This window comes from Lactuca virosa, chromosome 8 (genome assembly GCF_052849685.1).
Source record: "Lactuca virosa cultivar CGN04683 chromosome 8, Lactuca_virosa_CGN04683_v6, whole genome shotgun sequence".
In the NCBI taxonomy this organism is placed as follows: domain Eukaryota; kingdom Viridiplantae; phylum Streptophyta; class Magnoliopsida; order Asterales; family Asteraceae; genus Lactuca; species Lactuca virosa.
The window spans coordinates 379,328,584-379,472,762 of NC_136433.1; positions in this window are offsets into that span (position 1 = coordinate 379,328,584).

The window sequence follows — 144,179 nt, forward strand, 5'->3', positions numbered from 1 at the left end:
AAATTTTTCGAAAATAAAGAACAAAAGACGAAAATATTTTTGGTATTTTCAAAATTTTTCGAAAAGAAATAACAAAGAAATTTTGAAAATTTAAATGTACCTGACTCACGAAAGTTTTTCATTTTAGATGTCAAAATCGAAGCGTGTTGAAGTACTGAATGTGAACAGTAACCTCTGAATGATTAACCATTGCCTCTGAATCGACACTTTTCATCGACACAAGCTTTTCATTCTTTCGAAATTAGTCCTGGAACAGAACTTATATCCATCATCCCCAAACCTGTTAAAATTCTAACAAATGACTTTTCATCCAATGGTTTTGTAAAGATATCAGCTAGATGATCCGTTGCCTTTACAAAATGAATTTCAACATTTCCATCTTCTACATGATCTTTTATGAAGTGATAACGAAGTGCAATGTGTTTCGTTTTCGAATGTTGTACTGGATTATGACAAATGCGTATTGCACTTTGTGAATCACAATACAATGGAATCTTTTTCATATTTATTGCATAATCACGCAATTGACTTTGGATCCAAATGATTTGAGAAGTGCATGCAACAGCCGCAACATACTCTGCTTCAGCAGTTGAAAATGCAACACATGTTTGCTTTTTCGATTTCCAACTTACAAGCTTCCCATCTAATAATTGACATCCACCACTTGTACTTTTTCGATCAAGATTACAACCTCCCAAATCCGAATCCGAGAATGCTTGAATGAAAAAGCCTGATTTCGAAGGATACCACAATCCTAACGAAATTGTTCCTTTGAGATATCGAAATATATTTTTCACAGCAGTTAAGTGAGTTTCTCTGGGATTTGCTTGATACCTATCACAATTACAAACAGAAAACATGATATCAGGTCGACTTGTAGTAAGATAAAGCAACGAACCTATCGTGCTCCTGTATAAAGTAAGATCAACAACAGGTTTATCTAACGAAGGTGTAAGCCTTGTTCCAACTGCCATTGGTACTCGTAACTTTGTGCTATTCGTCAATCCAAACTTTTCAAGCAAATTCTTGGCATATTTTTCTTGATTGATAAAGATTACTTCTATGCTTTGATGAATATTTAACCCCAGAAAATTGTTAATTTTTCCCATCATACTCATCTCAAACTGACTTTTCATTAGATTTTCGAATTCACTAGACAAAGCAGGGTCAGTAGAGCCAAAAATAATATCATCAACATAAATCTGAACAAGCATTAGATGATCCCCAACTTTCTTTCGAAATAACGTGGGGTCAACTGATCCTTGTTTAAATTTGATTGTTTTAAGAAATTGGTAAGAGTTGCATACGAGGCTCTTGGTGCTTGTTTTAACCCATAAACAACTTTATCTAAAATATAACAATGATCAGGATATTCTTCATTAACAAAACCTGGAGGATGTTCAACGTAAACTGTTTCTTCAAGTTCACCGTTGAGAAAAACACATTTGACATCCATTTGATATACATCAAAATCCTTGAGAGCTGCATAGGCTAAAAATATTCGAACAGCCTCGAGTCTTGCGATAGGGGCAAAGGTTTCTTCATAATCGATACCTTCTTGTTGCGAATAACCTTTAACTACAAGCCTAGCTTTATTTTGAATAGTGTTGCCATCTTTGTCGGTTTTATTTTTAAAAATCCATTTTAAACCAACAATTGAAACATCTTCAGGCTTAGGAATTAATCTCCAAACCTTGTTTCTTTCGAATTCAGCTAGTTCAGATTGCATAGCAACAACCCGATCTGAGTGTTCCATTGCAACCTTAACTGTCTTAGGCTCTATTTTCGAAATAAAAACATTAAACATGCAAAACTCTTGATGAGTATTAAGTACCTCATTCTTTGCACGAATTTGAGCTCTTGTCAATACTCCATCTTGTGGATTTCTAATGAATTGTTCTTTTGGATGATTTCTTGTCCATTTTTCCAGTGGTGGATATGCTGGATCAAAATCCAATGGTGCATCTTCATACATTTCATCATTTTTTGAACCTGCAACAGAAACATTATCAGTTGAGTCAAGAAAAATTTCATTTTGATCCTCATTCGGCATATTTGTATCAATATGCTCCCCCTCAACATTATTAACATTTTGATGCTCCCCCCCGACTTGATCATTTATCATACTTTCGACAATTCTAGGAGAATTCGTTGTTGAGTTTAAATCTGAACATTCTTGTATTAATGTCGAATTTTCAGAATGCTTTGATGCTTCAGATATTCGATTGTCCGCGACATTAACTTCAACATCAACAGCCCTATCAGGAACACCGAATATCAAATCATAATCAAAATCTATCGAATTATCATTTGCAGATTCATCATTTGATTCATTAATAATTGGATGTTGTTCAAAGCATTTTTCTACTCTTTTAACATAATAATCATCAAATGTGAGATTAAATGTTTCTTCCACTTTTCTTGTTCGTTTATTCAATACTTTATATGCAACCGAATTATGTGAATATCCCAAGAAGTTTCCTTCATCAGCCTTAGACTGAAATTTCGAAAGATTATCCTTGAGATTCATAATAAAACACCTGCAACCAAAAACATGAAAGAATTTGACATAGGTTTTCGGTTATTGAGAATTTCATAAGGAGTAATATTGAAACAACGATGAATGAACGATCGATTTTGAGTAAAACATGATGTAGAAACTGCTTCAGCCCAAAGATATTGAGGAAGATTCGCATATGTGAGCATCGTTCTTGCTGCTTCACAAAGAGAACGATTTCGTCTTTCAACTACACCATTTTGTTGTGGTGTATATGGTGAAGAAAAGTTATGCGGAATTCATTTATCTGTTAAGAATGAATCAAGAACTTTTTTCTTAAATTCGGAACCATTATCACTCTTGATTTTTCGAACATTCTTCTTTAAGTTTTTCTCTATTTGTTGATGAAATCGATCATTGTTTGAGCTACTTCAGATTTTAACCTGAGAAAATAAACCCAAGTGAATCGTGAAAAATCATCAACAATGACTAAAATGTACCGTTTCTTGTTGAGTGTTTCAAGAGTTGATGGTCCACATAAATCAATATGAAGAAGTTCCAACGGTTCAACAATGTTCGATTCTATGAGAATTGGATGTCTTTGACGATGTTGTTTTCCTTGTTCGCAAGCTGCACATAAAGTATCATTGTCAAACTTTAAAACAAGTAAACCTTTAACAAGGTCATTTATCACTAATTTGTTTAGATTTCAAAAATTCAAATGAGAAAGCCTTCGATGTCATAACCAGCTAACATCTGTTGGAGCTTTCGAAAGTAAGCACACTGAAGGTTTCCCAACAATTGGTTTGATGTCGAGAGTGAACATGTCACCATGTCTCTTAGATTTTAACAAAACCTCTTTTGTTTCGACATTTGAAATAATGCTTCCTTCTTCATTGAACACCACTTGATTGCCAGTGCCCACAACAAGTTGCAAAACACTTATCAAGTTATGTTGAAGACCTTCGACATAAGCAACTCTATTAACTGTAAACTTCCCATTCGTGACTTTACCATAACCTTTCACTTGACATTTGTGATTGTTTCCAAACTTCACTACTCCTTCATTTTCTAAACTTCTGAAGTCTCGTAAATTTTCCTTCTTCCCAGTCATGTGACGCGAGCAACCACTATCAATATACCATTTTTCGTCATATTGATCGTCACACAAAACCTGCAATTAGTAGAAAAATTTAGGTACCCAAGGCTGTTTGGGTTCTTGGTGATTAACTTGAAAAACTGAATGAAACGAAGAACCTAAGATCCAATTATGAACCTTTAATTTGAAACTATCAATTAAGTCCACATCATGAGTTAAAGGTGCATAAACATAAACTTTCAAAGGTTTAGGATTTTCACTGACTTTCACCTTTTCCTTCTTAGTTAGTTTCTCACCATTCTTTTCTTTTGAAATTGGTCTCCAAGTGTGAACAACAGGATTGGATTTTTTCAAAGAAGAACTGCCACTTGAAGATTCGGTCACATATTTCTCATAGGCATCTTTGATTTGTTGTTGAGAATATTTTCCAGATTGATAGATTTTGCTTTTGCCTTCAAGCCAATGATCTAAGTTGTTCATATCTGAATGACCATTTATGTATGAAACTTTCGAAGGTTGTTTCACAGATGGATTTGAAAAGTTTGGTTTTTGGGGAGTGAATTTTACATTTGGTTTTGTTCGAACATTTTCAACCTTTCGATTTGTAACGTTTGAGTGAAAACCTGTTTTCGAAGAAAATCGATTTGGAAAATTCGATGATTGTTGTGTAAAAGAATTTTGTTTTGAAAAATGATTTTGTGAAAACCTTTGTTGATTGTGGGTTCTAAAATTCCTTGAAGATTGAGATGTAGGAAACTTCGTGATCATTTTGATTAAGATTCCGAGACAAAGATTTGTGTGTTTGAGATTTAAATTTCGTAGAATTGTCTGGTGATAATGATTGAGACAAAGACTTTTGTGTTTGAGCGGGATTTTTCTTAATATCTGAATTTGTTAAAGACATTGTCTTAACATATTTAGACACTATCTTCTCAGTCTTTTTCGTTGTCAAATCATTTGATTTCTTACGATTATCCACAACTTGCCAAAAAAATTTCTTTCTTGTTTGTCTTTTCTAAACTCCATTTTCTTTCGAATAATTTTCAATTATTTCCTTAAAATCTTGCAAATTGATTTTAACCATTTGATTTGTTTCAACATTTTGTTTTGAAATTTCTTTTGGAATTTGTTGTTTTTCAACCCAATTTCTTTGAGGTTTTTGTCTTTAAAAAATGTGAGAATTCTTTGTGAGATTATTTTCGACAGTGCTTTGCTTTGAAAAGAATCCTTCATCTGATGTTTTCTTGTTATCTTCTTCAAACATCTTGTTAAATTCCGGTTTAATGTTGTCAACATTCCCAGTAGTGACAAACACTTGATTGGGAAATATGACATCATCTGTGCACTTGAACTTTGGATACATAACCGTATTTGTTTCAAGATAATGAGCACCTTTTTCAGTCATCACTTTGTCGAAATTTTCAGTATCTCCATACACTTGATCAACAACAATTCTAAGAATTATTGTTTCTTTCGAAACATTCTTTTCTGACTTTGAATTCTTCGAAACCTCATCCTCATCCTCATCATCACTACTATTAGTTGGACTATCTCTGACACTCACATGGCCGAAATCAAAAACTTTCGAAGTAGAGGGTTTGTCAGTGTCAATCTTAACCATCGAATCATTACATATTTCTTTGCCTTTAGACTTAGATGTGACATTAATGACAGACAACTGAGAACAATCGACACTTTCCTCTGCCTTAATTTCACTGATTTCGGTAAAACTATCAGAATTATCATCGATATCAGTAAAATTAGATTGAGAGTTAGATTTCGAATTCTCAGTTCTTTTCAAAATTTTTATTTGTTCACTTTTGGTCAATGTATCATTCACAATTTCAACAAGTTCATCAGCATCAAGATATTCATCTATTTTAACAATACTATAAGAAAATCGGTTATCAGGAACTCTGTCAAATTCTGCTATGGTTTTTTCACAATCATAAGATATGATATCAAACTTTTCTCTTTCGAAAGCTAGAAAAGGTAATAACTTCCTATGTTGTTCTTTGCTTATATCAGATGAATGATGCAATGCAGTTAATTTCATATACAGACGTTTAGCAGAATTACAATAGATGTTCCTTTGTGCTAATAACATCCTTACATCATTGTCCAAAATTTCCCTATCACAACTAAGATTTTTCAATTGAAGTTCTAGATACTCAATCCTCCCTCTTTTCGAATCCAACAGCTTTTGAGTCTCTAGCAATTGAATACTATATTTCTTAGCCTCATTACTAGCACACACAACAAGAATATCAAAATAAGCAACAATATCATCAAAAGCAGTTATCTCAGAATCATATGCTTGTAAAGGAATATTAAAAGATTGAAGAATAGAACATACCTTGGTAGTCATCAGTGATTTATCTCCACTCTTGGTCGCGAAACAACGACCAGTCACCACTTCTTCATCTTTTTCCTCCAACCTTGCATACATCGCACCATGTGTAGGATTACGCATTTCCTCATCATCTGATCCTGATGACCAGATTTGATAAGTTCCATCTTCTTCACCTTAACCTCTAGCAACCAAAGACATACCCTTTGCTTTTGCTCGAACTTCCTCTAGACGTTCAACATAGTATGCTTCGTATTTCATCTTGTTCTTCTTTTCATCTTTCTTTCGAAGCATGCAATCATTAGCCATGTGATTTGCACCATGGAAATCATGACAATCAATTCCAGAGTCACCTTTGAGTTGTTTTTCAACTTTTGCATCATTAGTCTTCACATCATTCTTTTCGACCTTTTTCTTATTATCACTCACAACTTTGTTAACAAAACTTCCTTTACCATCATTTGGTTTCGACTTTGGATTAAAAGGTTTCTTGAAAAACTTCTTTACTATGTTATTAGAGTAAAATGCAACTGCCTCTTCGTCAGAATTCATCAAAAATCCTTCTTCATCAGAATTCTCTTTCTCAAGTGTTTCCTTCTCAACAACTTTCGAAACCAAAGCTAATGGACCTCCCAGACTCATTTTCGTCTCCTCAGCTATTTCATTAACTTCTCCTTCGTGAGTCTTCAACAAATTGTACAGATCATTCAAGGTTGAATTATCGAAACTCTGCTGATTTTTCAACATCATGCTAACACTTCTCCATTCCTTACGAAGTCCCATAATGAACGTGAGATTGAACTCCATGGTTGACCTTGTGACTCCATAACGACTGCATCTGTAAATGATTTCGTTCAAGCGATCATAGTATCCTTCAATGGATTCACCATCTTTTTGTTTGAACTCTTTTAACTTAACCAGAAATTGCTTCACATAATTAATCTTCATTTTCTCACTTCCTTGAAATTTCTCTTTGAGTGTATTCCACATTTCTTTAGCAGTTTTACAACCTCGCACATAGTTGTAAACAACAGGTGGCAATGCACCTCGCAGTTCCCTCATGCATCTTTTCTCATTGTTCTTCAGCCTCGTAGATTGTTCATTAACAGCTTGAGTTGAACCAGATGAACCAATGTTCTGAACAATCGAAGGCGGTTGAACATTTCCTTTAATGCAATTCCATAGCTCCTCATCCAGTCCATTCAGATAATCCTCCATTCGATCAACCCACTGATCATAATAATCTGGAATCAGCATAGGAATCTTCGTTGAAGATCCTAGCAGATGAGAAAATTTAGTCATCATATTCATGTTAAAGTTTGCCATGAAAGTATGGACGTGATTTTCAGAAAAAACTTGATGAATTTCACAGATGAATGAATGAATTGATCTGGAATTCCAACTCGATCACTCGACTAAACAAATCAATTGCAGAATCAAATAACAACTGAAGATCAGAGATGATTTTCAGAACCAAAAAGTGCGGAAACTTTTGAATCAAAATCGCGACTCAAAAACTTATGATTTAGAATGAAAATCAGATCATTGCAGTATGATTCCTTCTCTGATACCAATTATAGAAGTAATTAATCGAGTGTATGAATGAAATCAGAGTAAAACAAGTAATCTGAACATGAGATGTAAATAGAATCTGGTTTCAGCTCATATTACTTTCAAAATACAGAGAGTGTTCTTAGACAAAGAAACTCCAAAAAATCTTATCTAACCCTGAGTACTACTCCTATTTATAGGAGGAATGAAAGTACAAAAAATACTAAGGACTTGACACTAGACTTCGTTACAAAAGTGCCTTAGTAAATAGCTTACAAAACTAACGAAACAGATTTCACAGACTTCAACATATTACAACATATTTGACTCTACACATTTATTTCTTTCCGATATCGAAGCATCCTCTCTTCATTTTCGCGGATCCTGTAATCGTTAATATCTCTCGACGTTGGGGGAATTGCTTGTGACCAACAAGATTTGTTACCCCAGAGCGTTCATAGTTTTAATAGTGTTTCACGTATCGAGGAAATTGAAGATCATCTTGCAGTGATGATTGGACTGCATGTATCTGACAAGACTTGCAAGTTGTTTGTCTATCGTTGGTCAGTGGTAGAACGGGAAGAGATGTTTTATCATAGTCTATGGACTCTCAAGCGTTATGGAATCCATGCAGTAAAATAGGTGTATCGAACTTTAATCTAAACAAGTGACACAAATAACTTCGTGGTAATTCCAGAAGCAAATATATATATGTGTGAACGTTAGTATTGGGCCCGTACTATCATAAACACATGATATATATTTGGGGCTGGAGGAACCACGAAGAAACCTGAGGACATGTTGATCAGTACTCAGAGTTAGAATTGATGTATTTTTGGTAGACCTTTAGGGTCGTTTTTCTCTTTTGTGCTCGTTTTGATGTACCTTAGAGTTTGTTGACTTCGACGTTAGATAGTAGCGCGGTTGTAGGAAATCTAGCCTCGGTGCAATAAGATGTTTGACGTGTGTGAAATCTTTGCAGATGACCCCATATTTCCTTATGATTGTCTTACTTTTGGAATCTAGTTGTTTGGTGTTGTTTTCAATATGGTTTGGTTTTCCGCCAACCGGACTGAAATTCTCTGAGTTGAAGAGCATATACGTATTTTGCTTGTCGAGAGAGGGTATGTCTTATGAGAAAAAAATTCTACTTTGTATTCTTTCTCCTACAATTCCTATGATGATGACACTCAAGTTCCTAGCACGGTGATGTGAGGTCTTCTTGACCCGTGAGATTGAGAGTTCAAGGAAGATGATAAGTCTCTTGGATACGGAGCTTACTAAGAAATGTAGCGATGTTTTTCCCTGATGAGGTGTTCAGTGTATAAACACCACGTTAGGTAGAGATCTCGTTTGACCATACTTTTAGTATGGCTCCAAATCCAAAGCATCTTTTAAATTGGTTCATTCGGTAATGAAGGAAATGGTGACGTAGCTTCATGATTTGTTTGAGTATGAATTATTCGACCAAGTTCCTCGTTTTATGGAGTGCTAGTCCAACTCGTTAAACAAAAGACGATACATGCGGTTGGGTATCAATTGTCTAAGATTGGACACGATCAAGATGAAGGCAAATAAAAATCTACATCCTACTTTGGTTAGAGGTGAGAAGATGCAGCGAGGGGAAGTGATTGTGTATGCCCCCCAATGGACAAACAGTGATAATAAAAGACTCTCCTTGGTTGAGAATTATTCGTTTTGGAAATCGTAGCAAGTTAAGATCCGAGTGACTTGATGATAGACAAGTGGCGAGACGATTAGTTGACGCAAGAGATGGAAGAGATGGTAGATAACATAGTTAGAGAGAGACCAAGCAGTAGGGGATAAAATGAGTCAAGCTCATTAAGTTCTAATGGGAGGACGGGTACATGTCAGAAGTAACCAAAGTGGTTGAAGACATGAAGGTTTGTTACCCTAAGTTGTTCGTATCGGTATTTGATTCCGAGGACGAAATCATTCTAAGAAAGGGAGAATTGTAACGACCCGAATTTGTTTCTATCAACGGTGTTATCTTCTGTTAGACAAATATTTATTTTCGTAGGATTATTTTGGTTTTAAGGATATATAATGAAATAAATTAAATAAGAATGATGTTATTTAATATTTAAAAGGATTAATTAATAACTAAATGGTAAAGATTCAATTAAATTGAGTTATGAAATTTCTAGGGTAACTATAATTAATTTGAATGGTTTAAATAGAATTGAGGGGCTAAAATGTTATTAGAAGAAACTTTTAATGTCATGTAATCTAGGGTTGGGGGTATAAGGAGATAATGGCTGAAATTGAAGGACTTATTGGCAAAAATAGAATCGTAACTCCCATACTCATGGATCGTCGGGTTTATGAGTTTGAAGGGGGGGGGGTGTTTCTTTTATCCCATCATGTACGCTTCAAACATCCTCATTCCTTCATCATTGGGCTGCAATCGACGACCATAGAGAATAAAACAATCGAGCAAAGTAGAGCAACAAGGTAGTAACAATCTCAAGTGTGGGGGATTTTCGGGAAAGAGTTAGGGGACGCTGATTTGAAGCTGTTAAGGGGGATAAAACCTTCTTATTTGTAAGCCCTAGTTTTTCTTCCTTGTGAAATTCTATCTCCATCACTAGTGAATTGATTTTATGGTGGGTCAATTGATTCTTCTTTGGTCTTAATGATCTGGTTTTTCTTTCACTTCAATCTAGCAAGTTCTTATGAATAGTTTCTGTGTAAAAGACATGTTTTGAACTCTCTTTAAGACTCTCTAAATAGCCCTAAACGTGTGTATATGTTGCGTAATGTTAGAGAAAATCCAAGCCCTAGTGATGTCTTCTCCTTAAAGCATCACTTTGAATTTCTCTTTAAAAGTTCCATATTTTGGATCATGGCTTGATGTTGGAATTTCCATTTCGACTCAATGCATTGTGAATACTATTTGAATACCATTTCTCAGTTATATGGGGTCTTTGAGTGGTGACTTATTGGGAAAAGATGCCAAATTAACCCAATATGTCAAAGCTGGGAATTTAGGAAAAATTACCAGTTTGTCCCTGTTTTGAAAAAAATATAGAAAAATCATCAGAAGTCGTATCAGTGTTCCGTAAACTCTCAAAGTTTGAAATTTGAGTCTGGTTTGTCCATGAAGTTTTCCAGGACCTTTTGTTGCCTCCAACTTAGGTGAAAATCGCCTTTTTCACCAGCTGGTCAAAATTTAGCTGCACGGATAGGCTGTTGTGTAAAAATCATATAAAATTGTAGAAAAATCGTTTCGACCTTCAAAAGTACTCTCTGAAAAGCTAAAAGTATAAAATAATGGAATATACAAAGTTATTTCATATTTTTGAGTTTTTGGTTGTGTTAAAATGGCTTTGAACAGGTGGTTGTTACGGGTAAAAATCTGGAACTGTGTTCTAAACGTTCGTCTATATGTTTAGGCATTCTACTCTCAACATTTTTGTGTCAACTTTTTGATATTCTGAAAAAGTACACAATTGGTGTCCTAATACTATCATTCAATACTCTTGTGTGTAAAATTTAGTGATTATAATCCTTTACCTAAAGCCTTAAAGCATATGGTGATTTTTGGTGAATGTTGGAATTCTGCATAACAACTTTTCCCTATCTTGCGAGAGCTATATTTGCTAATCTGGGCATAATTGGAAGATGCTCCTATGTCATGAAGTTCTAGGAAATCGAGTCTAGTTTCCAGAAGGTCTGATTTCATCCCAATTAGAGCTTTAGATTCGGTTTTATTCTTAAAACATTGAACGGGGGTTTAGCTGGGAAATAAAAAACAAATATAAAAGTTAGAATAAAGTAGTATTTTTGAAAAATATACTTTATTTGTTAAATGCTTGTTATGTGTGGTGTTTAGGTGGGGCCTTGAAAATTTAAAGTAAGTTCAAGACTTGGAATAGGAGGAGGATTTCTTCAAGGCTAAAGGTGAGTTCATAGTTTTAAATCAATAAGGGTGAATGATTGAAAGGTGCAATCCGTAGATGGTGACTTGATTCACTTTAGGATGACCATGTCATTACTTTTGCTTGATGATGATATGATATTTGTGATGCTAATATATGCTTTGTGCTAATGTCATGTTATGACCTAATTGCTATGTTGCTTACACTTTGATGTACTTGATGTATATGACAAGCTAGTTTTTGGTGTGAGTCGACGATTTTTGTTGACTTTAGTGCATAAACGAAAACCACATCTCATAGGTGGATTGTTGATTTAAATTAGGATTCATGATAGATTTTATAAATGCTTGTGATAATTATTGAAAATATGTTGTTTGCATCTTCTGTATGGTTATTCCTTGATATCGGTTGATATGGTGATATTCATGTTGTGTGATAGTTGTAAATTGCATGCGGATATGATGTTTCATGAATTGGTAGTTATATGCTAAAGTATGGTGACAACTTAATGAACTTCATTACATGATAATTGCTCGTTTAAGCTGTATGAGTAACATGATTATTTTGGTGTATGCATGCTTTTGCGGGGTATAATGGTGACATGGGTAGAACCTTGCATGTTTAATCGGTTGAAAGAGATTAAGCCATAACAGTGATTAGTTATATGGTATTTCTAGACGGCCGTGTGACACATGGTTCACGTGTACCCCGCTGTATGGGAACTGGAGTGGTGTTGGCTTTATGGTGTGGCCGGATCAAACATCACGTGCGAATCGGGAGGTGTATCGGTAGAATTGACACCGTTTGTACCGATCCTGAACGACACCATGAAGTACTTGTACTTTGCACGTCGGAGTAGCGAAAGTGGAAGTCTTGGGGTTGGTGAATTCGGGTGGAAGTCATGAGCCACTTAGAGCACTAAATTGGCTGAGCACACGAGTAGTAAACGGGGTTAAGTTGTTGGGTAGGCTGTCACTAAGGAAACCCCAATGTAGATAATCGGTTGAAAGATAAATATATACAATAACCGGTTGAATTGAACTTGCATATGATAATCGGTTGATAGCAATTATATATAATAAACGGTGAATTAAATTATATGTAATAATCGGTTGTTTTAAGGTGATAACTATAATCGGTTGAATTGAGCTTTAATATTATTGAAAGAAATTATGTATAATAAACGGTGAATTAATTTATATGTAATAAACGGTTGAATTAAGTTGGTAACTATATTTGGTTGAATTGAAATTAAATGATATGGTGAAATGTTGTATTGTAAATGGTCGAAATTAAATATGATGTAATTGGTTCAACGTTGTTTGCTATTTGGTTGGTTATATAATTGAAGGTTGAATTGATAATGAAATGTGATTATTTATATGCTATGCAGTTGTTTATATGGTATTTGGCTGATCATATAAGGTATGTGGTAGAACTGCAGTCGAATATGTGATTGAAGAATTATGATATGTGGTTGTTTGCTATCTGTTATTTGTCTATCATTTTTATGCTTCATCATAAAATGAATGATTGACCCATTTGGGGTTTGTATGTTTTATTTGCAACTTTATGAACTCACTCAGCAGGGGCTGACACTTGTATCTTTTCTCTTTTGTGCCTTATGATTGGTGCAGGCAGTTTAGAAGATTGGCCTTGGTGAGAGGGGTCCTTATGGGTAGTAGATTTATATTAACAATACCACTCTTTGAAACATTTTGATTCTTTACTTTAAAGTACTTTGTTTAATTTGTAAGCGAGTTAGAATCATGATTTTGATTTTGGAGGTAACGTTGTGAATTGAAAATGTTTTAAAAACTAAGTCTTCCGCTAACGTATTCTGTTAAATACATGTTTTAAAAAGAAAAAAAAAATTATGGTGAAAATCACTACATAACTAAGATTTTATAGCCTGAGAATGTTTTATTTAGCCTTATTTCATGTTCCTTGTTTGGTTGTGGGCTTAGGGTGGAATCAAGTATTGGAATGTCTATAGGATCCAGTGTTATGTATAGTTAGCATACATAAGTGTTGTAGGGTTAGTGGAAGTTTCATGGATGAGTTGTGTGAGGTCAGTCGATCAGTCGCGAAATGTTTAGCCTTCCTCTAGGAAGTGAGGATATAGTATATGCATATGCTAGTGTGTATTGTTAGGGTTGTTGTGATGATCCTCTGAGACAAATACGGGTAGGTGTGGAAGGTAGTATGGTCCCGTACTACTGGAAGCACAGGACCCGTACGCGTAGCAGGGAAGTCACAACCCCTAGGCATTTGTTTGGGAAGTGGTCCCCATGGTGTTATATGTGTTTTATCTGATATCTCCATGGTTTATATTCAGTATGGTGGTTATGAGGCGATTTAAGACGGGATCCGAATTAGGAGTCGGGACAGGTGGTCAGGATGGGTCGGGATTGACTGAGGATCGGGTTAGGAAGATCATTCGAGAGGAGGTTGTTTCCATTGTTCGGGATCAGATACCGGATCTATTTGGGTATATCAAGACCGCTATGATGGAGTTCCTTGACGACCGGTATGCTGCACTTTCGGACTGCTTTTGCAGCTGCCTCCACGACTGTTACTGCCACATGGATTGGCGTTGGGAGAGCCTTTCAGTACTGGGAGTTCGATAATATGAAGCCCCTTGTATTTGATGGAGTTTAGGATCTGATTATATCCATGAGGTGGCTGTTTAACGTTAAAGGGTGTTTCTTCACTTGCCCTTGCCCAGCTGACCAGAAGGTCAAGTGCGCTCTGAACCTTCTGCGGTCTCGAGCGAACGATTGGTGGAGACTTGTTACTAGCTCGTATTCTTCTGAGTAGAGGGTTGATGTGACTTAGGAGTAGTGCTCAGAGATTTCCGTTCTAGATATGGTTCGCTGGTGGAACGTGAGAGGTTGTCCAGGAGTACTTGGATTTGAGACAGGGGACTGAGTCGGTGACAGAGATCACCAATATGTTTATGGAGAGGGCCATGTTTTGTCTAGAGTTTTATGCTTCTGAGCATGCTCAGATGACCCGTTACTTGAGTATGCTCAAGAAGAACATCCAACATTTTGTATCCACACAACATTATGGTTCATTTTTGGAGTTGCAGGAGGCCGCCAGGCGGCAGGAGATCGATATGGAGCTCCAGACGAGGGAGCAGAGACAGCCTCGTCGCAGTCGCAGCCTATGCCGAAGCGGTTCAAGGTCACTGATGTTAGATCTGGGACTCAGAGGGGCCGCATTTGTGGGAAGTGCGGAAAGGTTCATGATGAGGCTTGTTGATCTGCTAGTGTATGCCAAAAATGTGGCAAGGAGGGGCACTACGCAAGGGGATTGCACCAGCCGACCCAGTTCCGAGTACCAGGATTTGCTAACACGATGATCAGGTTGTCCGTATGAAGATCAACTGTCCATTGCTCGCCGCCAAGCAGACGAATGCCCTGACGCCAACCACTTTGAGTATCACCGGTAGGCGCCAGGGGAGGGTAGAGCCCCCGAGGGCTCGGGGCAGTGCTTTTCATCTCACTGCTGAGGAGGCCAAAGCAGCTCCAGACGTCTGACCGGTATGTTCTTATTTATTATTCTGTTGATTATATTTTATGTTATGCTCCTAATATGTATGTTCTTAGTGAACTCTTTGACCGCTCTTGTGTTATTTGACTCAGGCGCGAGTCGGTACTTTGTTTCTCGATCATTCAGTATGGAGTTTGATATGCCTAATGGGGAGTTAGAGTGTCCGTTGTGGGTTTCTATCACCAACGAACACGGGGTTTCTGCATCCACAATATATCATGGTTGTGTATTGGAGATCTTCGGGATGCCTTATCCGATCGATCTGATCTCTATCCACATGGGGATGTATGCGTGATAGTGGGTATAGACTGGATGAGCAGGTTTGGTGCCACGATTAATTGCGAGGGCCAGCGAGTGGTAGTTCGAACCCTAAGTGGGGGAGAAGTGGTTATCTATGGAGTGGGCACTAGGGTTGGTGTAGGGTTTTGTTCAGAAACCCGGGCTCGACAGTGTATTCAGCACAGGTGTGCGGGTTATTTGGATTATGTGGTTGATACTCGGGTAGGGGAGCATACCTCAGTTTCTAATGTGCCGCTTGTCAGGGAATTTGCTAATGTTTTCCCGGAGGAGTTACTGGGTGTCCCTCCTGAGAGGCAGGTTGAGTTCAGTATTTAACTAGTTTCAGGTGCGACTCCAATTGCCAAGGCATCGTACCGCTTGGCACCGCCTGAGATGCAAGATTTGTCCTCTCAGCTTCAGGAGCTGTTAGGCAAGCAGTTCATCATACCGAGCAGTTCTCCGTGGGAGCGTCGATACTGTTTGTCAAGAAGAAGAGTGGTTCACACCGGATGTGCATTGGTTACCGGGAGTTGAACAAGTTAACGGTGAAGAATCGTTATCCCTATCTTAGGATTGATGACCTCTCTAATCAGTTGCACAGTGTATCTTGGTTCTCCAAGATAGATCTGAGGCCTGGGTATCATCATGTGGGAGTAAGAGAGGAGGACGTGGAGAAGACCGCGTTCCGGACTCATAATCTTGTTATGGGTATTATGAGTTCGTGGTGATGCCATTTGGGCTCACCAATGTGCCTGCTGTATTTATGGATTTGATGAATCGAGTATGCAGGACGATGCTCGACCGATCTGTTATCATGTTCATTCATGATATCTTGGTATATTCCAAGACCAGAGAGCAGCATGAGGAGCACTTTCGAGATCTTCCGGGAGTTTTGAGGCGGGAGCGACTTTATGCCAATTTATCGAAGTGTGGTTTTGGTTACGATAGGTCCAGTTCCTAGGGCACATTGTTAATCAGGATGGGATTTTGGTCGACCCGGCCAAGATCGAGGCAGTGATGCAGTGGGAAATTATGAAATCTACCACAGAGATCAGGAGTTTCTTGGGTTTGGCTGGATACTATCAAAGATTTATTTAGGATTTCTCCAAGATTGTGGTACCCCTCACTCGTCTGAAAAGGAAGGGAGTGGGTTTCCAGTGGGGCCCTGAGCAGCAGTCGGCGTTTGAGACTTTTCGACAGAGGTTTTGTGAGGCCCTGGTATTGACCCTTCTGGAGGGATTCAAGGATTTTGTGGTATTATGTGATGCATCCATCACCAATTTTGAGCGGTCCTTATGCAGAGAGGACGATTGATTGCTTATGCTTCCCGGCAGCTGAAGTCGCATGAGACGCGATATCCCACTCATGACCTGGAGTTGGGGGCAGTAGTGTTTGTCCTCATGATTTGGAGGCATTATCTTTATGGGGTCCGTTGTACGGACTACACGAGTCACAAGAGTTTGAGATATCTTGTGGATCGTCTGAACCTGAACATGAGGCAGGCAAGTGGTTGGACGTAGTCAAGGATTATGACTGCGAGATCCTTTACCATCCAATGTGGTAGCAGATTCTTTGAGCCGCAACTCGGCTGGGTCTTCGGATAGGGAGGTATGTATGAGGATATCCGTTGATTCTCCCCTGTTGGGATTGATCAGAGAGGCACATGCAGAGGGAGTTCAGAAGGAGAAATGGAAACATGAGAGGGTCAGGGGTGAGATCGATAGGTTTGTCACGGATAATCGATGGTTATTGACCCGGCGTGGTCAGGTTTGGGTTCCAGTTTCTAGTGGGATCAGACAGATTGTGCTAGAGGAGGCTCATAAGTCTCGTTTTTCGATACACCCGTGAGCCACCAAGATGTATCGATATTTGAGATTAAGTTACTGGTGGTCGTGTATGAAGAGAGAGATAGCCTGGTATGTCGAGAGGTACTTGACCTGCAGGATGGTCATGATGAGTTTTGAGCATTCTAACACTTCCTAAGTGTACATGCAACCCTAATAACCTTGGATCTATGTTTGTCTAATTATCATGCAAAGTTGAAATTCCAAGGTTATATTCCTATCTAGCATACATGGGGAACATTTTTAACTTGAATGAAAGATAGAATAACTTACCTTGTTGTTGATTATGATCCTTGAAACCTTGTGAGCCTAGCACCCCAAGTGTGATGCCTCAAATGCTTCACACAACACCAAATGCAAAGGAGTAAACTTTGAGAGAATCTTACACTTGCAAAATCGGCTCTAGCCCTCTTGTTTCTTAGTGTCACCGATTTTGGGGAGAACACCTTTGTTTATATAGTGTGTTGTATTAGGTAAACCCTAATGTAACATGACTCTTCATTTTATGATCCATGGGTTAACTCCATGGAGCATCCATGGAGCATCCTATGGGTGGAACCCAACTTGATAATCCATGGAGCCTCTTAGCCCACTATATAAGATATGGAAGATTTACATAATCTACCCATATATTTAATTAGTTATCTTTTGATCACTTAATTAATTCTTGATCAAACTAATTAAATAATATTATTAATATATTAGAAATTATAATATATTAATAAACCATAAGTGTTATTTCTCTCATTTTAGTTTATCCAATTGCATGGTGCCATGCAACCCAAATGGACCATGCCGGGTCGGGTCAAGTACATACCAGAAATATTTATGGACTTAGACACCTTATCCAACAGTCTCCCACTTGGATAAGTCTAATAACTATAACTGCAATACTTCAGGAACCGATCGGCAATCGTAGCTCTTTCAAGGTCTCTCGGAACGGAGAAGATGATGATACGCCATTTAAGATAAGTGATCATATAATCATCTGTTCTAGATATCAGCTGGACAAATACATGGAACAATGTCTTACTTATTGTCCAACAGTTTGTTTCCCGATTTCCGATTTGTTTGACAAAGAACTTAATTGAACACATCAACTTAGTTCTGACCGGGCCCGGTACATAGGTCAAAACAAAATCATCGAGGGGCCCATATATCAGCCTCTAATCCAAGAAGGAACAAATAAACTTCGACTTATATGTTTGTTCTACTACTCATTGAATTATACACAAGAGCACATTTTATAACATCGAGTTACCAATGCGTTTTCGTACAATCAATGCATAACCAACTCATAAGTAACAAATCATATATCTAGGTTTGAAGACTTATATGATATTACCGTCTCACGATCACTCGAGATAAATTCCATGAAGTGATTCCAGTGAGCGTGGGTTGAGTCCAATGCTCAGAACTTATGAGCACTCATGAGTGTTGTAGCCATGTCCAACAACTTAGACCTCTGCAACCAATCATGACAGTCTTGATTCATACCTACTTCCGACATATGACCGACTGTGGAGGTTCGAATAATATGATATACCAAACATAATTATTCTGGAAGTCAAAACATGCAAAAGAAATGTAGTAAACGATCGACAAGAGATAGCAACACTTTACTCATAAATAAAACATCTTTTATTCATCATCTAATGTCAATTACACTTTACAAATTTCAAGGTTATCTAACTACTAAATCTAATATCATCCTTCAGCCCTATGCTCCGAGCATGCTGGAGATGCTTAATCCGAGTCAGTCCCTTCGTGAGGGGATCTGCTGGATTCTCATCCGATGATACCCTGTTTGCCACGAGGAGTCCGTCTTCTATTCGATGTCTGATGAAATGGTATTTTCTGTCGATGTGTCTGGATCTCCCGTGATCCCTTGGTTCCTTGGCTAAGGCAACTGCACTTTCACTATCATAGAAAATTTCCATTGGCTCTTTAATAGCTGGTACAACTCCAAGGTCTCCAATGAAGTTCTTCAGCCATATCGCCTCCTTTGCTGCCTCGCTAGCAGCTATATACTCTGATTCGAAAGTTGAATCAGCCACTGTCTCTTCTTGGAACTCTTCCAAGAAATTGCTCCTCCGTTTAAAGTAAAGACCCGGCCTGACTGAGAGCGGAAATTATCCCTATCAGTCTGAAAGCTAGCATCACTATACCCTACAACTCTCAAGTCTTCACTCCCACCGAGGGTTAGGACCTAGTCCTTAGTCCTCCGTAGGTAGTTGAGGATATTCTTTACCGCAGTCTAGTGTGCCTTGCCAGGGTTCCCCTGATACCTACTAACCATGCTCAAAGCAAAGGCTACATCAGGTCGAGTACACGTCATAGCATACATGATCGATCCTACAGCCGAAGCATAAGGTATTCGACTCATTTCTGCTATCTCAGCCTCAGTACTAGGGCTTTGTGTCTTACTCAATCTGGCGTTACTCTGGATGGGTAACTCTCCTTTCTTGGAGTCCTGCATGCCGAATCTCTTCAGCACCTTATCCAAGTAGTTACTCTGACTAAGTCCAATTAGTTTTTTACCCCGGTCTCTCAAGATCCTTATCCCTAGAATATAGGCAGCTTCTCCTAGGTCCTTCATAGAGAAACACTTCCCAAGCCAGGACTTAACTTCCTGCAGAGTTGGGATGTCATTTCCTATGAGTAGTATGTCATCCACATACAAAAACCAAAAAGCTAACTATACTCCAACTAGCCTTGACACATACACAAGATTCATCTTCACTCCTAGAAAAGCCAAATTCTTTGACTTTCTCATCAAAGCAAAGATTCCATCTGCGAGGTGCTTGCTTTAACCCATAAATGGATTTCTCAAGCTTACACACTCTATTAGGGTACTCTGTATTGACAAAACCCTCTGGCTGACTCATGTAAACATCCTCAGCCAACTTTCCATTAAGGAAAGCGGTTTTGACATCCATTTGCCATATTTCATAGTCATGAAATGCAGCTATGGCTAACAGAACCCTAATAGACTTAATCTTGGCCACTGGAGAAAAGGTCTCATCATAATCAACTCCCGAAGTTTGTGAGAAGCCCTTTGCAACCAGTCGTGCCTTATAAGTGTGTACATTACCATCCATGTCGGTCTTCTTCTTGAAGATCCATTTGCACCCTACAGTCTTACGACCTGGTACATTCTTAACCAAGTTCCAAACTTGATTGTCATACATGGGCTGTATCTCGCTGTCCATTGCCTCTTTCCACTTGGCAGACTCTGGGCCTGCCATGGCTTCCGCGTAACTGTTAGGTTCATCCAGACCTTTCAGTGTCTCATCACTGATAAGTGTATCACCTTCTGCAGTAATATGGAATCCATAGTAATGCTCAGGTGCATTCCTAACCCTTGTGGAACGCCTCAGAGGTACAGACTTGTCAATTGGCTCAACAGGAGTTTCCTCCTCAAGTTGAGTGCTAGGGTTTGAAGTTCCTTCACCACTTGACTCTTGAATTTCTTCAAGGTCAACTTGCCTCCCACTGTCTCCTTAGCTTATGAACTCTCTCTCTCTCTCGAAAGAAAGCTCTCCTAGCTACAAAGACCACATTTTCACTAGGTCTGTAGAAGAGGTAACCAAAGGATTTCTGTGGGTAGCCGATGAAAATACACCTCTCACTTCGAGGTTCGAGCTTATCATGAGTCTCACGTCTCACGAAAGCCTCGCAACTCCAAATCTTAATGTGGTCTAGTTTGGGTACTTTACCAGTCCACATCTCATGAGGAGTTTTGGCAACTTTCTTTGTGGGGACTAGATTAAGGATATGGGCGGCAGTCTCTAAGGCATACCCCCAAAACGAGATTGGTAGCGAAGCTCGACTCATCATGGAACGAACCATATCCAACAAGGTTCGATTACGCCTCTCAGCTACACCATTCAACTGCGGTGTCCTGGGAGGTGTCAATTGTGAGACAATCCCACATTCCCTAAGATAGTCGAGGAACTCTGAACTAAGATACTCACCACCTCGATCGGATCGAAGCATCTTAATGTTCCTGCCCAATTGATTCTCGACTTCCTGTTTAAACTCTTTAAACCTCTCAAAAGTCTCTGACTTATGCTTGATTAAGTAGACATATCCATATCTACTGTAATCATCAGTAAAAGTCAAATAATAACGATTAACATCCCTTGTGGCATGTTTGAAGGGCTCACACACATCCGTGTGTATAAGATCCAACAAACCTTCAACCCTCTCACAAGAACCTGTGAAGGGTGACTTTGTCATTTTTCCAAGTAAGCATGATTCGCAACTATCATCTAACTTTAGGTCAAATGACTCCAAGACTCCATCCTTTTGGAGTTGGCCTATGCGTTTCTTGCTTATATGTCCAAGACGACAATGCCATAATGATGCTTTATCCAAGTTATTATCATTAACAGAATCAATACACAATACATTATTTCCTAAGTTATCAACCACAGATACAGTTTCATACACACCATCACAAGGTAATGCTTTAAAATAAAGAACATTATTAAAGAAGGCATTAATCGAACCAACTTCATTATCAAATGAAAATCTGAAACCTTGTTTATACAATGCATGAAAGGAAATAATATTTCTTTCCATTTCTGGCGAATAACAACATTTATTCAAATCTAAACTAAACCCACTACCTAGTGATAAAGTATAAACTCCAATCTTGGTGACAGGTAAAGCTTTCCTATTCCCCATGATTAAGTTTATTCTTCCATGCTCCACATTCTCACTTCTTCTTAGTCCCTGCAAATCAGAACAGATATGAATACCACAACCGGTATCAAGGACCCAAGAGTTAGAATGGGGTGAGTTATGCTGGATAAGGTGTCTAAGTCCATAACTATTTCTGGTATGTACTTGACCCGACCCGGCATGGTCCATTTGGGTTGCATGGCACCATGCAATTGGATAAACTAAAATGAGAGAAATAACACTTATGGTTTATTAATATATTATAAGTTCTAATATATTAATAATATTATTTAATTAGTTTGATCAAGAATTAATTTAGAATTAATTAAGTGATCAAAAGATAACTAATTAAATATATGGGTAGATTATGTAAATCTTCCATATCTTATATAGTGGGCTAAGAGGCTCCATGGATTATCAAGTTGGGCTCCACCCATAGGATGTTCCATGGATGCTCCATGGGAGTTACAAACCCATGGGTCATGGAAATGAAGAGTTATGACACATTAGGGTTTACATGGTGTAACCCTAGATGTGTCAACACTATATAAGAAACCCATTCTCCACCAAAATTGGCTACACATAAGAAACAAGAGGGCTAGGCCGATTTTAGAAGTGTGTATTCTCTCTAAAGTCATTCCAAAAGCATTTGGTGTTGTGTGAAGCATTTGAGGCATCACACTTGGGGTGCTAGGCTCACAAGGTTTCAAGGATCAAAATCAACAACAAGGTAAGTTATTTTATCTTTCATTCAAGTTAAAAATGTTCCCCATGTATGCTAGATAGGAATATAACCTTGGAATTCAACTTTGCATGATTATTGGACAAACATAGATCCAAGGTTATTAGGGTTGCATGTACACTTAGGAAGTGTTAGAATGCTCAAAACCCATCAGTGGTATCAGAGCCTAGGTTTGTTTGTTGTATTTTTTTTGTGTGTAAACAGCTTGAAAAAAAATCATTAAATTATAAGTTTTTTTTAAGTGTAATTTTTGATTCTTGAAAGTGTTCATATTCATGTTCTTCAACTTATGAAGATTAGATGATCATAGGAATTGTTTGTAACCTTCATGGTAGTTTAATTCATGATCATAATGTGTTTTAATGGAGTCCATAACTTGTCCTCAAGTTATGGAAAACCAAAAGTCTCACTTTTATTAAACCCATTAAAAGAACACAAGAGTTATAAAAATGAAGAGTCTTCATTTTTATTACTCAATTAATTCATAAGTTATAAGAAATGAAAAGTTTTGGAAGTTTACAAAACTTGCCCTCAAGTTTTGGAACATGTAAATTCTTGATTAAAACTTTAGTTCCAACCCTTAGAATTTTAAAAGTTAAAATTCAACCCTTATACTTTATAATATTATAAGTTACTAATATATATATGTATAACGTCAAGTCGTCTTACCGCTAGTACGCCTCATTCACGAAGCCGGTCTATAAGGGGGGTATAAGGTTGTTGCCTATAAAATGGCAACTTAATGGGTGTCCACTCTCACCCACCGCTTCCTTGATCGGTGGAGGGTCGTTAGCCGAACGGTTAAGACAAGGACTTAAAAATTCTCATTAAAAGTATGATGAATATTATAAAGTAACTAAATGCTTTTATTAAATTCCCAATCTTAGTTACTTTAGGAAAATGTGAATAAGGTGCTAATCCATGAAATTACACTTTACACTTTGTTTAAGTCGTTGGTGGAGCGTGTGTGGTTAACCGGCACACTAACTTGGACTTAACAAGGTAGGTAAAGGGTAACTTAAGGTTTACCATAGCATCGGTGGAGTGTGTGTGGTTTACCGGCACATCGATTGAGTGATAAACCTTGAGGGTACCAAGTGATTTGCATGGTTACTTCACACCTCGTTTTGTGATCCTCGGTATCCCAGTCACAAAACTTGGAGGGCACACTCGAGATTGAAACATGCCTTTGAAAAGTTCATTGAATCTCAAAAGAATCTAGGAATTTCTAAGAGCCAATTAAAAACCTAATATTTATATTTCGTTTTTCATGGTGGAAATTGGTGAATCGTCATTCACCTACCTTTCAAATATGTTATAGCTTGGATTACGGCATACCTCTTCTAAGTTATAATATATTGTGATTGGATCCTAGCCTTAATATTACATTTAGGTGTTTTATTAAGGACTCTCTTAATATCTAAACTAATCTTGTTCTCTTCTTTCAGATGTCTTCAAACAATGCTGCTTCTGGCTCTAATCCTAATGGCTCCTTTACCCTTATGAACTTGTGTGGGAAAGTCACTTTTGATGGATCCAACTTCAATGAATGGATCAGAAACATCAGGATGATTACCCGCTACGAGGACAAAGAATATGTCCTTGACAAGGAGCTTAAGGAGATTGATGAGACCACTGCAACTCCCCAGGAGATCGCTGACTTCCGGGCACATGAAAGGGATGCTACAAAAGTGGCATGCATCATGTTGGCCACCATGACAGCGGAACTCCAAAAGTCCTATGAGGACTTCTACCCTTTTGAAATGCACCAAGATCTGATGGAAAGATACCATCAAAGTGCACGACAAGAGAGGTATGAAATCATATGCTCTATCATAACAACCATGATGAAGGACGGGGAATCCGTCACGAGCCACATGCATAAAATGCAAAGGTATGTAGATCGGTTGCTGAAGCTTAATGTGAACTTCCCTGAGGAGCTTGCAATAGATATCATTTTGCACTTCTTACCATCATGCTATGATCAATTCCGCATGACATATCACATGAATAAGGAAGAGGTCACACTCAGCAAACTTCAGGGACTCTTCAAGACTGCAGAAACAGGTCTTAAGGGTAAGTCGGTTGTTAACACTCCTACTCCAAACTCCGCCCCAGTTTTGGCAATCGGGAAAGGTAGAGGGAAGAAGAGGAAGAGCTCTTCAAAGGGTACCAAGGCTAGGACCCTTGATGGCTCTTCTTCAAGTGGAACCAAGAAAGGTTTCGTCACTCCTTCTTCTGACCCAAAAGAGGCTGAATGCTTCTATTGCCATGAAAAGTCACATTGGAAGCGGAACTGTCCAAAGTACCAGCAAGATGTGAAGGATGGGAAAGTTAAACCCAACCATGCAAGTATTTACACTATCTTATCTAATAACTCACCCCATTCTAACTCTTGGGTCCTTGATACCGGTTGTGGTATTCATATCTATTCTGATTTGCAGGGACTAAGAAGAAGTGAGAATGTGGAGCATGGAAGAATAAACTTAATCATGGGGAATAGGAAAACTTTACCTGTCACCAAGATTGGAGTTTATACTTTATCGCTAAGTAGTGGGTTTAGTTTAGATTTGAATAAATGTTGTTATTCGCCAGAAATGGCAAGAAATATTATTTCCTTTCATGTATTGTATAAACAAGGTTTCACCTTTTCATTTGATAATGAAGTTGGTTCGATTAATGCTTTCTTTAATAATGTTCTTTATTTTAAAGCATTACCTTGTGATGGTGTGTATGAAACTGTATCTGTGGTTGATAACTTAGGAAATAATGTATTGTGTATTGATTCTGTTAATGATAATAACTTGGATAAAGCATCATTATGGCATTGTCGTCTTGGACATATAAGCAAGAAACGCATAGGCCAACTCCAAAAGGATGGAGTCTTGGAGTCATTTGACCTAAAGTTAGATGATAGTTGCGAATCATGCTTACTTGGAAAAATAACAAAGTCACCCTTCACAGGTTCTTGTGAGAGGGGTGAAGGTTTGTTGGATCTTATACACATGGATGTGTGTGGGCCCTTCAAACATGCCACAAGGGATTTTAATCGTTATTATTTGAATTTTACTGATGATTACAGTAGATATGGATATGTCTACTTAATCAAGCATAAGTCAGAGACTTTTGAGAGGTTTAAAGAGTTTAAACAGGAAGTCGAGAATCAATTGGGCAGGAACATTAAGATGCTTCGATCCGATCGAGGTGGTGAGTATCTTAGTTCAGAGTTCCTCGACTATCTTAGGGAATGTGGGATTGTCTCACAATTGACACCTCCCAGGACACCGCAGTTGAATGGTGTAGCTGAGAGGCGTAATCGAACCTTGTTGGATATGGTTCGTTCCATGATGAGTCGAGCTTCGCTACCAATCTCATTTTGGGGGTATGCCTTAGAGACTGCCGCCCATATCCTTAATCTAGTTCCCACAAAGAAAGTTGCCAAAACTCCTCATGAGATGTGGACTGGTAAAGTACCCAAACTAGACCACATTAAGATTTGGGGTTGCGAGGCTTTCGGGAGATGCGAGACTCATGATAAGCTCGAACCTCGAAGTGAGAGGTGTATTTTCATCGGCTACCCACAGAAATCCTTTGGTTACTTCTTGTACAGACCTAGTGAGAATGTGGTCTTTGTAGCTAGGAGGGCTTTCTTTCGAGAGAGAGAGTTCATAAGCCAATGAGACAGTGGGAGGCAAGTTGACCTTGAAGAAATTCAAGAGTCAAGTGGTGAAGGAACTTCAAACCCTAGCACTCAACTTGAGGAGGAAACTTCTGTTGAGCCAATTGACAAGTCTGTACCTCTGAGGCGTTCCACAAGGGTTAGGAATGCACCTGAGCATTACTATGGATTCCATATTACTGCGGAAGGTGATACACTTATCAGTGATGAGACACTGATAGGTCTGGATGAACCTAACAGTTACGCGGAAGCCATGGCAGGCCCTGAGTCAGCCAAGTGGAAAGAGGCAATGGACAGTGAGATACAGTCCATGTATGACAATCAAGTTTGGAACTTGGTTGAGAATGTACCAGGTCGTAAGACTGTAGGGTGCAAATGGATCTTCAAGAAGAAGACCGACATGGATGGTAATGTACACACTTATAAGGCACGACTGGTTGCAAAGGGTTTCTCACAAACTCCGGGAGTTGATTATGATGAGACCTTTTCTCTAGTGGCCAAGATTAAGTCTATTAGGGTTCTGTTAGCCATAGCCGCATTTCATGACTATGAAATATGGCAAATGGATGTCAAAACCGCTTTCCTTAATGGAAAGTTGGCTGAGGATGTTTACATGAGTCAGCCAGAGGGTTTTGTCAACACAGAGTACCCTAATAGAGTGTGTAAGCTTGAGAAATCCATTTATGGGTTAAAGCAAGCACCTCGCAGATGGAATCTTTGCTTTGATGAGAAAGTCAAGGAATTTGGCTTTTCTAGGAGTGAAGATGAATCTTGTGTATATGTCAAGGCTAGTGGGAGTATAGTTAGCTTTTTGGTATTGTATGTGGATGACATACTACTCATAGGAAATGACATCCCAACTCTGCAGGAAGTTAAGTCCTGGCTTAGGAAGTGTTTCTCTATGAAGGACCTAGGAGAAGCTGCCTATATTCTAGGGATAAGGATCTTGAGAGACCGGAGTAAAAGACTAATTGGACTTAGTCAGAGTACTTACTTGGATAAGGTGTTGAAGAGATTCGGCATGCAGGACTCCATGAAAGGAGAGTTACCCATCCAGAGTAATGCCAGATTAAGTAAGACACAAAGCCCTAGTACTGAGGCTGAGATAGCAGAAATGAGTTAAATACCTTATGCTTCAGCGGTAGGATCGATCATGTATGCTATGACGTGTACTCGACCTGATGTAGCCTTTGCTTTGAGCATGGTTAGCAGGTATCAGGGGAACCTTGGCAAGGCACACTGGACTGCGGTAAAGAATATCCTCAAGTACCTATGGAGGACTAAGGACTGGGTCCTTACCCTCGGTGGGAGTGAAGACTTGAGAGTTGTAGGGTATAGTGATGCTAGCTTTCAGACTGATAGGGATAATTTCCGCTCTCAGTCAGGCTGGGTCTTTACCTTAAATGGAGGAGCAATTTCTTGGAAGAGTTCCACGCAAGAGACAGTGGCTGATTCATCTTGCGAATCAGAGTATATAGCAGCTAGCGAGGCAGCAGAGGAGGCGATATGGCTGAAGAACTTCATTGGAGACCTTGGAGTTGTACCAGCTATTAAAGAGCCAATGGAAATTTTCTGTGATAGTGAAAGTGCAGTTGCCTTAGCCAAGGAACCAAGGGATCACGGGAGATCCAGACACATCGACAGAAAATACCATTTCATCAGACATCGAATAGAAGAAGGACTCCTCGTGGAAAAGAGGGTATCATCGGATGAGAATCCAGCAGATCCCCTCACGAAAGGACTGACTCGGGTTAAGCATCTCCAGCATGCTCGGAGCATAGGGCTGAAGGATGATATTAGATTTAGTAGTTAGATAACCTTGAAATTTGTAAAGTGTAATTGACATTAGATGATGAATAAAAGGTGTTTTATTTATGAGTAAAGTGTTGCTATCTCTTGTCGATCGTTTACTATATTTTTTTTGCATGTTTTGACTTCCAGAATAATTATGTTTGGTATATCATATTATTCGAACCTCCACAGTCGGTCATATGTCGGAAGTAGGGATGAATCAAGACTGTCATGATTGGTTGCAGAGGTCTAAGTTGTTGGACATGGCTACAACACTCATGAGTGCTCATAAGTTCTGAGCATTGGACTCAACCCACGCTCACTGGAATCACTTCATGGAATTTATCTCGAGTGATCGTGAGAAGGTAATATCATATAAGTATTCAAACCTAGATATATGATTTGTTACTTATGAGTTGGTTATGCATTGATTGTACGAAAACGCATTGGTAACTCGATGTTATAAAACATGCTCTTGTGTATAATTCAATGAGTAGTAGAACAAACATATGAGTCGAAGTTTATCTGTTCCTTCTTGGATTAGAAGCTGATATATGGGCCCCTCGATGATTTTGTTTTGACCTATGTACCGGGCCCGGTCAGAACTAAGTTGATGTGTTCAATTGAGTTCTATGTCAAACAAATCGGAAATCGGGAAACAAACTGCTGGACACAAAGTAAGACACTGTTCCATGTATTTGTCCGGCTGATATCTAGAAAAGAGGATTATATGATCACTTATCTTAAATGGCGTATCATCATCTTCTCAGTTCCGAGAGACCTTGAAAGAGCTACGATTGCCGATCGGTTCCTGAAGTATTGCAGTTATAGTTATTAGACTTATCCAAGTGGGAGACTGTTGGATAAGGTGTCTAAGTCCATAACTATTTCTGGTATGTACTTGACCCGAACCGGCATGGTCCATTTGGGTTGCATGGCACCATGCAATTGGATAAACTAAAATGAGAGAAATAACACTTATGGTTTATTAATATATTATAAGTTCTAATATATTAATAATATTATTTAATTAGTTTGATCAAGAATTAATTTAGAATTAATTAAGTGATCAAAAGATAACTAATTAAATATATGGGTAGATTATGTAAATCTTCCATATCTTATATAGTGGGCTAAGAGGCTCCATGGATTATCAAGTTGGGTTCCACCCATAGGATGCTCCATGGATGCTCCATGGGAGTTACAAACCCATGGGTCATGGAAATGAAGAGTCATGACACATTAGGGTTTACATGGTGTAACCCTAGATGTGTCAACACTATATAAGAAACCCATTCTCCACCAAAATTGGCTACACATAAGCAACAAGAGGGCTAGGCCGATTTTAGAAGTGTGTATTCTCTCTAAAGTCATTCCAAAAGCATTTGGTGTTGTGTGAAGCATTTGAGGCATCACACTTGGGGTGCTAGGCTCACAAGGTTTCAAGGATCATAATCAACAACAAGGTAAGTTATTCTATCTTTCATTCAAGTTAAAAATGTTCCCCATGTATGCTAGATAGGATTATAACCTTGGAATTCAACTTTGCATGATTATTAGACAAACATAGATCCAAGGTTATTAGGGTTGCATGTACGCTTAGGAAGTGTTAGAATGCTCAAAACCCATCAAGTTATTAGATAAGATAGTGTAAATACCTGCATGGTTGGGTTTAACTTTCCCATCCTTCACATCTTGCTGCTACTTTGGGCAGTTCCGCTTCCAATGTGACTTTTCATGGCAATAGAAGCATTCAGCCTCTTTTGGGTCAGAAGAAGGAGTGACGAAACCTTTCTTGGTTCCACTTGAAGAAGAGCCATCAAGGGTCCTAGCCTTGGTACCCTTCGAAGAGCTCTTCCTCTTCTTCCCTCCACCTTTCCCGATTGCCAAAACCGGGGCGGAGTTTGGAGTAGGAGTGTTAACAACCGACTTACCCTTAAGACCTGTTTTTGCGGTCTTGAGGAGTCCCTGAAGTTTGCTGAGTGTGACCTCTTCCTTATTCATGTGATATGTCATGCGGAATTGATCATAGCACGATGGTAAGGAGTGCAAAATGATATCTATTGCAAGCTCCTCAGGGAAGTTCACATTAAGCTTCAGCAACCGATCCACATACCTTTGGATTTTCTGCATGTGGCTCGTGACGGAATCCCCGTCCTTCATCATGGTTGTTATGATAGAGCATATGATTTCATACCTCTCTTGTCGTGCACTTTGATGGTATCTTTCCATCAGATCTTGGTGCATTTCAAAAGGGTAGAAGTCCTCATAGGACTTTTGGAGTTCCGTTGTCATGGTGGCCAACATGATGCATGCCACTTTTGTAGCATCCCTTTCATGTGCCCGGAAGTCAGCGATATCCTGGGGAGTTGCAGTGGTCTCATCAATCTCCTTAAGCTCCTTGTCAAGGACATATTCTTTGTCCTCCTAGCGGGTAATCATCCTGATGTTTCTGATCCATTCATTGAAGTTGGATCCATCAAAAGTGACTTTCTCACACAAGTTCATAAGGGTAAAGGAGCCATTAGCATTAGAGCCAGAAGCAGCATTGTTTGAAGACATCTGAAAGAAGAGAACAAGATTAGTTTAGATATTAAGAGAGTCCTTAATAAAACACCCAAATGTAATATTAAGGTTAGGATCCAATCACAATATATTATAACTTAGAAGAGGTATGTCGTAATCCAAGCTATAACATATTTGAAAGGTAGGTGAATGACGATTCACCAATTTCCACCATGAAAAACGAAATATAAATATTAGGTTTTTAATTGGTTCTTAGAAATTCCTAGATTCTTTTGAGATTCAATGAACTTTTCAAAGGCATGTTTCAATCTCGAGTGTGCCCTCCAAGTTTTGTGACTGGGATACCGAGGATCACAAAACGAGGTGTGAAGTAACCATGCAAATCACTTGGTACCCTCAAGGTTTATCACTCAATCGATGTGCCGGTAAACCACACACGCTCCACCGATGCTATGGTAAACCTTAAGTCACCCTTTACCTACCTTGTTAAGTCCATGTTAGTGTGCCGGTTAACCACACACGCTCCACCAACGACTTAAACAAAGTGTAAAGTGTAATTTCATGGATTAGCACCTTATTCACATTTTCCTAAAGTAACTAAGATTAGGAATTTAATAAAAGCATTTAGTTACTTTATAATATTCATCATACTTTTAATGAGAATTTTTAAGTCCTTGTCTTACCCGTTCGGCTAACGACCCTCCACCGATCAAAGAAGCGGTGGGTGAGAGTGGACACCCATTAAGTTGCCATTTTATAGGCAACAACCTTATACCCCCTTATAGACCGGCTTCGTGAATGAGGCGTACTAGCGGTAAGACGACTTGTTGTTATACATATATATATTAGTAACTTATAATATTATAAAGTATAAGGGTTGAATTTTAACTTTTAAAATTCTAAGGGTTGGAACTAAAGTTTTAATCAAGACTTTACATGTTCCAAAACTTGAGGGCAAGTTTTGTAAACTTCCAAAACTTTTCATTTCTTATAACTTATGAATTAATTGAGTAATAAAAATGAAGACTCTTCATTTTTATAACTCTTGTGTTCTTTTAATGGCTTTAATAAAAGTGAGACTTTTGGTTTTCCATAACTTGAGGACAAGTTATGGACTCCATTAAAACACATTATAATCATGAATTAAACTACCATGAAGGTTACAAACAATTCCTATGATCATCTAATCTTCATAAGTTCAAGAACATGAATATGAACACTTTCAAGAATAAAAAATTACACTTAAAAAAAAACTTGTAATTTTAATAATTGCCATTGTAAATGGATTAGCATAAACATTACACCATCTAAAACAAGCTTTAAAACATCAAAACAGTTTACGGTAATGTTTCTAGTCCATTTCCAGCAACAAATGTGCAAACTTTCATACGAGCAGAAAACAGAAAAACGATTTTTTTTTTCAAGCTGTTTGCACACAAAAAAAAACAACAAACAAACCTAGGCTCTGATACCACTGATGGGTTTTGAGCATTCTAACACTTCCTAAGTGTACATGCAACCCTAGTAACCTTGGATCTATGTTTGTCTAATTATCATGCAAAGTTGAAATTCCAAGGTTATATTCCTATCTAGCATACATGGGGAACATTTTTAACTTGAATGAAAGATAGAATAACTTACCTTGTTGTTGATTATGATCCTTGAAACCTTGTGAGCCTAGCACCCCAAGTGTGATGCCTCAAATGCTTCACACAACACCAAATGCAAAGGAGTAAACTTTGAGAGAATCTTACACTTGCAAAATCGGCTCTAGCCCTCTTGTTTCTTAGTGTCACCGATTTTGGGGAGAACACCTTTGTTTATATAGTGTGTTGTATTAGGTAAATCCTAATGTAACATGACTCTTCATTTCATGATCCATGGGTTAACTCCATGGAGCATCCATGGAGCATCCTATGGGTGGAACCCAACTTGATAATCCATGGAGCCTCTTAGCCCACTATATAAGATATGGAAGATTTACATAATCTACCCATATATTTAATTAGTTATCTTTTGATCACTTAATTAATTCTTGATCAAACTAATTAAATAATATTATTAATATATTAGAAATTATAATATATTAATAAACCATAAGTGTTAGTTCTCTTATTTTAGTTTATCCAATTGTATGGTGCCATGCAACCCAAATGGACCATGCCGGGTCGGGTCAAGTACATACCAGAAATAGTTATGGACTTAGACACCTTATCCAACAGGTCAAGGCCGAGCATCAGAGGTAGCATGGCATGCTGCAGCCTATGGAAGTTCCCATATGGAAATGGGAATAAATCACCATGGATTTTATCACCAAGTTGCTGAAGACGACCAAGGTTTTTGATGCTGTATGGGTCATCGTGGATCGATTGACCAATAGTGCCCACTTTTTGGCCATCCGGGAGAGCTCTTCGGCCGAAAAGTTGGCCGATGTGTATGTCCGGGAGATTATTGCTCATCATGGGGTTCCAGTCTCCATTGTTTCATACCGATATGTTCGGTTCACTTCCTGTTTCTGGAAGAATTTCCACGAGGTATTGGGCACGAGGTTATATTTTAGCACTGCATATCATCCGCAGACTGACGGCCTAAAGTGAGCAGACTATTCAGACCCTTGAGGATATGTTGCGTGCATGTTTTATTAATTTCGGTGAGAGTTGGGATTCCTACTTATCTCTTGTGGGGTTCTCATACAACAACAATTATCATTACAACATTGGTGCCCCACCATTTGAGCTCTTGTATGGTTGGAGATGTCGCACCCCGGTTTGTTGGGGAGAGGTTGGTCATAGGGTTATGGGAAGGACCGAAGTAGTCCTTCAGATCATAGATCTTATTTAGCAGATCAGACAGAGACTACAGACCGCTCAGAGTCGGCAGAAGAGCTATACAAACTGATGCCAATCAAAGTTGGAGTTTCAGGTTGGTGATATGGTACTCCTGAAGGTCTCACCCTGGAAGGGTGTGATACGCTTCAGGAAGAGGGGCAATTGGGATCCCAGTTTATTAGACCTTTCCATGTGATTTCCAAGGTTGGAAAGGTAGCTTACACGTTGGATTTCCCGAGCGAGCTCAGTCAGATCTACAACATTTTCCATGTCTCTCAGTTGCAAAAGTGTGTGTTGGACAGCGAGGTAGTTGTTCTATTGGATGATATTCATGTAGATGAGCGCCTGAATTATATCGAGAGGCCGGTAGCTATTTTGGAAAGAAATATCAAGGTCCTGTGCAACAAGGAGATACCATTGGTAAAGGTACAGTGGCAACATCGGAGAGGCTTTGAGTGGACCTGGGAGCTGGAGGCTGAGATGAGGGAGCATTACCTCGAGTTATTCGTTGCAGCCGAATTTGATGATGAAGTTTAAGTCAAGTGGAGGAGAATTGTAACATCCTGATGATAAGGTACTTCTAATTTGACCCTATAATTGAATTATATTGCATTTTGTCCCTAAGTCTAAGAAATAGTGCAATGAAGGCCCTAGTGGCATTTTCGTAATTTGGGTGTTGGGGGAGTACGCCTTGTGTATGTGAATACGCAGATCATACTAGGGCACGCCATAGTACGCTGGGCGTACATATATACGCAGGGCGTATGTGCCAGGCAGACAAACCCTAATTTTTAGGGTTTGGCTCACATTTAAACCCCATTATAGACTCATCTCCCTTAACTTCATCATCCCCCATCCTCTTGAAACGTTTTTGCAACCCTAATCCATCTTGTGAGGCATTTATAAGCTTGAGTGTGTGTGTTTTGTGCTTTTGAAGAAGAAGAAAGGAAGGATAGACCACCTTGGAAGAGTGAAGATCTTTAGATCCAGGATCACACCACCTTTTAGCACCACTTTGAGGTATAAAGTTATGGACTTGGTGAAGTTTCATTTAGATCTTGTATTGGAATGATCTTTGGACCTTTTTGTCCCAAATATGGTTTTTCAAGAACATAGCATGTTCTTGACCCATTAAGTTGTCCTTCCAGACCTTTGGAAGGGTCTTGAGTCATAAAAATGGGTTCCAAATGGTTGGTTTCACTCCATGCATCATTTAGAAGGTCTTAATGGATTAAGAAGTTGAGTTAAGCACTTAATGGACATGCAAATCATAAAGTTGAAAACTTTATTGATCTTGAGGGTATTTTAGCCATGGATCTGAAAGATGGACGTGAGAGCTTAAGCCATTAAGTTCTTAATGAGATTTTGGGGATCTAGGAGTACGCCCCGCATACCTGGAGTACGCATCACGTACGAGGTCAACCACCCCGATGGTGGTCAACGCTCAAGTATGTCTAGCGTACATTTGGAGTACGCCCCACGTACTCATACTGTGTTGACTCGACTGAGTTGACTCGACTGGGTTGACTTAGTTGATTTGATCAGTTTGACTTTGACTTTAACCAAGTTTGACCAAAGGGTATTTAGGGTATTTTGGAATTTGATTGAGATTGGTCATTTGGTTGGATAGGGGACGATTAGAGTTGAGATATGGAGTCAAGACCTCATAAGCTTTTGTCCAGTCAATGAGGTGAGTCTTTCTCACTGTACTTACGGGTCAAAGGAACCAAGGCCGACCTATTGGATTAGATATCCTGTTATGTGATAGTATGTTATCGTACTGTAGTGATCTGTTAGATCAGTATCCTGGTATAGGATGATGCTATGCTTAATGATCTATAGATCTGTCTGCTTGTCTGTTGACTAGTGATATGTATGTTTATCTGTTATGTATATGTTGACATGTTTTGTGTGGTTGGATTGAGGTGGACCAAGGTAGACTGAAGGCCAAGAGACCCAGGGCTGCCCAGATAGACTGAAGGCCTGAGAGGCGTACTAGTCGGGCCGAAGGCCCAGACAACGGTGCATATACGATGAAGGCCCTATGAGGCGGTCCAGTCGTGCTGAAGGTTCTGTGAGTGGTCCAGATAGTCTATAGGCCGGTGTGGCGTTCCAGTCAGGCTGAAGGCTCTGTATGCACGTTGTTGTTTGTTATTATGGTCAGTGGTGGTCCTTTGGGGGAACTCACTAAGCGTTGGCTTACAATTTTTGGGTTGTGGTTTCAGGTACTTCAGATGATCGCGGGAAGGCAAAGGCTTGACCATACACATCCTCTTGTTTATGAATTATGATTTTTGGAGACTCTGATGTTTGGGAAAATATTTTGAAAGTTATGATTTGTAAACAATTTATGAATTTGGGTTGATTTTAAAAGTTTAAATTTCTGGTAATTTTATGGATGTTATAATATAAGGGACATAGGGAAGGTGCTAATATGTACCCTCTGTCCAAATATTTTGACTTCCAAATGGTCAGTGGAAGACCAATCTTAGAGTAGGTATACAAGCTTCAAGTCCCAGTCAACAAGTTGACCATGGTTTTTTTCTTTATACTAAATCTCTTCTAGGAGGGTGAAACTCGCAAAAGTTAGCACCAAGGTGATACATAATTCTAAGTATTACTCCTTGATGATATGTTGAAGCACCTCTAAATTAAGTAGGAGACACATAACAAAGTTAGAAAGGGTAAAGTGAAAACGAGTGTGCACCGCATATCAACCAGGAGTTATGATCTAGAGGGAAAGAATATGTTTAAGAATAAGAAATGATTGGTACCAAAGAAATGGGAGTTCAATAAGCCTAAACAACAATCAACCAAAGAGAATTAGAAAGAGACACATTTTATGGAGAGATGGGTCATTATGTATAGAAGTGCCTCACACACAAATTTGGTCGTACATGTGGCTCTATAAACACGTTTTAGGATATTACATACATGGTGGAAAACATAGGTGTTGGAGGAGTCAACATGATTTCCTCAGTAATACGGGAAGTGGCAGTTCGAGGTTGGTTTACAGATTCTAGAGCTACTATTTAAATATGAAGAAGTGAGTTATTCTAGACTTATGAATATGTACGATAAGTGACATTGGTTGATGTGATCATAGACATATAGTTAGGGTTGCGACATTAACATGGTGTGGTTGAACTTTAGGAATGGGTAAAGAGTCACCCTATGAGCTATGTTGCGTGTTCCTCTAGTATAGAAGGGAATCATGTTAGTGGAAAAGTTTGACAATAATATGTACAATATGGTAACAGAGAGTGGTCAGGTGGAGTTTACCATAAACAACCTTTTTTGTCAAGAAATCAACACATGTGGAATGTATAAACTTGACCTGAATGAAGGAGATATAGATCAAGGATGATATTGGCATGGTGTTTAAGTAATACTTGAGATAATATTTGATCTTCTCAAATTATAGATTAACGAAAAAGAAGTGCAAAGGGGTGGAATAGAGAACATTCTAGTAGCTGATTTTCTCTCTTATTTGGTTAAAGGAAATAAAAAGAAACTGATGAGAGAGGTCATTTTCTCCATTAATGTGGATGATGATCCTAAGACCTTTGATGAGGGATTTCCATATAGAGATGCTTCTTTGTGGAAGGAAATTATCCATGAAGAGATGGATTCCATTATGGGTAATGAAACTTGAGAATTAACTAATATTCGCAAGGGAAATAAAACTATATGATTCATACATATCTTGAAAAGAAATATCATCTGTATAAATCCATATATATATGTATATCAAGATTTAGTGTTAAAGAATATATGTAGTGAAAAGGTATCGATTAATCTGTACCTATGTTATTTTACTAATATTAGTTCTATTAGAATTCTTATAGCAATTTCATCCTTGACATGTTTGTACAAACATAAAATATATGTAAAGTCAGTCTATCAAAATTCATATCTCAATAAGGAGATCTATTTCGAGCAACCCATAAGGTTTGTGATATGCATATAAGAAAACAAAGTTTGTAGACTTATTAAATCCTTGTCAGATTTGAAGGAAGGCCCCAATAGCAGTATGAGATAATTGACACCGTTGTCACCACTTTTGGTTTTCATTTTAAGTTAGACCCCTAATGATCTAGTCGTATTAAATGAGCGCTCTCATACAAATTGAGACATTGTTAGAATTCTCCCTTTCTAAAACAATTTTATTCTTAAAATATAACAAAAACTCTCTGAATAAACAAAGAAATTTACCAATGCTCAAAACATTTTAGATAGATAAAAAAATTCAAAACTCAATATGATGCTAACTCACATATCAAACAAGTCAAACATAAATAAATAGTCGAACATAATTATAAAATATTAAAATGTATAAAGTCTCAAAGCGTCTCCAAGTCTCATAAGCATCCATATCTAAAAAGGCATCTTCTAACAATCGTCGCATGAGACACATGTCAAGATACAATGTTAAACTAGAAATTTCGTGAGATACAAAGGGGTTTGACTTGAAATACATTTCATAAAAAATACCACTTTATAAACCTTAAACCTAAGTAGAAAATTGTTGCGTTTTGTTTAACATCCTGTTTTTGAGGCTAAAAGTTTTGGGCTTTTTGGGATAATAATAATAATAATAATAATAATAATAATAATAATAATAATAATAATAAAATCTTTCTTTAATTTGAAATAAAGTAAATCAAATTGAAATAAATTAAATAATCGAAGCGTGAAGACATTATCATAATAATAATGAAAATCTTTTCATTAGTTGATATTTTAAAATAATACAATTTTAATGTCTACCAAAGTATTTTTTAGAAGGGTCATTAATGTCAAAAGGGTGAAACTTAGGTTTGACTTGAGAGTTGACCAAGTAGGTATCTTTCACTAAGTTTGCAAAGATGTTGATGGAGAGAGACCATATGTGAGTTATTATAAGTTCCTTAGTTTAAAGCCTGTTTGAAGGAGCTTTGGTAAGGAGGGACTTAATTTGTATAAGTGGTCATAGATGGGTCCATTTGGAGCCTTTTTTCCCTTATTCTTCTTCTTCACATAAATCATCCAAACCATCCCTCCATTGAATGACTTTCACTTCTCAATCCATGGTGTAATGATGCTTGAAGTCCATTTTTGAACCCTTAGTCAAATTCTCTTACAATCTAGCATTTAGAGGTAGTTTCTTCTTCCCTTTTTCTTTTAAATTCATGTATGGATTTAGGTGATTTTACATTTCTGAGTTTCTCATTGCATTTATGATATTTGTGACTAGTTTTATGTTGTAATTTCACTCTTTGATTCATCTCCGATCTCCAACCAACAAATGGTTGTAAGATTTGTGAGTTTGAAGGATTGATTCCTGGATTTTCAAACCCTAAAACCCTAAATTCGATTTTTATACTTGAATTGTGTGATTCTTATGAGATTATTGTTGGGGTTTCATCACTTGATCCTTAACTATGCTCCAATTAGATGTCAGATTAGTGGGATTAAATGTTGTTTTGATGGGTTTCCTTAACCACCAATGGTGAAATCTGAACTTGATCTTCATTGTCTAGTTTTAAGTTTGGTTTATGCTTAATGATTGTATTTAGCTTCATTATATGATCTATTTGTCACATTATGACTAATGGTTAGTATGGGTGATTCAAACCCTAGATTCTTATATGACATGTAGCTTGGCAATGGTGACTTGTACTCTAGCCACTAGTTGTAGATTTGGATTCATTTATGGAACTAATAAGTGTTTAGATGATTGGGATTATTATTCTATAGTTTAGAATCAAGTCTTAATATGAATCTACAAGAGTTGTATGTAATTGATCAATCAATTAATGTGGAATTGAGAATTAGGATTTCTAATGAAGATCCATGAGAGTTTAGAAGAAAACTTCAATGATTGGATGAGGATTAGTATGAGAATTTTCATGAATTTAAGTCATGGTTCATGAATTAAGTGTTTTGAGTATTGATGATTGATTTATCAAAAGAATATAAACGAATTGAAAGTAAAACTATGTAATCAAGCTTTTCAATGATTTTCACGTATGGAATCATCAATTCCAACACTTGGAAAGCATGGATGTATTACTTCAATATCAATTAAGATGTATAAAATTATAATAAGAGTTTTTAAGTGGTTTAGAATGATGTTTGATGAGAACCTTAGTCATTAAGCGCTTAATGGCTAACTTGGATGTTTAGATGCTTTTTAAGTTTTCTTATAGCGTTTATGAAATCTAAGGGTCTTAATGATTAATTCATAATGAAGAAATGATTGTATTGAGTATTTAGAGATTAATAACCCTTACTAAGTCCATAATAATCGCGTGGTGAAGTTTAGTGACTATTGGAGGTCTAGAAAACATTTTAAAAAGATTTTGACAATTCTTTTTGCAAAACATGTGTATAGTATGGGTGACACGGGGCATGTCAAAATAGGTATAATTGACAGGAGTTCATGTCAAGTGTCCTTTGAAGAGTACTTCTTTCATGGAAAACCTAGTAAATGACCTCTGATTTCCTTCAAACTTTAAATATAGGCTATTACGAGTAAATAAGATTGTGGAGAAGGTCTAAATTATAAAAACCTTAAAAGGGTATTATGGTCTTTTGACTACCTCATGATGTTGATATTAGGTGATGAAATTGGATAGAGAGCAAGTGGTTAAACTTAAGTGGAGAAGATATTTGGTGCTTCAAGCTTAGGACTTAAGGTGAGTACACTTACCTTGGCACACTTGTCCCCACAATATAAGTATCTTATATGTGTTTCCCTTTTTGTGCTATATTATAAGTATGTATATTTATGTGGATTAAGAAATGTATAAAATATGTTATTTTCTTGATATTATGGTTTATTATTCGGGGATGTCCATTTAATCTAAGGACATGTTTTGAGAAACAGATTTATTTGTGGGGGGTTAAACTTATTTTCTAGTATTTTGGGTACAGTTCTCCTTTTGGTTTTCTTGTGAAATATCGGGAGTACACAACCCTTATTGTTGATTTTGTATTTTGGAAATTGTTTAACATATACTTGATTGCTAGTTTCCCTTATGGGGATTATTTGTGCATTCATTAAATTACATTTTCAGAAATACTTTTGGTTATTATAAAGCTAGTAATTCTTATTTTGAGAAAGGAAATTTTTGGCATCCTACTTATTGCATACATGTATATCATGCTAGGATGGGTGTGACTTTGTGGTCCCGACTACCTAATTGGACATTTTTGTTGGTTGTTTGTGAGTAGATTTCTAGATAATCCTCACGTGCACGAGTAGAGGCTCACTACCCCTCGTGTGGCCTAGGTTGGATGGCCCCTAGTGCTTGGTTTGATGTTAGTGTAAATGTGACTCTGCAATTTCGTATGTCGTGTGTTCTTACACCCGAACATCATTATATTGTTGTTGAATGTGAGAACAAAAGTTGGCTTTCTGTCATGAGTTCTTCACATCTGACGTTTATTGTGAGCTAGAATTTAAGATTGACATGGGTTGGGATAGCTGCATTCATTGAATTATCCATTTGGATTGCTCTTCTTGAACATATATATATTTGGATAAGTGTCAAGTTTTGTACACTTGTTTAATGGGAAGATTATCGTATCTAGGTGTTTGTAACTTGTATGAGTATTATTTGGATCTATATGATCTTGTTTGGATTTTGATTATTGAGAAACTTTTACTTGAGGTATATCTACCTTGTATTATTTACTCAATTGTAAAGTTATTTGCGATTTGTCATAAATGACAATGTACTTTGACTAATATAATATTTTACCCCTAAGTTGACTTTTGATGTTGATTTTTTTTATTTGAGATGGTATGGGTTTGTATATTGGTGTATGAACCATAGTGTTCATTCATACACTGTTTAACCCTGGGATCGTACTCACTAGGCTCCCCATAGCCTAACCCACTTGTTGATAAATTGTTGCAGGTTAGTATATATTGCAGAAGCTTAGAAGACTTATGATCTTTGGATATTTAGAAGACCTTTGGTTTGTAATATTCTCTTAAACCTTTTTTTTGGTATCTGTTGTAGCACTCTCGCATGATTTGTTGCATTACACCACTAAATGTTTTGGAAATTTTAATTGGGACCATTATCAACATTTCAACTCTATAAATTATTTAATTCAACTTTGGAAATCGTTCCGCAAACTAAAACTATAAAATCATTTTGAAAATTTTATTAAAGGTTAATTTTAATAGGCTCATGCGGGGGGTGTTACAATATGAATATATTTTCTTCACAAAGGCACAAACACATCAGAAGCAATATCAAATAAAATCAATAACTCATAATATTGGAGATCGATCTCTTACACAACCAATTAATGCAACAAAATGATTTAAAAGAGGGGGTAGAGAATCCTACATTCAAAGTATCTGTTTTTGTCATTCTTGCCAGTTGAACGACTGGAATAGAACCCAAAGGAGGATTCCTCTTCTGTGATTGCACCCAAGAAGCAAATCAGCAACATTAGAAACCACCATTTGAATCCCTAAACGATTAGGGTTTCTATTCTTGAGGCATGATGTGTCTGATAGGTTTCTGTAGGGTTTTGAGAAGATCAGAGGGTATATGAATTTCTAAGGGTTTTCTCTCTAGAATGATTAGCAAAATCTAGTTTTAGGGTCCTTTATTTATAGGAGAAGGATTTAAACCATACAGGATAATTACTTGGTTAACAAGTAATTATCCAACTTTCATATTCTTACACTTAGGCCCTTCTTGATCTTCAAGATTAATTTAATTAATCAAAGACTTAATTAATAAACAATATCCCTACAACTATTCTCTAAATCAATGTTGCCCATATTTATCCTTGTGTGTAACCCAAAAGGATACTAATATTAATAGTTATATTACCAACTTGTTGTGAGCGTGGGCACTATCTGTTTTAGACCAATGATAACTAAAATTCTAAGTTATATGGTTGTTCAACTCAATTGTATCCATAGTGTTGTGCAATCCGTCAATAACAACATTTAATCTAATATTATTGGCTACTAACATATTACGTTCTTTAATTAAAATTTCACATTCGTCATTAGAAATGATACATTCATCCTTGGCTATTACAAGTTCTATCTTGAGGAAATCAATCTTAAGTTGCTTGTCTTGGTGACATAATCTAAGTCTAGTTAACTAATTGTGGATATCATGTCGGTCATCTATTATGTATTGATAGAATTTAAGAGCTTTTGTGAAATTCGATTCAATTTTAGTCAAGTATGGCTGATAAGTAGTTAAATATACATTATTTAAAGAGAGCATGTGATGTACCTGTTGGACAATGATGTGACCAGTAGGGTTATTGGAAGCCATGTAGCAATAGTTACAATCTACAAGGTTGCTATAATCACCATCATTATCTAATCCGGAATACCAATATCCAAAGTCACACTCAACATTTTCCCTTTCCATAAGGCATATATTCCCTTCACCAGTACTTTCTATCTCATTCCTAAAGGACCAATATTTGTCACTATTTTTTGACACAGTTGTCACAAACGCTTTCTCACTTTCAACTAACTCCTTTTCCCTCTTAGCATAGTAAGAGGAGGCTTTCATGGGTCTGTTAGATTGATAGTCTCTAGCAAAGTGATTTTTGAGACCATATTTATGGCAGATGAATTTTGGATGATCCGGTTTAGCAGCTAGTGGTTTCAAATGAGTTTATGGAAGTTGATTTATCGGAAGGTTGGTTCGATAAGTAGGATTTTGGGGAGTTTCAAATGGTTTGGGATATGATTGATGGTTGGTTTGATGAGGGGCTTGGTACATCAGTTTTTTTGTTCTGATAGGGTTTCAGATTCTGGTTATTCATCTATAGGTGGGGATGTTGGTTATATTTCATGGTCAACATAGCAAACTCATAATGAAAGTCTTGTTCATCAGAATCAACATCAAAATTGAGAGTTTATTTTGAAGTTAGAACATAAGAATCCTAAAGATGTGATTCCATCATAACAAAAATTGGTGGGGTATAACTTGTCGGACTGACAAGTGCAAGAGGTCAACCTTGTTGGATTAGGTGTCTAAGGTCATAATTAATTGATATAACTTAGTGTTTTAAATGATAGGGTAGGAGGCCGCCTATGCGGTGCCTAGGCGCTAGGCAGACAACAACTGCCTACGAGTTTTGCTAGGTGGTCAAATTAGGCGGAGCTGGTCAATGACAGTCAACATCGGTCTAGGTGGGCCTAGGCGGCGCTAGGTAGGGATAGCAATGGGTAAGGGTATACCGGGTTTCATGTTCCCCACCCCCATACCCGAATCCCCATCCCCATACCCATACCCGACCTCATCCCCATCGGGGATTAAAAATCCATCCCCATCCCCATCCCCAATAGGGAACGGGGATCCCCAGCGGGTAATCGGGGAATTTTCCCCATTACAAGGTTTTCAAAGTTTATGAAAAAATAAGTCATAGCTATATATTAACAAACAAAAAAAACTTATAGAAATAATATAAAGCACTTCAATCATCGAATGTATTCAAAAACGAACAATAACATTCAAGTTTACAAATTAAACTAATTTTTGCAACAAAAAAACATAAACATAAAAAGTCATCCAAAAAGTAGTCAAACATCGCCTATCATCCAAACAATAAAAATCAAGTTCACCAAATTTCAATTCCAACTTTCGCATTGAACCATCATTTAACATATATTCACCTACCAACAAAACAAAGACAAAGTATAAACAAATGTATGAAACAAAAAACTTTAATTTAATCGATTATAATCATGATTTTTTTTTTCATTATTACCATCAAGTTTCACTATCCGTGTCGTAATCATCAAAAATAGTTGCATGATTATCCGAGGTAAACTGCACACCTTCATCTAAATAGAACAAAAAAGTTAGCAAATTAAAAACAAATAGAAATAATAACAAATTGATCCCAAGAAATGCTTTTTTGTCTTTTGTTTGGAGGATTTACCGCATCTGATTGAAGTGCTTCTTGAAAGGAAGGAACATTTGGATTTGTATTATCAGGTTCAACATCAAAATTTGTAGAACCGATTGGTGTTGAAGGTTGTTCACTCCCCGAGTCAATCTTTTCCATTTTTTTGCCCAAAACAAATTAATCACACAACACTTCGGCATATAAACATTCATCACAATAGATATTCACTGATTCACTCATACACAAATACACAATAGAGATTCACAATAGACAATAATTAATTTCCACTGATACACATACACTCATACACAATCGACTCATGTAAAATCATCAATCGGACTCAAAAGTTACAAATCGAGTAAGTTAAAAATCGAACGGACAAACCTGATTGAATGTCAATGTACTCAATTGACAGCCGATTACCCGTCGTTTGATGGTTACGCTGGAGTCGTGGTATAGTACTGCGTCGATGGAGAATGAAGATGGTTGCGGGACGCCGGTTGGAACTTGGAAGTCGAAACGCAGAGTCGCAATCTCGCAGATTAAGGAAGGCAGGAGCGAGGGCAAAAAACGTCACAACAGGAGCGGGAGCGGGACTCGACGAAGACTTGAAGACACGATGACTATGAATCTATGAATTATGATTTACCATAGCGAATTACAAGTTTGATTAAGGCATAAAAAAAACCCTATTGACTATTTGACTTAGTTTCACAATTCACAGTGAGGTGAGTCGGCGACGCATTAGAAGATTTTTGAATTGATTAAAAATATAACATAAACGGGGATGGGTACGGGTACGGGCATTACCCGAATGCAAAAAACGGGGATGGGGACGGGGATGGTTCTACCTATCTGGTACCCATACCCGTACCCCATATATATATATATATATATATATATATATATATATATATATATATATATATATATATATATATATATATATATATATATATATATATATATATATATATATATCGGGTACGGGTATGGGTACCCGATAAGTAGAACCATCCCCGTCCCCATCCCCGTTTTTTGCATTCGGGTAATGCCCGTACCCGTACCCATCCCCGATCAATTCGGGGATTTACCCGGTCAATTCGGGTTCGGGTTTCGGGTACGCATCGGGTACGAGTTTTTTTCTCATCTCTAGCGCTAGGTGGTCCTAGGCGGACGAAATTTTTATTTTTTAAAAATTTTCATTTTTTCAACTTTTCAAATATTACACCAATTATTTTCAAATTTTAAATGTCAAATATTTTAAATTTTAAATAATACTCCTAAATTTCAAAATTTTAAAATATTATTTTCTTAAAATATAATATTTTTTGAATAAATTGTATATATTATATCAAAATAAGTATATAATCATAAAATGTGGCGTATTTATTAACTTTTTTAGGATATAAGCAATATTTAATTTTTAAAAATATTAATTTCTAATACAATTAAGGGTCCCCGGCCAGGCACCAATTAATCCCCGCTTAACCCTAGTCGACCACCTAACTCATGCCTAACGACTTTTACAACCTTGTATAACTTTATGGAATAAAAGTAAAATCCTTTTTGGGTTACCCTCAATAACTAGAAATAGCTAGAAACGATTTTAGAAGAGTGGGAAAATGATTTGTTCATTTATTATATGATTAAGTAGAATTAATAAAAGGTGTAAGTGTTGAATTTCAATTGTTCAATTATTCAGCAAGGGAGGCAATTCTAGAACCTCCCTTAGTGTGGACGGTTTTTATGGGTTCCAGAATGATTCTGGAAGCCTTCTGGATATCCATCAGCTATAAATAAGGATCATTCACCTAGAAAAAACCAATCCCTAGCCTTCACAAGCAAGAAATCAGATTTCATCACCTCCTCATCTCTCCTTTCTGTTCCTAGGGTTTCTAAGGTATTGGGTGTAGGCCATTAGAGACATCCACATTATTGGTGCTTACTTTCCAAGGTGAATTGAAGATCCAAGATTAAGTATATTCGATTATACTTAAGGGTAGGTTTTCCATTCTATTTGATTTTCGTAAATAAGTAGATTAGTTCAATTTTCATAGTATGTTGCTATAATGAGAAAATGTCATAGATCTTTAGGTTACATGTGCCCATAAATTGTTTTATGATTTCCGCTGCATAGATTTACATGTTTTGGTAACCTAGAAAATCCATCAATGGTATAACCTAGGATTTTCTACTATATATGCACTGTTGAAAAACTAAAAAACTGGGATAAACCTGCTAAATCGTAGGCGCAACATGCTTTTCTGCCTTCCAGTCAGATCTCAAGATTTTCATGCCTTTTCGAATTGTAGGATAATTACTAGTTTTAAATGGTTATTTTAATTGGTTAAAATCTAAAGATTTAACCTAGATAATTAATCAAACCCTAAATTTGAAATTGAAGGGATAGAATTAATATTGTTTAATTAAATGATTAAATAAGATAAGTGTTTAATTCTTAAAAGATTTAATATAATTAATTAAATGTTTGATTAAAATATAATTACTAAATCTTAAATGGTTTAAATATTAGTTAATTGAAAGTTAATTTAGTTAATAAGATTTAAACATTGTACTCTTAAAAAGTTTAAAATATACCTTTACATATATTTATAAGAGTAATATATGTAAAAGAATAGCAATTCGTCAATCGAATCAAGACTAGGCCTCATTTTTGATGCCATACTATAAGACAAGTATAAGGAAACGACCTACAAAATGAGCATTAAATGAATGTCCTTTTCACTCACCGCTTCTTTGTACGGTGGATTGTCGTTATCCAAAAGGGTTCTGATAGGATGTAAATCTAGTTAAAAGTATCACATAAAGTAGTAGAACATAAAAAATCCCACTATAGTTACCTAAGAAAAATGTGAACTAGTATGCTAATCCATGAAAACGCACATCATTTCTTTGCGAGTCGTTAGTGGAGTGAGTGTGGTTAACCTGTTGTTTTAGTTCAAAATTAGTTTCATAAAGTAGAAAAATATGGCCACGGAAGACTTAAAATTTTGAACATAACATAACATTTTATACCGAACAAGGATCTCCTTGCAATGTTTTGAAAGAAAACAAGCACCAAAGAGGAAGAAGTGTTTAACAACCTTTGTAGACTTTGAATCCTCAAGGGGAGGCTTGGAAGTTGATGAAGCTTGTGGAACCTTTGAGACACCAAAAATGACTCAACATGATGTAGATGCTAGTCCATAAACTCTTAAACGCTTAAGCTTTAAGTTCATAACCAATATTAACTTAAAGAGGGCATGAAAAATGCAAGTAATCTTCACGAAGAGGTGTAGAAAAGAGAGAGAGAGTAACCTCCTCTAAGGAGGTTGCGATTTTGGGAAGCAAGAATTGTAACATTCCGACTCCCAGGTATGAATTTCAAGAATTTTTATACATAATTTAAGACCTACTCGACGAGTTGGAGGCCCCAACTTGTCGTGTAGAAACTGATATGGGCCGCATGGTTTATGGAACCTACTCGATGAGTTTGAGGACCCCAACTCGACGAGTTGAGGCTGTGCATGAAAACACTAATTTTTTAGGGTTTGCACCCTATTTAAAGGACCTTAAGTCCCCCTCACCAGCCTCCCCTATCACTTTACAGTCCAGATAAACCCTAATCAAGCTAACCTTCCATTTTGAGAGACTGTGTAAGGCTAAAGAGTGTGTGTTTGGTGCTTTTCTTGAAGAAGCTATAAGTGGTCAGTGCATAACTGAAGGAAGGGGCTGTAGATCCGACTTTTGCATTGTTGTAGCAGCCATCTTGAGGTATAAAGCTGCTACCTTGACCTTTCATTGCTTAGATCCCCTATCATTAAAGAAAATGGTGCTTTTTGGTCTATCCTTGAGTCATTCTCAGATTTGGGCTTGTCATGAGGACATGGCTTTAGATCTAAACCGCTTTAGGCCTCCTTAGTCCTGAAGACTCAAGCTTTGTCAAGATTTGGCCAAATTCCATGCCCTAAACCTCTTATTTAGCTTAGTATTGGTGTTTTGATCCCTTTTATGCCTTGAATGCACATAAAGTTAGAAACTTTATGTGGTATGTTAGTCCTAAGAGGCTAGATCTGTAGTTTGGGGCCTTGGAGTTGACTGGAAAGGGCTGAACACGTTAAGACAGGAAAACTCGATGAGTTGCTTAGCCAACTCGATGAGTTGGATAAGGGTTTTGCCGCTTTCTGGATTCTGAGTGAACTCGACGAGTTGATTAAGGCTTTCTCGATCTTCTGGACACTACATGGACTCGATGATTTTTTGGAAACTCGGCGAGTTGACTCGAGTTTTCACGGTTTCTAAGTTCTGAAGGAACTCGACGAGTCAGTAAGCTGCACTCAACGAGTTGGGTCAACATGGATTGTTGACCTTGACCGTTGACTTTGACTTTGACCATGGTTGACCAAGTTTGACTTCTGGGGGTATTTTGGTAATTTGGGATTCTAATGGAATCAGTCATGTGGGGATTACAGGTAGCTGAGTTTGTTGGATTAATGTCTAAGTCCATAACTATAATTGGTAAGACTTGACCCGACCCGGCATGGTCCATTTGGGTTGCATGGCATCATGCATTTGGATAGACTATAATGAGAGAAATAACACTTAAGGTTGGTTAATATATTATAAGTTCTAATATATTAATAAGGTTATTTAATTAGTATTGATCAAGAATTAATTTGGAATTAATTAAGTGATCAAAATGAGACTAATTAAATATATGGGTTGATTGTGTAAATCATTCATTCTTATATATGTGGGCTTGTGATCCAAGATTCCTTATGTTGGACTAAGTCCATGGGGTGACCCATGGATACTCCATGGAGGTTAAAATCCATGGATCATAAGGAATGGGTAAAGTTATGAGTTACATGGTGTAACCCTAATAGCCACCATATAAAAGAATCCCATGGCTCAAGAAATCGTGCACTAATGTGTGAGTGTGAGGGCTAGACGATTTCAAGGAGTGTTCAAGTTTCTCTCAAGTTATTCCAAGTGTATTTGGTGTTGTGTGAACCATTTGAGGTGTCACACTTGGGGCACTAGGCACTCAAGCTTCATGAAGACATTCTACATCAAAGAGGTATGTATTCTATCTTGTTATATTTATTATTTTGTATGCTAGATTAGGATAATACCTTGGATGTTCATAATTGTATGTATAATAGAGAAAACATAGATCCAAGGTATTTAGGGTTGCATGTACACTTAGGAGTGTTAGAATGCTGATAACCCAACAGTGGTATCAGAGACTAGGCTTGTTTTCTTGTTATACTTGCAAAAGTAGCTGAAAAATCAAGTTGGATGCATATATTCGATTGTTTTGGCTGGAATTGGACTAGGAACATTACCCTAAGATGTTTTTGGACTTATAAACTTGTTTTTGATGTGGTAATGTTCATGCTAATCCAATTTCTAAGATAATTGTCATAATTTCAAGATTTGTATTAGTTTGTATGTTCATGCTAATTTCTTGAAGATTGATGATTTCAATTATCTTGTTCTTATGAGGTTCTTAGATTAATAGAAAAGTTGTGTGAAATAGTTGTTTTCAATCCATTTTAAGCTAAGAGTTGATTCCAAAGTGTGTTTTTGTAACTTGTCCTCAAGTTATATGAAAAGTCACATTTAAGAATCATAAAACTCATAAAAGTTGGCAAAGGTTACAAAATGAAGAGTCTAGTTCTAATTAAATGGTTTTATGACTCCATAACTTGTCCTCAAGTTATGGAGGTTCAAGAGTCTCTTCATTAAATTAAAAAAAAAAGTGTAACCTTAATTAGTTCCATAAGTTACAATAAAAAAAAGTTATTTTTTTTTTATTAATTAGTTTAAAGTCTTCCATAACTTGTCCTCAAGTTATGGAACTTGAAGAGTTTTTTTTTAATTAAAACTACTTTAAACTCATAAGTTATGGAATTAATTAGTTTTGAATAGTTTCAAAACTTGCCCTCAAGTTTTGGAATTTGAAAAGTTTTCACTTATGAATACTTTAATTCCAAGTTAGCCCTTAGAGTTTTAAAAGTTAAAATTCAACCCTTATACTTTATAATATTATAAGTTGATAATATTTATATATATGTATAAGAGTAAAGTCAGTCTTACTGTTAGTAGGCCTCATTCACGAAGCCGGTCTATAAGGGGGGTATAAGGTTACTGCCTATAAAATGGCAGTTTAATGGGTGTCCACTCTCACCCACCGCTTCCTTGACTGGTGGAGGGTCGTTAGCCGAACGGGTAGGACAAGGACTATAATTCTCCTTTCATTAAAAGTATTAATGATAAATACTAAGTAACTAAACTCTTATTAATACCCAATCTTAGTTACTTAGGAAAATGTGAATTTGGTGCGAACCCATGAAATTACACTTTGCACTTTGCTTAAGTCGTTAGTGGAGCGTGTGTGGTTAACCGGCACACTAACCTGGACTTAACAAGGTAGGCAAAAGGTAACTTAATATTTATCATAGTATCGGTGGAGCGTGTGTGGTTAACCGGCACACTGATTAAGGGGTAAATATTAAGGGTACCAAGTATATTTGCATGGTTATTCACACCTTGTTTTGTGATCCTCGGCATCCCAGTCACAAAACCTGAAGGGCACACTCGAGATTGAAACATGCCTTTGAACAGTTCAATGAATCTCAAAGATCTAGGACTTTCAAATCCAATTAAAACCTAATAAATTATTTCATTTTTCATGGTGGAAATTGGTGAATCGTCATTCACCTACCTTCAAATATTTTATAGCTTGGATTACGACATCCCTCTTCTAAGTTATAAAATAGTTTGTTGGGTCCTAGCCTTAATATTTCATATTGGGTGTCATATTAAGGACTTTAAATCAACTATCTTGAATATCTCCCAAAAAAAGATGTCTGGTATAGACATTTATGATCTTCCCAAATCTCTTGAAACAAGCTTTCCTAAATGAAGATGATGTCCCATGGATATCATACTTCTTTCACCTCCTCCAATTATTCTCCCTAACCCACAAGTTCCTAAAAAGTTTAAAGTCACTCAAGCCCTATTGGCAAGGCAAGGTCTAGGTGTGATCACATCTTGGAGATGTAGTCACATATTGACAAGCCGGGAGAGTTGGGTGTCAAAGTCTTGAGAAAGTTAGTGGCTCAACTACTTTCTAAGTCACATAGTGAGTTCTTTTGGGAATCCTATGAAACAGACTAAGACAAGACCCTTAATGATCTTATCTATTTGCTAAGATCAACTTCCTAAAACGCTATGGACATTGACAATGATGACATTGGATATCCAGTAAAGCTCTCTCTTCCCAATGGAAAGGGATCGACCATAGTCAACTCGGTTGACCCAATGGTAAAGAGAGAGGCGAAGTCTGAGATAGTCCCATTATCAAGGGTCCATAGGTAACTATTTCCAAAGGAAGGGGCATTGGTTACGAAGCTGCCAAATTTACCTAAGGATGTTAAAGTCAATAAGTTTGGTTCTACTTCAGGTAAAGTCCATTGTCTAACTCTATTAAGTACATGCTGATTCTGATCGCGAAGATGGATTTCAATCGCATGGTTCGGTGATCAGAATTTTGGGTTATTACTTAAGAGTTATGATATTTATATTGCTTAGGGATAGATAACAACAAGGTTTTCATATGGATTGTAAGGATAAGTTTTTCCGCAAAGTTTTAAAATAAAAGAAAAAGGTTTTGATTTTATTTATTTTAAGTATCCTTACAATGGCATTTGTGAAAAGTTGTTGCTTATAAGATTCCATTGATAGCAATATTGGAAAAATGGATTTGATTCTTTCGGCTGTGGTAGTGTCTAATATTACCAAATAAGGAAAGATTCTCATCACCCAAGGTTCAATTGGACCGAAACTTGGAATCATGCAAGTTATATAGTATGATGAATGAGAACTTTCAGCTTGGAAAATTAAGACTAATTCCTTATGTGAATTAAGGAAAGGACTAAGAGATCGAGTACACATTCTTGTGCACTGGTCAAGTCCACCACAAAAGATCAAGAAGACTATTCGTCATGATTTACTTAAGTTCAGTAAATATGATTATACTTATAAGTTTAAGTATAAGTCTGTAGCATTGGAGAAGTTTCAATGTGAGACAGAACGAATAAGAAGAATCAAAGTATGGCAGAAAGATAAAAGTTTCTCAAATCTGAAAAGATGGGAGAGTACTTTAGTATCATGTTCATGATCATCTTAATGATTAAGATACCATATCACAATTGGTCCTCTAAAGTCATCTTAGTGCATTCTTATGACTAAGAAGAGGAGTCATGAATTGTTGAAATGGTTAAATCAAAAAGATGAGTCATACTTCGTTCCAAAACAATTCTTAGAGTCATACTCCAAGATTGTAACTTGAGTGACATATCTTAAAGAGGGTTTGTTAACACTAGTCAAATGTAAGAGTAAAAGGTTATCTACTCTTGTACATTTGAAATTGGTAAGTTGTGATGTTTTGGATAAAACAGAGACCAACTTAGGCCAATTGTGTAAAGTGTTAGTCTTGATAAAGAATTCGCACTATCTCTTGAATATTTGACAAGGGAGTCTTATATGTCAAGAGGACAGTGGGAGTCTTAAAGCTCTTGAAAGTTTCAAGACTTAATCAAGAATAAAACCTAAAGTCCTTCACTAGCACACGACTTGAGGTTTATAACCTATCGTGTTGAAATTTTTGTGCCTATTCAAGTTGGCTTTGCATAGGATTTATGAGAGTTCTCAATTGGTTGCACAACTACTTGGAAGCAATGGCAGGCACCTGAGCTGCCAAATGGCAAGAATTTAAGATTGCACAAGTTTAATCAATATGAGTTTGGATTTGTCACTAACCTTGTCTTGTGATTATGGTTTTGACAAATTCACATGGATAAGAACACATACACTATTAAATTTTAAGTGTCATAAGGTTTCTCTCCGATTCATGAAAATGATGGTGAGGAAACACTTTCACTAAGTAGATTTTAGCTAGATAGCAATTGTGATATTTGCATTCTCAAAGTCGTTAGTGGAGCGTGTGTGGTTTACCGGCACACTAACATGGACTTGTGAGAAGTGGCAAAGGTCTAAACAATTGAGACTATGATTACGGCATCCCTTTTCATACTTCTAAAATTGTTTAGACACACATGTGAGCTATCTAAGAGAGGTGTATGATTTTGATAAAGTTTTATCAAAACAATCTAGTATCAGAAATCTAAACTTTGGTAAGAAAGTCAGCTGGTTTCTGAGTACATGTCAAAGCTAGTGGGAGCATAAGTGTTATCCTAATAATCATCATGTTAGTGGGAGCATGATAATTATGACAAAGGTTGCAAGTTAGCAATATTAATTATAGAAAACAAAAGTTTCAATTCGTGAGGTTGCAGGGGTTGAAAAAGTTGTTTTGCTATAATTAAGGGAGATGAAATTATACTTCATTTCAATTCTAAAAGCTTAGATTGAGATTTTAATCGTATTTAATCAAGGATATATATATATATATATATATATATATATATATATATATATATATATATATATATGAATTTCATGTTGGAATGGCTCAACATAAGGAAATTCTATATATGGGTCCATTATTTGCGTTCTAAAATTCGATTATGATTACGGCATCCCTTTTCATAATCTGAATTTTGAGAACTTGGAAAATTGAAATGGAAATATTATAGCAAAAGACTGGTTTAGTCTTTATGTGAGACATCATGAATCGTGTCCCATATGCTTCGGATATAGGATCGATTACATGTGTTATATTCATCCTTTCTAAAATTTTCCAAATGTCTGGGGCATTATGAAGGGAAAAGGTCTAGAATTGGATATGACTAAAATGATTAAGCAATTGTCGAGGACAATCTAAGGTTTACCAAAGATTGGTTGCTCAAGGACAGTTGGAAGTATAATGTTAATTCTGGAAGGACCATATTGACATAATCTGTAAGGAGGCAACTCTTGTTCAGAAGTGATAGTCAAAATGGAATATGGAAATGTTTCAAAGTTAGAAATTATTCAATATGTGTAAGATTAGGAAACTTAATGAAAGAAGGATGTTTCCAAGGAGCTGATCTCCTTTGGAATGCTCTGTAATGACTGTTGTCAAGTCTTTCTGACTTCGTGCATAATCATTAAGAGGATCAATGCATATAAGTTTAGAATCTAACAGATTTCAGTAAATGGCATGAATTTGGAATTCTTGCATTTGCAGTAAGGATTTCGGACTGTGAAAAGAGGATCATTGGAGTGATGTTCAATTGATCTATTTTACAAAGTAAAGATCATAGACAAACATAGTATGCATACTTGGTGTATGGCATGACTAGTGTTTAGAAAACATAGTGTACATGCTTGGAGCATGGGACAACTATTGTTTTAAATTCAAGTATAAAGTTGATAAAACCGAAACAATGAATAATGAGTAATCAGTATGGTGATAAACAAAAGTGTTTATTTATATTCATAGGGTTTGATACCATATTTGATTCATTTATTCTTGTGTTTCACTTTGCATGTTTTGACTTCCAGAATAACTAAGTCGCTCTTCCTGAATGATTAAGTTATTCAAACCATCCACAGTCGGTCATATGTTGGAAGTAGATATGAATCAAGACTGTCATGGGTTGGTTTGTAGAGGTCCAAGTTGGTGGACAAAGTGGTGCTACAACACTCATGAGTGCTCATAAGTTCTGAGTATTGGATTCAACCCACGCTCATTTGAATCACTTCATGGATTTTATCACGAGTGATCATGAGACGATAATATCTTATATTCTTCAAACCTAGAGATATGAGTTGTTACTATGAGTTGGTTATACATTGATTGCACGAAAACGCATTGGTAACTCGATGTTATAAAACATGCCTTTGTGTATGATTCAACAAGTAGTAGAACAAGCCATATGAGTCGAAGTTTATCCATTCCTTTTACCTTCGGGATAAAAAGCGATATCTGTGGGCCCATCGATGATTTAAAGATGATACATGTGAGTGCTTGGCCAAGCCAGGACTGATTTGATTTGTTCAATCAGTCAGTCATCATGAATCGGAAAACGGGAAACAACAAATGGACAGAGAGAATGATTGATAATCCATGTCTCAGTCCATATGATATCTAGAATGGAGGAATATATGATCACTTATCTAATGGACAAGTCATTGATAAAGGTCAGAGTTCATCGACAAGGTCAGAGTTCGACAGAAGCTTTTGAGAGCTACGATTGCTGATCGGTTCCTGAAGTCATACACAATAATAGTTTTAGACTTATCTAAGTGGGAGACTGTTGGATTAATGTCTAAGTCCATAACCATAATTGGTAAGACTTGACCCGACCCGACATGGTCCATTTGGGTTGCATGGCATCATGCATTTGGATAGACTATAATGAGAGAAATAACACTTAAGGTTGGTTAATATATTATAAGTTCTAATATATTAATAAGGTTATTTAATTAGTATTGATCAAGAATTAATTTGGAATTAATTAAGTGATCAAAAGGAGACTAATTAAATATATGGGTTGATTGTGTAAATCATTCATTCTTATATATGTGGGCTTGTGATCCAAGATTCCTTATGTTGGACTAAGTCCATGGGGTGACCCATGGATACTCCATGGAGGTTAAAATCGATGAAGCATAAGGAATGGGTAAAGTTATGAGTTACATGGTGTAACCCTAATAGCCACCATATAAAAGAATCCCATGGCTCAAGAAATCGTGCACTAATGTGTGAGTGTGAGGGCTAGACGATTTCAAGGAGTGTTCAAGTTTCTCTCAAGTTATTCCAAGTGTATTTGGTGTTGTGTGAACCATTTGAGGTGTCACACTTGGGGCACTAGGCACTCAAGCTTCATGAAGACATTCTACATCAAAGAGGTATGTATTCTATCTTGTTATATTTATTATTTTGTATGCTAGATTAGGATAATACCTTGGATGTTCATAATTGTATGTATAATAGAGAAAACATAGATCCAAGGTATTTAGGGTTGCATGTACACTTAGGAGTGTTAAAATGCTCATAACCCAACAGAGTTTGGGGTTGAGAGTTGGGGTTTGATCTTCTTGATTCCTCACTACTTGTGAGGTGAGTTTTCCTCACTATACTAATAGGGTCGAAGGCACCAATGACGACCCTTTTGGATTGTTATCCTGGTTATCGCATGATGATATGCTTAGTGATCTATTAGATCTCTATCCTGGTATATAGGATGATGCTATATTTAGTGACCTGTTAGTTCGATATCTTGGTATATGTCACAACTAGAAATTTCAAGTCCAAAAACCAAGCCAAAGGAGTCCCGTATATGTAATAGTTATAACTATATTACTATTATGATATGTGCAATGTAATTTATGGGAATTATACTACCCTAAAACTCTCATGAGCTATGCAATTAAATGTGATGTTGAACTTACGTAAAATATAAATCACACAAACAATAAAGCCAACATATTAGAGTTCATACATTTTAGGACCATGAACTCTTCCCTAGAAACTAAGACCGTGAACTACTTCTTATGGGACATGATTGGCCGTAAACAACTCCCAAGGAGCCACTTTGTCCGTGAACCACCGTATACCCTCAAAGATTGGCCGTGAACACCGTTTAAGGAACAAGAATGACCATGAACACCATTCTAGGCAACCTTTAGGCCGTAAACCACCTTTAGTGGACCTCCATTTGACCGTAAACCTTAGTTTAAGTTCCATTTAGACCGTAAACCCCTTTCCAATTCAAGGGTGTTTACGGATTGTGAGCTGTAATGCGTAAACTCCCAATGCAAATCCCAATAATTTATGAATTAACCTCTAGTAATAGACATCACCCATCAGTAATCAAAGAAAACATCCTATCAACTTCTCATTCCCCTGTGAAGGAGCGTAAACCCCATTTTCCATTTCACAAACTCATTTGCATTCACTGTAAACCTCCGTGAAATCTCCCAAGAACTCAAGTCAAGCTCCAGAAATCATTTTCTTCACCATTCCTTCTAACTTCCTGTAAGTAATTTATGCCTAGTTAAATGTTCCATACATTTAATTTTTGGAATCCTTTCTACTCACACATAAATTCATGTGTTAATAACATTAAGGTATCAAAAATCTCCAAGGGATTCATCCAACACTTCAAGTGTTCTAGGCTTCAATTTCTCACCTCATCTCTTCAACCACACTTTCTTCTACCCAAGGTGAGCTTCATACCCCTATTTTGATTTTCATTATGTTGGGGGAGAATACAAGTCAAAGGTCTTGTGAAATCATGGTATAATTGCTTGTCTATATTTGTATGTTATGATGTATGTGTGTAAGATTATGAAACTCCTTATAAGAAGTCCAAAAACTCGAGATTTTATTTAAGTCTCAAGGCTTTGGACTATATTTCACATATCGTTTGTTGATTAGAAATAAAAACTAGTGTTTATGTGAACTATAATTCATAAAACCTTATGTCAAGAATCACAAGGATTTGCTCAAAGAAATTACTTAAACAACTTGTTGGAGATAATATTTTGAAGATGTTAAATTATGAAAATATTAATATCTTGGGCCATTTTCGGCCATATATATATATATATATATATATATATATATATATATATATATATATATATATATATATATATATATATATATATATATATATATATATATATATATATATATATATAAGGATCATTTTTGGAACATGGGATAAATTTGAGTAATTATTGAACACTTCGATTTAAAATGGACCAAAGATGGAAATCTCTAATAAATAAGGGTCATTTGGACATTTTTCTTAAATATTAGCCTAAAATGAATATTTTAGAAGAAAGTGGCCATTTTCAACAATTCTCGTATTTTTGGATCATTCATGACACTTTTTATTGACAAATGTGGGTCTTATTTGATAATTTATAAATAGAAGGGCCACTTTTGCCAACATCGACAATATTGAGTCATTTTGATATATATATGATTCAAAGGGGATTATTTTCAATAAACGAATCGAAACGAAACGAAACACCTAGTCAACGAGTACAACTATTGTTATTGATTAAATAAATAACAGAATTAAACTATTTACGTAAATATCGGTTAGTATTATAGTCAGACGCATCTTCACTGTACCTATATAACAGTGTATGTTTAAAAGTCATGTAAGAGTTATAACCAGAGTCTCCTGGAGGGAGAGCGGAAATTTGTGTATAGATCTATACGGGGTTGACACTCCGCACATTCGCTGTTCGCTACAGCTAGACCGGCCAGTCTAGGGTGACAAATGTCTTCAACAAAATCAATGCCTGAAGAACGTTAAGACAGACACTCCGTCATATTAGTATGGTTATAAAGACTCACTTAGAATCAAGGTTGCAGAACTCGTTACTCGGTACCTATTCGGCCGACTACCGAGTAGCGAGTACCCGAGAGTACACAGGAGGAATCGGGGAGTACTCGGATTCGGTAATTCATATAGAAATATTTTTAGGGAAATTATATATGTCAAAATCATAAGTTAAAATCATAAGTTGATTGAAATATATAACAAAATTAGATACATCTGAATACACAAAAGCTAAAAAACACATAATGGTCTCACTTCGTGAATAATTACTAAAAATTTAAGATATATATGTAGTAATAATGACATGTGTGTGTTAAATAACAAATTATTAAGTATATTATACATATTAACCACCGAGTTGACCGTATTTTACAACACTACTCAGTTCAGTGAAAAGGCCGATCGGGGAGTACTCGGGATTCTGTAACTCGCCTTGGTAAGGGGCCGAGTAGCGAGTACTCGGAGGAGTAATCGGCCACCTCGGCGAGTTTTACAACACTGCTTAGAATATAACAATAATATTTAGAAATTTACGCAAGTCACACGCTTTGATTATAAACAACTATTGTTTTGGATACCTTAAATGAAATTTATCACACAAGTCTTAGGATTTTAAGGCTACTACTTTGTACATCAGAAAATATAGGATTTTCTGTAGAAAACGATTTTATACGATTTTGAAAATGATAAACTAAAACACACATGCAACTATACTTGATTGGAAACAAGACTTACAACTATTTTGACAAGAAAATATTGGATTTTCTGGGTATCTAAACTATCACTACTCTTATATAAAAATGCTTATGAACTCACCAACATATTTTATGTTGACGCTTTTCAAACGACTTGTATTCTCAGGAAATCAGTAAGCATGTTTGTGAAACGCGGACTCAGGATTATTTTGCTATAGTTTGGAATTTACTTACTAATGTCTCTTTTGTGTAATTTGAGAACAAATACATGATGTAAAAACAATGTAAGTTTGTTATCTTATTGTATGATGTTTGGATTTGCTATGTTTCATTTATATTTAATTGTTATGATACCGCACATTGACGTCACCCGCCTCTGGACGTTTCCGCCGTTCTGGTTCGGGGGTGTGACAGATTGGTATCAGAGCATTGTTTATAGTGATCTAGTATATCAAACCATACAAGATATACAACTATAAATACAATGAGACTAAAACACTCTGAATAAAAGTATACTTTAAAGATACAAGTATTTTATAAAAGTATACACACTTGCTAGAACCGTATCATAACAAGAACAAAACAAAAGTACTTAATTGTTGAACACTACAGTCAAACCTGGACAATTATGTAATCATATATAGGACAAATATAGCCTGATCAACTATATTTATTTGAGATGTGACCAACATGTGTTTGGGAGTGGTAGTGTTGTTGCAACAAGTCTAAAACTTACCAACTAATTATCCAACAGTTTTAAGAAAGAAACCTAAACAATTAAAAATACTATAGGAGTATTTTTTCGCTTCGTAAAATTTTCTACACTCTTCTTGCGCCCCTATTCTCGTACAGACGACATGGCAGGATTTCATTTGCCAGGCGATCCATATTTCCCTAATTAGGTAAATGGAGGGTGGATCGAAGAAGACCCAGAGGAAGAGCCTATAGAAGAACTTGAAGCAAAGGATATCAACGGGGAGGAGGAAGAAGAAGAAGAGGAGGATGACATGTCGGACGCCGAGTACGAAGTCATCGACCCTCCTTACGTCAATAGGGTGCCTCCACACTGTCTGGGCCCCAATGGCCCTATACCCCCATAGGCTTATGACATCGAGAGATGGAGAAGGCATCAACAACAACCGCCTCCTTATGGGATGGAGCAAAGATTTTACGATCTTCGTCAGGGAGGACCCGCTGACCGCGCTCTTCCAGTCATGGTCCGACGGATAGGAGATATTGGCGACCAGGATCAAGTGACCGCCAACCAGATGGTACAAATGAGAGTTGCCTCGGAACAAGCTAATGCTCACATCCAGGACCTTGAACGGAGCTATGTCCCAATGGAGCGCCTGATTGAAGACCTTACCGCTGCACGAGCAGAGGTAAGAGTATCAGGTGCGACACACTGCTCTCGAGCAGAGAGTACGTATCGCTGAGCGCCGATTAGTTGAATTTCAGGGAGCATCCTCATCATCAGCCACACCATCGGATGCTCATCACCACAAGTAGAACCCGCTCTACTTGCTGCCGTTATCCATATAACTCTCTTTTGCTTATGAATGTAGGATTAACTCTAAAAACTAAGTAACTGCACTCCTCGTAGAATCTATATGCTAGTAGATTTCGCTTCCTCTATGTATCGAACGCCTTTCGAAGGCAAATTTTGATGCGGGTACTAAGAAACTATCGTTAATGAAACAGTTCTGTGTTTTATTTGTAATTTATCTGCTATGTTTTTCTATTATTGGTTCATGTTGCGTAAGCAAACCACCACGACTTCTAAATAATCACCGATATCTGAAATCATTATATACTCATCGTCCTTTTGTTCCATGACAGAAAGATGCCTAGGACACCGATTTGTAAAAATAACAACACAGCACCACGACCACCGCCTTCGCCAGATATGAACTCTGTCGCATTTCAAGCAGCATTTTCAGCTGCAGTGACATCGGCTCTAGCCCACATTCAAACTGGAAATAACGGTGGTGGGAATGGCCAAGGGACAGGAAGCTCTCACCAAGGGATGAATCAAGGGCCTGTAAAGGTCTGTACCTACAAGGACTTTTCTAATGCAAGGCCCCGCACTTTCAACGGGACTGGAGGAGTCATAACCTTGAAACGATGGATAGAAAAGGTTGAGACGGTATTTTAAATATGCAAATGTCCAGAAGGGAGTAAAGTGAAATTTGCAGCCTGCACGTTCATCGACCAGGCGTTGTCATGGTGGAATGGCCACATTGAGGCTATGACACTCCCTGTGGCAAACACCATGTCATGGGAAGAACTCAAGGAGATGCTAATGGCCAAGTACTGTCCCCGTGGGGAAGTACAGAAACTCAAGCAAGAACTGTGGAACCTTACAGTGCAAAACTCGGACATTGATGCGTACATCTCGAGATTTAGTGAATTAGCGCTTTTGTGTCCTGGTATGATTACGTCCGAGGGAAAGAAGATCGAACGATTCATTTGGGGTTAACGCCTCCCATCCAAGGAAATGTGATTGGCTCGAAACCCGAGACCTGTGACAGTGCAAAACGACTAGCTAAGAAGCTTTATGATCATAGTGACAAGAAAGGTACCAAAGCGACTGAGGGGGAAGGCAAACAAGAAGGAAGTAACAAGAAGAACTGGGAGAACAAACGAAAAGGGCGACAGAATTCAGGGCCGTCCAAGAAACCACAGACAGTAGCAGTCCACTCGGCTACCGCTCCCGCCGCACCAGCTCCACCTGTCCCAGATGTGACAAGTGTAATTACCATCACCTCGGGGCATGCAAGTGTTGGGTTTTGAGCATTCTAACACTCCTATGGTGTACATGCAACCCTATAAACCTTGGATCTATGTTTTCTCTATTATACATGCAAATATTAACTATTCCAAGGTTTCATCCTAACTAGCATATTATGAAGCACCTATACTACAAAGTTCTAGTTAGATGACATACCTTTTGATGAAGCTTGATGTCTTCAAGTTTTAAGAGCTTAGCCCCAATAGTGTGGAAGCCTCAAATGGAATCACAAATCACCAAAACACCTTGGAAGAACTTGAGAGAATATGTATGCACACTAAAATCGGCCCACTCTTATTTTCACACACTTGTTCCAATTTTGTGAGCCAAGGACCCCTTTATATATTATGGAGGATTAGGGTTACATCCATGTAAACCCTAATACCCATGACCTTTCATTTACATAGGATCCATGGGTTAAAAGCTCCATGGACCATCCATGAAAGCTTAGCCCAACCTAAATGAACTTGGCCCATTCTATATATATAAGAGTCCATATTTAATTAGTTCTTTTTGATCACTTAATTAATTCTAAATTAATTCTTGATCAATACTAATTAAATAATATGATTCCATATTAATATATTAGAACTTATAATATATTAATATAAATCATAAATATACTATTCTCAAAAGACTATCCATATAGATTGTGCCAGTGAAGTGCAACCTAAATGGACCATGCCGGGTCGGGTCAAGTACATACCAAATATAGTTATGGACTTAGACATTAATCCAACAACAAGGACTTCCAATGCAAAACCTGCAATCGGAAAGGTCACACTGGCCAATATTGCAGGATGCCCCCACAACAAAACAAGCACCCCAATGACAACAACGCCGGAGCCAGCCGTGCATGTTACGGATGCGGAGAAACAAGCCATTTTAAATGCAACTGCCCCAAGAACAACAATCAGAATGCAGGAAGGGTCCTAGCCATGGTACAAGGAGAGGCGGTGCAAGATCTGACGGTCGTAACTGGTACGTTTCTCCTCAACAACTATTATGCGTGCATTTTATTTGATAGTAGGGCTGAGCGGAGCTTCGTAAGTCAAGAATTCAAACATCTACTCAATCAAAATCCGCAAAAATTGAACGAAACTTTTACGGTCGAAATGACCAAAGGTAAAACAGAATCAACCAACGATATATATGTAGGGTGTACGTTAGCATTAAGTAATCACTCATTTCCAATCAATTTGATGCTTGTTAATATTAGGAGCTTTGATGTGATTATTGGCATGGATTGGTTAAGCCCCCACCATGCTGAAGTTATGTGTCACGAGAAGGCCGTTTGCCTTCATTTACCCAACAATGAAACCCTAATAGTTTATGGCGATAAACCCGACAAAAACCTCCGACTCATTTCTTGCATCCAAGCACAAAAGTGCTTGCATAAAAAGAATCACGCCTTTCTTGCTCATGTTGTGGATAAAACAAAGGAGGAGAAGAACATTAATGATATTCCAGAAGTACGTGACTTTCCCGACGTATTTCCCGAGGATTTGCCAGGAATACCCCCCAAGCGTCTGGTCGAGTTCCGAATCGATCTTGTACCTGGAGCCACTCCAATCGCCAAATCACCTTACAGGTTAGCTCCTGCCGAAATGCAAGAGTTATCTAGCCAACTAAGCGAACTTCTCGACAAAGGTTCATCAGGCCGAGGTTTTCACCTTGTGGAGCTCCGGTCCTGTTTTTCAAAAAGAAAGACGGATCTTTCAGTATGTGCATCGATTATCAGGAATTAAACAAGCTTACTGTCAAGAATCGATACCAACTCCCTCGAATCGATGATCTATTCGACCAGCTCCAAGGAGCCAGCTACTTCTCCAAGATAGATCTGAGGTTCGAATACCACCAACTAAGGTTCCGAGAGGAGGATATTCCAAATACTGATTTCCGAACCCACTATGGACATTTCTAATTCATAGTCATGACTTTTGGTCTCACAAATGCACCCGCAACCTTTATGGACCTGATGAACCGAGTCTGTCGGCTGTTTCTCGACAACTTCGTGATTGTTTTCATCGATGATATACTCGTTTACTCTAAGAGTGAGGAAGAGCACATCCATCATTTACGGCTGATTTTGGGAACTCTGAGAGCGGAGAAGCTATACACAAAATTCTCCAAATGCGAGTTCTAGATCCGTAGAGTGGAATTCTTGGGACATGTAGTCAGTGAAGAGGGAATACATGTGGACCCTACCAAGATCAAAGTTATTGAGGGCTGGACAACCCCGAGAACACCAACCGTAATCCGACAATTTTTGGGCCTTGCTGGTTATCACCGAAGGTTCATCCAGAATTTTTCCAAAATCTCCAAGCCTCTCACCACTCTCACCCAGAAAGGTGTACCTTTCCATTGGAACGATAAACAAGAAACTGCTTTCCAAACCCTGAAACAAGCCCTCTGTAGTGCTCTAGTGCTGTCTTTGCCAGAGGGAACGGAAGACTTGGTAGTATATTACGATGCTTCTAATCAAGGATTAGGATTTGTGCTTATGCAGCACGGAAAGGTGATAGCCTACGCATCCAGGAAACTAAAGACCCATGAAGTAAACTATACCACCCACGATCTCGAGCTGGGAGCTGTGGTCTTCGCCTTAAAGATTTGGAGGCACTACCTATATGGTACGAAGTGCACCATTTTCACAGACTACAAGAGCCTCCAGCACATTCTGAATCAAAATGAATTGAACATGAGACAACGGAGATGGGTCGAGCTGCTAACGACTATGAATGCGAGATCAAGTACCACCCAGGAAAGGCTAAGGTGGTAGCCGATGCCTTAAGCCAAAAGGAATACTCGGGTCGTCGAGTAAAGACACTGACAACGACCATCCATTTCCAACTGTCCTCACAAATCAAGGAGGCTCAGCAAGAAGCCTTGAAACCAGAAAACATCGCCAATGAGGCATTGCGTGGAATGGAAAAGAATATGACGGTCAAAGAAGACGGAGCCAATTATCTTATGGACCGGATCTGGACACCGAGGTTCGGTGGATTCCAGGATGTGATAATGAATGAGGCTCACAAAAAGAGGTAATCTATCCATCCGGGTTCCGATAAGTTGTACCTGGATATCAAACAACATTATTGGTGGCCGAATATGAAAGCAGAGATTGCCACTTACGTGGGCAAGTGTCTCACTTGTGCCAAAGTTAAAATGGAATATCAGAAGCCCTCGGGTCTACTACAACAACCCGAATACCCGAGTGAAAATGCGAAAGGATATACAATTGATTTTATAACAAAAAATTACCCAAGACGGAAGACGGTCTGGATGCTATCTGGGTGATCGTTGGCCGATTAACAAAATCTGCCCATTTCCTGCCAATAAAGGAGACATACAAAAGGGAAAGACTAACGCGAATATACCTGAAAGAGGTAGTGAGACTCCATTGGGTGCCCATATCTATTATCTCTGATCGAGATAGTAGATTCACCTCTCGTTTTTGGCAGTCGCTCCATAAAGCTTTGGGAACCCAACTGGATTTGAGCACTGCCTACCACCCTCAGACTGATGGCCAAAGCGAGCGAACCATCCAGACTCTAGAAGACATGCTTCGGGCCTGTGTATTAGACTTTGGAAAGGCTTGGAATACTCACCAGCCCCTAATCGAATTATCATATAACAACAACTTCCACACGAGCATAGGAGTCGCTCCCTTTGAGGCCTTGTATGGACGAAAGTGCAGATCGCCCCTCTGCTGGGCTGAGGTGGGAGACACCCAACTAGCTAAAGGGCAAACGTCTAACAGCACACTCACTGGACCCGAGATTATTCGAGAAACAACAGAAAAGATAGTCCAAATCAAAGCACGACTCCAAGCATCACGAGACCGACAAAAGAGCTATGCAGATAAAAGACGAAAGCCTCTGGAGTTCCAAGTCGGACATCGGGTTATTAAAAGTCTCCCCTTTGAAAGGGATGATACGATTTGGAAAGAGAGGGAAGCTAAATCCCCGATACATCGGACCATTCGAGATCCTTGCCCGGATCGGTCCGGTGGCCTACAAACTACGACTACCCTCAGAACTCAGTAATGTACACCCTGTATTCCATGTGTCAAAGTGAACGAGATTAAAGTGAACGAGAATCTTCTATTCGTTAAGCAGCCTATCGAGATTATTGATAGAGAAGTTAAGCGCACGAAACAAAGCCGCATCCCTATTATGAAGGTTAGATGGAATGCCAAGTGCGGACCTGAATTCACATGGGAAAGCGACGATCAAATGATGCAAAAATACCCTCACCTTTTCGCTGGTTCGTAATAATAACTTTTAAAGAATTTCGGGATGAAATTCCCTCTAACGGAGGATGATGTCACAACTAGAAATTTCAAGTCCAAAAACCAAGCAAAAGGAGTCCCGTATATGTAATAGTTATAGCTATATTACTATTATGATATGTGTAATGTAATTTATGGGAATTATACTACCCTGAAACCCTCATGAGCTATGCAATTAAATGTGATGTTGAACTTACGTAAAATATAAATCACACAAACAATAAAGCCAACATATTGAAGTTCATACATTTTAGGACCATGAACTCTTCCCTAGAAACTAACCAAGACCGTGAACTACTTCTTATGGGACATAATTGGCCGTAAACAACTCCCAAGGAGCCACTTTGGTCGTGAACCACCTTAAACCCTCAAAGATTGGCCGTGAACACCATTTAAGGAACAAGAATGACCATGAACACCATTCTAGGTAGCCTTTAGGCCGTAAACCACCTTTATTGGACCTCCATTTGACCGTAAACCTTAGTTTAAGGTCCATTTAGACCGTATACCCCTTTCCAATTCAAGGGTGTTTACGGATTGTGAGCTGTAATGCGTAAACTCCCAATGCAAATCCCAGTAGTTTATGAATTAACCTCTAGTAATAGACATTACCCATCAGTAATCAAAGTAAACATCCTATCAACTTCTCATTCCCATATGAAGGAGCGTAAACCCCATTCTCTATTTCACAAACTCATTTTCATTCACTGTAAACATCCGTGAACTCTCCCAAGAACTCAAGACAAGCTCCAGAAACCATTTTCTTCATCATTCCTTCTAAGTTCCTGTAAGAAATTTATGCCTAGTTAAATGTTTCATACATTTAATTTTTGGAATCCTTTCTACTCGCACATAAATTCATGTGTTAATAACATTAAGGTATCAAAAATCTCCAAGGGATTCATCCAACACTTCAAGTGTTCTAGGCTTCAATTTCTCACCTCATCTCTTCAACCACACTTTCTTCTACCCAAGGTGAGCTTCATACCCCTATTTTGATTTTCATTATTTTGGGGGAGAATACAAGTCAAAGGTCTTGTGAAATAATGGTATAATTGCTTGTCTATATTTGTATGTTATGATGTATGTGTTTAAGATTATGAAACTCCTTATATGAAGTCCAAAAACTCGAGATTTTAGTTAAGTCTCAAGGGTTTGGACTATATTTCACATATCATTTGATGATTAGAAATAAAAACTAGTGTTTATATGATCTATAATTCATAAAACCTTATGTCAAGAATCGCAAGGATTTGTTCAAAGAAATTACTTAAAAAAGTTGTTGGACATAATATTTTGAAGATGTTAAATTATGAAAATATTAATATCTTGGGCCATTTTCGGCCATATATATATATATATATATATATATATATATATATATATATATATATATATATATATATATATATATATATATATATATATATATATATATATATATATATATATATATATATATATATATATATATATATAACGATCATTTTTGGAACATGGGATAAATTTGAGTAATTATTGAACACTTCGATTTAAAATGGACCAAAGATGGAAATTTCTAATAAATAAGGGTCATTTGGACATTTTTCTTAAATATGAGCCTAAAATGAGTATTATAGAAGAAATGGGCCATTTTTCAACAATTCTCGTATTTTTGGATCACTCATGGCACTTTTTTTTGACAAATGTGGGTCTTAGTTGATAATTTATAAAATAAAGGGCCACTTTTGCCAACATCGACAATATTAAGTCATTTTGATATATATGATTCAAAGGGGATTATTTTTAATAATTGAAACAAAACGAAACACCTAGTCAACGAGTACAACTATTGTTATTGATTAAATAAATAATGGAATTCAACTATTTGCGTAAATATCGGTTACTATTCTAGGCAGACGCATCTTCACTGTACCTATATAATAGTGTACGTTTAAAAGCCCTGTAAGAGTTATAACCAGAGTATCTTGGAGGAAGAGCGGGAATTTGTGTATAGATCTATACGGGGTTGACACTCCGCACCTTCGCTGTTCGCTACAGCTAGACCGGCCGGTCTAGGGTGACAATTGTCTTCAACAAAATCAACGTCTGAAGAACGTTAAGACATGCACTCTGTCATATTAGTATGGTTATAAAGACTCACTTAGAATATAACAATATTATTTATAATACTATTGTTTTGAATTCCTTAAATGAAATTTACCACACAAGTCTTAGGATTTTAAGGCTATGACTTTGTACATCAGAAAATATAGGATTTTCTGGAGAAAACAATTTTATGCGATTTCGAAAATGATAAACTAAAACACACATGCAACTATACTTGATTGGAAACAAGACTTACAACTATTTTGACAAGAAAATATTGGATTTTCTGGGTTTCTAAACTATCACTACTCTTATATAAAAATGCTTATTAACTCACCAACATAATTTATGTTGACGCTTTTCAAACGACTTGTATTCTCAGGAAATCAGTACGCTGTTTTATGAAACGCGGACTCAGGATTGTATTGCTATAGTTTGGAATTTACTTACTAATGTCTCTTTTGTGTAATTTGAGAACAAATACATGATGTAAAAACAATGTAAGTTTGTTATCTTATTGTATGATGTTTGGAATTGCTATGTTTCATTTATATTCAATTGTTATGATATTGCACATTGACGTCACCCGCCTCCGGACGTTTCCACCATTCTGGTTCAGGGGTGTGACAGTATATAGGATGATGTTATGATTAGTAATCTGTTAGATCGGTCTGACTATTAGTACATGCTAGAATTTGCTATATATGTGTTGATTGTATGCTTGGGGGAGGGGTTAGGCGGTCCTGATTTGTGTTGTAGTCCAAATTACCCAGGGCGGCCCATCCAGACTGAAGGCCCAATGGGGCGTACCAGTCAGGCCGAAGGCCCGGGGAACGGTCCAGACAGGCTGAAGGCCCGGTAAGGCGGAGCAGACATGTTGAAGGTTCTAAGAGTGGGCCAGACAGACTAAAGGCCCGGTGAAGGCGGTCCAGTCATACTGTAGACTCTATATGCATGCTGTTTGTTATGATATGATTGTGGCTTGTATGTCGTTGGTATTTTGGGGGAACTCACTAAGCTTCGGGCTTACAGTTTTGGGTATTGTTTTACGTACTTCGGATGATCGCGGGAAGGCGAAGGTTCGATCGTGCACCTCCTCACATTTTATGATTTTGATTTATGGGATACTCTGATATGAAACTATTTTGAAAACATTTTGTAATAAATAATGGTTTTTGGATGCTTGAAAAAGTTTTACATTTTTATGAAATTTATGGATGTTACAAGTTGGTATCAAAGCCTTGGTTTGAGTTAAATGGAGGAACACTCATGTTAATCCAGTCTCAAAGTAAGGAAAAGATTTTCAAAATGGTTTTCAAAATACTAAAGGGGGATGCCGAGTGTACGATCAGCCGGAGCCAGTAAGTAGACCCCAAAATACCGTACGGATGTTTGATATTGTGATATGTTAGAACAACATTCTGGTGATAGGCTAGGGATCTTCAGGAATTGCATGATAGAATTGCTTGATTATATGATGTGACATCCCCTAATTTCTCGGCCAGATAGGACCGATTTAATTTATGCTTTTTAAAATAAAATCAGAGAAATCCTTTTAAAAGATGTTGCGGAATTCGTCCCAAAAACAAAACATGATAAAAGTTTGTCCAAACCTTTCTTTAAGAAATATATAATTTCATTTCATATCAAAACATCGGGATGTCATGTTCCGATACAGATCAAAAGCATAAACAAGACATTATAAGCCTTTCAACAGTTATTTACAACTACTGGCCTATAATCCAAAAATCTGTCATCATCCTCCGACTATGCTCGGGGTCCACTACCTGTAACGTAAAAAGCTGAGCGGGTCAGGCTTGAGTGCCTGGTGAGCATATAGGGTTTTCAACCCACAATAATAATAAACTTATTAAGTTCATCAATCAACAATAACCCTGATTACCCATTCCCGTTATCCTCACTTTACGTCCCTAAACACTTGTCACAAGGGACCTAGCCTAAAGAATATCATCGGGATGGACACTACTGCTAAGGGGACTCCTCAGCCACACATGTCCTAAAGGCAACCATGAGGGGGATGGAGTACAGCAAATGAACACCGAAGTTCATTAACACCTACAGGTTGCGGGCCTGCCAGCGTTCCACTGGACTGTCTAGAAAAGTTCGTGGTCGTCATCCATACTCCGTTAGATGACTGGATCACTATCACATCGAGGCCTCTCATCATTTTATTTCATCACACATCAACTATCTACCCATGTTTTACCCAACATATTTGTAGATAAAAATACATATACAGTTTAAAACTTGCATAAAACATCTATTCAACAGCCACTCAATTAAACAATTAATATAATTACACATAACACGTATTTTATAGAAAATACTTCATATCTAGGTGTAAGATGAAGGTGACTATACACTCACTTGATTTGATGATAATCGGGCAGCACTTCGTTTCTTAAAACGATCGTTTCTAATAAAACCGGGAGTTTTATTGAGAAACCGGGCTCTGTGAAGGTTGGGCTTCGAAACCAAAAAGATAAATTTCTCGGGCTTCTCGGGCACTTCGGGGAGTATTTCGGGTGTTTGGTATAATACCGGGGCTTTCAGGAAGTTGGAATGAAAGAAATATTGAAAAAGGGGCTAAAAATGACAAGTTTTCAAAGTATTACCGAGAGGTCTCGCACCCTTCTATTTATAGGGGCCAGGCTCCTGATCCAAGGGCTGAGAAGCCTCCACGCGTCAGCAGATCCGAAGCGAAGGAGCACATGGGTCGCACGTGTGAGGGTGCTGGTGTCGCCTCCTGATTGGACCGAGGTCTAGGTCTGAGGCTTCGGTTGTGGCATACCATGCGAAGGTCGGACACGCTTCTGATGACACACGAGATCGGACAGGGGGCGACACGCGCACTGCTTCGGTTGGGCCTCCCTTCGGTCGAATCAGCAGCGAGCACGTGGCATGCATGCGGGATTCCAGGTGACGTGGCCGAAGTCCCACCATGCGAAATTCTTCGGATTTGATATTTTTTTCTCGATTTTTGAGCAAAAATTTCTAAAATCCATAACTTTCGTATACGGGCTCCGTTTTTGACGTTATTAATATGCACGCGTAGGAAAAATTACGCTCTACAACTTTCGTTTAGACTTCGTCGGCTAATTTTGACTTTAATTTTTATATAATTATTTTTAACAGACCGGGACAGGAAATCAGTTAAAAATTCATAACTTCTTCATCCGACGTCCGTTTTCATTTGTATTTTTACCGTTGTACTAATATTGACAAGACCTTCGATTCTCGTTTAGGTTGTATATGCTAAAAATCACTCGATCTAAAATTCGAGTTTTTAGCTGTCTACTGCTAAGCTGAAACTTTGAAAAATCATAACTTCCTCATACGAAGTCAGATTTGGGCGTTCTTTTTATACATACTCTCGGTTTAACGAACACTACGACTTTCGTTTAGATCACTAAGGCTAAAAAGTAGTTTATCAAAAACTCACTTTTTACGAAATTCGACATCGTGCCGGTTTTGTCGCGAAACTTCGACAGGTCATAACTTCTTCGTTATAACTCGGATTTCGGTATTCTTTATATATCTGTAATCCTTGTCACGACCACTACAACTTTCTTAATAGATATCGGCTTTATCTAATATTTATTTTCGACGCTCATTTTTATTCTTAATTAATTAAATCCTAATAATTAAGCATAAAACACATAATTCACATAATATTCACATAATTCCTTTTCATTTCTTCAAAATGAGTTACAAAGGTTAACCTAGACTATAACGTCAATATTAATGCCTAGCCTAGAAACACGGGCATTACAATTCTCTCCCCCGTAGGATGATTCCGTCCCCGGAATCACACATCAGCAAACAAATGCGGGTAGCGACTCATCATGTCACTCTTCGTTTCCCAGGTGAGATTTGGCCCATTCGTATGTTTCCAACGCACCAGCACTAAATCGACCATCTTGCGTCGCAACTTCTTAGTCTTACGGTCAACGATTGCCTCAGGTTCTTCAATCAACCTCTTGTTTTCATCCAACCTTAATTCAGAAATGGGAATTATGCCGGGCACATCTCTCGTGAACTTTCTCAAATAACACACATGAAAGGTGTTATGAATACCCTCCAGTTCTTCCGGTAATTCTAGCTTGTAAGTTTGATTCCCGATCCTCTGAAGAACTTTAAATGGTCCAATAAACCTTGGACTCAGTTTTCCCCTTTTACCAAATCTTATAAGTCCCTTCCACGGCGAGACTTTAAGTAAAACCGAATCTCCAACTTCGAAGGATATCGGTTGTCTTTTCTTATCAGCATAACTCTTTTGTCGATCTTGAGCTGCTAACATCCTTTCCCTAATCACTTTCAACTTTTCAGCAGTTTGATGGACTATTTCAGGTCCCATAAACTGCTTTTCCCCAGCCTCCAGCCAACATGACGGCGTTCGACACTTTTCTCCATACAAAGCGTGATAAGGTGCCATCTTGATGCTTGAGTGGAAACTATTATTATAGGAAAATTCTACTAGAGGTAAGTGTTCATCCCAGTTACCATGGAATTCTAGGGTACATGCTCTCAGCGTATCCTCCAATGTTTGAATTATTCGTTCGCTCTGACCATCGGTTTGTGGATGGTAAGCTGTACTCAAACACAACTTGGTACCCAATTCCTCTTATAGACATCTCCAAAACCTTGAGGTAAAACGGCTGTCACGATCGGATACAATCGTTAACGGAACACCGTGAAGCCTCATAATTTCCTTCACGTAAGAATTCACAAGTTTATCCATAGACCATTTCTCGTTGGCTGCGATGAAATGCGCACTCTTAGTGAAGCGATCAACGACCACCCAAATCATGTCGTGACCGTTCCTTGTTTCGGGCAGTTTAGTCACAAAATCCATGGTGATGTCTTCCCATTTACCCATGGGTACAGGTAAAGGTTCTAAACTCCCATACGATTTCTGATGTTGTGCCTTAATCCTAGCACAAGTTACACATTCGGCCACATACTTAGCAACATCGAGCTTCATCGTCGGCCACCAATAATTGGGTTTTAGATCCCTATACATTTTTGTACTGCCGGGATGAATCGAGTACATGGTCTTGTGAGCTTCTTCCATCATAAGATCTCTTACTCCTCCCGTCTTAGGTACCCAAATTCTATCTTTGAATACCTTCAGTCCTTGACCGTTTGTATCAAACACCAACGTTTTGCCCAAATGTTCTTCCTTTCGGTCATTTTTCTCTAAAGCTTCCTCCTGAGCTTTCTTTATACTTTCCACAATTGTCGAGACAACTTCAATTCTCAACGCTTTTGGCCTTTTCTTTTCAAGATCTACCTTCCGGCTGAGAGCATCAGCAACAACATTTGCTTTACCAGGGTGGTAAAGTATCTCACAGTCGTAGTCCATGAGTAATTCTAGCCAGCGCCGTTTCCTCATGTTCAATTCCTTCTGATTAAAGAGATATTGAAGACTCTTATGATCAGTGAAAAGTTTGCATTTAGTACCATAAAGATAGTGCCTCCATATCTTTAAGGCGAATACTACCGCTGCCAACTCCAGATCATGAGTGGGGTAGTTCTTTTCATTCTCTTTCAATTGCCTCAATGCATACGCGATCACTTTATCCCTTTGGGTCAGAACACAACCTAACCCAACTCCAGAGGCATCACTATAAACTGCGAAGTCATCAACTCCTTCAGGTAACGAAAGAATCGGTGCTTCACACAATCTCTTCTTCAAATTCTCAAAGGCTTCCTTATGCTTCTCATTCCAAGTATAAGTAGCTCCTTTGTGGGTCAAAGCTGTTAATGGAGTAGCAATCGAAGAAAAGTCTTGGATAAATCGGCGATAATATTCGGCTAATCTTAAAAAGCTTCGAATCTCCGTAGGACTTTTTGGTTGTTCCCACTTCATCACAGCTTCAATCTTTGCTGGGTCAACCATTATTCCTTCTTGGTTAACCACATGACCTAAAAATTGGACTTCTTGAATAAAAAATTCACATTTAGAGAACTTTGCATACAACTTCTCCTTTTTCAAAACTTCTAGCACTTCAAGCAGATGCTTATCATGTTCCTGCTTGCTTTTCGAATAAATCAAGATATCATCTATGAATACTATCACAGATTTATCAAGGTATGGTTTACAAACCCTGTTCATCAAATCCATGAAAGCTGCTGGGGCATTGGTTAGTCCAAACGAAATAACCAAAAAATCATAGTGTCTGTATCTTGTTCTAAACGCAGTCTTTTCGATATCCTGCTCTCTCAACTTTAGCTGATGGTATCCTGACCTAAGATCGATCTTCGATAAATAGCTCGAACCTTGCAACTGATCGAACAGGTCATTGATCCTCGGCAACGGGAACTTGTTTTTTATTGTCGCTTTATTCAGCTCTCTGTAATCGATGCACATTCTCATTCTCCCGTCTTTCTTCTTTACAAATAACACCGGGGCTCCCCAGGGTGATGAACTAGGTCGAATAAAACCTTTGTCCAATAACTCCTGAAGTTGTGTCATAAGTTCTTTCATCTCTGTTGGTGCTAATCGATACGGTGCTTTTGCTATCGGCGTCGTTCCTGGTAACAAGTCGATACGAAATTCTACTTGTCGATCAGGGGACAATCCGGGAAGATCTTCGGGAAAGACTTCCGGATAATCACACACCACCGAAATATTCTGCACCTCCTTCTTTTCCTTCTTAGCATCGATCACGAACGCTAGATATGATGTACATCCCTTGGCCAAACACTTTCTAGCTTTCATTAGGGAAATGATTCCAGAGTTTACTCTGCGTTTGTCTCCATACACCATAAACGACTCTTTCCCTGGCGGGTTTACTTTTACTATCTTCTTCCTACACAATATTTCGGCATCATTGGCGCTAAGCCAATCCATTCCTAAAACTATGTCGAAACCATTTAACTCGATGGGTAATAATTCCTCGTGGAACTTATTCCCATTCAAGTCAATGAGGTTGTTTTTCATATTATAGCATTAACTAGTCTATCTACAGGCAAAGCTAGTTTTCTACCAAATTCATGCAAAATAAAGGAGTAATTGGCTCCAGAATCAAACAAAATTTAGGCAGACAATTCGTTTACGAGAAAGGTACCTGAAGCGACATCGGCTTCTTCTTTCGCTGCTTCAAGTGTCATTTGAAAGGCTCTTACCTTTGGCTTTGGTGGAAGATTGGGCTTTGCTGCATCCTTCTTCTTCGGACAGTCTTTCAAAACGTGCCCTTCTTCGTTACATCCAAAGCATACCCTCTTGTTGGACGGACACTCGTTGGCATAATGCCCAGTCTTTCCACATTTGTAGCAAGTCACCCCCTCACTACATTTCCCAGAGTGCTTTTTCTTGCACTTCTCACACCATTTCACTTCGCCTCCTCCTCCTCCAAACTTCTTAGACTTTGAAAATTTGCTTTTCTTGTTGGAACCTGAAGTTCCTTCAAACTTTCTCTTTTCGCCAACTTCTGCCCTCTCGAGACCCTTCTCTCTGATCTGAATCTCAAAGTTCTTAGCAGCCTAGATGGCAGCTTTCAAAGTGGTTGCTTGCTTGACCATCGGACCAAAGTCCGCTGGTAATCCGAGGGCAAACTTGTTGACCTTGGAGAGTTCAGTTGGAACTAAATAAGGAACAAGCTTCATCTTTTCTGTAAAACTAGCAGCGTATTCAGTAACGCTCATCTTTCCCTTCTTCAAATTCTGGAACTCATTATTGATTTCCAGAAGATCCTGCTCAGAGCAGTATTGCAATTTCAGTTGTAGCACAAAGTCTTCCCAAGACATCTTGCTAGCTTCTCCCTTGGGCATCGAATCAGCTAGTAACTTCCACCAGCTTAATACACCAGATTTTAACAGAGGAATTGCAACTGCGGTCTTTTGTTTGTTGCTGCACTCACAACTTTCAAACATCGTCTCCATTTCGGAGATCCAATTCATGAATTCCACCGGTGTCGGACTTCCAGATAGACATGGTGGTTTGGATGCCATGAAATCTTTGTATTTGCATCCGCATCCATCAACTCCTCCATCCTGGTTGTTTTGTCTAACTAACGGTGGGTTGGCTTGACCAAGAGTCCCACTATAGTTCCCTCCTACTGATTGCCCTTCATTCAATTCGGGCTGTTCAACAGGTATCGTAGTTTCTTCCCTATTCTGTTGTAGTAATCGCCTTGTCTCCTCCATTTGGCCATCTAACATCATCTGCATCATTGCTTGTACCGTAGCCATCGTCATTGGCTCAGGTGCAGCTCCTACAACAGGTACTTGCTCAACTACTTGGGGTTGAGGTTGTTGATTCCTGTTTCCGTTTGCATTTGCAACTCCACTGCGAGTTCTTGCCATTATAATCTATATACCGAATAAGGCGAATTTAGGTCTTTATCCTCGGTAGGTATTTAAATTCCCTTATCACTCCAAAACGTTTACATGTTAGTTCTAATATCGTAATCGTACGCTTAGAATCCTACACACATAAGGTTTTCATATCCGGTCGGCAACAGACCATAGATCCGAACAAATAATGGCATATATGGCAAACATATAACATTTAGCACATAAAAGCATTTTAGGCACCTTTCCTAAAATAAACTAGTGCTCGTGTCTAAAATATGGTAGACACTCATCTAACAATCATCACTTAGCATTCTATGTTTAAGTCTAGAAATCCTACAATTTCTTAGTTCGCTTAAACTAATGCTCTGATACCAACTGTGACATCCCCTAATTTCTCGGCCAGAAAAGACCGATTTAATTTATGCTTTTTAAAATAAAATCAGAGAAATCCTTTTAAAAGATGTTGTGGAATTGGTCCCCAAAACAAAACTTGATAAAAGTTTGTCAAAACCTTTCTTTAAGAAATATATAATTTCATTTCATATCAAAACCTCGGGATGTCATGTTCCGATACAGATCAAAAGCATAAACAAGACATTATAAGCCTTTCAACAGTTATTTACAACTACTGGCCTATAATCCAAAAATCTCTCATCATCCTCCGACTATGCTCGGGGTCCACTACCTATAACATAAAAAGCTGAGTGGGTCAGGCATGGGAGCCTGGTGAGCATATAGGGTTTTCAACCCACAATAATAATAAACTTATTAAGTTCATCAATCAACAATAACCCTGATTACCCATTCCCGTTATCCTCACTTTACGTCCCAAAACACTTATCAGAAGGGACCTAGCCTAAAGAATATCATCGGGATGGACACTACTACTAAGGGGACTCCTCAGCCACACATGTCCTAAAGGCAACCATGAGGGGGATGGAGTACAGCAAATGAACACCCAAGTTTATTAACACCTACAGGTTGCGGGCCTGCCAGCGTTCTACTGGACTGTCTAGAAAAGTCCGTGGTCGTCATCCATACTCCGCTAGATGACTGGATCACTATCACATCGAGGCCTCTCATCATTTTATTTCATCACACATCAACTATCTACCCATGTTTTACCCAACATATTTGTAGATAAAAATACATATACAGTTTAAAACTTGTATAAAACATCTATTCAACAGTCACCTAAATTAAACAATTAATATAATTACACATAACACTATACACTCACTTGATTTGATGATAATCGGGCAGCACTTCGTTTCCTAAAACGATCATTTCTAATAAAACCGAGAGTTTTATTGAGAAACCGGGCTCTGCGAAGGTTGGGCTTCGAAACCGAAAAGATAAATTTCTCGGGCTTGTCGGGCACTTCGGGGCGTATTTCGGGTGTTTGGTATAATACTGGGGCTTTGGGGGAAGTTGGAATGAAAGAAATATTGAAAAAAGGGCTAAAAATGACAAGTTTTCAAAGTATTACCGGGAGGTCTCGCACCCTTCTATTTATAGGGGCGAGGCTCCTGATCCAAGGGCTGAGAAGCCTCCACGCATCAGGAGATCCGAAGCGAAGGAGCACATGGGTCGCACGTGCGAGGGTGCTGGTGTCACCTCCTGATTGGACCGAGGTCTAGGTCCGAGGCTTCGGTCGTGGCATACCATGCGAAGGTCGGACACGCTTCTGATGACACACGAGATCGGACACGGGGCGACACGCGGACTGCTTCGGTTGGGCCTCCCTTCGGTCGAATCAGCAGCGAGCACGTGGCATGCATGCAAGATTCTGGGTGACGTGGCCGAAGTCCCACCATGCGAAATTCCTCGGATTTGATATTTTTTTCTCGATTTTTGTGCAAAAACTTCTAAAATCCATAACTTTCGCATAGGGGCTCCGTTTTTGACGTTCTTTATATGCACGCGTAGGTAGAATTACGCTCTATAACTTTCGTTTAGACTTCCTCGGCTAATTTTGACTTTAATTTTTATATTATTATTTTTAATAGATCGGGACAAGAAATCCGTTAAAAATTCATAACTTCATCATCCGACGTCCGTTTTCATCTGTCTTTTTACCGTTGTACTACTATTGACGAGACCTTCGATTCTCGTTTAGTTGTATCGGCTAAAAATCACTCGATCTAAAATTCGAGTTTTTAGCTGTCTACTACTAAGCTGAAACTTAGAAAAATCATAACTTCCTCATACGAAGTCAGATTTGGGCTTTCTTTTTATACATACTCTCGGTTTAACGAACACTAAGACTTTCGTTTAGATCACTAAGGCTAAAAAGTAGTTTATCAAAAACTCACTTTTTTTGACATTTGGCACCGTGCCGGTTTTGTCGCGAAACTTCGACAAGTCATAACTTCTTCGTTATAACTCGGATTTCGATATTCTTTATATATCTGTAATCATTGTCACGACCACTACAAATTTCTTAATAGATATCGGCTTTATCTAATATTTATTTTCGACGCTCATTTTTATTCTTAATTAATTAAATCCTAATAATTAAGCATAAAACACATAATTCACATAATATTCACATAATTCCTTTTCATTTCTTCAAAATGAGTTACAAAGGTTAACCTAGACTATAACGTCAATATTAATGCCTAGCCTAGAAACACGGGCGTTACATATGATGCCTAATAGCCTAGGGTTTTCCTTATATGAAATTGACATCATTCTTGTAGTTGCTTAGTGTATGCATCATAGTTGTACATAATTAAGATCTTATATCCTGAGAATGGTTGGTTTGGCCTCATTTCTTGTTCTTGTTTGATGAAGGGCTTAGGGTAGGATCAGATATTCGAATGTCTATAGGGTCCAGCGTTATGTATGACTATCATACACAAGTGCTGCAGGGTTGGTGGAAGTTTCATGGATGAGTTGTGCGGGGTCAGTTGGCCAGTTATGAGATATTTAACCTTCCTCTAGGAGTGAGGATTAAGCGCTCGGCTATGCTTGTATATATTGTTAGGGCGTTGTAATGATACTTGAAACAAATATGGGTAGGTGTGTGTTGGGTCAAAAATATGGTTTATACTTTACTTTTCTAGGCGTTAATAGTTTTTGGTCATGTAATATGTTTTTGTAGTTGTGTTTACGGCCATGATGTTGTGTTTAAGACCGTGAACTGGTTCACGGCCCATGTGCCATATATATAAATGTTAGTAGTGAGGTCATAAGAGGGGGGGGGGGGGAGAGTTCACGGCTAGAGGAGCTTAAGTGTGTATTCTAAGGTGTTCTAGAGAGAAAAAGGAGAGAAGGTGCAAGTGTGTGTGAATCTTGTCTATTATTCATCATTCCAATCTTGAATACATCATAGATTCACATTATTCTTCTTCTCCTTCTTCTTATTTTGATCTTGCATCATCCAATTGATTGGGATTCCGCACCATTAATTGGATCTGATTGATACACAAGCGAATTCGGGTCTTACAATTGGTATCAGAGCTTCGATTATATCAATCAATTTTTGCAGATATGGAGCATATTTGATCTTATTTTTGAAGGATTTTTGCGTTTTTGGATAGATCTTGGCAAAATAAGGGGGATTTGTTGTTTGCATTTTTCCTAAAAACGAGTTTTCGATCGAGTTTTGGAGCAAAAAGGGTGAAAAACGTCGTTTTTTTCGTATCTGAATCAATGTTCAAGGCCCAGAAGAAGGGTTCACGGCCATTGAAGCTTTCACGGCTGAAGAATCATTTGTGGCTTGGGTTTCTCGGCGGCGGCCGTAATCACGAATTAGGGTTTCTCAGATTTTTACGGCTCAGGAGTGTTTCCGGTCAGCCTTGTTCTCGGTCTAGCAACACCTCTGCCCAGCAGCGTGTTCGGCCCAACAACATTTCGGGCTTCTGAAGTTCTCGGCCTAATACCTCGACGATCTCGGCCTGCATCCTCGCACGAACTCGCATCAACTTCTTATTAAAAAAATTGGGGGTTGCCTGGATTCGAACCCGGGTCCTTTGCTTCATCATTTCAGCGCCTTACCAACTCATCTAGCAAGCACCTTGTTCCAAACCTTCATGATTTAATTCAAAACGACTCCCATTTTAACCCAATTTCACATTTTTAACATATTTTGCCCAAAAATCAATTTTCATTTTTTAAAAATTCCATTTTCAACCAAAAATTTTGACTTTTAATTTTTGATTTTCTAAATTGAATTTTGACATAAAATTTTGACTTTGACCTTCAAGTTTGACCTCTGACTTTAAACTTTGACTTTCTTGTTTAACTTTAAAATTTTCAAATTTAGCTTTTCGGTTTGACTTTTAAATTTGACTTTTAAGTTTGACTTTTGAGTTTTTAAGTCAAAGGGCAATTTAAAAAAAAAAGAAAAGAAACAAAAAAAAACAATGAGTTTCTCAAACATTCCGGTCAATAAGTTTCTTGTTCTCAAACTTGCATTAACACTGTCAAATTTTTGCGTGATCAAATCGAGTTGATAAAGAGAGAGAACGTGGACCTAAAATATGAGAAGTATGAACTTAAGAAAGATCAGAGACCATTAAAAGAGTAATTAGAGGCCAAAATCAAGGACTTCCGAAAACTTCAAGAAGATTACAACAACAAGTGTGAAAATTACAATTTCATTAAGAAACAACTTGCTGCTGTAACTGAAGAACTTGACACTTTGAAAATTAAGTGTGAAAAAACAGATGTTAGTTTCAAAAATTATACTATGTCAAGTAAGACAGTCGAGTCCTTAGTTGAAAAACAATTGAGTTTTAAAGATAATCAAAACAAGGGTCTAGGGTATCACAGTGTACCACCTCCCTTTAATGACAGCTATGACCCACCCCTTGAAACCAATGAGGAAGAGACACCTGCTCAGTTTGGCCCACTTCCTGAACCAGCTCGAGTCAAGACTGAACAATCAGGGCCAACTGAGGGTGTTTGACTTTCTACTTCCTGTGCAGGTAAAGAAGCGGAAGATGAGAACAAGGAGAACACTATTGAACAAACCAATGACTCCATGAACTCTGAATCTGTTGCTTCTAATTCTATTACTCCTAACAAAGCTGCTGTTGGTAAATACAGGCCACCAAAACAAGTAAATCAGAGTGCCTACTGCAACTGTGCTTGTGGGAACAATAAGAGACAAGGCAAGGGCACACCACCAGGGGCAGGAAGAAACAACTTCCCAGTGAAGAAAAAGACATGTTTTCACTGTGGAATACCTGGACACATTGCCAGAAACTATCCTAATCGCGCATACGTTCCGTATTACGCACAAGGCTGGCAAAACGCGCTAAGAGGGAGATACTCCGAAAGGAACCATTCAAAGTCACATTCGCGCAATGGTGACTGGAACGCGCAAAAGACCTAGAATCAAAATCCCAAGAGAAAGAAGGGAATGCCGGAAAAGAAGACAAATTCAAGAGATGCTCTAGTGAAACAAAGACCATCTAGGTCAAAGCCATCTCGACGACCGACTTCAAGTTCAAAAGAAAGTACCGAGGCACTCATCCGATCTAACAAGAAATGGGTTAAACCCGACGACAGATGGGTACCAAAGGTTCAATCTCCCAAATCATCTAATGCGTCTAATATTTATTCATCTTCTGTTTGTGATAAACAGGATATGTCATGGGAGAGGGTACCTTGCGTTGATGATAAAGGTCAACCCAGTTTCAAAATGGACTGGGTTCCAAAGACCAACTGATCTCACTCTGTGCTGGAGCAGCTATGGAGGCATATCATCAGACTTCGGTTTATTGGTAGTGGCTGTTCCAGGCACATGATAGGAGGCATCTCTCAACTGTACAACATTCAAAATTTTGCTTGAGAGTATGTGTCCTTTTCGGGAAAGAAAGAAAGGAAGGGATCACTCATGGGGTTTGTGCTTAACGATGTGAAGAATTTTTTAAGACAATTTTTTATTTTTATTTTCTTATATGTCCGTTGGGAAGTGATATCAAGAAAGTGATAACGACAGTCGAAACATGTGTAAGGGACTGAATCTGAATTGTCTAGACTATGTGTTCAATGTGCTGGTAGGCATGAAGGATTTGACAGTGTGGATTTAGATAGAATTTTTTGGACTGACCATATGACGCTCGGGTAGATTGAGCAGTGAGATAAACACGGGAACCTACAGGATACACTAAATTAATACGCATCTAGAACAGTGGTTCAACTTTTCCTTGATGTACGAACTTATGTCCTTAATTCTGGTTCTGATAGGGCAACTGGGGGGTTCTGATAAAGTAGGTCTGTAGGAAATTATTTTCTTGCATTCTATCTGTCAGTCATATGTTACTTCCTCTGCGTGATTGGAAGAGATCCAACTTGGAATGCAACATATGCAACTCTATTTCTACACACCTCCTTAGCTATGAAACTATTTCTATATGTTAGCCATATGATGTCCCCTCTGTGTGATTGGAAGATCCGACCTGGGACACAACATATGCACCCTACTATCTCTATAACCCTCTATCTCTGTTAGTCATATGTTGTCCCCTATGTGTGATTGAAAGAGATCCGACATGGGACACAACATATTCATCTATCTCTAAATCTGACTTCCTCCTTAATAATTGTTTGCTCACCTAAAGTAAGGAGTCCTTAAGAAGTTCTTGATTACCAGGGTATATCAGGAAGCGGGGAATACGTACTAGTGCAACTAAAATTGAACCATTTAGAGGTTGTCTGTAGATCTCACTGCTTAATTTACGTGGACAACAATACCGGTGGTCGTCGTCAGCTAAATGGTATATTTGAAAAAAATTCTCGATATCCTTCGTGTTTAAGTGGACCACAATACCAGCAATTGACCAGATATATTCATGAAGGTGAAGGTACCGATAAACAAAGATAAGACTGTCTCACAAGTTTGATCCCAATTATTTTTGTTTTTGTTAAATTTGTTCATAGTCTTCCTCTATGCGCAAATTAAGGGGGAAAATTAACAAAAAAAAAACTCAAAAATCAAAAAAAAATCAGAAAATTAAAAATCCAAAAATAGTGTTATTTCTGTTTTATTTCTTGATTAGAAAAATTAAAAAAATCCAAAAATATTGTGTGATAAGTTTTCTTTTAATTTTGTTTTGTCTTGAAAAGTGAATTCAAATGTAGATGAGACTCATGGAGACTGTATCGATATTTTCTAAGCTAAGGCTTCATCCGTGATCATCGGAGAATTCTCATTCGAAGGAGTAAGAAATGAAGACTATTCTTTCAACATTTAATTTTTCTACCCCAGAAGCAAGGTGAAGCTGACTTGAAGATTATGTGACAAGTTGCATTGTAGCCTCCTCAATCAATTTGCTACTGTCTTGTACGTGCTGAAGTGATCCAGAAGATTAGTTCTCTCTGATATTCTCTCTGAAGGTTCTCAAGCTGAAAGCGTAATCTTTCAAGAATCAGTACATCAAGCCTCCTCACCCAGTGTGCGTTCATAGTCAAATTTTGAAGAGAAACCCAACTGCTCAAGATGAAGTCATTCATTGAAGATTCATCAAGTTCATCTTGAAGTTGTGAAGAATTCGAAGATTAATGTTGAACCCAAGCTCCCAATGAAGATTAACAAGAAAAGCCAGCTACCTTTTGGTCATGTAATATGTTTTTGCAATTGTGTTTACGGCTGTGAACAGGTTCACGGCCCATGTGCCATATATATAAGTGTTAGTGGTGAGGTCATAAGAGGGGAGGAGAGTTCACGGCTAGTGGAGCTTAAGTGTGTGTATTCTAAGGTGTTCTAGAGAGAAAAAGGAGAGAAGGTGCAAGTGTGTGTGAATATTTTGTATTGTTCATCATTCCAATCTTGAATACATCATAGATTCATATTATTCTTCTTCTCCTTCTTATTTTGATCTTGCATCATCCAATTGATTGAGATTTCGCACCATCAATTGGATCTGATTGATACACAAGCGAACTCGGGACTTTCAATTGCAACATAACACAGTGAAAACATATCTTTTTCTTCACTCGGAAGTTGTTTCTTCCTGCCCCTGGTGGTGTGCCCTTGCCTTGTCTCTTATTGTTCCCACAGGCACAGTTGCAGCAGGCACTCTGATTTGCTTGTTTTGGTGGCTTGTATTTACCAACAACAGGTTTGTTAGGAGTAACAGAATTAGAAGCAACAGATTCAGAGTTCAACGAATCATTGGTTTGTTCAATAGTGTTCTCCTTGTTCTCATCTTCTGCTACTTTACCTGCACAGGAAGTAGAAACATCAGTATTCTTCACCTCAACACCCTCAGTTGGCCCTGATTGTTTAGTCTTGACTGGAGTTGGTTCAGGGAGTGGGCCAAACTGAGCAGGTGTCTCTTCCTCATTGGTTTCAAGGGGTGGGTTATAGTTGTCATTAAAGGGAGGTGGTACACTATGATACCGTAGACCTTTGTATTGATTATCTTTAAAACTCAATTGTTTTTCAACTAAGGAATCGACTGTCTTACTTGACATAGTATAATTTTTGAAACTAACATCTGTTTTTTCACACTTAATTTTCAAAGTGTCAAGTTCTTCAGTTACAACAGCAAGTTGTTTCTTAATGAAATTGTTATTGTCACACTTGTTGCTGTAATCTTCTTGAAGTTTTCGGAAGTCCTTGATTTTGGCCTCTAATTTCTCTTTTAATGGTCTCTGATCTTTCTTAAGTTCATACTTCTCATATTTTAGGTCCTCGTTCTCTCTCTTTATCAACTCGATATGATCACGCAAAAATTTGACAGTTTTAATACAAGATTGAGAACAAGAATTTTCACTAACCTCTGGCTTTGCAGACTCAGGGGTAGTCTGTACCATAAACGCGAAATGTAAATCCATCATCTCCGCCTCTGGGTCCATCTCAGCTTCTCCTTCTGCAATGTCGTTGATTTGGGCAATATGCGCATTTTCAGGTCCCGAGATGTTCAGGGCTTGAATTTGGTCGTCCAAATCAAACGACTGAGCTACTACAGCAAGATTTGCGGTCTGGTTGCTGGTGGTAGCTCCCCTGCTGTTACCCACTGGCACCATTCTTCTTTCGTTGTTTTCCCTCTTGTCAGGCTTCAGGCAGTCTCTGGAAAAATGGCCAGGTTCATCGCAGTTAAAGCATCGGAGTTTGCCTTTGTTGAACCCCACCTTCTTTTCAGCATTCATTCCCCAATTATTTTTGCATGTCTTATTGGAAAACTGTTTTGCCCTGAACACCGCCATAGCAATTTGCAATGTAATATCCATTTCCTCAACATCTTCGGGATGAATTTGATCGAAATTAGTGAAAGATAGTTGAGGAGGTAGCTCGCCAGCCACGAAGGCATTGTAGCAGTTGACAGGACCGGTAGCAAGAACCAAATTGTCTTCATTTTCCTTGGGAGCAGAAGCTAAAACATGTGCTTTTGAAGAGGAAGAAACTTGTGGATAAGATACTGAAGGTTGAACATTTTGCATGGATGGAATGGCATGTGATGATGATTGAGGAGCAACAAACGGTGGAACTTGTGAGTTAGCAAACATTTGACCTTGTGGTTGTGGAAAAGCGAAAGCTTGACTTTGAGGAGTGGTAAAGGATGATAAAGCATTGTTTGTAGAAAATCCGAGATTTGCAGTTGAGTACGATTTCACATGATTGATCTCCCTCTATTTATCATCAAGATCACATGATTTGATGTTGGCCATGGTTTCAGCCAGACTAAGTCGGTTAAGATCTTTTGTTTTCTTGATGATAGCAACATGCCTTTGGAAAAGAATTCAACAGTTTCTTGTTGATTTCAGATCATGGCACTGAGATCCCAATCAAACTCATTTCAGTGGTCAATTTGATGAATCATTGAAGTTGAGCTTCTAGGGTTTCTCCAAGAATGTGGTTGAACATATTGAACTTTTGTCTTAGCATATCCTAGCGACTTTGTTTCATGTTCTCATTTCCTTCATATACCTCAATCAAAGCTTCCTACAGAGCTTTTGTTGAAGTGTATTCTCTGAAACCTTGTGCAATCTCTGTGGATAAGGACATTATGAGTGTAGCCAGTGCCTTTTCTTGCTGCAATTTAAATTACTAAAAATCCAGTCCAACACTCGAAAACCAGGCACATCGATATCAAAGTGAATTTTATCAGAGATTGTTATGAGCGTTCGCTCATTCGGTTGGAACAGGTTCCCACTACTAATAATGTGGCAGATTTGTTCACAAAACCGTTTAACAAAGCTCGATTCGATGTGGTTGTTGGATTTTTAAAAATGATACGCTTTGAGGACTAATTTTTGTTTTAGGTTAGTTTAAATTTGCGCATTTAATTTTCATTCTCACCCATGCACAAATTTAGGGGGAGAAATAAACAAAACCAAACAAAAATTAAAAAATTAAAAAAAAAATCCAAAAACAGTTGCATTTCTGTAAGTGTTGTGATGGGAAGTGATATATTCATGTGATAACAGACAATTTGAATTTGTGTAATGTACCAAAGATGAATTGTCTAGGCTCTGTGTTCGATGCGCTGGTAGGCACGAATGATTTAAATGGACTTGACTAGGTGTAGATGAATTAAGGAATCTAGATAAACTTAAAGAATCTAGAGATTTGACAAATCTTAACTTAGATAGTTCCATTTAGCCTGACAATACGACGCTTGGGTAGATTGAGCAGGGAGATATACATGAGAATCCACCGGTCACACTAAAGCAATCCGTATCTAGAACCGTGGTTTAACTCTTCCTCGATGTACGGACTCTGTCCTTAATTCCGGTATTGACGGGGCGACTGGGGAATTCCGATAAATTAGGTCTGTAGAAGGTTATTTTCTTGCTTTCTTTTTGTTAGTCATATGTTGCGTCCTCTGCGTGATTGAAATATATCCGACCTGGACTGCAACATATGCAATTCTATTTCTCTGCATCTTCTATCTATGTAATTCTTCCTGTCTGTTAGCCATATGCTGTCTCCTTTGCGTGATTGAAATACATCCGACCTGGTACACAACATATGCACCATTCTACTTCTCAATCCCTCTAAATCTGGTTAGTCATATGTTTATCCCTCTGTGAAATTGGAAGAGATCCGACCTGGGTGTACAACATATGCATTCTAAATCTGACTTCTCCCATAATAATTGTCTGCTCACCTTAAGTAAGGAGTATCTTGGAAGTCCTTGATTATTGGGGTATGTCAGGAAGCGGGAAACATGTCCTAGTACATCTAAAATTGAACAATCACTAGGTTGTCTGTAGATCTCACTGCTAAATTGAGGTGGACAACAATATCCTTGGTCGTCGTCAGATGAATGTTCGCTAGAAATTTTATCTAGAAACGTAAGGTCACAATGCCTTGTCATTTGTAGTATGTCAAAAATTTGTCACAATCTTTCGTGTTTAAGTGGACCACAATACTGGCGATCGACCAGATCTAGACATGAAGGTGGAGGTACTGATAAACGGATTAAGGCTGTTTAATAACTTTGATCCCACTATCAAAAAGTATTATTAGCGTTAGTTAAGGTGAAATTAGTGTTAATTCCTTTTAATTTCAAATTTTATTTTTTTATGTTTATTTTATTTTCATTTTGCTAAATATCAAAAATTAAAATTAAAAATATTTTAGTTTAATTTTTAGAATTTGTTTTATTTTATTTTATTTTTTAGTTCTCAAAATGCATTATTTTTAATTTTTTTTTGTATTGGGCTTAAAATTTAAAGCATTTTGGCTTGCAACCCATGGATTTTGGACCGGGTCTTGGGTCCAGGTATATAAAGTGTTATGTCCGGCTGTAAACTCTCTTCTCAATCATTTTTACTTGTGGCTGTAAACCTCCCTCCCGAATCCTCACACTGCTGTTCATCGATCCATCCTAAATCCGTGTTTTTACTCAAAATTGTTTGTTTAATCGTGTAGGTATGCTCATTACGATCACCAAGATGCTAATCTAACACAAAATCAACCGTAAATCGAGGGTGAAATCAAAGAAATCGAACTGTTCGGCGTTTACGGCCAGTTGAAGGGTTTACGGCCATAGAAGGGTTTACGGCCGTAAACCCCTTTACGGCCGTTCACACCCTCTCTAACCGTAAACCCAAGTTTTTGAACATAAATCCTTATTTTTATCATTTAATCACCTATAAAAGCCTAAATTAATTGATAATTGAGTAAAACCCATACTTAATTTCTTAAATAAATTGTTTTCACACTTGGCTTGGTTAATTGCAGATCAAGAATGGCCGAACTCAAGTTTGCAGACAGTCACAATTTGGCTATCTTTTTGGTTGACCCACCAGCAGCGCATGGTGATTTCAAGTCAATGGTGCATGGTCTGAAGAACTGCTGCTTTGCTTCCGCTCTCACTTTGAATACTGTGATCTACCAAAGTCACATTAAAGATTTTTGGAACTCTACTGTGGTGAGAAAAGGAGATGGTGACTCAAAGTCTGTTGAAGTAAAAGTTAAAGGGAAGAAAATTACTGTTACAGAGCAGATTATCCAGGAAGTTGTGAGGATTGAAGACCAACCGATTTTTCTGACCGAGATTGAAATGGTTAAAGCTGAAGAAATTGTTAGAACAAAGTTCTAGTAGGATCGATTGATTCTTAGCAGAAAAGCAATAAACAACGTAATAAAGAACACAGGAATGGTTTAACTGATGTCGAATGATTAAGCTTTAACACCTCAGAAGTGCTCGATTAAGAACTTCGACTGTAGAGGTGTTTAGGGTTACAAAGCAATAATGATAATAATCACGACGGTATCTAAGGCATACATGCATGCACTATTTATAGCTTAACCCTAATCAATAATCACGGATGGACAGGCCCAATCCGGATATACAAAACTAAGCCCATGACGCAACATAAATTACCCAACAATCTCCCCCTTTGTGTCAATGGAGCCGAGAGATCAGTTCGGTTGAGCTATAGAAGACTTCTTGACAGTCTTGAACACCTTCGGTATAATGGCCAGTAGAGTATGACGAAAAGTGATATACCACTGAAGCATGTCAGTAAAGTTCTTCTTGTCTGCCTCAATGTTATGCTTGCATCGATGGATGATATTAATTATGTACTCCAAGCAGTCCGTTGAGAACAGATGCTTATCAACAAGAGCGAAAAGAAATCTGTTAGCCTCGCCTCTTGTGAACATCACTGTGAGATGTGTAGAATCAATTTGACCCATCTTCATTTTGTTAACATCTCCAGGTTTTGCAGTTGGCTTCACAGTTGGTTTCTTCTTCAAAACTTTAGCAATCTCCTGATCCATTGCAACAACTTCATGGACATAAGAAGCCAACATCCTCTTCAGATGATCTAGGATGGGTTCATACTCCTTCGCATTAGTGAGCAAAATGTTGAACAACAAGATCCAATCATGAGGATTCAAGTTAGGAAGATATGCCAGGGAAATCACCGAAACCGAGTTGTATGAACCTCGGGTTATTTTGGAATTGACATTAACAAACTTCCCTGCAGGCGAAGGTTTCAGCACCTTGACTGTTATAATCTTCTGTGCACTCCAAGTCAGGTACTGAGGCTGACCGAACTTGAGATAAAAATCGATAAGTTCACGATCAACTTGAGGGTGAGGTGAGGGAACTAGAACAGTTGAATCAAAGCAGTGAAAAGTAAATGCCTTTCGTGTTATAGGCATATCAAACTGTGAGTCCCTCGAATTCTCACAATCAAACGAAGCTACAGGTTCCAGCCAGTACACGCTTGGAAACTCTATCGCTTATTTGATGAGCGTTTCCCTACTCCAAAGAGGAAACAAAGCCTTTTTGTAATTTAAGGTATCTTGCTCTTCCTTGTTCTTTCACTCCCTCTCTTCTGCTTCCTTTGCAACCTGAAGGGTTTCATCTAACCGCTTATCCCTTTTCTTCCGTTTCAGGGCATCAGCAATAGTTTCGTCTTCATCACTATCATCAGCAAGTCCTTTCTTCTTTTCTTGATCCCCAGAACCCGAAGCTTCATTACCCGAAGCTTCATTACCCTTCGGTAGAAGTTCAAGGGCAGGAAGAAGCTTGGAGGTCAGGTGATTCCGGATGGTCAATGTAAGAATCCGATCATGAGCATTAAGAACATTGTGCAGTATATTCTGAACATCACCAGCACAACTCCAGAAAACAGCACGCTCAGTTTTCAACAATGAAATCTCCCGCTCAGCTTGAGCCAATTGAACCTTCTGGACTTCAATGGTAGAGGTTTGACGAGCAAGATCCTCCCTTAATGTGCTCTCCTGTGCTAAATCAGCATGGAGTGTTTCAAGACGAGAATTCACTGAGCTAAGAAGAGAAGTGTTCTCAGCTTGAATTTAAGAACGAACATTCTCGAATTTGGTTTGCGCCTCTTGAAGTGACTTTGATAGAGTGTCAACTGAAGCATTCACTTTAGCTGCATTCGAATCAGCATGACCCTTGAGGGATTCAACAAAAATCTTGGAACTATGAAGGAGTTCTGCAACTTCGGTTGTAGCTTTCTGGCAAGAAGATGTTGATGCTTCAACTGCCTTCGTTGATTTGTCAATCGCCCCTGTATACTGCTCAAAAGCGGTGTCTAGAAAAGCCTTGAGCACAACATCATTATACGTCTTAGTAGAGGCGAGAAATTGATCAAGCTTTTCATCAAGACTTTGCACTTGTTGTCTGGTGATGGGAGCATCTTCATCTTCATCAGTGGGAAGTCGATAAGGACTATAATAGTTTGAGTCAAACTTAAGATTGTCACCACCGAGAGTATCACCAGAATCAGTTGAGGGTGAAGGTGAAAGAGGTTTGGATGTAACAGGAGGTTTGGTTTCAATATTAGCCCCCGTATCAGATACATTGACATCTACTTGAGGTTCGGTGGTAGTGGTGGTAGTTGCTTGTGAAAAGATAGGAGGTGGTAAAGGAGTGGTAGAGATTGGTACGGTACTACCTGGTGGTGGTGGTGGCACAGAAGTGGTGGTTTGAGATGTAGGAGGTGGTTGAATGGGAGCAACCGAAACTGGAACAGTAGTTTTCGGTGGAGATGGAGCAGGAGTTGGAATCTTGTCATGAAGTTGTTCAGTAGGAGTTGGAGAACGAGGAGGTGTATTACCTCTTGGTGAACCATGATGCTGAACTTCTTGTTCCTCATCTGCCGATAGCTCCTCATCATGTTCTGAGCTTGAAGGAGAAGGACTTTTGGATTTCCTTGCCATCTTCTTAACTTTCTTTGGAGCCGAAGAATTAGCCTTTTCAGCCTTTCGCTTTTTAGACTTGACATGCTTAGAAGAAGGACCTTCGGTTGCCACCTTCTTGGTATCTGCCCTTTTTCCTCGTTTGGCTGGCTTCTCCACAGCATCTAAGACAGCTTGCTGTTCAGGAGTCAGTTCTCTTGGGCCCTTGGGAGTAAGCTTTCGGTAGTCAGCCATCACTTTACTTTCGCTTGACACACACCTGTACATTGTTTCAGGTATTGAACCATTATGAGAGAACTTGGTGGCATCTGAGAAGATAATCTTCTTCGTATGAAAAGTAGCCACAGAGGAGACCAATGCATCTTTCATGAATGGAATCGGTAAAGTGTCAATGGCCCTTCGGGTGACGATGGTCCAGAAACGACCATAAGAAATCTCTGAATGTCTCGTTGAGGTGTTGAGACTTTGCACCAGTTGCGACCAAATAATCAAGCCATAATCTAGGTTAATGTCATTGTAGAGACCATAGAGAATGGTCAGAAAACCCTTATTTGTACCATCTGACCCAGCAACCCTTTCCGCCAAACCCTTGTTGATAAGAGTAAGTAACCCATTCCATTGCGGCAGCAAACACGATTTCTTAAACTTCGTCACTGTGGTAAGAACATCAGTGTACCCCATCTCATAAAGCATTGTAAACAACTGGGTTGTGATGATGAAATCAGGAGAGATAACAGAAGCATCGACGACAAGCTGTAACAGGGAACATAATCGCCCTTTCGAAATTGATGCCTTGTGAGAGAAGATTTGAAAATAGATCCTCTCCTTGTTCTTGTCATAGGATGCAGTAGAATAGACTTGGGATAGTAGAGACATTGGAACATATTCCATCTGCGTGAGTACGATAACCAGAGGAGAGTACTTGAGACATTCAACAACGTGGAGCATGTACGAATCATACAAAAAAGGGTTCAGTTGAATGATCAAGTTCTGATTAGGTTTGATCACAAGCAATGATGATGAAGCACTTTGATCTTGAACAGATGATGATTCCGCCATTGTTGATGTAAGGAAGAAGATGAACAGTTGCAGATCGCCTTGTGTATTTGAGAGAGTTTGAAGAAGGTAAGAAGGTACAATTGGTGCGAGAAACCCTTTATATACCGTTGCCAGGAGAGAGAAAGTATCTTCGTGATGATGATACGATCACTGAAACGTCGCCTGAAAAAGCACGATGTGACAGGTTGGTTACCCCAGATAGACGTCATCAAGCCTGGGTTTAGGAACTGTTCAAATTCACGCGCCCAAAATCTTATCCACATATCGTCTTTTCAAATTCACTTTCGCTCCAGATGTTAAAATAACCATTTTCGCACCTAAAAGAAACTTTAAACGAGCCATAAGGAACATCAACCAGAATTTTGGAAAATCACAAAGTATTTTCGTGTAAGAGTGTGCCAAAAATAAAGAAATAAAGCAAAATGTGTATAGGATGTGAGTGATGTCTTTTAATAAGACATAAAGCAGATGATTCCGGGCAAGAATCTCTTCCTTCAAAGTCAAGATAAACTTGAAGTGCTTGCGTGGTTCCCCGAGAAAATACGATCGAGTGTTTGTAAAGAAACACCGAAAGGCTTCTTTTAAATAATAGTTTAAAGGGTGGCTTATCTTCAACCGAACATCGATTCTGAACATAAGGCCGAACGTTGGATGAAGTACTGGTGAGACTGATGTGGTCTGTTGAACAAGTAGGTTGGATATAATTTGTTGTGACTAAAGATGTTATAAAAATCTCAAAAAAAAAAACAAACTGGATCTTTTTGGGAAGAAATGCCTTGGTGTTAGACAATTTCATAAAAGACTACACAAAAAATAAAATGAGATTTCGTTAGCTAACAAGTGAGATCTTGAATATTAATATTCAACGTCAATTCATTATTGGTATTGGATTTTGGGTCTCACTTAGCACGTGGTGTACGCATCTAAGATCATAAACACAGATTTTGTGCAACCATAAACCTCAGTGGTAATATCTGAGAGTCTCAAGGGTTACCTTGTTGAAACGAAAGTTGATGGAGAATGTAAAGGAGGTGGTTAAGAAATCGAAAGTACCTCTGCTGTATAAACATGACAAAGCAGAAAACTCTTAACTCATTTGAGAAGAGTAAGGTAGCTCATGACTTGAGTGGATTTATCAGCCTGATTGGGAAGAAACGATAGGTATAGATCGAATCATTAAAGCCTTGCTCCTAGTCTTAGAGGCTTCGGTCTACATGCAGCAACATGCTTCTAGGGACACTTAACTGGTTCATATCAAAATAATCATACCTGCCCTAGCTCCAATTTATGTAGCAATGATGTACTTGGTACCTAGTAAAGAGAATAAGCAAACAAACAAACAACACAAACAAAACAAACAAAACAACAAAAAAAAAATTAAGAGAAAAATAAAAGATAGAATCTTTTGGAAAAATATTTTTGGATTTTTGAAGTTTCTGAAAAATAATAAAAATATAAATTTTTTTTTTGGATTTTTGAAGTTTCTGAAAAATAATAAAAACAGAAAAATCAACAAAACGAAATTAATACTAAACACTCTTGGAATAAGAATGAAAGAGAAAATAGAGCAAGAAAAAGATTTAAAAGAAAGTTTACAAAGGATACAGCCGAAACCAAACCTTAAAAGGAATGAAGCGAAATAAGCCGAGCGTTCGGTTCATTTCGGTTCCCTAAAATTTCGGAGCCGAAATAGACCGAGCGTTCGGTTCATTTCGGTTCCCGAAAATTATGGAGCCGAAATAGACCGAGCGTTCGGTTCATTTCGGTTCCCGAAAAATCCGGAACCGAAATAGACCGAGCGTTCGCTCTATTTCGCTTGTCTAATTTTTAGAGAGAGGTTTGAGGGTTCGGTACCGACTCTGCTTCCATCATTCCCAAACCTTGTAATATCTTATTGAAGCTCCCTTCTGGTAAGGCTTTAGTGAAGATGTCAGCCAGTTGATCAGAGAACCGAACGAAATGTACTTCTATGTTTCCATCTTCAACATGGTCCTTGATGAAATGGTATCTGAGTGCAATATGCTTTATCTTTGAGTGTTTCACTTGATTGTGACATATTCTTATCGCGCTTTCAGAGTCAGAATAGAGAGGTATTTTCTTCATACTTAGTCCATAGTCTCTTAGTTGACTTTGTATCCATATCACTTGTGAGGTACATGATGCTGCACCTATGTACTCAGCTTCGGCTGTTGAAAGAGACACACAGGTTTGCTTCTTAGATTGCCAGCTAACAAGTTTACCGTCAAGGAATTGGCATCCTCCAGTTGTGCTCTTTCGGTCCAGAACGCATCCTCCAAGATCGGCGTCAGAATAGGCTTGAACAAAGAATCCGGATCTAGCAGGGTACCAAAGACCGAGAGAAGTGGTTCGCTTCAGATAACGGAAAATATTTTTCACTACCACCATGTGAGGTTCTCTTGGATTTGCTTGAAACCTGGCACAATAACAAACGGAGAACATAATGTCTGGTCTACTAGCTGTTAGATACATAAGAGACCCTATCATTTGACGATAGAGTGTTACGTCAACAGCAGGTTTTTCCAGAGATGGTGTTAACTTTGTGCCAAACGCCATGGGAACCTTCATCTTCGAGTCTCCCGTCATACCGAATTTCGCCAACAAGTTCTTCGTGTAGGCCTCCTGGTTCATAAAAATACCTTCTGGTCCCTATCTTATATTCAATCCAAGGAAAAAGTTAATTGGACCCATTGCGCTCATTTCAAATTTAGTCTCCATCAACTTCCTGAATTCAGCCGTTAAGCTAGGATTCGTGGAGCCGAAGATGATGTCATCGACATAAATCTGAACTATCATTAGATGTTCGCCTTCTTTCTTTCGGAAGAAGGTTGGGTCAACCGAACCTTGCTTGAATTTTGACATTTTAAGAAAGCGAGTTAATGTTTCATACCAAGCCCTCGGTGCTTGCTTCAGACCATATACAGCTTTATCCAACACATAGCAGTGATCAGGGTATTTCTCGTTCACGAACCCAGGTGGTTGCTCAACATACACCGTTTCTTCTAGTTCTCCATTCAAGAAAGCACATTTCACATCCATTTGGAAAACTTCAAAGTTTTTATGAGCAGCATGTGCCAGAAAGATTCTAACTGATTCCAACCTTGCTACAGGAGCGAAGGTTTCCTCATAGTCTATCCCTTCTTCTTGGCAATATCCCTTTACCACCAATCGAGCCTTATTGCGTATGACGTTGCCCTCTTTATCCAACTTATTCATGAAGACCCATTTTAAGCCGACCACTGAAGCATCCTTTGGAGTGGGAATCAGTCTCCAAACTAGATTACGTTCAAACTCATGGAGCTCATCTTGCATAGCTTGTACCCAATCAGCGTGATCAAGTGCAACATTAACCGTATTCGGTTCGATTTTGGAGACAAACAAATTAAACATACAGAATTCAACATGAGAGAATAACGCAGTTTGTTTCGCTTTTAATTGAGAACGTGTTAGAACTCGCTCAGATGATTCACCAATAATTTGTGCTTTGGGTGATCCTTAGTCCATTTCGTTAGAGGAGGGTAATTAGGGTCATAGGTAGGATCCAACTCTGCATTTACCTCTTCATCAAATTCTGATTGATCACCTTCGTTATTTGTATTCTCATTCTCCCCCTCAAATAGCGAAGCGTATCCCATGTCAGGTTCAGGATTCTCCCCCTCGGTTGGAGTTGGATTCTCCCCCTCCACTGGACTATCGGTTGTTTTTGGTAGAGATGAACACTCTCCCTTGAACATTGAGCTGTTGTTTGGAGGGTCAGTTGAGGGTTTACCACCAGTCGGTTTAGGAGGTTCATTTTCCATTTCTTTTGCAGCTTCATCGATGATCTTTTTCAGATTGTCAATTTTGTTGTCTGCTGCTTTCGCCTCTGAGTGTATAGCCTTTTCTGGTTCATCAAATAGCCTTATGTACTCTTCAAACAAGTTGGAAATGGGAACCGAGACTTGTCCTGATTCAGGAAATATTTCCCCCAAGGTACGTTCGCTGCTTTGAACTTTCTTCATGTAGTTGTCATCAAAGGTTACATAGTATGTTTCTTCAATACGTTTGGAGCGTTTATTCAAAACCCTGTATGCCTTTATTCAAAACTTGTTTCGGTTCTCTTTGGAGTTGAAAATGAAGCACCTTGAACCGAACACGTGGAAAAACTTAACGTTGGGCTTTCGATTGTTCAGAATCTCATACGGAGTGATGGAGAATCGTTTGTTAAGTAAGGATCGGTTCTGAGTATAGCACGCGGTTGCAACTGCATCGGCCCAGAAGTATAGTGGAAGAGAAGCGAATCTTAGCATGGTTCGGGCTGCCTCTCACAAGGAACAGTTTCGTCTTTCAATAATTCCATTCTGTTGTGGTGTATAGGGGGCCAAGAAGTTGTGATATATCTCCTTTTCAGCCAGAAAATCCTCAAAATCTTTATTCTTGAATTCAAGCCCATTGTCGCTTCTAATGTTCCTCACCAGCTTTCGCAACTGCAGTTCCACTTGCTTGATAAACGCCTTCAACTTGGGAGTCGCGTCTGATTTCTGTTTAAGAAAGAAAACCCAGGTGAAGCGTGAAAAATCATCTACTATGACAAGAATGAACTTACTACCACCGAAGATTTCGATAGCCGAAGGTCCACATAAGTCAATATGCAGAAGTTCAAGAGCTTCAACAATCTTTGTATTGATACCTGTAGGATGGCTCTTTCTGCTTTGTTTGACCATCTCACACGCTGCACATAGGTGTTCCTTATCAAACTTGAGAAGAGTAAGGCCTCGAACATGATCACCAAGCACCAACTTATTAATGTATTTGAAGTTCAGGTGGGATAGGTGTCGATGCCATAACCAGCTTTCATCAGAGTTCGCCTTTGACAGCAGGCATATTGCTGGTTTTCCTCGAATTGTGTTGAGATTTAAAGGATACATATCTCCCTTACGTTCAGACTTCAACAGAACTCTTTTGGATTGCTTCTCAACTATTTCTGATCCCACATTATCGAATGAAAATTTCAAACCGGTTCCCACAACCAATTGAGATACGCTGATGAGGTTGTGCTGCAACCCTTCCACATAAGCCACTTTTCGAATAGTGAAGTCTCCATTGGTTATCATTCCATATCCTTTGATTGTGCCAAAAGAATTATTTCCATACTTCACACATCCACCATCCTTAAGGGACCGAAACTCCCTCAGCTCTTCGCTCCTTCCTGTCATGTGAAGCGAGCAGCCACTGTCTATGTACCATTCGTCATCGAACTGCTCGTCACTTATAACCTGCAAATTCAAGCAGATTTAGGAACCCAAAGTCTCTTGGGCCCTGGTGAGTCTTTTACAGAAAAAGGAATGACAGCAGAAATATCAACCAAATAAGTTCTTTTTATTAGAGTGGTTTTGTCTTTTCTTTTGATGGTATACACCTTGATTTTGTTTTTATCTTGTTTAAATTGTGGTGTATCAGATGGTGTGTTGTTAGATGGTTTTGGAATATACGTTTGAATCCTAGGGTTAGCTGACTTTTTCTTATTGTTGATATCAGTATTCGAATCAAGCTTTCCCTTTCCTTTGATGTCCTTCAATGAATTCGGTTTTCTTTGGTAGTAGGAAGGACCGAAGCTAGACTTTCGGTTGTTAGCCTTGACGTTGTGACCGAAACTAGATGTTTGGTTCTGAGCTCTGGTGTTGGAACCGAAACTAGATGTTCGGTTCTGAGCTTTGGAATAATAGGAGCTTGGACTAAAATTTTCCTTTCCGTTTGGCTTGTCTTTTTCTTTGACATTTGACTCTTTCTTGGAAGGAACGTAATTAGGGTTTTGAGACTGCCAAAACCGTTTTCGCTCATTCAGATTCTACATGTACCTTTGATTTCTTTGGCGTTTTTGTTCAGCCAGCTGCTTTTGAGATTTATGAATGTTGAAGCTTGATTTTGGCTTTTCTTTTTGAGTTTCGGTTGTCTTGGATAATACATTGGATGCTTTCTTTGGTTCTTCTGGTATCTCCTTTGTTTCACTCATGCTTGGTTTATCAAAACTTGAGGGTTTGTTGATGGGTTCAGCAACGTATCTACCTCTTACCCTCCACGAGGTTCGCTCCGATAAGCTGATGGTTTCGTCTGCATTATCAATAGGGGCTGACCAGAAATAATCGTCGCACCCTTCAGTATTGTCTTTGTCGACCAAGATTTTCAATTCTGTTGTTTGTTTTTCAGTGACCCGTGTAACAGCATATACCTGATTTGGCACATTTTGAACTTTCTGATATACCAATTCTTTCTCTTTGAGTTTCTGCGGCTTGTCCTTTGACAGGCGAGCATAGTCAACCAAGTTCTCAGATATGAGTGGTTTTTCATTCTCGGTTTCGCTCTTCATAAATTCAGAGCAATCAACCATATCTTCCACCGAGATTTCGCTCATCTCACTTTCCTCATCAAATTCAGACGTGTTTTCTATATTCATTTTATGTTCTGAAATTAATTTGGCGTTAGATGAGTCAAATGTTTGAATGGTCTCGGACTTAATTTTCAACCTATCATTTTCATCTAATAGATTTTTGAGTATACATTTATGTTCCTTAGAGTCAACAAAGGTCTTTATGTTGTCTAGTCCGATTTTATAAGTGATGGAAGTCTCTTCTGAGGACATTATGGATTCACACTCAGCGATGACCTCATCCTCCTTAAATTCAAGGAAGGGTAAGATCATCTTATGACTCTTTTTCCCTATTTCACAATTTAAGTGCAACTGAGTAATATTCGTATATAAGCGTTTAGCAATCAAGCAAAAAACATTATGTTGTTTTAAAAACTTTAAATTGTCTCGTTGCTAAATAAATAATCTCATCCCTAGCCCTATTTAACTCCGTCTCTTTCAGCTCAATCCACATCCTTCTCTCCTCACTCTTCGAAGACACCCTGCTGAGTTGGTCAGTTAGGTTAGAGTTCCGTAAGCGAGTTTTCATGAGACTACCACTTAAGTTAGAAAATTTAAATTTTAGTTCATTTAATTCTTCTTCATAATTTGTTACAGGAACTTTAAGTGATTCAAGGATGGATTGTACCTTTTTGATCAACCGATCACAGTCGTTGATCTTCTCCCTCACGGGCTTGGCTGCAAAGCATTTTCCAGCTTCGGTTGGTCTTCCAGCAGTAACCATCAAACATTTTCCAGCCGAACCAGTATCTTTCGCCACATAAGCTCTTCCATGTGTGGGTTTTCTCACTTCTTCATCCTCAGAATCGGTTGACCAGACTTCAACGCCACCGAACTCATCTACATCCACATTTTCTTGTACAATCAAGGCATTCATTGAACTATTAGTTGCCTTCTTTTTCTTTATTTTTTCCAACTTTCGCATGTAATACGCCTCATCATCTTCACCGTCCCTTTTCTCAGCCATCTTCCTCAACATGCAATCTTTGGCAAAGTGGTTCTTGCCATGACAATAATTGCAGTCGAATCCAGAGTCTCCTGCAAGCTTGCTTTCTTTCTTGTCGTCATCCTTTTGAGAGGTGTTCTTCGTTTCTGCTTTCACCTTCTCAGAGCTGTAACTTCCTTGCCAGTTTCTGTTCTTATTGACATGGAACTTCTTTCGTGCAAACTTCTTTGGGTTGGTGATCATCATTGCATATTCTTCGCCTGTAAGGTCACACTATGACATATCTGAATCATCCTCTTCTTCTGCAACACTTTTGCCTTTTGAGACAAGGGCCAGCGATCCCACACCCGAAACTATCTTCGCCTCCTTGGTTACCATGCTTTCATGGGATTTAAGAATACCTACCAGTTTCGCTAGCGAGTATGTTTTAAATTGTTCATGAGCTTTCACTATTGAGACCACTGCCATCCATTCTGGTCTTAAGCCATTCATGAAGGTCACTTTTTGCTCAATCAATTTTCTTTCAATACCATGCTTGATCATCTTGCTAAGGAGATGATTTAAACGGTCGAAGGTTTGTATCAGTTTCTCTTCAGGTTTCTGTTCGAAAACTCCAAATTCTGAGAGCAACAAGGTTTGGATCGAGTGTTCTAGATCCTCATCGGTCGAGTATAGTTCTTTCAACCTATCCCAGATTTCTTTAGCCGTCGTGCATGAACCGACTAACCGAAAAGTGTCAGATTGCAACTAGAATCTTATCATTCGCATGGCTTTCACATTACATAGCACCTTGTCCTTTTCATCCCGTGACATCTTATCTACGTCTGCCACAAGCTGATTATATTCTTTTTGAGTCTTCACTGTCCTGTTCGTTCCAGAGTGAACAAACGGCCCAAGCGTGATAGCTTCCCAGATGAGATAACCATTATCTTCAGATCCAACTACGTAATCTTCAAAGTGATGCGCCCATACTTCATAGTCTTTAGTGTAAAGAATGGGAACCCTTGTAGTGGATCCAACGCTGTTGGAGATGTTGATGGGATTAGTTTGAGAATCGTGGTGAGACATGATGAGCCTTTCTTAGAACTGCTAGAATTAGACCTGTAAACTTGAGATTCGGGTTTTATCAAACACAAGAGTTACCGTCGACAAGGAGAAGAAGGCTTCTTTATATTCGATAAAAGCGGAAACCCTAAAGAATTCTTCAAACAGAAGGAATGTGTTTTGATCACACAGTCTCCTGCTTTGATACCAATTTTTAGAACAAAGTTCTAGTAGGATCGATTGATTCTTAGCAGAAAAGCAATAAACAATGTAATAAAGAACACATGAATGGTTTAACTGATGTCGAATGATTAAGCTTTAACACCTCAGAAGAGCTCGATTAAGAACTTCGACTGTAGAGGTGTTTAGGGTTACAAAGCAATAATGATAATAATCACGACGGTATCTAAGGCATACATGCATGCAATATTTATAGCTTAACCCTAATCAATAATCACGGATGGACAGGCCCAATCCGGATATACAAAACTAAGCCCATGACGCAACATAAAATACCCAACAGAAATCATTGAGCAAATGGGTTATGAAGGAGAGTTTCCTCCAACTATCAAAAAGCTGTTACGACCTTACTGGTGGTTTCTAGCCCATGTCTTTGTAAACTGCATCTCGGGCAGGAAATCCGGAGCGGATGAAATTTCTCTACAGAACACGGGTCCAATCGCCGCTCTTGCCGCGGGTTTTGATTTCAACTTCTCCAAATTTATCTTGAAAGAATTGATCGTGAATATTGAAGGAAAGAAAAGAGATAAATTTCTCATGTACGCAAGATTCCTGCACCTGATGATCAACAACCAATTCCCGGAGATTGAAAAGGAAGGAGAAACTTTAGATATGAAATCTCTTGGGTCTACCACCTTCGGTTTAATGAAACAGAACCATAAGGGTAAGTATTCGTTCGAAGGAAAGCACCCTTTGGTGAAATTCAGGATGTTTGATGAATTGAGTGATGCATCTGAGTCCAGTGATTCCTCTGACCACTTGGAATCTGAAGACGATGTCATTACCGTCTCAAAGCATGAAGAAGAAAGAGTTCCTCCTGTTGCAATTGTAGCAGAGGAACATGACACCATGATACATGTGGAGGTACAGAGTGACTTCAATAAGAGTCAAGATGCGGGTGGTGATGGTGATGATGATGGTAATGATGAGGGTTTCAATGATGATGATTCAATTTTTGGTGGTAACTTGCCTAGGCATGATGATATAGACATGAATTTCGAGTTTGCGGATGATTATTGCCCAACAAATGAGGACCTTGACTCCTTCTTTTATGATGTCCATGAAGTTGGCTAACCGGCAACGGAGACAAGGGAAGTAGAAAATATTCAAGAATCTATGCCTCCTACTACTGAACAGATGGCCAGTATTCCAATTGATATGGATGCAGCATCAAGGATTCCTTCCCTTAATGTTGATATTCCAACCTCCACACCATCTATGAGTGAACCACCTGTGACTCAAACCTCCCAGCCTCCATTGAAGAAAAGAAGACATGATCCGAGGTCGGGGGTACTAATTCAGGAACATGACTCTTCGACACAACCTGCAATCACAACGTCAGTTATTACTCCAATTGTTCATACTCAAGAAGGACAAATAACCATTTTAGAAACTGGGAGCTCTTCAGATCCGGGAGGTTCCTCTCCACCAAGTACTGCACATGACCTTGCCTCTGTAAGGCTTGCAAGGGCCTTGGCTGCACAAGAAACAACATGCCTTCCTCCTCGCGGAAAAGGCATATCAATCGAGGAAGGTAACACAGAGGGAATGGAGCCATCCAATGCAGAGCTCAAGGTCGAGATTGGAGTGTTAAAGCAAACATTAATTGAAAAATATCTCTTGATAGGTAAACTCGACGTTCGACTTTCGGATGTTGAAGCAGACAACAAAACCAAGTCAAAGCAGATAACAGATCTCCAGACTCACCTTGGAGCTTTAACTGCATGCTATTATGAGTTGAAGAATAAAATTTTTGAAGAATTTGGTGATAAATTCAAGTCATCAGTGGAACAGCCTGCAGCCATGAAGGTTTTTCAAGTGTCCCTATCTAGCCTCCTCATCATGACAACCCTGTGGTTCAACCACCTCCCAGAACCACTCAGATTGTCGATCGATGCGCCAAAGAAGCTGTCAGTGCCAACACTCGAATTACTATCAAGCAAGCTAAGAGAAAAACTACTGCTGAGAAGAAAGAAGGATGGATTTTCATGATGAACTCTGATGAGAACCGTAGTGCAGACCATCCCCAACTCACATTGACTGATGTTGAAACACAAAGGTTCAGCGACAAATTTGGCAATCGATCGGGAATTAAGAGGTGGGGATTTAATGCTTATTTGAATCTGTGGTTGGTGAAGAGAAACCATGGACCTACGGAATACTACAAGGATACCCATGGCTTTTGTTCCTGGACAAAAGTCGATCTTACAGAACTCGCAAATGCTCCATTCCACAATCCTTCCTAGCACCCTCTGGCCTTCAATTTCAAATTCTTTCTCGAAAGGAAGGTTAATGAAAAGTTTTCCGAAATGAAAACTACAGATTCTCTTATTAGAAGAGATCCGGAGGTGCTCGATCCCAGAACCAACGAGCCAATGAAGATAGTGTTGTGGCCTCCTACTAAAAAGTTGAAAGAAATTCCTATTCCTCAACATTTTCAAGATGAATATCTGGATCGTATGGAATTTTGGGATTTTGATGAGGCTACAGCCACAGTAGCAATCAAGTTTTCAGACGGTGATATTGTCTGTCGACTTGTTGATCCTAAAGATCTTTTGAGGATCAGGGAGAGAGATATTCACACCTTGGCAAGACATCAAATTATTTGCAAGTCGGAGGTTATGTAGCCTGCTGCCAAAGAGTTCACGACTATGGTTGCTAAGATAATTGATAAGAGGCTATGGATGGGGGCTATTAGAAAAGCAGATGTGATGCTATTATAGAATCCATGAGAAGAGAAGACCGAGCTCATGCTAACCATAAACCAAGGGGGATATTGATAGGTCATAACTTAGTGGTTTGTGCTAGGAAACCATTTGTATAAGTCTTAATAGGGTATTGGTGTTGTATTGTGTTTTTTGGTGTTGTATGCGGTTGTATTGGAGTTCAAGGCCGTGAACGGGTTTACGGTCGTGAACGCATGTTCGGCCGTGAACCTTGTTTACGGCCAGTCTGTTCCTATAAATAGTGTCAGTGTCTGTTAGAGTCGGTGACGTATCTAGAGCGTTTGCGGTCAATTGTGTGTGTTTCTCAAGGCGTACCAGACGTTTTTGCTTATAAACGTGTGCATTTCTTGATTATCTTCTTCTTCTACTCATTTATTGTTTGTATTTGTTTTGATCACTGGTTTGGATCACTGAATTGGGGCTCTACAATTGGTATCAGAGCAGATCCAGTGTCAAAAATAGATTCAAGTCTTGTTTGCGGTTGAAGGAATTGTTGTGTTCTTCATTGTTCAAGCTTGTTTTTGCATCTGATCGTGTTTTCAAAGCTAAGGGAATCAAAATCTGATCAAAAACAATCATTTTCATCAAAATCTGGGAGTTTACGGTTAGCTGTGTTGAAGGGTGTACGACCGTAAATGCTTAACTCAGTCGTAAACCATTCAAGTTCAAGAACTGTAAACTGTTTCTAAACCGTAATCAATTGTTTGACTGTTAACCATTCATCAAGTGTTGATCGTAAACACATCTTGGACCGTAAAACATCTTCTGGCCGTAAACAATTGAACCGTGATTGAGTGTACGGTCGTAAGCAGTTTGTGGCCGTGAACACTTATATTGTTCTAACTTTTTGTTTTCAAGTAACTTCTCATTTAATTTAGAAAATTAAAAAAAAAACAAACAACAAACAAAAATGCATTCACAAACTTTGACTGCTCATCAAGAATTGGACACTATCATGGGAACCACTACTCGAATTCCTCGCTTAATGTCCGCTGAAGGATTTCCAGAATGGAAATATCGAATGGAAAAGTACATTACGATGAAAGACTTCAAAATCTGGAGAAGCATCTTAAAAGGACCAGTCCGGATCACAACAACACTCAAAAATGGAGATGTCATTGACAAGGATATTGATAATTACACTGAAGCAGATTTTGAAAAGGTTGAACAGCAAGAAAAGGCACTGGCTACACTCACAATGGCCTTATCCCCAGAGATTGCACAAGGTTTCAGAGAATACACTTCAGCAAAAGCTCTGTGGGAAGCTTTGATTGAGGTATATGAAGGAAATGAGGACATGAAACAAAGTCGCCAGGATATGCTGAGACAAAAGTTCAATATATTCAACCACATTCTTGGAGAAACCCTGGATGCTCAACTTCAACGATTCATCACATTGACCACTGAAATGAATTTGGCTGGGATTTCAGTGCCAAAATCTGAAATAAAAAAGAAACTGTTGAATTCTCTTCCAAAGGCATGCGATATGAATGTTGATTTCATCAAGAAAACAAAAGATCTTAACCGACTTAGTATGGCTGAAACCATGGCCATCATCAAAGCATGTGATATTGATGATAAACAGAGAGAGATCAATCATGTGAACTCGTACTCGACTGCAAATCTCGGAATTTCTACAAACAATGCTTTATCATCCTTTACCACTCCTTAAAGTCAAGCTTTCGCTATTCCACAACCACAAGGTCAAATGTTTGCAAACTCACAAGTTCAACCGTTTGCTGCTCCTCAATCATCAACATATGCCATTCCATCCATGCAAAATATTCAACCTTCAGTATCTTATCCACAAGTTGCTTCCTCTTTAAAAGCACCTATTTTAGCTCCTGCTCCTAAGGAAAATGAAAAAAATTTGGCTCTTGCTACCGGTCTTGTCAACTGCTACAATGCCTTCGTGGCTGGCGAGCTACCTCCTCAACTATCTTTCGCTGATTTGGATCAAATTCATCCCGAATATGTTGAGGAAATGGATATTACATGGCAAATTGCTATGGCGGTGTTTAGGGCAAAACCTTTTCCAAGAAGACATGCAAAAATAATTGGGGAATGAATGCTGAAAAGAAGGTGGGGTTTAACAAAGGCAAACTCCGATGCTTTAACTGCCATTAACCTGGCCATTTTGCCAGAGACTGCCCGAAGCCTGACAGGAGGGAAAAAAACGAAAGAACAATGGTGCCAGTGGGTAACAGCAGGGGAGCTACGACCAGCAACCAGACCGCAAATCTTGTTGTAGTAGCTCAGTCGTTTGATTGGGACGACCAAATTCAGGCCCTGAACATCTCGGGACCTGAAAATACGCATCTTGCCCAAATCAACGACATTGCAGAAGGAGAAGCTGAGATGGACCTAGAGGCGGAGATGATAGATCTGCATTTCGTGTTTATGGTACAAACTACCCCTGAGTCTGCAAAGCCAGAGGTCAGTGAAAATTCTTGTTCTCAATCTTGTATTAAAACTGTTAAATTTTTGCATGATGAAATCGAGTTACCAAAGAGAGAGAAGGTGCAAGTGTGTGTGAATCTTGTGTATTGTTCATCATTCCAATCTTGAATACATCATAGATTCATATTATTCTTCTTCTCCTTTTTCTTATTTTGATCTTGCATCATCCAACTGATTGGGATTCCGCACCATCAATTGGATCTGATTGATACACAAGCGAATTCGGGACTTACAGTGTGGAAGATAGTGTGGGCCTGTACTACTGAAAGCACATGAACCATACGTGTAGCAAGGAAGTCACAACCCCTAGGGCTTTGTTGGGAGTTGGTTCCCCGATTATTATATGGAATGTATGATATCTTCCTGGTATATTTTCAGCATGGTGGTTACAAGGCGATTTGTGACTTGATCTGGTTCAGGATCAGGAGATGGTGGTCAGGATGGACCAGCAGTGCTCGAGGTCATTGGTCAGATGAGGTCGGATGAGTTGGACGCCAGGATTCGAGACATCCTGCATGATGAGGTTGCTACACTGTTCCGGGCGTAGTTGTCGGAGATGTTTGGGTCTATCAAGACCGCCATGGTTGAGTACTTTGATGAGTGTTATGCAACCATTGCTGAGACGGATGCCGCTGCAGCCTCCGCAGCTGTAGCAACCGCTGGTGGTGGGACCAGTCGGGCTTTTCAGTACCGGGACTTCGATAACATGAAGCCCCTGACTTTTGATGGGATTCGGGACCCGATCATAGCCATAAGTGATGGGTTTTGAGCATTCTAACACTTCCTAAGTGTACATGCAACCCTAATAACCTTGGATCTATGTTTGTCTAATTATCATGCAAATTTGAATTCCAAGGTTATATTCCTATCTAACATACATGGGGAACAAATTTTAACTTGCATGAAAGATAGAATAACTTACCTTGTTGTTGCTTATGATCCTTGAAACCTTGTGAGCCTAGCACCCCAAGTGTGATGCCTCAAATGCTTCACACAACACCAAATGCTTTTGGAATGACTTTAGAGAGAATACACACTTCTAAAATCGGCCTAGCCCTCTTGTTTCTTATGTGTGTCCGATTTTGGTGGAGAATGGGTTTCTTATATAGTGTTGACACATCTAGGGTTACACCATGTAAACCCTAATGTGTCACGACTCTTCATTTCCATGACCCATGGGTTTGTAACTCCCATGGAGTATCCATGGAGCATCCTATGGGTGGAACCCAACTTGATAATCCATGGAGCCTCTTAGCCCACTATATAAGATATGGAAGATTTACATAATCTACCCATATATTTAATTAGTTATCTTTTGATCACTTAATTAATTCTAAATTAATTCTTGATCAAACTAATTAAATAATATTATTAATATATTAGAACTTAAAATATATTAATAAACCATAAGTGTTATTTCTCTCATTTTAGTTTATCCAATTGCATGGTGCCATGCAACCCAAATGGACCATGCCGGGTCGGTTCAAGTACATACCAGAAATAGTTATGGACTTAGACACCTTATCCAACAGTCTCCCACTTGGATAAGTCTAATAACTATAACTGCAATACTTCAGGAACTGATCGGCAATCGTAGCTCTTTCAAGGTCTCTCGGAACTGAGAAGATGATGATACGCCATTTAAGATAAGTGATCATACAATCCTCTGTTCTAGATATCAGCCGGACAAATACATGGAACAATGTCTTACTTATTGTCCAGCAGTTTGTTTTCCGATTTCCGATTTGTTTGACAAAGAACTTAATTGAACACATCAACTTAGTTCTGACCGGGCCCGGTACATAGGTCAAAACAAAATCATCGAGGGGCCCAGATATCAGCTTCTAATCCAAGAAGGAGCAGATAAACTTCGACTCATATGTTTGTTCTACCACTCATTAAATTATACACAAAAGCACGTTTTATAACATCGAGTTACCAATGCGTTAACGTACAATCAATGCATAACCAACTCATAAGTAACAAATCATATCTCTAGGTTTGAAGACTTATATCATATTACCGTCTCACGATCACTCGAGATAAATTCCATGAAGTGATTCCAGTGAGCGTGGGTTGAGTCCAATGCTCAGAACTTATGAGCACTCATGAGTGTTGTAGCCATGTCCAACAACTTAGACCTCTGCAACCAATCATGACAGTCTTGATTCATACCTACTTCCGACATATGACCGACTGTGGAGGTTCGAATAATATGGTATACCAAACATAATTATTCTGGAAGTCAAAACATGCAAAAGAAATATAGTAAACGATCGACAAGAGATAGCAACACTTTACTCATAAATAAAACACCTTTTGTTCATCATCTAATGTCAATTACACTTTACAAATTTCAAGGTTATCTAACTACTAAATCTAATTTCATCCTTCAGCCCTATGCTCCGAGCATGCTGGAGATGCTTAACCCGAGTCAGTCCCTTCGTGAGGGGATCTGCTAGATTCTCATCCGATGATACCCTCTTTGCCACGAGGAGTCCTTCTTCTATTCGATGTCTGATGAAATGGTATTTTCTGTCGATGTGTCTGGATCTCCTGTGATCCCTTGGTTCCTTGGCTAAGGCAACTGCACTTTCACTATCACAGAAAATTTCCATTGGCTCTTTAATAGCTGGTACAACTCCAAGGTCTCCAATGAAGTTCTTCAGCCATATCGCCTCCTTTGCTGCCTCGCTAGCTGCTATATACTCTGATTCGCAAGTTGAATCAGCCACTGTCTCTTGCTTGGAACTCTTCCAAGAAATTGCTCCTCCATTTAAGGTAAAGACCCAGCCTGACTGAGAGCGGAAATTATCCCTATCAGTCTGAAAGCTAGCATCATTATACCCTATAACTCTCAAGTCTTCACTCCCACCGAGGGTAAGGACCTAGTCCTTAGTCCTCCGTAGGTACTTGAGGATATTCTTTACCGCAGTCCAGTGTGCCTTGCCAGGGTTCCCCTGATACCTGCTAACCATGCTCAAAGCAAAGGCTACATCAGGTCGAGTACACGTCATATCATACATGATCGATCCTACAGCCGAAGCATAAGGTATTCGACTCATTTCTGCTATCTCAGCCTCAGTACTAGGGCTTTGTGTCTTACTCAATCTGGCGTTACTCTGGATGCGTAAATCTCCTTTCTTGGAGTCCTGCATGCCGAATCTCTTCAGCACCTTATCCAAGTAGGTACTCTGACTAAGTCCAATTAGTCTTTTACTCCGGTCTCTCAAGATCCTTATCCCTAGAATACAGGCAGCTTCTCCTAGGTCCTTCATAGAGAAACACTTCCCAAGCCAGGACTTAACTTCCTGCAGAGTTGGAATGTCATTTCCTATGAGTAGTATGTCATCCACATACAATACCAAAAAGCTAACTATACTCCCACTAGCCTTGACATATACACAAGATTCATCTTCACTCCTAGAAAAGCCAAATTCCTTGACTTTCTCATCAAAGCAAAGATTCCATCTGCGAGGTGCTTGCTTTAACCCATAAATGGATTTCTCAAGCTTACACACTCTATTAGGGTACTCTGTGTTGACAAAACCCTCTGGCTGACTCATGTAAACATCCTCAGCCAACTTTCCATTAAGGAAAGCGGTTTTGACATCCATTTGCCATATTTCATAGTCATGAAATGCGGCTATGGCTAACAGAACCCTAATAGACTTAATCTTGGCCACTGGAGAAAAGGTCTCATCATAATCAACTCCCGGAGTTTGTGAGAAACCCTTTGCAACCAGTCGTGCCTTATAAGTGTGTACATTACCATCCATGTCGGTCTTCTTCTTGAAGATCCATTTGCACCCTACAGTCTTACGACCTGGTACATTCTCAACCAAGTTCCAAACTTGATTGTCATACATGGACTGTATCTCACTGTCCATTGCCTCTTTCCACTTGGCTGACTCAGGGCCTGCCATGGCTTCTGCATAACTGTTAGGTTCATCCAGACCTATCAGTGTCTCATCACTGATAATTGTATCAACTTCCGCAGTAATATGGAATCCATAGTAATGCTCAGGTGCATTCCTAACCCTTGTAGAACGCCTCAGAGGTACAGACTTGTCAATTTGCTCAACAGGAGTTTCCTCCTCAACTTGAGTGCTAGGGTTTGAAGTTCCTTCACCACTTGACTCTTGAATTTCTTCAAGGTCAACTTGCCTCCCACTGTCTCCTTGGCTTATGAACTCTCTCTCTCTCGAAAGAAAGCCCTCCTAGCTACAAAGACCACATTCTCACTAGGTCTGTAGAAGAGGTAACCAAAGGATTTATGTGGGTAGCCGATGGAAATACACCTCTCACTTCGAGGTTCGAGCTTATCATGAGTCTCGCGTCTCACGAAAGCCTCGCAACCCCAAATCTTAATGTGGTCTAGTTTGGGTACTTTACTAGTCCACATCTCATGAGGAGTTTTGGCAACTTTCTTTGTGGGAACTATATTAAGGATATGGGCGGCAGTCTCTAAGGCCTACCCCCAAAATGAGATTGGTAGCGAAGCTCGACTCATCATGGTACGAACCATATCCAACAAGGTTCGATTACGCCTCTCAGCTACACCATTCAACTGTGGTGTCCTGGGAGGTGTCAATTGTGAGACAATCCCACATTCCCTAAGATAGTCGAGGAACTCTGAACTAAGATACTCACCACCTCGATCGGATCGAAGCATCTTAATGTTCCTGCCCAATTGATTCTCGACTTCCTGTTTAAACTCTTTAAACCTCTCAAAAGTCTCTGACTTATGCTTGATTAAGTAGACATATCCATATCTACTGTAATCATCAGTAAAAGTCAAATAATAACGATTAGCATCCCTTGTGGCATGTTTGAAGGGCCTACACACATCTGTGTGTATAAGATCCAACAAACCTTCACCCCTCTCACAAGAACCTGTGAAGGGTGACTTTGTCATTTTTCCAAGTAAGCATGATTCGCAACTATCATCTGACTTTAGGTCAAATGACTCCAAGACTCCATCCTTTTGGAGTTGGCCTATGCGTTTCTTGCTTATATGTCCAAGACGACAATGCCATAATGATGCTTTATCCAAGTTATTATCATTAACAGAATCAATACACAATACATTACTTCCTAAGTTATCAACCACAGATACAGGTTCATACACACCATCACAAGGTAATGCTTTAAAATAAAGAACATTATTAAAGAAAGCATTAATCGAACCAACTTCATTATCAAATGAAAAGGTGAAACCTTGTTTATACAATGCATGAAAGGAAATAATATTTCTTGCCATTTCTGGCGAATAACAACATTTATTCAAATCTAAACTAAACCCACTACTTAGCGATAAAGTATAAACTCCAATCTTGGTGATAGGTAAAGCTTTCCTATTCCCCATGATTAAGTTTATTCTTCCATGCTCCACATTCTCACTTCTTCTTAGTCCCTGCAAATCAGAACAGATATGAATACCACAACCGGTATCAAGGACCCAAGAGTTAGAATGGGGTGAGTTATTAGATAAGATAGTGTAAATACCTGCATGGTTGGGTTTAACTTTCCCATCCTTCACATCTTGCTGCTACTTTGGGCAGTTCCGCTTTCAATGTGACTTTTCATGGAAATAGAAGCATTCAGCCTCTTTAGGGCCAGAAGAAGGAGTGACAAAACCTTTCTTGGTTCCACTTGAAGAAGAGCCATCAAGGGTCCTAGCCTTGGTACCCTTCGAAGAGCTCTTCCTCTTCTTCCCTCTACCTTTCCCGATTGCCAAAACCGGGGCGGAGTTTGGAGTAGGAGTGTTAACAACCGACTTACCCTTAAGACCTGTTTCTGCGGTCTTGAGGAGTCCCTGAAGTTTGCTGAGTGTGACCTCTTCCTTATTCATGTGATATGTCATGCGGAATTGATCATAGCACGATGGTAAGGAGTGCAAAATGATATCTATTGCAAGCTCCTCAGGGAAGTTCACATTAAGCTTCAGCAACCGATCCACATACCTTTGCATTTTCTGCATGTGGCTCGTGACGGATTCCCCGTCCTTCATCATGGTTGTTATGATAGAGCATATGATTTCATACCTCTCTTGTCGTGCACTTTGATGGTATCTTTCCATCAGATCTTGGTGCATTTCAAAAGGGTAGAAGTCCTCATAGGACTTTTGGAGTTCCGCTGTCATGGTGGCCAACATGATGCATGCCACTTTTGTAGCATCCCTTTCATGTGCCCGGAAGTCAGCGATCTCCTGGGGAGTTGCAGTGGTCTCATCAATCTCCTTAAGCTCCTTGTCAAGGAAATATTCTTTGTCCTTGTAGCGGGTAATCATCCTGATGTTTCTGATCCATTCATTGAAGTTGGATCCATCAAAAGTGACTTTCCCACACAAGTTCATAAGGGTAAAGGAGCCATTAGGATTAGAGCCAGAAGCAACATTGTTTGAAGACATCTGAAAGAAGAGAACAAGATTAGTTTAGATATTAAGAGAGTCCTTAATAAAACACCCAAATGTAATATTAAGGCTAGGATCCAATCACAATATATTATAACTTAGAAGAGGTATGCCGTAATCCAAGCTATAACATATTTGAAAGGTAGGTGAATGACGATTCACCAATTTCCACCATGAAAAATGAAATATAAATATTAGGTTTTTAATTGGTTCTTAGAAATTCCTAGATTCTTTTGAGATTCAATTAACTTCTCAAAGGCATGTTTAAATCTCGAGTATGCCCTCCAAGTTTTGTGACTGGGATACCGAGGATCACAAAACGAGGTGTGAAGTAACCATGCAAATCACTTGGTACCCTCAAGGTTTATCACTCAATCGATGTGTCGGTAAACCACACACGCTCCACCGATGCTATGGTAAACCTTAAGTCACCCTTTACCTACCTTGTTAAGTCCAAGTTAGTGTGCCGGTTAACCACACACGCTCCACCAACGACTTAAACACAGTGTAAAGTGGAATTTCATGGATTAGCACCTTATTCACATTTTCCTAAAGTAACTAAGATTGGGAATTTAATAAAAGCATTTAGTTACTTTATAATATTCATCATACTTTTAATGAGAATTTATAAGTCCTTGTCTTACCCGTTCGGCTAACGACCCTCCACCGATCAAGGAAGCGGTGGGTGAGAGTGGACACCCATTAAGTTGCCATTTTATAGGCAACAACCTTATACCCCCCTTATAGACCGGCTTCGTGAATGAGGCGTACTAGCGGTAAGACGACTTGACGTTATACATATATATATATATATATATATATATATATATATATATATATATATATATATATATATATATATATATATTAGTAACTTATAATATTATAAAGTATAAGGGTTGAATTATAACTTTTAAAATTCTAAGGGTTGGAACTAAAGTTTTAATAAAGACTTTACATGTTCCAAAACTTGAGGGCAAGTTTTGTAAACTTCCAAACCTTTTCATTTCTTATAACTTATGAATTAATTGAGTAATAAAAATGAAGACTCTTCATTTTTATAACTCTTGTGTTCTTTTAATGGCTTTAATAAAAGTGAGACTTTTGGTTTTCCATAACTTGAGGACAAGTTATGGACTCCATTAAAACACATTATGATCATGAATTAAACTACCATGAAGGTTACAAACAATTCCTATGATCATCTAATCTTCATAAGTTCAAGAACATGAATATGAACACTTTCAAGAATAAAAAATTACACTTAAAAAAAACTTGTAATTTTAATAATTGCCATTGTAAATGGATTAGCATAAACATTACACCATCTAAAACAAGCTTTAAAACATCAAAACAGTTTAGGGTAATGTTTCTAGTCCATTTCCAGCAACAAATGTGCAAACTTTCATACGAGTAGAAAACAGAAAAACGATTTTTTTTTCAAGCTGTTTGCACACAAAAAAAAAACAACAAACGAACCATGCTCTGATACCACTGATGGGTTTTGAGCATTCTAACACTTCCTAAGTGTACATGCAACCCTAATAACCTTGGATCTAGGTTTGTCAAATTATCATGCAAAGTTGAATTCCAAGGTTATATTCCTATCTAGCATACATGGGGAACAAATTTTAACTTGCATGAAAGATAGAATAACTTACCTTGTTGTTGCTTATGATCCTTGAAACCTTGTGAGCCTAGCACCCCAAGTGTGATGCCTCAAATGCTTCACACAACACCAAATGCTTTTGGAATGACTTTAGAGAGAATACACACTTCTAAAATCGGCCTAGCCCTTTTGTTTCTTATGTGTGTCCGATTTTGGTGGAGAATGGGTTTCTTATATAGTGTTGACACATCTAGGGTTACACCATGTAAACCCTAATGTGTCATGACTCTTCATTTCCATGACCCATGGGTTTGTAACTCCCATGGAGCATCCATGGAGCATCCTATGGGTGGAACCCAACTTGATAATCCATGGAGCCTCTTAGCCCACTATATAAGATATGGAAGATTTACATAATCTACCCATATATTTAATTAGTTATCTTTTGATCACTTAATTAATTCTAAATTAATTCTTGATCAAACTAATTAAATAATATTATTAATATATTAGAACTTATAATATATTAATAAACCATAAGTGTTATTTCTCTCATTTTAGTTTATCCAATTGCATGGTGCCATGCAACCCAAATGGACCATGCCGGGTCGGGTCAAGTACATACCAGAAATAGTTATGGACTTAGACACATTATCCAACAATAAGGTGGCTATCTGACGTTGAGGGATGTTTTTTCACATGCTCATGTCATACTGAATAGAAGGTCAGGTGTGCTTTGAATCTACTAAGTTCGGAGTAAAGGACTGGTGAAGATTGATGACAGGGTCGTATACTGATGAGCAGAGAGTTGTGGTTACTTGGGATCAGTTTAGGGAGATGTTTCGCCCCCGATACATTTTACGGGTTGAGCAGGATCGGTTGGCACAAAAGCTTTTGGAGTTGAGACAGGGTATAGAGTCGGTGAAGGAGATCGCCCGTATATTCACTAAGAGGGTGATGTTTTGCCCAGAGTTTGCTTCTGAGCAGGCTCAGATCACATGTTATTTGAGCATACTCAAGACCGACATCCGACAGTTTGTTGCTACCCAACGTTTTGGTACACCACTAGAGTTACAGGAGGCCGCTAGGTGGCGTGAGCTTGAGATTGAGTTACAGTTGCGAGAGCAGAGCCAAGCCCCGATGCAGTTAGAGCCTGCGCCAAAGCGGTCCAAGACCGCTGATTCTAGGTCTGGGGGCCAGTGTGGCCGCACTTGTGGGAATTGCGGGAGGGGTCATTCTGGAGTTTGTAGATCCAGTAGTGCGTGCCTCAAATGCGGCAAGGAGGGGCACTTTGTGAGGGATTGCTTCCTGTCAACCCCGGTTCGGGATATGAGGATCTGTTACCACTGCGATCAGGTTGGTCATGTGAAGACCAACTGTCTATTGCTCGTTGCCTGGCCAGCGCAGGCTCCAACGCTGACTACACTGAGGATTACTGATGGGAGTCAGGGTAGAGCAGAGCCCCCGAGGGCTTGGGGACGCGCTTTCCAGCTTACAGCCGAGGAGGCCTGGATAGAACCGGATGTGGTGGCTGGTATGTTTCTATCCTTTATCTTATTAATTATATTTGTTTTATGCTTATGTGTTTGTACCTATGTTAGGTACGTTCTTAGTGAACTCCTTTCATGCGTTGGTATTATTTGACTCCGGGGCGAGTCGGTCATTTGTCTCTCGATCGTTCAGTAGGGAGTTCGGTTTGCCTGTAGGAGAGGTAGAGTGTCCGTTGCGAGTCTCTATCACCAACGAACACGAGATTTCTGCTTCTTCAGTATATTGGGTTTGTGTTCTATAGATCTTCGGATTATCCTTCCCGATAGACTTGATTCCGATTCCCATGGGGGATGTATGTGTGATTGTCAATATGGACTGGTTGAGTCATTTCGGTGCCATTATCGACTGCGAGGGTCAGTAGGTGGTAGTTGTGACAACAAGGATCTGATTGCGCAGGGACAAGGCTTGAAAACTCAAACCTTGAGTTAATGCTTAAGATCAATGTCTGCTTCTGATTAATAGTTCCATTCAAGTCTGGCAAGACCAGTCAAGACTGAATATGAGAATCAACAAAGTAGTTCAAGTATTAAATATGAGACTATGAAAATGATCAAAGTGAAGACAATAAATGAACACAAGGAATGTTTGAAAGAATGATTTGAGAGAAAGGTGTAAGTGAAGTAAATGTGAAAATATCAATCTTTGGAGAAAAACAATTCGTCATTTGGTTTTGTTATTGAATGCCCCTTAAATAGGAGAACAAGTTACATCGTACTAATCATAAACACACATAGGACCGGATAATAGAGTTACTCCTGACACTCTGATTATCTAAGTTGGCAAAAGAGACTAAGTCATATGATACGTTACATCAAACTAAATGACAAAAGTAATTAATACAGACGAATAAACTGATTCGGAAGCATACACCATCTCGAAACATCAGCACTTGAACATTTTCTTTATTTCGAACACCAATTTGACTCCAGACTACATGCTGACTCCGGAACACCATTCACTTCGGAACTGACTGACTTTGGAACATTCAAAAGATAGAGATTGCTAGAGGTTCACTTTCAGGTTCCAACAATATCCCCCTAAGTGAGCCTAGCAATGTATTCAGTTTAGCTCGAATCTTCTTTGATGAACACGTATGCCCTGTACAACCATTCTCTAACTCTAATGTACCATTGTAGCCGACTTGTGAACTTAGTTTTCACGTGCTCCGGTGCTTCGGACTTGGATGCTCGCCCTATGAACTTCTGAAGTGCCTTGGTGGGAACCAGGTGTTTGTCTTGGACTCGGAAGAAATCCTTTTGATTTGTTTTTCTTTGATGATAGACAAAACCTAGCACTGGTTCATCGATGGGTCGCTCTGCCAGGATTTCAGCTTCTAGCAGTTTGAAGTCGATTTTGGCCTAATATTTTTCTGTTCCGAACAGATGGGCTAGTTCGTAGTCGCACCGGCAAAATTCAGCAAAATAGTCCTTGAGGAAGCTTAAAGCAGCGTGGTAAGCTCCCATACTAAGATCATTAGACTGAATGCTTCGGAAGTGAGCAACAATGGTCAAGATATCATTAGGAATGATAGCAGGGAAGTCAGCATCAGTAATGGTTTTCTGAATTGGTTTGTTTCGGAAGATGTGATACTGGAACAACATGCATTTGAGTTCAAACTTGATCAGGATCTTCCTTCCGAATCCAGAAATTTTCGTGATCCTTTTCCGAGACCAGACTTCTTTGAGAGGAAGTGTGTTCTTTGAATAAAAGGTCTTCAGTCTTTCGTGTTCAGTCCGGATGATCATTTGAGGATCATCTTCTGGATGGAGAGGAGCAAACTTGGTGTATAACTTGCTGAAAGGTGAGAGAGGTAAGTCGATCTGATCCGAATCTTGATTCGGAAGGTCATAGTACATAAAGGGCACTATGTCAACGTCTTTCAAGTTTCCATCCCTGCAGAGAGGAGAGACTCCTAGCATTGGATGAGGGTTATCATCCTTGAAGGATTGGATCCGGATGCTGTTGTCAAGGGCTTGATTGATCTCTTCGTGGGACCAGCCAAAATTTTCTTTTGGAGGTGGAGCGGAGTAGGAGAAGTCTGAAATGGGATTTTTTTCCCTTGTCTTGTTTTTGGAGAGTGGCGAGGACGTGTTTCATATTCTCGTCAATGAAAAGCTTCGGAGGGGAGGAAGGCAGGGGCTCTTCCGGAATGTCATCTGGTTTCCGGAGTGGAGAACCTTCATCAATTGGAGCAATTTTTGGAGCAGGAATCAGATGCAGCGTTAAAGTTGTAGCTCGGAAAGCATCAGAAGTTAATTTTCTTTTTACCTTAGCCATTTCTATGCTTCTGTGAAGAACATTAGCCATAATGGATGGCCACGATACTGCTGACCATATTCTTTGCTCTTCCTCCGTTAGCACTTTAGCAGAAAACTTCCTTGGAGCTTGCAATCCTAACACTCCATTCTTTACAAACACATCTTCATCATCACTATCATCATCATCATCATCATCATCATCATCATGGTTGTCATCATCATCATCACCAGGAGAACCTAAAAGGATTTGTAGTGAGTCATCAGATTCATCTCGGAGTCTGAACTCCGAGACAGGTTTCCATGGTTGAAATCTTGAACTTTGTCCTTCTCCCCCTCTTGAAACGGATGGCTCAGCAACCGATGCTAGCAAAGAAGACTCCTTTAGATCCAAAAACTTATCAAACATCTTCTGAAAGCTAGTTGAAGGGTTAGGGCATCATAAGCTTCAGTAGTGGGAGCCTGAGCTTTGAGATGATCGAAAAGTTGGGAGAGAATGGAGAGCATCTCATCGAATTTATTGTTCGGAACATCAACGATGTTCCAACATGCTCTTAGCAATTTGATTAGGATATGTTGCATGACGAGATTCGTCTCATCCTTCTTCCGAATCTCTTTCTCCAGCCTTTGAATTTGTTTCTCATGTCGAACATGAGTTTGCTTGATGAGTTCATTAGTGGCAGTGACCAAATTGTCATGAAACTTGAGCATCTGTGTAATGATATCGAGATAGTGATCATCGGAAGCATCATACTTCTGTTAAACTTCTTCTATAACATGCTTAAGGTGTAGAGAAACGAGTTGATCCAATTGTTCTTCTTTTTCAGCAACGGTGGGTCCGGACTTGTTGGTTTCCGACAAGGAGTTAAGGATTCCGTCAAGTTTGGAATCCAGTCTGGAAACTTTAACATCGAGTCTAGTATTGAGTTCGGCTACAGAAGCTTCTATAGTATGACTTTCTTCATTATTTCAGAAACAGAGTCTTGGATTTCTAGAAGGGCAAACCGATCGATGTAGTTTCTTGCTGAAGATCCGGTGTCTGAAGTGGAAGTCCGAGACTTGTTCTTGTCAGCTTCTTGGTTGATTTGTTGTTCGGAGGAGCCATGATGAGTTGTATCAGCATTGATATTCTTGGGAGTGGACACAGTTTCATCTTCAGGAGTGGCTTGGACGTGATCCTCTATATGAATGTCTTCATCAACTGGTTCCAAAGAGGATGATGAGAGTCCGAAGTCCAAATCCAGCCTTGATGAGGAAGGCTTGGAAGGAAAAGGGAATGATGTGAATAACTTGGGAGCAGCGATCGAGGGTCCTTCATCATCGGACATAACTTCGTCGGAATGGTCCTCATTAGGATATGAGTGCATGATGTCATGAAATTGAGTCTTGGGAGTTTCTCCTGAAGGGAATTCCAAATATGTGACATCATCGGTAGGAGCAACAAATGGCAAGTTGCTTTGAATGGCTCTTTTCCTCATGGATCTAAGAGTACCTTCGACCTGGGATCCGGTGAGTTTCGGATGCCTCGAACGAGCCCTGTCAACATAATCCTCCCATAATGGGTCATTAGCACCTAGTCCTCCTGTACCCTTACCGGGTATCAGATCAATTGTGGCATCTAAGGATAGAGGGACAACTCCAGCCTCGGAATGCTTGGGGTCCGGAGCAGGGGTTTCAGACCGTGCTTGTGTAGAATAAATAGGGATTTCAAAACTGACATGTGGGTTTGTTCCAGGGGTGTGCAAGGAACTTTGTTCAACACCAATATCACCTTTTTGGTAAGGTGAGGGTGGATTATATGTAGTCTCCCCATATGTGTTTGCTTGTGCATTTGAAACTTCTACGGGTACCTCGGAATAGTGGGTAGGTGGGGTATGTGGATGGCGAGAGTCAGCCAGAATGTCTTTGACTCCTTCCTGTTTGGAGGAAGAGACGACTTTGGTTCTCTTTCTGGATTTTGGCTTAGATGGGGAAATTTTGCACTTGGTAGATTTCTTTTTCTTTCCTCCTGAGGAAACAGGTTTGGCCACTTCTGGAGTTGGCTCAATGGGGACAGAGGTAGATTGTGTTGGGTTGTACACAATCGAAGTCTCCAAGTGATGTTTTAAGTGAATGGATCCGGAAGGAATGAGGGTCAACATGTGTTCCGGTAATCGTCTAATTGGTCCGAAAGAACTTTGGTCCGGAATACGATAGTGTTTAACAATTTTGAAAGAAACACAAACCTCTTTCGGAATCATAGCTAATAGAATTGGTTCAGACCTTTCACGGTAGAGCTGTTGGATCGACGGGGCCCAAAATCTAGGGCTCGAAATTTCATTGGGCTTCCTCTTGATGGCGAATTTGCGAAAGTCCTGCCACAGGACTTCCGGAAGATCGACGACATTGCTCTTGTCGAAGAAGATGTTGTAGACGACGTACAACCAGTCTTTGCTGAGATTGTCCGTACCTCCGTGCTTCCCAGACAACTGACTTCTTGAGTTCCTTAGCCTTGTACTCCTGATCGTAACCAATGTGGTTGAGAAACTGTTGAAATTCTTCGACAACAGGTTCTTGAACATTGAATTCGGAGGGGTTTTCTTTTACTCCGATCGCCTTGAGAAATGTGGATTTGTGGATTGGAACGATGCGATCACCGGTAATCTGGGTCTCAAGAACGCCATTGTGGATTTTGATCCTTTCAAAAGTTGTATGAAGAAGGGTAAGTGGTAGTGGTGGGTCTAGAACTTTGGTGAGAGGAATGGAGATAGGATGATGAGCAATGAACTCGATCATCACTCGAATGGGTTCGTCAAAGTCCATGGGATCCAATGAAAACAGTTGTGCCGTGTCTCTGAGAAAGGGTTCAAGGGAATGGGACGATGACGATCCTTTGGAAGACTTCTTTTTAGCAACAGTTTTGGGGGCTTTGTGAGTGGTTTGAGCGATTTCGGAGGGAGATGAAGACGCCATTGTTGCAGGAAGATGATAGCTCAAAGAACACAAGAACACAGGAAGAATAAGGAAATTTAGGGCTTTTTGTACGCGTAAAGATAGAAAAGGAGATTTGAAGTGATATATATAGGTGATGTTAACGAGTGGGGTTGAAGGGAAATGATAAGATCCGAATATGGAAATAGGTCACATTAATTGTGTTGCCGTTTTTGGGGTGAGTTGACTGTGGTGACGAAAGGTTTCAATGGATTGGAGTGCAAAATAGAAACCGTCACACGACGGTGGGATGTTTGCTTTATGGAGGCGTGCAAAAGTGGAGCGAATTTTGAGGGTGAAAAGATCGACATCTCCAAAAAGTAACTGTTAAAAAAACGTTTGACCTTAAAACCTTTTGGACTTCATCATGTGTCACACCCCGCTAAAGCGGAAATACAGGGCGTGACGGTACAAAGGGTTTCATAGCAAAAGATAAAGACAACACCAACCATAGTATTAAAAAGCATTACAAATTTACAATGGGTTTGAACAACTTTTAAAAAAAATTACAATTTGAATTGAAATACAACACATGCGCATGCTTCTAAAAGTGATGTGTCTCTACGTGCCTCTTACTAGATAATTCCTGAAAAAGCATGTAAAACGAGCGTCAACTATAAAAATAGTTGGTGAGTACTCACATATTTAAAAATAATATTAGTTTAATGAATTGAACTCAAAGTTCTGATAAGAGTTTCCATAAATGAAAATATATTCCAAAAATGAGTAAATAAGTTTGCATAAACAAAGTTTGTTGCCATCATGAGAAATGAAGTATGTTGCCCAAATGAGATGTAACGTTCATATTCTCATGGGAAATAAAGTTTCCATAAATAGAAATATATTGCAAATATGTGTAAATAAGTTTGCGTAAACAAAGTTTGTTGTCATCATGAGAAATAAAGTATGTTGCCCAAATGAGATGCAACATTCATATTCTCATGGGAAATAAAGTTTCCATAAATAGAAATATATTGCAAAAATGAGTAAATAAGTTTGCATAAACAAAGTTCGTTGTCATCATGAGAGATAAATTATGTGGCCCAAATGAGATGCAACGTTCATATTCTCATGGGAAATAAAGTTTCCATAAATAGAAATATATTGCAAAAATAAGTAAATAAGTTTGCATAAACAAAGTCCGTTGTCATCATGAGAGATAAAGTATGTTTCCCAAATGAGATGCAACGTTCATATTCTAATGGGAAATAATGTTTGTTGCTAAAATGAGATACAAGGTTCGTATGTGCATAATGATTATACCATGAGTTCACAACCCAAGCCTAATGACCGAGGGTGCCCTCTTCTATGTCTATCGCTAACATAGGGAAATGTGGTAAAATGCACTCAAGCGAATCGTGCGAGTGAGGAGTTGTCTACCTCCTAATAGCGCTATCCATAATGAAGATAGGCTCAAATGAGTTAATGGGTTGTGTGAACTGATTCCAGGGACTTAAACACGATAAGGCCTCATGAATTAACAATAACATACACATACACAACAACATTTAGCAACCAAGTTTGATACAAGTCAAAGTAAATACAACGAACAATAAACAGTTTTTGGACATGCTTTTCCACCCCAAAACATAAAAACCAAAAAGAGGGGAAGTCGTGAATACTCACAATGCATTGAGATGATACAAATGGTGCCTTGAACTATGCTCCACTCGTACCACTATCGTTTTCCTAAAACGATGTTACACACTAATGAGTATCTAATTGAAATCTAATACTAGTATATTTACTACTACAATAGAATTATGCCAATAATGTGTCAAAATTTAATATTTTTCAGTTACAAACATTTTTCTGAAATGGTGAAATTTTATAACTCATGTGATTAAGATAATTTTGGATATTATTTTCCATATTTTTGTAATATTAATTGAGGGTATTTCAATACATTTAAAGGTGTTTTAAACTCCTAAAATCCAAAAATATTATCAAACAGTTTCAAAAATTCATCAAATTTTACATTTTTGTTCCAAATACAGTAGAGGTCTTCCAGCAATTTTCCCTTGAATTTTTGAAATGATTAACTATTTTTCCAAATTTTTAAGCATTCATATCAATATAAATTCGTGAAAAATAGTATCTAGATAATAAAAATTCCCAAACTTTTTATAATATTGCCATTAGACATACCTAAGCTGGGAAAAATATAAAAATAGATTACTAAACTTTTTAACCAATTTTTATGATTTTTGTATATTTAATCTAATAAAAATTGAAATAAATAGAAAACTGTTTCCAAAATTGCCTAAACTTCTTGTAACACTGTTCTTATACATATAGTATCTGGGAAAAATATAAAAGATATTTTTCAATTGGTCTTGCTATTTTTCTTTGTTTTATCTTATTAAATAATCATTAATTGGAGAATAATTATTAAAAGTTAAAGTAAATTACCATAAAAAATTTAAACTTCATTTACTATGTAAATAATCTGGGAAAAATACCAAAGGTTGTTTTTATCTACTGGAATCCGATTTTTATGGATTTAAGTGTATTTAATCTTAGAAAATAGAAGAAAAATAGCATACTGAATGGAAAAATCATCCAAATTTTTATTTAGAGTTCTAATATATTATAAGGTCTTCTAGTAAATTTTCATGAATTTTGGATGAGTAGAGCTCTTTTTCCTATTTTTAGTCCATTATAAATACAAAAATCGGGGAAAAATAGGAATGCATTATGCAAAATTCTGAAAATATTTTTTTTTCTGAGTCTTACACATAGGTAGGAGCTGCGAAAATTATTAGATACCCTTTTCACAATCTCTAAAGTGGTTTTATGATTTATTTTAATTAAAAAAAAAGAAAATTCAAAACCATACCAAACATGTACCAAAATCGATGAAACTTACTGAGATGTCATAATTTACTTTAGGGGTCATAATTTATAGTAATAATTAAAATAATTCGATAAAAAGGAATTATTTTCTGAAAATTTACAGAACATCTTATTTTATTAGTGGGATTCTTGCAAAAATCGAATTTGATCAGAAAAGAGTTTTAGATATTTATTTGAGAATAAATCCTTTATGAACATATTTGAAAGCTTTTAACAACAAACTTTGATCATCTAGCATCTAAGCTTGAAGATCATCACATGCATGTTGGTTTGAAGACCATTCATGAGTTTGAAATGTTCAAAATTCGTTTTTGTAAGAAAACTTTGGATGCATGTGGTGTTTTTCCACCAAAGCATGTAGAAAAGTGCATTTCCTTGATTTTTGACTTAGGTTTAGGTAATGGGACTTCAGCATCTACAACATGCATGTTGTTTTTGGATGAAATCCTACCACCATCATCATCACAATCATGGTTATGAATATATTATTCATAATCCATCCATAGAATGGTGTAGAAGAAGAGAAAGTGCATGAAAACACAAAGTTATGAAGGAAAAAGTGAAGGGAGAATGAAAGTTTTGTGAGTACCTACAAGAACAACACTTGATGATGAAAGTTTTGAGTGTTATGAGATTATATTTTCTGGAAATTTTCATGGTTGATGGAGAGAGGAAGAGAAAATAGTGGTGGTTGAGTGTGAGAGAGAGGAGAATGGAAGAGAAATGAAGAGGTGGAGTGTAAGAATGGCTTAAATGATCACTTGTTTGGAAAGAGTGTTAGTAGTAAAGGGGGAGAACGAAATTGAGCGGATGAGAGAGGGTTTTATTTTCATCCATTTTTAGAAAAATTCAATTATTTTATAAAAATATCATTTTTTTATAAAATGTGCACATTAACCTAGTTTTTATTCATAAAACTTTGGTTTTTGACATATAAATCAAGGGTAAATATTAATAACTTAATTTTTTTTTCCTTGATTATATTTCCATGAATTTAATTATTTTAAGATAATATTATAAGTTTCAGTACTATTTTTATAGAATTCTTGATGTTAAACTTTCTAAAATTTAGGTTTTAGGGCTTTTAGGGTTTTGAGAGTTTATAAATCTTTAGATATCAAAATCAATAGAATATTTGAGACTTCAATTTATCTTATGGTATTATAACTCTTTTATAGTTATAAATAATGTTTGTAAGTTATTTTATCGGTTTATTGGCATTCTATTCAGTGATTCCGAGATTCAAGCGAAATTGAGGAATCAAGTATACTAGTCCTAGCTTTCAACTTTGACTTAAGTTCCAGCGAGACTCTGACCTAATCTCTACTATTAGGTCAAATGCATGATGTGTGTATATGATTCATGAAAAGGTGTTTGAGTCAAAGAGTGACCCAAATATGGATAGTCTCTACAGTTAAGTAGTTATAGAATTCACATAACAATGTGGAATCTAAGTACACTGTCCATCGTTTCTAATTGTTTCCAAGTTTCTAGTGGGTTATAACTTAGCTTCTAGTTACTAAGTCTAGTATGTGTCGTGCCTATACGTGCAACCAAGTTTATCAATTCTAGAACCGACTCGAATTTTGACGGTTGTCACATCATGTCATTTGATTTCGGAACCTTAGGGTTCTGGAAAGTTTTGAAAACTATTTCTTAATCTGAGAAGTCTGGGATGAAACTTTGTGATTTATCCCGGAATGAAGCATATGAGCTTAAAATGGTTCAGAGTGATTTTTGAAAATTCCGGAGTCGAGAGTCCGAAGTGAAATGTTAATGAAGTTTCGGAGCAATAATTTTATGAGATTCCGGAATGAGTTTTGAAATGTTCCGGGATGAAATTTGGAAAAGTTCCGGACTGAAATTTGAAAAACTTCCGGAGTGAAAAGTGTTCAACACCGTTCCAGACTTGAATTATGGGATGATCTTATGAGGTAAGTTCCGAGGTGAGTGTAGTACCAATCTAACTATATTGGTCATGAACATCATATGATAAGATGAGCTGTACAACTTAAAATTCCAAGAGGTGGTTAGAGAAAAAGACACGTAAAATGACCCTATTTATTCCTAGAGGCAATAGTTCCAAAAAAAAAATTTGGGTTCAGAACTAATTTTCTTTCTGATGTTGCCATCAGAGAGTGCAGGCCTCTTGAAAGAACTGAGGATCAGGCATCATCATGCCCATTTGGTTCAGAAAGCCATTGCATTTGGTTTCGTCTAATGCCTTAGTAAAGACATCAGCAATTTCATCGTCAGATGGAACAAAAATAAGTTCGATGTTACCATTTAAAACAACATCTTTAATAAAATGGTACCGTATGTCGATGTGCTTCGTCATAGAATGTTGAATTGGATTGTGTGAGATAGAAATGGCACATTGAGAATCACAGTAGATTGGGATTTGTTGAATCTGGTAACCATAATCCAGGAGCTGAGATTTCATCCATAGAACTTGAGATGTGTAACTAGTAGCAACAATGTATTCCACTTTGGCTGTTGAAAGTGCATTGCAGTTCTCTTTCTTAGGTGACCTGCTGACCAATCGACCAACTAAAAATTGACAGCCACCAGATGTGCTTTTTCTGTCCAATTAAAGACCGCCATAGTTTGAATCGGAATATGCTTGAAAGAGGAAACTCTCATTTGTTGGGTACCAGATTATGAGATTCTTTGTACCTTTGAGGTATCAGAATATTTGCTTAACAACCAATATATGAGACATGTTACGATTAACTTGAAATCTGGCACACAAACATGCTGAAAACATGATGTCCGGACGACTTGCTGTGAGATAGAGTAGAGATCCAATCATTCCTCTGTACTTCTTTTCATCAACTACTACACCAGAAGGGTCCGAAAAGATCTTGTGTCTGAAACCCATTGGTACCTTGGCTGAGGCACATGTGTCCATTGAGTCTTTTTTGAGGAGTTCTGAAATGTACTTCTCTTGGTGAATGAAGATTCCTCTCTTGGTCTGTTTGACTTGGAGAGCAAGGAAGAAGCTTAATTCCCGATTCATACACATTTGAAATCTACTGACCATTAACTTAGCAAAGTCAACAACCATTGATGAATCGGTGGATCCGAAAATGATGTTGTCAACATAAATTTGGACAAGCATGAAATGTTTTACATTTGACCATCGGAATAGAGTAGGATCGAGAATACCTCTTTGAAAACTTGAACGCTTGAGAAAGTGGGTGAGGGTCTCGTACCATGCGCGAGGAGCTTGCTTGAGGCCATAAACTGCTTTCCGGAGTTTGTAGCAGTAGTTTGGATATGAGAGATTGACAAAACCGGGAGGCTGTTGAAGATACACTTCAATATCAATTTCACCATTTAGAAAGGCACTTTTAACATCCATCTAGTAAACCTTAAAGCCTTTGTGACCAACATAAGCAAGAAAGATTATGATGGCTTCAAGACGTGCAACAGGAGCAAAGGTTTCATCGTAGTCAAGCCCTTCGGATACTGTGTGAATTCTTTAGCCACCAATCTTGCTTTATTCCAGATAATGACTCCTGTATCGTCTAATTTTTTCCGAAATACCCATCTAGTACCAACAATGGGATGATTATGGAGGATGGACGAGAGTCCATACTTAATTTCTGTCGAATTATGCCAATTCTTCCTGCTTGGCTATAATCCAATCAACATGTTCTAATGCTTCTTTGATGGATTTGGGTTAAAATATTGAGATAAATGACGAGAAATGACATTCATTTTGAACACTTGTTGCAGAACGAGTTTGTACACCAGCGTTTGGGTTTCCAATAACTTGGTTTGGAGGATAATCCTTATTCGAAACATGTAATCTCAGAAGTTCTTGTGCTGCAGATGATCCAATATCAAAAATTGGGTTGTGTTGCTCCCCCTGAATAGTTTGAACTTGTGGATGATGCTCCCCATGTACTTTTGAACCGGATAGGTTGACGTCATCATCAGGTGGGAAATCGAAGAAATTTGTATCATCATCGATGTTGATAGGGTTATAGTCGAATTCAGCAGCTGCATCTTGAAATTCATTCACATTTGATTCAAGGGAGGGTTGACCATTCTCCCTCTTAACCTGAAAAGGTTGAAACGGTTCAGAATCAAATGGAGGAAAACTAGGTGTCGGACCGGAAACATTTTGGGAGACCAGAGCGTCGGATGTGGTTTGTTTTGTTCAAGATTCCTAATCAAGAGTTGTTTCTGAGGGTTCGAACAAGGTCTCAAAGTCAACTTCATAGATTGTTTGATGGTTCGGACATACTGGCGCTGGAGCATCGGACTCCATGATGTGAGTTGTAACATGGGTTGGGCCAGAATTTCGAACGAAATTGTCATCAAAGGTAACGTCAAAACTTTCTACCAGAACACGAGTTCGCCAATTAAGAACTCGATAAGCCTTTGATTTAGCAGAGTATCCAAGAAAGATGGTTTCATCAGCTTTGGGTTGGAACTTGGTAAGCTGATCACGGTTATTCTTGATGAAGCATCTACACCCAAAAACGTGAAGAAAAGAGATACTTGGCTTCTGACCGTTCATGGCTTCATACGTTGTCTTATTGAGGCGTCGATTGATGATACTCCTATTCTGAGTAAAGCATGCAGTAGAAACAGCTTCGGCCCATAAATAGAGTGGAAGATTTGCAAAGATAAGCATGGATCGAGCAACTTCAACAAGTGTTATGTTACGTCGTTCGACTACACCATTTTGTTGTGGAGTGTATGGAGTAGAAAAGTTGTGATCAATACCCTTCTTGGTGAGGAAGTTTTCAATGGTTGAATTTGTGAATTCTGAACCATTGTCACTTCGGATTCATCTTACTAGGAGTTTGATGAGAACTTCTATTCATTTGATAAAGTTGATGAGTTCGAAGGTTGTTTCTGACTTGAGCCTTAACAAGTAGACCCAGATGAACCTAGTAAAGTCATCCACTATCACAAGAACGTATTTTTTGTGATGCAAACTCTCTACTATAGAGGGTCCACACAGATCAATGTGTAGAAGTTCTAATGGCTCTGAGATTGATTTTTCAATGATGAAGGGATGACCCTTCTTTGACTGCTTTCCACATGCACACGCAAAACATGAATGATCATTTTCGAACTTGAGGAGTGGCAGACCTCGTACCATCTCACCAGAAACAAGATCATTCATATATCTAAAGTTTAGATGAGCAAGCCTCTTATGCCATGACCAACTGACGGCAGGAACAATTTTTGAGAGTAAGCAGAGTTGAGGCTTGCCGATGATCATGTTGATGTCAAGAGGATACATGTTCTTGTTGTGATTTGACTTGATTAAACATTCCTTTCGGTCTTCGGACATGACATAGCTGTGTTTCTTGCAGAATTCAACTCGTCAATTTGCATTAGTGAGTTGAGCCACACTTATCAAATCATGCTTCATGTCAGCTACATATGCCACGTTTGAAATGGAGAAGTTTCCATTTGTAAGAATGCCATAAACTCTGATTTGAGAGTCGGAGTTGTTGCCATACGTCACATAGCCAGCATTTGGTGAAAATTTGAGATCTTGCAGAAAGTCCTTCTGCCCCGTCATGTGCATGGATCAAGCACTATCAATATGCCATATTGTTTCTTGCTCCGAAGCACAGAGTGCCTGCAAAATTAGTGAGTTGTGGAGTTTTTAGGCTCTGAGTTAGGTTTTGGGACAAAGGCAAGAGTCTTAGGCTTCGGTTGTGACTTTTGAGTAACAGATGCTTTAGAAGATTCGTTCCGAGATGCTTTAGGAAACAGACAGAAGGCCATTGTTCTTTCATGTATCCAATAATCATACTTGATAACATGATGGTCCGGAACAGCTTTTCTCGGACAAGGAACTTCCAGAGTAGTGGTGCCTTCCGGAGTCATAGTTTCATCAATGGGATTTTTAATTTTCCAAACAGGTTTTTGTTTTGAAGATTTTTGTGAAATTGTTTTCTTGGAAAATCTTTCTTTGTTTGGTGGTACACTTTATTTGGAAAGGGATTCAGGTTTAAAAATTGTACCATCGGCTTTTGCTATAAAAATGGATGAAACAGTCCGATGAGAGTTGGTTAGGACAGATGTAGTGTTTACAATAGGCTTATTCGGAGTGGGACTGACCACTTTCTTTTGTTCTACAAGATTGGAAGGATTGGAATACCTCTTGAGGATCTTAGTGGGTGTGAAGGTGTTTTGATTCTTAGTTGATGAATGAGTAGTCTGAGATACAATCTTTTTAGAGTTCTCAAGGAATCTTGAATTTTGTCTAGACTTAACTTCCTTTTTGTGAGCATTGCTGGCTTCTACCTTAGGATTCACAATATCTTTCCTATTTAACATGGGTTTTCTTTTGGAATGAGGCGAAGATTTGGAGGTTTGTCCTACTAAAGGGTTGTTGAACACAGGCTTAACTCGAAGTAGTTTTGATTTGGAAATCACTTGGGGTTCAGACTTACATGAGCTTGACAAATCATCGACTTCACTATCTAAAGATGCCCAAACACACTCAGAGAATTCAGGTCCAGTTGTCTGCGGACAAATTTCCTCAACAACACAGTTGTTAGGAGGGATATGGTTCGGATTTCGAACGACTGGGTTTGGAATACTAGAGTAGGGTTCCGAGGTCCGATTCAGGTCCAGGTTTGTCGGAGGTGGAAAATGCGTGGAATCAGGACACTTGACAATTATAGGCTGAAACTCAAGAATCAATGAAGCAAATTGGTGAGGAGTCTTAGGAAGGGGTGACAAAGGCGAGGGAGAGGTGTACGAATGTTTGATGTTCAGAACGTCTCCCATAAAAGTTAGGTTTTGTAACTCCTTCAAGGGACGAGCAATAGGCTTCGTAAACTCGCTTTCGAGACCAGGAGCTTTTGACCAAGGATGACGAAAATTGTGATCCATCCGTTCATTTGCGTCAAGAATATCAATGGAATTGTGTAAATCATCTATTTTAGCATTGAGACGTTTGTTGTCATAAATTAAAACATTTCCTTCAGAATAAGTGATTACATTTGTCTTTAAGAATGACACATTCATATTGTGACATTACAAGCTCTTGTTCTAAAGACTCTATTTTTAACTTCTTATCCTCAAAACGTAATCTAAGACGAATTAATTCACTTTCCTTTTTCTTACTGGCTTCTATGGCTGACTCATAGGTTTTGTAAATGATGTTCATATCTGATTTGATCTGGGTTAGATATGGTTCACAAAGAGATAAGTCAAAATTATTATCCGTAATCCTAGATTTTACCTGTTGAATGATGCTTCTAATAGGTGGATCTTTGGTAGCCATGTAGCAGTAGTTTTGCTCAGCATCTTCATCATCTCTTTCCGACCCAGACGACCAGTAGCCTTCATCACATTCTATTTCTTGTCGAGCCATAAGACACATGTTCCTGGTTGTGGTTACGTCATCATCATCTCCTGATGACCAGTACCCTTCTACATCCCTTGATACAGTGGTAACAAAAACCTTTTCACTTTCTACCATTTCTTGAGCTCGGCGTGCATAGTAAGCAGAGTCATTGATCTTGGTTTATGTGGGACTTCGGCTAAGCAATCTTTGGCAAAGTGATTTGCATGGCCACGTTTGTGACATACAATCTGGGCTTTTTCTGACTTCGGAATCTGTGATGATTCCAAGGTGTGATTTGGTGTAGGAAGGTTAGGCTTGTAGGATGGTGGATTTTCTAAAGGTTTGTTGAATGGTTGAGGATTGTTTTGGCGAGGTGCCTGGAAATGGTTGTTTTGGTGAGAAGCTTGGAAACGATCGTTATCTGGCTTGTTGAAAGGACGATTGTATTTCATGGAAAGTAAGGCAACCTCTTGTTGGAAGCGGAGTTCGGAGTCCATTTCTTCAGAGTTAAGCTTACCCATTGGTTGAGAGTTGTTAGAGGTAGGAGAATGTATGGTTAGAGGTGAGGGTTGAACAGGATGAATATGAGGAAAAACAGCAGAGAGAGGGTCCGAAATAGTAAGGTTCAGAGTTTGTGGGTCGTAGGAACTGACTAGAGCTAGAGGGCCTCCAGTGAGTTCACGCAGGGTTTGTGCATCATTTGATTCATGACCTTAAAGCTCATCGAAAAGTTGGTAGAGCTTCAGGTTTTTCAGAGATCCATTACTCTGAAGACATGATTTCACATTTCCCCACACCTTTCCGAGGCTGGTGATGAACTTGAGATTGTACTCAAGTGGGGTTCGGACTATCCCATGAGCTATCATGTTGTTGACGACGATTTAGTATTTGTTTGAGGCCGAGGCAACAGATTCACCAGGTGTTGTAGTGAAAGTGTCGAACTCATTGACAACCGAGGTTAAATGCATATTATTCATGTTCTCCGACCCTTCGAACAAATCTTGAAGTGTGTCCCAAATCTCTTTTGCGGACTTTCACAGTTTGATGTGCTCAAAGAGAGAAGGTGGAACACCAAACACCATTTCTGAAAAGGCAACTTGATCGGCATGCAGCTTTTCAAGATCATCAGCAGTGAGAGGTGCTTGTCGTTGTTGATCCTGTCCCAAGAGAATTGCAGCAACATCTCTAACAATGGTTGAAACTGGAACATAAGGACCTTCTTTAACGAATCTCCAGATAGATTCACCTTTTTCTTTTCCAAGTAAAAATCTTTCCATTCTGACTTTCCAGTGATCATACTCTTCAACAACTAGCAGTGCGGCACGTGTAGGGTAACCCACGCTATTTGCTATTTGCATTGAGTACATTTGTTGAGAATTAGAAGCAGCCATTAAGGTTAATATATCTTGAGCAAAAGTGGTATATAGAAGAACTTTTATCTTGAACACAAAAATGATCGAAATACCAAGCTAATATCGAATCAACTATAATCCGTTCTCATGGATTCAAAGGACAACCACTCAAGCTCTGATACCAATTGTGAGAACAAGGATCTGATTGCACAGGGACAAGGCTTGAAAACTCAAACCTTGAGTTAATGCTTAAGATCAATGTCTGCTTCATTGTTCCAGTCAAGTCTGGCAAGACCAGTCAAGACTGAATATGAGAATCAACAAAGTACTTCAAGTATTAGATGTGAGACTATGAATATGATCAAAGTAAAGACAATAAATGAAGAAAATGAATGTTTCAAAGAATCATTTGATAGAAAGGTGTAAGTGAAGTAAATGTGAAAGTATCTATCTTTGGAGAAAAACAATCCGTCATTTGGTTTTGTCATTGAATGCTCCTTAAATAGGAGAACAAGTTACATCGTACTAATCATAAACATACATAGGACCGGATAATAGAGTTACTCCCGACACTCTGATTATCTATGTTGACAAAAGAGATTAATTCCTATGATATGTTACAGCAAACTAAATAGCAAAAGTAATTAATACATATGGATAAACTGATTCGGAAGCATACACCATCTCAGAACATCAAAACTTGAACATTTTCTTTACTTCGGACACCAATTTGACTCCAAACCACAAGCTGACTTCGGAACACCATTCACTTCGGAACTGACTGACTTCGGAACATTCAAAAGATAGAGATTGCTAGAGGTTCACTTTCAGGTTCCAACAGTAGTTCGAATCTCAAGTGGGGGAGAACTGGTTATCTACGGTGATGGGACTAGATTGGGTTCAGGATTTTGCTCAGTTGCGAGGGCTCGGCAGTATATTCAGCACAGGTGTGCGAGTTATTTGGCGTATGTGGTGTATATACGGGTCAGGGATCAGGTTTCATTTTTGGATGTTCCTGTTGTCAGAGAGTTCGTTGATGTGTTTCCAGAGAAGTTACTCGGAGTACCTCTGGAGCGGCAGGTCGAGTTCAGGTTCGACCTTGTGCCAGGTGCGGCCCCTATCGCTAAGGCGCCATACCGATTGGCACCACTCGAGATGCAGGAGCTTTCATCTCAGCTGCAGGAACTACTGAGCAAGCAGTTCATCCGTCCGAGCAGTTCTCCATGGGGAGCGCCGATTCTATTCATCTAGAAGATGGATGGTTCACACCGAATGTGCATTGATTACCGGGAGTTGAACAAGTTGACGGTGAAGAACAATTTTCCACTTCCATGGATTGATGATCTCTTCGATCAGCTACAGGGAGCATCTTGGTTCTCCAAGATAGGGTTGAGGTCCGAGTACCATCAGGTCAGGGTGAGGTAGGAGGACGTGGAGAAGACCCTGTTCCGGACTCGTTATGGACATTACAAGTTCGTGGTGATGCCGTTTGGGCTCACAAATGCACCGACAGTGTTTATTGACCTGATGAATCGGGTATGCAGACTGATGCTCGATCGCTCGGTCATTGTGTTTATAGATGACATCTTGGTGTATTCCTAGACCAGAGAGCAGCATGAGGAGCATCTTCACGAGATTTTAGGAGTTCTGAGGTGAGAACGGACGTATGCCAAGTTCTCAAAATGCGAGTTTTAGTTGCGAGAGGTTCAGTTCCTTGGACATCTCGTTAACCAGGAGGGGATTTTGGTCGATCCGGCCAAGATCGAGGCGGTTATGCAGTGGGAGGTTCCGAAGTCTCCCTTGGATATCAAGAGTTTCTTGGGGTTGGTAGCGTATTACCAGAGATTCATATAAGATTTCTCCAATATTGCGGTACCCCTCACTCGTCTGACGAGGAAGCGGGTGGACTTCCGGTGGGGCCCTGAGCAGCAGACTGCATTTAAAACTCTGCGAGGCGCCAGTTTTGACACTCCTTGAGGGAGTTGAGGTTTTCGTGGTGTTCTGTGATGCATCGATCACTGGATTGGGAGCAGTCCTTATGTAGAGAGGACGAGTGATAGCCTATGCATCGCGACAGCTGAAGCCGCATGAGACGAGATATCTCACGCACAATCTTGAGTTGGGAGCGGTGGTGTTCGCCCTCAAGACCTGGAGACATTAACTATATGGGGTTCGATGTACCATATACACGGACCACAAGAGTCTGAGACATATCATGGATCAGCTGAACCTGAACATGAGACAGCGCAGGTGGCTGGACATAGTCAAGGATTATGACTGCGAGATCCTTTACCATCCGGGTAAATCGAACGTGATGGCGGACGCCCTGAGCCGCAAGTAGGCTGGATCTTCTCTTCCGGAGACGTGTAAGAAGATATCCGTGGATTCTCCACTTCTGAGCTTGATCAGGAAAGCTCAGTGTGAGGACGTATGGCATGAAAACTAGAAGCTTGAGAGGATTAGAGGCGAGACCACACGATTTGTGCGGGACAATCGTGGGTTGTTGTCCCGTTGCAGTCGGGTGTGGGTTCCGATGGTGGGGTCAGACAGATTGTAACACCCAAAAATTTCAAGACAAATTTGAACTTTTCAAAACATTTAAAATCCACAGTTCTGACAGACTTGTTTCCAAAATAGTCTATATCATAGTTTTTCCCAGAAACATAAATAAAACATGAGGAGCTGTACGATCATGCCTTCGCCTTGCCGTGATCCCCCGATGTATCTGAAACAATAAAATAAAACTGTAAGCCCAAAAGCTTAGTGAGTTCCCCCAAAATACCGATACACTGCACATAACACATATACAAATAACAGCATATACTAGGTCCACAACTTTACAGACTGGGTTACCCCCTGGGCCCATAGTGTGAGTCTGGATTGCCTTACGGGCCCACAGCTCACATCTGGATTGCCACCAAGCCCACAGTACGAGTATCCCTCAGCTCGTATCTGGAATGCTCCCGGGTTTACTGGTTACCGCACGGAGCAGTATCACCTCAACCCATCTCACATAATATATCGACATATAACATAACTAATGCACATACAGATAATCACACAGAATCACAGGTAGTCCTACAGATCTACCAGACTAGCATACCACCGGCATACATTAGTAGCTCAAACTCAACATGTCAATAACTACTAGGATATCAAATCCAATGGGCCGGCCTTGGTGCCTTAGACCCATTATTATAGTGAGGGTAACTCACCTCGTAAGTAGCTCGGAAGATAGTGTCAAACCCCTCCAAATGTAACTCCAACTCCAACACCTATATTCACCAACGTCCTTTACTATAATATCCAATTTTACAAAAAATTACCCTCAGAAGTAAACTGGTCAACCCTTGGTCAAAGTCAAAGTCAAAGTCAACTGCCAAGGTCAACAGTCCATGTTGACATCAACTCGTCGAGTACCCCCAGCTACTCGCCGAGTTCCTTGCATAACTTGCCAACTCGCCGAGTCACTGGTTTGACACGCCGAGCCCAAGGCAATCTTCATCGGACTCGCCGAGTCACTCTACTGACTCGTCGGGTCTACGACAATCTTCTTCGAACTCGCCGAGTCGACCATGCCGCTCGTGGAGTCCCTTCGGTCCTCCTTCCATACAGATGCTTTTTAAGCCATGCTAAGGCTCCATACTGCAGATCCAACTTCCTAAGGCATGCTTATCACCTAAAGTTGCAAACTTTACGTGCATGAAAGGCTCTAATGACTCCAAATGCCAAAACCAAACTTGAAATGGGGTCTATCTCAAATGGAAGGTTTCATACATGACAAGGCTAGAAACTTTATGAACCTAGATCCCAAGGAGGGTTCAGATATGAAGTTGCAACTTTAGATCCAGCTCATACTCAACAAAAGCTTCATAATCAAGCAAAAAAGCCCAAAACTTCATCCAAAGAGATCTACAAAGAAAAGAGGCCAAGATCATGAATTGATACCTCAAATGAAGCTTATAGAGATAGATTTTGTAGATCCACATGAGTCCCTTGCTGCTAGCTACTTGACCTTCAAGCTCCCTTCACAAGTTCCACCTTCCAAAGTTCAAAAACACACTCAAATGAAGCTCTCACACGAAATAGGGTTTGCTGGACTCTCTAGAGACTGTAAGGGACTAACGGAGGCTAATGATTCCTTAAATAGGGTGCAAAACCCTGGAAATTAGGGTTTCATTCTCCAACTCCAACTCGTCGAGTCACTCTTCCGACTCGGCGAGTTGGTCACTTAAACACGTGGCCCCAAACCCGCTGCTACTCGACGAGCCAGGGCATCCAACTCGTCGATTAGACCTTCAAACTTGAAAATTAAAGCCAATATTAATACCTGAGAATTGTGTCATGACAATTGTCACCCACTTGAACTAGACTTCGTCCTCGAAGTCCGCTGCGATGAACAACTCCAGATAGTGCTCCCGCATCTCAGCCTCCGGCTCCCAAGTCCACTCGGAACCCCTCTGATGTTCCCACTGTACCTTTACCAAAGGTATCTCCTTGTTCCGCATAACTTTCATCTTCCTCTCTAGTGTAGCCACATGCCTCTCCACGTAATTCAGGCGTTCATCGACCTGAATAACGTCCAACGACACCACTGCCTCCTGATCCATAATATACTTTTGCAATTGCGAAACGTGGAAAGTGTTGTGGATCCGGCTAAGCTCCTTCGGTAGCTCTAGCATGTATGCCACCTTGCCAACTTTGGCAATGATCCTGAACGACCCAATGAAATGGGGACCCAATTTACCCCTCTTCCTGAAAGCGGATCAAACCCTTCCAGGGTGAGACCTTCAGGAGTACCACATCACCCACCTGAAAGTCTAACTCGGATCGGCGTCTATCGGCGTAACTCTTCTGCCGACTTTGAGCGGTCTGCAGTCGCTGCCTAATCTGCTGAATCTTCTCGGTAGTTTGCAAGACTACCTCCGTCCGTCCCATCACCCTGTGTCCGACCTCACCCCAGCAAACCGGGGTTCGACATCTCCGCCCATACAACAGCTCGAAAGGCGGGGCGCCAATGTTGGAATGATAGTTGTTGTTGTAGGCGAACTCTGCAAGGGTTAGGTGGGAATCCCAGCTCCCACCGAACTCAATGACACACACCCTCAACATATCTTCGAGGGTCTGAATGGTCTGCTCGCTCTGACCGTCAGTCTGTAGATGGAATGTTGTGCTAAAGTGCAACCACGTGCCCAGTTCCTCATGGAACTTCTTCCAGAAACAGGGGGTATATCTAACATCCCGGTCGGAGACAATGGAGACCGGAACCCCATGGCGAGCAACGATCTCGCGGACGTACACGTCGGCCAACTTCTAGGCCGACGAACTGACCCGTATGGCCAAGAAATGGGTACTCTTGGTCAACCGATCCACGATGACCCATATAGCGTCCAACCCTTTCGCCGCCCTCGACAACTTGGTAATAAAGTCCATCGTGATATGTTCCTATTTACACATGGGAATCTCCAGGGGCTACAGGTTGCCATGCGGCCTCTGATGCTCGGCCTTGACCATCCTACAGGTCAAGCACCTCTCTACGTACCAAGCGATTTCTCGCTTCATGCACGGCCACCAGTAGCTCAAACTCAAATCCTGGTACATCTTGGTGGGCCCCGGGTGAATAGAGAAGTGAGACTTATGAGCCTGCTCCATCACTATCTTTCTGACCCTGCCAGACATCGGAACCCATACCCGACCGCATCGGGTCAATAATCTTAGGCTATCTTGCCCGAACCGGGTGTTCTCACCCTTAATCCTTTCCAGTTTCCAGTTCTCTAGTCGCATGCCCTCCACCTGAGCATCCCTGATCAAACTCACAAGCGGAGAATCCACCGTTATCCCCATACATACCGCGGGGGTGGAAGACCCATCGGACTTGCGGCTCAGAGCGTCCGCCACCACATTCGCTTTACCGGGGTGGTAAAGGATCTCGCAGTCATAGTCCTTGACTACATCCAGCCACCTGCGCTGCCTCATATTCAGGTTCGGATGATCCATGATGTGTCTCAAACTCTTGTGATCCGTGTATATGGTACAACGGACCCCATATAAGTAATGTCTCCATATCTTGAGAGCGAACACCACCGCTCCCAACTCTAAATCGTGAGTAGGATATCTCGTCTCATGGGGCTTCAGCTGCCGCAACGCGTAGGCTATCACCCGTCCTCTCTACATGAGGACCGCCCCCAAACCTGTGATGGATGCATCACAGAACACCACAAAATCTTCCACTCCCTCCGGGAGTGTCAAGACTAGAGCCTCGCACAAACGCCGACGGAGGGTCTCAAACACCCTCTGCTACTCCGGACCCCACCGGAAATCCACCCCCTTCCTCGTTAGATGAGTGAGGGGTACTGCAATCTTAGAGAAATCCCGAATAAACCTCCGATAGTACCCTGCTAAACCCAGAAAACTCCTGATGTCTTAAGGTGACCTCGGCACCTCCCACTGAATGACTGCCTCTATTTTGGCCGGGTCGACCAAAATTCCCTCCTGGTTACCGAGATGTCCTAGGAACTAGACCTCTCGCAACCGAAACTCGCACTTCGAGAACTTGGCATACAGCCGCTCTCGTCTCAAATCTCCCAACAACTCCCTGAGATGCTTCGCGTGCTGCTCTCGGGTCTTGGAATACACCAACATATCATCTTTGAAGACGATGACCGAGCGATCAAGCATCGTTCTATAGAGCCGATTCATCAGGTCAATGAATACTGATGGCGCGTTGGTGAGCCCAAATGGCATCACCACGAACTTGTAATGAGCATAACGAGTCTGAAACACGGTCTTCTCCACGTCCTCCTCTCTGACCCGGACCTGATGATATCCCGACCTCAAATCTGTCTTGGAGAACCAAGATACACCCTGCAACTGATCGAAAAGATCATCTATCCTCGGAAGTGGATAACGGTTCTTCACCGTCAACTTGTTTAACTCCCTATAATCAATGCACATCTGATGCGAACCGTCCTTCTTCCAGACGAAAAGGATCGGTGCTCCCCATGGTGAACTGCTTGCCCAACAGTTCTTGCAGCTGTGAAGACAGCTCCTGCATCTCGGGTGGCGCCAACCGGTACGGCGCCTTGGCGATAGGAGCCGCACCCGGCACCAGGTCGATCCGGAACTCGACCTGCCTCTCCGGAGGTATCCCTGGAAACACCTCCGGGAACACGTCAGCAAACTCCCTAACCACTGGAGCCTCTGCAACTGAAATCCGATACCTGACCTACGTATCCACCACATACACTAGATAACCCGCACACCCGTGCTGAATATACTGTCGAGCCCTGGCAACCGAACAAAACCCTGATCCCACTCTGGTGCCCTCACCATATACAATCAGTTCTCCCCCACTTGGGGTTCGAACTACCACTCGCTGGCCCTTACAGTCAATCATGGCATCGAACCGACTAAGCCAATCCATCCCTACAATCACACACACCTCCCCCATGGGGATCGAAATCAAATCTATAGGAAAGGGCACCCCGGAAATCTCCAACTCACACCCTCGGTAGACCGAAGAAGAAGAAACCCCGTGTTCGTTGGCGATAGAGACTCGCAACGAAGAAGAAGAAGGACCGACTCGCCCCCGAGTCAAATAAAACCAAAGCAGGCAAAGAGTTTACTAAAAACGTACCTAGTCACAGGTACAACAGATAAGCATAAAACAAATATAATAAAAGATATAAAGGATAGAAACATATCGACAACCACATCTGGGGCTGCCTTGGCCTCCTCCACTATAAGCTGGAAGGCACGCCCCTAAGCCTTCGGAGGCTCTGCCTTAACTGGCCTCCCATCAGAAATCCTCAATGTAGCTGGCACGGGAACCTGCGCCGGCTTAGCGGCAAGCAACGAGTAGTTGGCCTTCTTGTGGTCAACCTGATCACAGTGATAACATAACCTCAAACTCGGAACCGGGGTGGCCTGGCGACAGTCCTTCGCATAATGCCCCTCCTTGCCACACCTGTGGCACCCACTACTAGCTCGACAAACCCCAGAATGACTCCTGCCGCACTTTCCACAAGGGCGACTCTGCTGACCCCCAGTCCTAGAATCAGCGGTCTTAGACCGCTTGGGCGCCGAATGCGACTATAACGGGGCCTGCTGCTGCTCCCTCAACTGCAGCTCAATCTCCAACTCACGCCGCCTAGCGGCCTCCTACAACTCCAAAAGACTATCACATCGCTGGGTAGACACAAACTGACGAATGTCAGTCTTGAGAATCCTTAGATAACGGGTCATCTGAGCTTGCTCAGAAGCAAACTCTAGGCAAAACATTGCCCTCTCCATAAACATGCGGGTGATCTCCGTCACCGACTCCCCTTCCTGTCTCAAACTAAAAAATTCCTGAACCAATCGTTCCCGCTCGACCCGTGGAATGTATCGGGCGCGGAACATATCCCTGAACTGTTCCCAAGTAATAGTAGTCTCTGCTCGTTAGTGTACGACCCTGTTGTCAACCTCCAACAGTCCTTGGCCCCGAGCCTCAGCATCTTCAGGGCACACCTAACCTTCTGGTCAGTAGGACATGAACACGTGAAGAAACAACCCTCCATGTCAGATAACCACCTCATGGATCTAATTGAATCCTGGATACCATCGAATGTCGAGGGCTTCGTGTTATCGAAATCCAGGTACTGGAAGCCCCGACTGGCTCCACCTCCTCCTGCCGCTGATACGGCCGAGGCAGCTGCAGTGGCAGCCGTCTCTGCAAGGGCTGCGTAACGCTCGTCTAAGTACTCAACCATAGTGGTCATAATAGACCCAAACATCTCCGGCAGCTGTGCCCAGAACATAGCAGCAACCTCATCATGCAGGATCTCCCGAATCCTAGCATCCAACTCCTCTGTACCCATCTACACCACAAGCTCAGGTGATGCTGGCCCCTCCTGGCCTCTGTCTCCTGATCCTGATCCTGAACCGGATCCAGTCACAAAGCGTCTCGTCATCACCATTCTGAAACATACCACAAGATATCAGATAATCCACATAAATAACTGGGAACCAACTCCTGACTAAACCCTAGGGGTTGTGACTTCCTTGATACGCGTATGGGTCATGTGCTTTCAGTAGTACGGGCCCATACTACCTTCCACACCTACCCATATTTGTCTCAAGCATCACCACAACACCCTGACAATATACATAAGCATAGCGAGTGCTCCATCCTCACTCCTAGAGGAAGGCTAACTGCCTCACAACTGACCTACCGGTCCCACACAACTCACTCATCCATGAAACTTTCACCAACCCTGTAGCACTAGTGTGTGCTAGCCATACATAACACTGGACCTTATAGACTTTCGAATATCCGATCCTACCCTAAGCCCTAATCAGTAAGAACAGAACATAAGGTCAAATCAAACATTCTCGGGCTATAAGATATTAATTATGTACAACCGTGATATATACACAAGTAACTACAGCAATGATGTCAATCTCATATAAAGAAACCCTAGGATAGCAGGCATCACAAAATCAGGCAAATCTATCATTCAATTCCCGAGGATCCCTAGCCTAGTACTAGCGTGTTGTTCTATCATATAATAATATCAAATAACTGTATGGTATTTTGGGGTCTACATACTGGCTCCGACTGATCGTACACTCTCCATCCTCCTTTACTTATTTTGAAAACCATTTAAAATTATTTTGAAAATCTTTTTCCTTAGTTTGAGACCGGATTCACACGAATGTTCCTCCAATTCACTCAAACCAAGGTTCTGATACCAACTTGTAACACCCAAAAATTTCAAGACAAATTTGAACTTTTCAAAACATTTAAAATCCACAGTTATTACAGACTTGTTTCCAAAATAGTTTATATAAAAGTTTTTCCCAGAAACATAACTAAAACATGAGGAGCTGTACGATCATTCCTACGCCTTGTCGCGATCCCCCGATGTACCTTAAACAATAAACTAAAACTGTAAGCCCGAAAGCTTAGTGAGTTCCCCCAAAATACCGATACACTGCACATAACACAAATACAAATAATAGCATATATTGGGTCCACAACTTTCCAGACTGGGTTACCCCCTGGGCCCACAGTGTGAGTCTCGATTGCCTTACGGGCCCACAGCTCACATCTGGATTGCCACCGAGCCCACAATACGAGTCTCCCTCATCTCGTATCTGGAATGCTCCCAGGTTTGCTGGTTTTCGCACGGAGCAGTATCACCTCAACCCATCTCACATAATATGTCGACATATAACATAACTAATGCACATACAGATAATCACACAGAATCATAGGTAGTCGTACATATCTACCAGACTAGCATACCACTGGCATATATTACTAGCTCAAACTCAACATGTCAATAAGTACTAGGATATCAAATCTAATGGGTCGGGCTTGGTGCCTTAGACCCCTTAGTATAGTGAGGGAAAACTCACCTTGCAAGTAGCTTGGAAGATAGTGTCAAAATCCTCAAAATGTAACTCCAACTCCAACACCTATATTCACCAATGTGCTTTACTATAATATCCAATTTTACCAAAAATTACCCTCAAAAGTCAACTGGTCAAACCTTCGTCAAATTCAAAGTCAAAGTCAACTGCCAAGGTCAACAGTCCATGTTGACCTCAACTTGTCGAGTACGCTCAGCTACTCGCTGAGTTCCTTACATAACTTGCCAACTCGCCGAGTCACTGGTTTGACACGCCGAGCCCAAGGCAATCTTCATCGGAATCGCCAAGTCACTCTACTGGCTTCCCGAGTCTACGACAATCTTCTTTCGACTCGCCGAGTCGACCATGTTACTCGCCGAGTCCCTTCGGTCCTCCTTCCATACAGATGCTTTTTATGCCATGCTAAGGCTCCATACTGCAGATCCAACTTCCCAGGGCATGCTTATCACGTAAAGTTGCAAACTTTACGTGCATGCAAGGCTCTAATGACTCCAAATGCCAAAACCAAACTTAAAATGGGGTCTAACTCAAATGGAAGGTTTCGTACATGACAAGGCTAGAAACTTTATGAACCTAGATCCCAAGGAGGGTTCAGATCTGAAGTTGCAACTTCAGATCCATCTCATAATCAACAAAAGCTTCATACTAAAGCCAAAAAGCCCTAAACTTCATCCAAAGAGATCTAGAAAGAAAAGA